This window comes from Plecotus auritus (assembly GCF_963455305.1).
Source record: "Plecotus auritus genome assembly, chromosome: 5".
In the NCBI taxonomy this organism is placed as follows: domain Eukaryota; kingdom Metazoa; phylum Chordata; class Mammalia; order Chiroptera; family Vespertilionidae; genus Plecotus; species Plecotus auritus.
In genome coordinates, this window is record NC_137776.1 from 158,150,813 (window position 1) to 158,293,510 (window position 142,698).

Genomic DNA, 142,698 nt, shown 5'->3' on the forward strand with positions numbered 1-142,698 from the left:
GCTTATTAGCAGGTGCGGTTCTACTACCTTCTCCCGGGCCTCAGCATCCCTATTCCTCCTGAGTGTCTTATCACCCATTCAAATCAAGAGGAATGAACTGCAGACCTTGGGTGCAATAGAGTGGTGGTCAGTGGGAGAGAGGTTAGTAGGTGCTGAGAAGGGAGGGGATGTGAGCAGGTCCCCCAGCAGCTCCAACCTCCAACAGACAAGGAAAACTTCCAGTTTGATCAGTTTTAATTCTAATTTTACTCAAAGAAGGGGTTCCAATGTTCTAAAGTTTGAAAACCACCCATCTAGTTTCATTCTCTTCTCATTCAAATGAGGAAACCGAGGTGCAGAACGTGAAGGGGACTTGCTCAGGGTCACACAGTGAGCCAGGGATGAAGTCCCAAAAGGACCTTATGTGTCTGGGTTCCCAGGCCCGTCTACTGCTGTGTAGTATGTCACGGTGTTGCCATCTCAAAATTTCAGTTGTGAAATGGCCAGCCTTAAAGGCAGAAAATGCAATTCCAAAAAGGACCCCAAAATGTCACGCTCACCACGTTTTAAATGTTGAGGTGAACCTGGATAAGAATCCCTGAAACCTGGGGAACCGCAGCCTCTCCTACCTAGTTTCGAGATGATCCTGAGAAGCAGCACCAGAGTGGAGAGAGTGCCACGGAGGGCCAGGCACCCTGAGTCTGGCCCTTCTCAGAGGCTTTCCGACCTTGGGCACCTGCTCTGCTCTCAGAGCCTGGTTTCTTCCTCAGTAAAGGGGCAGGGACACTAACCCTCACCCTGCTGCCCTGGACTTGGGAAGTGACTGCAGAAGGAAAAGGGCTTCATGAACCCAAGGACTATCCACATGTGAGATCCCAATTTTAAAAGTTTTAATCACCTAGGATACCTATTTTTTTTTCTAGCCCAGACATTAAATAGTCTCCTTCTTCCTTTCTTCATTTAAAATAAGGAAAGCAAGCCCCATTCCTGGCTGAAGTCAAAACATCTCCAAGTAAAACCTTCTATTACACTCTAGTTCCACAGCCCAGAGAGAGCACCTGACCCCGCTTTTACAATTTGATGTCTAGGAATCAGGTCTCCACTGCCCACCTGGTTCAAGAATGCTAAGCTTGGGAACAAGTAGACATCTTGGTCCCCAAACGCCCAGCCATGGGGCCCCTGAGTCTGGTAAAGTGTTTCTTTAAAATGGGAAAGTGGCAGGAATAGAAGAGATACAGCCAACTGTCCTCACCCTAGTATGAAGCAGTGGTGTTTGTTTTTGAGGAAATGCCACTTAAAAAAGAATGCTAAGCCCACACTTCCTGTATTTTTTCTGTAGGGCCATCTTACTCTAGGATGACAGGGCTCAAAGAGACACAGGTAACATCCAGTCCAAACGCCACATTCACAGGCGAGTGTCCAAGGCCCAGAGAGGGAAGGGACCTGTCCAGGTCACACAGCAAATTAGAGGTCAGGCAAACGACAGAGGGACCCTCCTCCTTGGCTCTACAACACACACTAAGTCACAGAGTTCCACCAATCAGCCGCAGACAAATGAGGTAAAGAGTCACAGCGCACACACTCCTCGTCTAGCCCTTTAGGATTACAAATATTCCACATGATTTTCCCCGGGAGGAATAGTTAAAAAAAGAATTCTCTCAGAGCAATTCATTTCAAAAGTATAAAAAAACCCACATGCAATCTAGACATTTTCCCCATGTTTGCCCTGCTAACAACTACATCTGCATATGAATCTAGTTTGCATCTAATTTTTAAAAACATACAAAAGGGGTCATATACAAACAGTTTTTCCAACTTGTCACAAAGGGAAACCATCCACAACTTGACTTTCCCATCATCCCGTGATCATGCTTCTGAGACCCTGGAAGAAAAGTGGAAAAAGAGTTGGAGGACAGAAGCCTGCTTGTCACAGTCAACTTCCTGTTGCATGGAAGGTGGGGGAAATGGCACTCCTGGTAGTTTCATGACGTTCACTTTTGGGTTTTCTGTGCATCGCTATAGACCTGACATATGCCTTGTACACAGGAAGTGTATAATAATAGTGGCTAAATCAGATACATTACAACCACAGCAAAATCCTAATGCTTTTCATATTGTTTCTAGTTTTTCCTGCTACTGAAAACTTGTCAGGAGGCCTTGGTGACTGTGCCTGTTCACAGCTATTCCTGCGGTCCTGTAAGAGAATGCCTTCCTTTCCGTTGGTTGAGCGTCATTCCATGAACCTAGAAGTTGCTGGTTCGATTCCCAGCCAGGGCACATGCCAGAGCTGTGGGCTAGATCCCTGGTAGGGGGCATGCAGGAGGCAGCCAATCGATGTTCTCTCTCCCTCTCCCTTCTTCTCCCTCTAAAAGAAAATCAATAAAAAACATTTTTAAAAAAACCACACACACAAAAATAAGATCATGCCTCCCTGCCCTCGCCTCCTGTGAGAGGAGCAGACGCCACCCACCCCTCTAATGCTGGGTGTGGCCATGTGACCTGCTCTGGATACAGAGTTAAGCAGATGTGAGAAATGTTGTATCTGAGCAGAAACTTTAAATGAGATTATGTGCTTGGTTTGGCCTCTTGCTCATCCCCTCTGCCACGGGAGTGGACATATTCCACAGCGGGGCTGCTCCTCCAGCTGCGTCCCCACCTGAAGGGGAGCCATAGCCAACCTGCCACCTGGACATGGAATGTGAGGAGGAGATAAATGTTGGTGCCTGTGAACCAGCGAGGTTTGGGGGTTGTTAAGCAGCAGAAGCTGGCTAATAAGGGATTCGTTTTCTAAGTTCACAGTCCACCTGTTGGCAAGGGACAGCTCTCACCCAGGTGACTCTGAGGACTCAGGCCCACCTGGCCCAGGGAGACGCAGGTTCTCTGCAGATGTGCTGCTGAGAGACACAGGGAGGAACCGGGACACAGACAGATGAGGCCCATGTCTTCTCTGTGGGCATGTGGTGCTGTCACAATGACTGTGTCTGCTCTCTCGGTGCCTCTCTAGGGGGATCCGCGGGAAATACTCCACTCAGCCTCGGAAACAGAAAGAAACCACCAGTCCTTTTTACCTTGTGGATGCCCGTAACGTTCACAGCTCTTGATGTGCATGGTAGGTGGGAAGCCCAGAGTGATTTGTGCTAACTGTCGTTATGTTCCTACTCTTGTTTTGTATCCTGGTTTCCTGCATTTATGTGTATGTGTGTTTTTTTCTTTTTATCGCACATCTTTATAAACCATCTCAATCTCTTGGGACACAGGTGTATAAATACCAAAAATGACTTAGAGCATGTACTTACTCCGTCACATGCGGTCGTGTGGAGCTGGGAAGCGAGGGGCTTGGTACGTGCTCAGATCGCTAACCGTCACCTTGCCATGGGACTGGGCCTCCCCAACCGCATTGGCTGAGTGGCACTGGTACACTCCCTCGTCTTCCTTTCTCAGAGGGTTGATCTAGAAATAAAGCAAACAAGTTTACAGAGTTCTATGTGGCACAGCAAAATCACGTCCTTAGGAGTCTTGGTGATACCTCTGAGCACTTATTCCTTCTTAAAATAAGCTAGAGCTTACTCTATTTCTCTTCTTGTCTGGGCTGCCCAGGAAGAATTTAAATTTCTTTCTCAGTACCTCTATCGTGGCTCTTGTGTTAATGTTTCCTCTGCATCCCTGCCTTTTACTGTCTCTCTCCTGCCTCCCTCTTCCACATTTAAGGGACTCTTGTGATTTCATTGGGCCCACACAGATAATGTGGGGTAACTTCCTTACTAAAATCAGGTAATTAGCAACCTTAATTCCATCTGCAACCTTACTCCCCTCTTATGTGAGCTACCTGGTCCTCTTATTGCAGGGGATAGGTATAGATTATAAGGAAAATATTGCAAATGAAAAGAACAAAAATCTACTGCCCAAGGAATGGCCCACAGGGGCTCCCAAAGGGGGCAACCTTCACAAATTGACACCAGAGAAAACCTTTCCTCCACACTTTTTGTAAGAAAGTTTGGGAATGTTAGGGTCACAGGGCCCTTGGAAGCTGTCTAGCCTAAAGCCCTCTTTTTACCATTGTGGACACCGAGGCTCAGATTCGAAAAAGCCACGGACCCAACTGCATTCTGAGTTTCCGAGCTGGATGCCGAGGATTCGCCAAACCTCGTAGAGATGGTGGCAAAGGGGGGAAGACACCCCCGAGGGCACCCTGCTCCCTGGCCCATGCAGAGCAGATCCACAGCAGCTCTCTCCTCTCTTGCTCTCTCTTGTTAGAACAACCCCTATCACTCGCGAGTCACTCTACAGACTGGGGAGGATTTATGCGCACCATCTCGTTTTGAACTCACGGTGATCATGGGTGAAGGGGGAGCATCGTTATCCTCATGCTACAGGAGCCTTGCAGGTAAGTCACAGATGGTTAGAATCATGAGGCCCTTGGACGCTGTCCAGTCCAAAGCCCTCTTTTTACAGTTGTGGACACTGAAGCTCAAGAGTTAGAGCAACTTGGCCAACATGAACCCCCGTCTCATCACTTCATTGCTCCTTCAAACACCTGGCATTCCCTCATCTTAGCAAAACTGCTGTGAGTGGCACAGAAAGGTTATGAGAAGATGTGAAAGTGACATCTTCCCTCCTCATCAGCTACGTGGTCTCGGGCAAGTGTATTAGTTTCCTATGGCTGCTATAACAAATTACTGCATACCTAATGGCTTAAAGCAACACAAACTTAGTATCTATACTTCCTGAGGTTGGAGTCCAAATGTGTCTCAGTGGGCTACAATCAAGGGTGTTGGCAGGGCTGCTTTCTTTCTAGAGACCCTAGGGCAGTGGTTGGCAAACTCATTGGTCAACAGAGCCAAATATCAACAGTACAACGATTGAAATTTCTTTTGAGAGCTGAAAACCGACTTCTGCGCATGGGCCACAAAGTTTCTATCGCACTGTACGTGCGCGCCCGCACGTGGTATTTTGTGGAAGAGCCACACTCAAGGGACCAAAGAGCCGCATGTGGCTCGCGAGCTGCTGTTTGCCGACCACTGCTCTAGGGGAACATACGTTTCCAGTCTACAGGCTGCCTGCATTCCTCGGCTTGTGGCCCCTTTCTTCCATCTTCAAAGCCAGCAATGGCGAGTCATGTCTTTCTCACAATGCCATCTCTCTGTCTGTCTCTCTCCTGCCTCCCTCTTCCACATTTAAGGGACTCTTGTGATTTCATGGGGTCCAACCAGATAATGTGGGGTAACTTCCTTATTAAAATCAGGTAGTTGGCAACCTTAATTCCATCTTCAACCTTACTCCCCTCTTGCCACATAACAGAAACCATCCACAGGCTCCAAGGATGAGGACAGGGACCTCTTTCCGGGGCCATAATTCTGCCGGCCACAGAAGATCACCTGCTCGTAGGGGTTATACTGCCAGCCCTGCTTTCCTCAGAGTTCTTATGGGTCCAATGAAAAATGGATAAGCCTTGACACATGTAACATGTTATAGAAATATACAAGGGCCAGTCAATAGTAGCCAGTAATCCGAAATGAATGAGCTACTCACCAAAATCCAGGCTGTGGCCTCGTGGTCCGAAGGACCCCCTCGCACCTGGACAGCTATGTTGACGTGGTCCCCAGGCAGGTCCTCCAGTGCCTCGGCGCCCTCAGGAGACTGTGTGACCTGCAGAGGGCAGGAAAGCCAGGAATGGCTCAGAAAAGGCATTTCTGGAAACTACCACCCCACAGACATCCTCACTGTCTTCATCTTCCCACTGACGGGAAGGCCAAAACCCTAATAGCTCCTATTCCTGTTAAAATGTCAGTCAATCACTTTAAAAACCCAAATGCATATACAGACAGCACACTCTGGTGGACAGCAAAGATGCGGACACCAGCACCATCTTGCAGAGGCAGGTCAGAAGTCCACGGTCCTTCTCAGGGCTGTTGAGACGAGGCACAGCCTATGTTGGGATCCGTGCTAGTCTCTCAAAAATTGATCTGCAGGAAGATCTAGTTTTGGAACAGGATGGGGCTCTCTGCCACCAGCCACGTCTTTCTAAAACCCAAGCCAGTTAAGTAGTCTTCTACTTCATTCCAGCTGGTCTAGGCTAGATAAACAGCAGAACTTTCTCAACGGCTGAGTGGCCAAGAGAGCAAATGCCACAGGAAGGATGGCAACCGCTCTTCTCTGGGAAGAGCTTTAGGGTAAACGTTTTGAGGCATAAACCTGGAGGCAGAGGAATGGTATATAAGATATCCTTTTAAAATCCTCTGATCCACATATATGCACACAAACACACTTAAAACGATAAAAAGCCTTTAACCGCCCCCCCCAAACACACACACACACACACACACACACACACACATGCGTGCGCACACACATGCACGCGAGCGAGATCTTATATATAAATACCTTCCTCCACGTGATGACTGGGGGAGGCACCGCCCTCACCTCACAGGACAGGTACACCTGGGCCCCAGTGATGTTGTGAACACTTCGGGGTGGAATGACGACCACAGGAGCTGGAAGAAGACAAGGGAACACAACCTTCACCTTGCCAGGACCCAGGACCCTGCTTCCAGAATCCCCTGACTGTGGCAAGCCTGCTGGGCCAGTCTAACGTGGGGAGGGCAGTGGCAGACCAAAGCTCTCCACACACACAGAACAAGCTCATAGACAAGGCATCGTGGAGCAGAGCCTGCCTTAGACCTGGACGGATGCCTGCGTGCTTCGTCACCCATTGCCTTTGCCCCACCAGCAGGAAAACGGATTCAGAGAGAAAAGGCAACTTCCTAAAGCTCCCAGCCTGTCTGTGGCAGAGCTCGGTCTCACGCTCCCTCCCAGGCCCCGGGTGCCATCTGCTTTTGGCTCAACTACACGACAGGGCGTTGGGCTCCAGGAGGGGCTGTGTCCCTTCACCAACAGCCGAGTCTGCTAACAGATGGGCTTTTCTCTTTCCACATGGAGGGCCCTTCAAAGAATAATGCCACCGAAGACAGCTGCGTCCACCCTGGAGCTGAGACCCCCTGCGGTCCTTTCAAGACGCTCATTTGCATATCACAGACTCACAGACTCCACTTGGCCTTCCCCACCCCGCACACTTCCCCATCCCCAATGGCAAAACTGCTGGCCTGGGAGCCGAGTAGAGGCTGGGAGTCAGGCAGTGTGGATCTGGGCTGCTGGAACATTACAGAAAGGAGAGGGAGAGTGTGGGTTCACTGGATGGGACCGGAGAGTATGTGGGTATCTGAGTTAGAAATTCTTAACTCATACTCCATACTCTGCCCTCCTCTCTGTGCCTGGCATCTGCTCTATTCACACTGGGACTAAAAGAATCAAGTCCATGGGCCTTGGCCTTCGGGCTCTCCATCGGCCCCTCAATGTTCCTGCCTCTGCATGGAATACACCCCCTCGCTCCAGAGGCGGACAGCTCCCCATCATGCAGGGCTGAGAGGGCATGCAGGGCTGAAAGGGCATGTGGGAGGGTCTGCACCACTTTGACCCGCTGAATCATAGCCTGCCTCGCAGTCCAGGTGCCTCCACCTGTCTCACCTGCACAAGGCGGCAAGCGTGGCCCACCCTCGCATCTGGCCCCACGGTGTTTTGGGCAAGGTGAAATGTGGGTCCCTGGCGGGGAAATGCTCTCTGCTGGGTTTTGCTGGTCACAGGGTTGTTGAGCCGATCTTACTATGTGATGAGTGTGAAAGTGATGGTTTCAGTTAACGCAACATGCAGTGGGGGTCAGAAGCAGTTCTGGTAAACAGATGGCTGGATGAAGAAACACATGACAAATAAAAGAGCAAACACATTCATTCTCCAACTGCAGAGTGTACAGACTCCTGGGGCTTTCCTGATGACTCAAGAACAGCCTGGTAAGCCAGCCTTAGAGAGGAAAAGAACAAAGGGAGGGAGACAAAAGGCTGGAAGAAAAGGGGAGAGGGGAGGAGTGCAAGAATGCAGGAATGAGACTGGTCTGGCTCCTTCAAACAGACTATGAAGCACACCCCGTCAAGCTGGTGCCCCAAAAAACCTCTGGGGAACTGTCTTAGAGCCACAGAATCTCAAAATTAGAGGGCCTAACTCTCCCCAAGATCCTGTGCCTGACCGTCCGTCTGTGATGTGCTCATTTAGCCTCCAATTGCATGCCTCTAGTGACAGAGAGCTCACTACCTACAGAGCCAGGCCCTTCTATCCTTGAAGGGCTCTGCTGGTAAGAAAGCTTGTCCTCATTGGAGCTAAAAACCCACTTCCCTGTAACTCCCACCTGTTCATCCCAGGCTGCCCTCGGAACCCTATAGCCCCCTGGGTGCCCCAAGGGCCTCTAGTGAATTGAATACAGAGACTGCCCTTCTTCCCCCTCAGTCTGTCTGATCAGCTCACTCCTTCAGTTGTGGCCACCTCACTGCCCTCTACCCACGTCCCTGAGTGTGGTCAATGTCCCTTCGATGAACCAAGGTCCGAGGCTTCTAACACTGCCCGATGCGCCCAGCCACCTGCCTGGCTGCCACAAAGAACCACAACGCCCCTGCTCTATGGCAGGAGCCCCATCTGCACAGATGACAAAGAGAGTCTGATGTATTCACGTCCTCCTGCCAGCATCGCCTCCCCCGGAGCCCAAACCCGTCCTGGAATAGCTCACTGTGGGACAACCAGAACCACATCTTACTCCAAAGCCCTCAATGGATTCCAAAGGGACACTCAATCAACATGTTTTACTTTCGTTCATGTAAAGTCATAAATTTTAAATGAGATTTCATCAGTCCCTTTCAGGTCTAAATGAACAAACCAGTAAATCACATTTCCTGTTTCTCTCCTTGCATTCCCCTCTCCCTCTCTTTCAATAACTGCAATTAGGAAAGGCTGTCTTGCAAATTCTGTCTCTGCCACTGATTTCACATGGCAGAAAATACCATTTCTTTTACAAAAGAGCTTTTGATGATAAAGTGAGATTCAAATTTTTATTTTTAAATTTACACACAGCACACAGGTCTAGGTTCTGATAGATGCATATGGTTGTGTAACCACTGCCATTACCCAGTCAGAGGACAGTCTGGTTATCTAGAAAATTTTCCTCGTGTCTCTGTGTCACAGTAATCTGTTTTAAATGTTAACTTGTCTGATTTCACATTGAAAACATTTTTATCCATAACAGCTCTTTACAATCAGTCATCATCATCAGCGTCGTAACAATGGCAACAATGCCACCAGCTAACACTGAGCTTGCTGTGTGCTAGGCGCTCTTCTGCTTACGGGGATTATTAACCCATTTGACCTTTCCAGCATCTCAGCAGCTGCCAGCCGGGGCAGCCAGCCAGGGTCACCCAGCTGTAAAAGGCGGGGCGAGGCTATGAGCCTGGGCATCTGGCTCCAAGCTCTGCCCTCTCCTTACATGACACGTCCAGGTACACTACTCTTTTCACCCTCACACCAGCCCTGCATTTATCCCTATTTTACAAGGCTCAGAAAGGTGAAGTGTCTGAAAGAACAGGGACCCTGAATCTATTAACTCTACACTGATTTTTATTTTTTTAAAAATATATTATTTTATTGATTTCAGAACAGAAAGGAGAGGGAGAGATAGAAACATCAATGATGAGAGAGAATCACTGATGGGCTGCCTCCTGCACGCCCCCACTGGGGATTGAGCCCGCAACCGTGACCTCCCGGTTCATAGGTCAACGCTCAACCAGTGAGACACACTGGGCTCCACACTGATTTTTAAAGTGAAACATTTGTTCTTTCGTTTGGATGCCATTCTGGTATAAGAAAATTCCTTAGGGATTATGCTGGGGGTCCCCAAGACAACCCCTCGGTTTGACGATTTGCTAGGGAGACCATAGGACTCAGCATAGTTTTACTTACAGCTGTGATTGCAGCGAAAGGAGACAAAGCAAGTCAGCACGGGGAAATGGCACATGGGGCAAAGACTGGGAAACCAGGTGCAAGCTTCCAAGAGCCTCTCCCGGTGGAGTCACGGGACACGCTTAATTCCCCAGCAACAAATTGTGACAACATGCAAAATGCCATCTACCAGGGAAGCCCACTCGACACTCAGTGCCTTATCGGGAGCTGGCCACCTGCGCCCCCTCTGCCTACCACACACTGAAGTTCCAGGCTCCCAGGAGGACAGCAGCGGGGGCAGCTCTGCTGCGTTCAGTTTAGGCACAGTGAGCGCCGCTCTCGGCTCGGCCTGGTGGTAATCCTCCTGGGATCCCAGTTCCCAGACACCAGCCGAGGACTCCCCTGCCAGCAGGCCTGGCTAAGGACACACTGCTGTGCTGGCTCTTCTCTGCCCAGGAATAAAACCCTCCAGGCTTCGCCCCCGGGGAACAGATCTTGTGAAGATACCATTGAATGGGTGATGTGTCCTTACCACTAACAGGTCATCCCCAGTACTTCTGTCCCCAAGGGCTCATTCGAGTGTGGCACTGGGATACTCACCCGCACGACTACCACTGGCAGGAGGTTACCAGGTTCAAATCCTGTCTCAGCCACATCCCCATATTATGACTTGCCCTCAGTTTCTTCTTCTCTAAAATGGGCACAGGAGTCAATTCTCCCTCCCCTCCCTATATGCTGTTGAGAGGAACAGTTACAAGACTCCTTGCAAAATGTAAAGGCTTCCATGGAGGGACCTGAGGACGAGGCAGGTTGTGCTTCCCCCAGGATGGTCTCCTCAAAGATGCCTCTATTGGTCTCTGGTGAGCAGACCTATCGGAGAGTCCTCTCCGGAGGCTCCAGAGGCCATGACCTTCCTCGGGCGAGCCCGGGGCAAAGCCTCACCATTGCCAGAGCTGCTACACTTCTGGAAGAGCCAGGCTTTCCTGTCTACCTGCCTTTGACAAGAGTCAGATGGTTTTCAAGAGGGAGGATGGTGCCTGGTCGGTCCAGTCTGAACGTGCTGGCTTTGTCTTTCTAGCCCTTCCTTGCTCATTACTTGTTTCCTCCTGTTCATGCCGGCAACAGCCCTGGAAATGCTGGGACAGCACGAATCTACCCACCAGGTAACAGAAAATAGTCACCCAGGTGTGCCCCAACAAAGGCAGCACTGGGTGGGCAAAATGGCACCAAGGGAATCTCAAATGCCCAGCGCAGGAGCTCCGGCAAGTTGCGAACCGTTTCCTCCTTATCTGCACATGGAGACAGTGACTTTGGCCCTCGTCCTCCAGGATGAAGGGAGAGAATGAATGTGACTGTGTCATTAACTGTGGGATCTGTGCAAATGAAAGGGATCGATGTTATTTTTATAGTGTGTGGTGGTCTGTTCCCCCACCCATCAGCTGTGTCCTTGGTGGCCGGAATGAAAGATCTTCGCAAATGCCTCTGAGATCTCTTTAAAGTTAATGGTGCTAGGGAAAGAAAGAATATCAAAAGTCATCCCCCAGGACCCCATCTGCCTGCAGGAAAAAGCGCCCCACCACGAGTTTAATGATCAACCCACGGAACAGCCCTTGTAATTTATGCTAATAGTCACCTTACCATATAGAATGAGAAACAGCTTAATCCTGCTCCCCTCAGCCTGCGCCTCAAACCCCTCCCTCCGCTTGAAAGGCTTTTGAGCACGAGGCCCCCCTTCTTTGTCCCTCTCACAAAGTGGCATTCGCTGCCTCTCCTGGTTACCTGGTAACACATGCCTCGAAAAGGCATATTTCTAAGTGGAGCTGGACTTCCAACCGAGGTAAATTTTCCAAGATTCCGGATCTTAAGAGCTTATTGAAGCTTCAGAGGCTTAGTGTCCTGGTGGGCACTGGCACAGGACCCTGTTCCTATCTAATTTAGCTTTCGAAACAGGACATCAACCTACTGTCTGCAGGCCCCCACCCCTCCCAATGTTAGCAATTAGTCAGAGTGCATACCTGGAAGGAACAACACAGCCTTTTACAGTAACGACAGCAATAACAACAGAACGCCACGCCACCTTACAGTTGAGAAACAGAACCGATAATTCTGTATAGAATGAAGCTTCACCCCTCGGCCTGGCATTCAGGCTTGCAACGACCCTGCCTTAAACTACTCTGGGTGGGCAAAATGGTACCCAATGGTCCCTTGGTACCGTTTAGCTCACCCAGGACCTCCCTACCTCCGTGCCTTCGTTCATGCCGTGCCTCCCCCACCCTCAACCTGGGAATTTTCTACTCATCCTTCCAGGCTCCTCTCATATCCTTCCCCTTCTGTGAAGCTACCCCTGTTCCTCTCAGTAGCCATCACCCAGCACTAAGCTCAGAGGAACCAGCAACAAGCCTTGGGGGGAAAACAGGAGGGTAGATCCAGACTTAGAAACCCTCCAGACTCACGAGTAGCCAATCTGCGGCACCTTCCCAATCAGGCTGCCAGGGGGCCAGAGCTGCATGGCCCCAGGAAAACGCAGGCTGGAGCCCCACCTCCTCTGGGAGCTAGCCAGGTGGCTCCAGGAGACTCCCTCCTGCACGCCTTTCCCTTCTATTAAATGGGAGTGAGTCCTGTCCAGGATAGTTATAGAAATCGAATAAGAAGATGGGATGCAAATATATTTACTGAATATATTCCAACAGTAAATAATTATTCAGATGTGGGAACATAGTGGGTCTTCAATGAATGTGTGTTAATCAGAGGATGACTCTCATTATTAGGCATTTTGGGGCATTTCAGAGCACGGGAGGAAAGGGAAGCATTTAAGCCTGAAAACTGTTTCCAAATGCTCCTGAGAGGTGTGTAAGAACACCTCCCCCGCTGTGCAGAGCGTAATACATATTTACGGAGGCTTCGCTCTGTTAAAGTGGGAAGCTCGCATAGTGAAGGGGTAGGTGAGGAGCTGGGGAGGGGTGGCTTTATTGCCAGTTTTGAGGCAGAACAGCTGCTGCTGTGACTGGGTCTGCTTCCCTTCAACCAGGGTCCCCAGGGGCATTGTTAAAAGTGCTCCTGCTGAGTCCTGTGAATAGAGGGTGGCTGCAGGCAGCACAGAGTGAGGTGCCGCCACTGCCTTGGTCCAGCTGGGAAAGAGCCCGTCCACACCTTCATTCATGCCCCACCCGGACACAGGGGCAGGGGCCACACATGCATCTCAGGACGAGAAGCGACGGGAAGACAGTGCCGGGTCTGCGGCGGTTGACAATTACTGGTGGGAAAGGAGAAGTAAATTCCGGGGAGGCCTGATGCCTGTCACTAATGGGATCATTAAAAGCAGCTTCTGTATTGCCTCCATTTGGCTCCATGAACATCTTTTCACCCGGGGCTGGTGCCTGAGGTGCGCCTCAGGGCCCATAGATCAGAGTGGAGGGGCTGTCACATTTACTTGTCATTTGGTAATTTTCAGTGAATTAGGGGTATGGGGTTTCCATCTGCCATCTGGCCTCCCGCTGGTAACCATGGCAACCACCACCTGCCTAACTTAACACAATCAAGTCCTGTCCTGAAAGAGCACAGAACAGGGTGTAGGGGACCTGGGAGCTGGTCAGGCTTTCCTGGTCACCCTGGCCGGTCCCCTGCTCCCCTCCCCCAGTCTCAGGCTCCTCCCCATAATAGTAGATTTGGTCTAAACATCTTAAAAATTTTCAAGGCATCTCCCTCTCTTGGGAACAGAATACCACTCCAGGGAAAAATCATCTGAGACCTTCCACACCAGTAGATTCTGGGGACCTGGTCAGCATTTATGTCTCCTGCATGTGGAGTGAAAGTGTTACCGGTCTGGAGACAAAGAGAACTGCCTGTGAATTAACTGCTGAGGAAAGCAGATTGTAAAAAAACAAGTGACAGGAACTAGAAAAAGGAAGGAGACAGGACTGTTTAAATGCCACAGGGCAGAAACAAAGGGACCTCAACAGTGGCTCCACGGGGCTGACACGGCCCACAGACGGGAAGGGACCAGCCTAAGGTCATTCAGGGAACCAGCAGTACAGGAAGTGCCAGCTCTCTCCTGCATGGGAGCCCCAACTAGGAATAGCCATCGGTGACTTTCCTGTGCTCCAAGGAGGCGCATGCAACACTGTTTTCATGTTTCTGGGACAGGACCCTTCCTGCCCCATCTCCAACACCGGTCTCCTGGACATGCATCTACTTGTAATGCTTCTGGGAAAATAATACTAGAAACTTCCCAATGCCTGTTGAGGCATTCCACCACCCCAAAAGCTTCCTTGTTGGAGCTGAAGTCATTAAACTGACCTAGGCATTTAGGCCAGAACCCCAAGCTGGACCCCTGGGGACTCACCCTAGACTCTCCACCGGCCCCTCCAGGCGGCGTAGAAAGGGGCAGTTCTCCAAAATCTAGTGGGCTGGCAGAGTGAATCTCTGGGTATTCCTTTACTAATGTTTTGATTTATTTTTGTTTTATTTTTAAAAGTTACATAGAGAGGGTGGGCAGCAAGAACACCCATAAACAACTATACTGTGACCTTAATGAACTTTAAGTTTGTAGGTTCCAAGCAATGATTAATTTTCGATTCCTTTAAAGTGGGACCCTCTAAATTGTATTAAGCCTTAGCTCCACAAAACCTGGATCTGCCTCTGACGGCACTATAATCTTTTCAGAGTCTAAGTCTCCAAAGGTCTGACTTGTACTGAGTAGCGCCCGAGTCCTGGTCTGGAGGTCCTCTCCTCCTTCTCTGGCATCTTCACGTCCCCTCTCTCTCCATCCAAACAACCCACTCCGGCGACTTGGACCCAGTGAGGACCTCCCACTCCCAAACTCCCAGTCTTGTGGAGGAAAACATGCTATGAGCTTGGTAAGGGCAGGCAGGCGCAGGATGTGAGTTCCTGCCCCAGTCTCCCTGAGCACCCTGCCCGGCAAGAAAAACTGATCCTGAAGGAAAAACTGAGGCTTCGACAGCGCTGCCCATCGTGGTGCAGAGTTGGGGGGAAGAGGGGGGACATACTGCGGGGCAGAAGCCAGACTCACCAAATTCGCAGGGGCCATCGCGCACCTTGTGCAGGTGGCCAGGGTGCCTTCCGGGAGCGTGCCGGGCGCGCAGGCGCAGTGCGCAAACGCTGGGGTAGGAGCGGCCGTCGGACCCGCACACCGTGCCGCGCTGCGCGCACACGCAGAGCCCGGTGCCCTCGGGCGCCACCCCGGCGGCGCGACTTGCGCACACCAGCTCGGGGCCACAGCGCGTGCCTGCCCAGCCCCCGCAGCTCGCGCCCTCGGCACCCAGACAGCGCACGCAGCAGCCGCATTCGTCGCGCGCCGGGATCCCGGGCGCGGGGCAGCGCGAGGGCGCAGGACAGCGCTCCGGCCGGCACGGACCACAGTCGGGGCGCCGGCCGCCCGCGCCGAGGAGCCCGAGGCCCAGGGCCCGCGGCAGCAGCAGCAGGAGCAGCAAGAGCACGGGTGAGCGTGGCATCGTCCTCTGCGGGACGGCAGAGGCGCCTCTGCTTCGCTCTCCGCACCGCGCGTGAGGCGCCGCCACTTCGCCCGCCCCGCGGCTGCTGATTGGCCGGGCCCGCACCGCGGGGCGCCGCAGCCGGCCTCCTGGCCTGGGACAGGTACAGCGCGGTGGGCTCCTGGCCTCTCTGCAGTCTGACACCCAAGGGCTCCTGGAGATACTGGGGCGCAGTCGGGGCAGGAACTTGCCCGAAGTCCCTATGTAGTCTGTATTATATACTATATACGGTTTCCAGATCCAAGGCCGGCTCCAAATATTCTGCTTCTTAATCCTCTCAGAAGGATGCGCCATTTTATTTTGCATTTTGTATTTTTCAAAGTTTTATTTTTAAAAAGGAATACATGGTTTAAAATGTCAAAGTTTACAAATGGATGTAATGATGTCAAGGGGGATTCCCTTCCACCCAATGCCCCAGACCAGCTTCAACAGGGCACTGGTTATCAGGTTGTTGGTGTGTCTTTCCGGGAATTTTGTATGCCTATAAAAGTGTCATCACATAGCCCCCTCTCTTTAAACACACACACACACACAGCAGCATGCCCTGTACATTATTATGTGCTTGGTTTCCCCCCCCCCCCCCCCCCATGGTATTTCCCACAGTTTCCCCACTTGAAATCAGGCCTCTTGTACAATTAGTGGAGCATTGTTTAATTAGCTTTCCCCCCTTAATATTACATAAAGTCGTGGTGCATCTCATGGTCAGGAGTGATTTGGGTTATAATGAGATATGGTGATATATTTGGGATTAGGTTCGGGCTTTTAAACTTTGCACAGCGTTTAATTGCACAAAAACTGCAGTTATCCAACCCTGAGCCTGGGTGGAGAAAACATTCCAAAGCTTTGAAGATGATTGGCATCCATTTCCTTTTGGAAACTGCCCAAAAGCCTATAGCCCAGTGAACTCTGGTTCCCAGAGAGCCAGTTAACACTGTGGGCAACACTTGTGGGCCCATAGAATTATGAGAAAAAGTGAGGATGGATTATCAGCGGGGAAGGAAGTTTAGGCCTGTCTATTGTCTGGCAAGGGTTAAGGAGGCTTTCTGGAAAAAGTGCTTCCTAAACTGAGTCTTGGGAGACAGGAGGAGTTGTCTGGAAGGAGGGCAGAGAGAGGGAACAGTGTGTCCGAAGGCAGGAAGACCAGAGAGAACATGGTACAGTGGGGAGCAAGGAGAAAGCTCAGGCCAGCTGCAGAGCTGTGTGGGGGTGTGGAAGCTCAGGAGGCAGGAGGTGAGGCTGGAGAGGACCAGATCACCGGCCTTGCCTGGCCTGCTGGGTATGGTGGAATCCAGGCGTGGTGCTGGTAGCATTACTGTCTGACAGGCAGATACTTTAAATGTGGATGGGGAGGGGATCGTATGTTCCCACCAGGGGTGGGGCAGAGGATGGTAAGTCTGCAGAAGTCTTTCCTGCTTCTCCATTCTTCCCTTCAGCATCTTTTCCTAGGGCTTCCACCAAAATGCAAGGTTTGTTGTGCCACCCATGCCAATCGCCATCTTGTGGACAAGCCAGGGATTACAGATCAGAAATGACATTCCTAATGTATTAGTTTGATAAATGTTTTCTAATAATACAAATGAGCCAAAGTGCTGGGATAAGGCGCTCTCGGTCCAGAGGAGAGAAGAGAAATGCATACAGATAGTCACCCCAGTTTCAGTTTGGTTGGCCTTCATTTTAAAGGGGTCCCCTTCCTGGGGCTCTAGAAATGGCCTCTGCAGAGTCTCATCTGCTGCTCCTGTCTGTTCCTGTGCAGCAGCACCTCAGCCGGGCATCCAGCCTGCCTTCTGGTGCAGTAATCTCATCCCTCCTTCTCTGTATTCCATCTGAAAAGCACCAAAACCCTCCCTAGGGAGGATACTGTGCTTAAGCCAGGATCTTGGCCAACCTGGAAAGAGGGCACAAGATGTGTGTCTATCCTCAGGGACTAGCATACTTCTTGGCACATGGGTGCTTCGTAAATGTTTGTGACACGAGAGAGGGCAGGAGAGGAGGATGGCACCTGAGAGGTCAGTCCAGCTTTCTTGTGGACTTATCCAGAGTTGAGTATAGTCTAGGACAATAAATTGAGGTCCCGTCACAAAGGTCACTGAATGCCCAGCTAAGGAATTTGTCTTCATTCTGCCAGCAGGAGGAGCCAGCCCTGTTTGTGACAGAGAAGAGACAGGATAGGAATATAGGTTAGTTTCATTGTGGGGAAAAATGTTCTTAGTCAAAGGTCATACCCACCCCAGAAAGCTATCAATATCACTAGCAAAGAAATTGCACTAGGTCTTCCATATATCTTGGTTACTTTGTTTCTGAGCTTAATAATTAAGCCATAGGTCTACAAAATAGATAGAGGCTGTCCTGTGATAAGCTCCCAACACTTGAGAGACAAGCATAGTCTTTGTGACGAACTGCTGAATTTCCTTCTGTCATGTCACCGGAACTCTGAACCCTGCTGAACACAGGGCTAAACACAGTAACCCTTCCTAACCCGGGTTCGGGTATACTCAGTCATCTCTTTCTGCACTCTTTGCCGACTGCCTGCAGCATCATTACCTGGCTCCTGGAAAGAGGTCTCTAGTGGAGTGCTCTAGGGCTCTGTTCTATTCAGTTTTTTTTTTTGTTTGTTTGTGTTTTTTTTTTATCAATAACCTGGATGAATTCCACAAAAGTGTTCAAATGCCCCAAAGCCTTAAAAAGGAATCAATGCACTTCGGATAGGAGAGGCAATATTCAAAATCGCTTGCATAGGTTGGAATGGTAGAGACAAATCAAATGTTGACATATTTTCCGGATCCATGTAAGTTCTACGTTTTGATTCAACACTAAACTGAGAAAGTATGGGAGAGGGAAAATGAAATCTATTACACAGGTGTGACTTCAGGTTCAGAAGGGGTCATGTCTGCAGCATGGTCACCCCTTAGAAATGGGTCCTTACTACTATGGATGGAATTTTCCTGAACTTAAACACTTCATAACCAGTGTCTTAGTGTTTCTCCCCCTTTAAGGTGGCTCCCTTCCCAACCTCCCCAGGGTGGTCCGTGGCAGTTCAAAATGACTCTTCCTTAATGGTGTGAAGAGAGGAATTGTGAGAAAAACTAACATGGTAAGAGTTTAGAAGGTCCATTTGAAGCCTGAGCAGTGGAGCCAGGAAGCATCTGGCAGGTGGGCACTCCCCAAAGACAGAGCATCTCCGTGCACCGGGAAGAAGCAGCACTTGGCAAGTCTTTTCCCTGAACGACGTGGCATGGATGCACCAAGAACTGCTTCTTCCAGGCAGAGAGAGGGCCTGGTTCCAGAGAAAACACATTTGCAGTGTTTCTTTGTTTCTAGGCATCGAGGAAGAGAGTTATGTTGTGCTCGATCTTTATATTTCTGTCTTTTTCATTTTTCTTCCATTATTTTCAATTTTGAGAACCAGCACTTATGGGGCCTCCCCTGTATCCCAGAGACATCATGCTGAATCAGATCGAGTTGTGGCTTCTTAGCTGCTGTGAACTAGCAGGGGAGCTGAGACCTGGACACCTGAGCTGTGATGTGACTGTGTGGTCACATGCAGTCAGTAACTGGCAGAGAACAGGCGCTCAGTAACAGCTAATGTCACTGAGCACTTACTGCGCGTGAGGCCCCCTCCTGAGCGTTTTATGTGTATTAGGTACCTTCAACTTCACATGTCCATCAAGCAGGTGTACCTTATCTCAGGTAAAACTGAGGATCAGAGAGCTTAACCATGTACCTTGCCCAGAGCTACACAGCTAGTAAATGGTGGAGTTGGCCCCAAGGTCCACACTCTGAACCACTGTACCAGACTACTTCACCATAAATATGTGTTAAATGAACAAATGAAGAAGGCCTAAATACATGCTGTAAAAGAGATGTAGACCAAGCCAGGGGAAATGAGATTATACCTGATGATCACGAGACACTTCATGTCAGATACGACGCTTGAGGTAGGACTTAATGAACAAAGACGATGGTGGGGAGCAGAGGAGGAGAGCGTGTTCTTGGTGGGAGTGAAGGGATCAAGGTGGGCAAACACCAATGGCCTGAATTTGTCAGTGATGATGCCTGCTCACTGCCTCCATGACTCTCTCCCACTCCACCGAGCTGCTTAGACCAGGGGTGTTATGGATTGGGTAGTGTCTACCTCCCCCCAAATTCATATATTTAAGCCCTAACCCCAGTACCTTAGAACGGGACTATATTTGGAGATAGGATCTTTAAAACGGTAATTTGAGTTAAAATGAGGCCATTAGGGTAGGCCCTAATCCAACCTGACCGGTGGCATCATAAGAAGAGAAGATTAGGACAGACAGAGACAGCAGGGGTGCACCTGCACAGAGGACAGGCTATGTGTGGACACAGTGAGAAGGCAGCCTTCTGCAAGCCAAGGAAAGAGGTCTTAGTAGCAATCAAACCTGCTGACACCTTGGTTTTGGACTTCCAGAACCGTGAAATAATGAATGTCTGTTTTTAAGCCACCCAGTGTGTGGCATTTTGTCATGACAACCCTAGGAAAACTAATATAAGGGGTGTGTGATTGAGCCAAAGACAGAAGAGCATAGACTAGCCTGTGTCCTACCTGGGGGAAAAGATAAACTGGGGTAGATCTTTTCTCCCAGTAGTTAGACCTGGAAAGGAGCCAGTGAATTTTCGGGGTAGAAGTTGAAAGGATGATGTGAGCTGGAGTCAGGACAGTGCTGAGTTGAAACCATGAGAGAATGGAAATCATAAGGGAGCAAAGGGACTGAACCACAAAGAGAATAGATTGAAGCCAAAATGCCAAGAGGGAGAGATATGAGAGAAAGAGAAACCCATTGGCCATGAGAGGGGAGGAGCCATTCCCAAAAAACAGCTTCAGTTTCCAACACCTTTCCAGGTTGGATCCCAACCCTTGCCGGGGAGTAATAGGAAGCCCCTTTAACTCAGGGCAATTTGAGTGGATCGCTGTTCCTTGCTCCCTGAAGATCCAGAGTACGAAAGGCTATGTTTAAGGATGAATAAGCAACTGAAACCTGTAGACGTGTGCAGGAAACCAGTAGAGATTAGGCTGGAAAAGGGTTAAAACAACTTCTTGGAAGGCTTGGTGCCGGGAACCAATTCCAGCATGTAATAATTACAAGAGTTTCACCAAAAGGTTGGTGAAGCTTGGGCGGCTCAACAAGGGTGAGCCACATACATAGTTTACCTGTTGGAATGGCTAAACAGCACTTCCCCCAAACCTGAATAGGATAATAGTTTGCTGCCAGACAGCTCAGGGCATTTTATTGCCTCCTGTTGGCCAAACACTTGAACAGCTGCAGGCTATTCCCCAAACTGACAATCTCTGTAAACCCTTTGAAACCTTACCCTTTGAAGTGTATTATCTCCACCTTGCCTTAGGAAAAATTGTGTTGAATAAAAGCATGGGTCCTTGGTCAAGGTAAGAGTCTTTAGCTCCTTCAGCTAAAGATCCTCTGACCCCCCAATGCATTTCAAAGTTATCTTTAGTCTCCAGACTCTTTAATCATCTACACACAGCCCCTTTCTCCAGAATGCTGAACCCTTTGTAAGGCTGGGAAAAGAACCCCGGCAGCTTGGATTGGAGTGCTCGAGTAGGGAGTGCAGAGTATGGGACGATGGCTGGCAGGGGTGTGAGTGCTCTGAGTTGTGCTGCATGGAGGTGTATGTATGCACTGAGCCTAGAGCCTAGAAGCTGCAAAGCCATTAGAGAGCTCTTACCATAGACTAGACAGGAGGTGCAGAGGGCTGGATCTGGGGCTGAAGCAGTGTGAATGGAAAATACAGTGTATTGATTAGGGTAAGAACTATGTGCTATAGCCAACTCCAAAGTGAATAATGGTTCTAACATAGAATTTTATTGCTTATTCATGTAAAATCTAAAACAGCTATTCCCATTCTCCTTCAGTGTTGATTCAGGGACCCAGGCTCCTTCCAGGTTGTGGCTCCACCATTCTGAATGCCAACTCCATAATGGCAGAAGGAAAAAGAGGAAGTGAACAAGACATACCCATGTCCTGAACCCTCTGGCACAAATGGATGGATAAGAACCATCAAGAGGCATAATGAATGGAGGAGGGGAGGAGCCACAGACAACTAATGGGTGATAAAAGTGTGGTGGGGCCATTGACTGGCTTAGGAGCTGATGAATACAGTGAATACCTGGAGTCTAGTTGCCATTTGGTCCCAGAAGATCATTTGGAAACAGGGTGGGCATTTAGAACCCATGGGCAATTATGGTAACTTAGAAATCTTATCACATTCTCCACCGCATCTGTGGGTTCCATTTTTAAGTTGTCTCCAACCCTTTCTCCCAGCAAATGGGCAGCCTTGTTTCCAAGGAGAATCTTAAAATCAGTGAGTGATTCCAGTTTCCTAGTTTATGGCTTGAGGCACAGTCTGCTTGATTGCTGGTAATAATTTTTACAGCCAGCTAGAGGCCTCAGCTGGGCAACGCTCTGATAGCTCAGAGGGCCAGTGCTTATGGCAGGGGCCTACAAGAGACAACCTGGGCCCAGGAGAGAGGAAGTAGGAGGGAGGTTCCCGTTGACTCAGTGTGAGAAGGGGAGGAAGAGCAGAATAGCCAGCAGTGTTCTGAAACAAGGAAGAAGGCCACCCGCTTGCTTCGATTTCTCTGGTAAATGTTTGACTGGATGTTTGCCTTTTCCGTGAGTTTTTGGGTGCTGTGAAGAGGACTGGGTGGAACGCCGGACTGTCAGAAGCGGTCAGAACCAAGAGTCTGGAGAAGCTCAAAGGACTTACCTGAGAAGCACATCGCTCACTGGGGCTACGGGTGGCGCTCTCCCACCGAGATGATTTCCACAGCGGAGAGGTGAGCTCCGAGACAAGGTGTCAGGTCATGCTGGACAACCGTGTGTCCTGGTAGCTTCCTCCTCTGATGTTGGTGACTCAGGGAAATCGGGAGAAAGGCCTGGTTTCGCTACTTTGTAAGCAGGCTGGCACAGAGGAAGGAATCGTGGATAGGGTTCTTGGGTAAGTGAACAGATTGCATTCATCTTTCTTTAGGAGCCACAGAGTGGAGTGGGAAGAGTCCAGGTGTGGTGTTTGAGGACGCGGGTTTGAATCCTGGCTCTGCAGTTTCTGGCAAATCTAAATTTATCAGGAGTAATAACACCCATCCTTCTTAGCCCAGAGCTTTGTGGAGATCAGTGAGAACAGAATGTGACAGGACTTTGAGAGTTGTAAAGTCCTGCCCAGATGTCAGGAATGAAGAGTTTTCATTCAACCACGCAAATGTCTGAGATCTAAGAACGGAAAAGACTACTCCAGATATACACAAATTAGAACCTTCGCTCTCTGGGGTTATAGTGTATCAGTTTAGATTGTCAGGGGATGCTGGGGAAGGCAAACGGAGAAAAGGAGTCATGAGAACACAGACAGGCATCATGAGAGTCACTTGGAGAAGGAGATCCCTGGGGTCCCAGGCACAGGCAGGAGGGAGGGAGAGCAGTGCATGGAAAAGTGCACGTGACGGGAAACAGACCAGAGATCGGCTTGAAGGACAGGGGGACCGAGAGCAGGGAGTCAGCTGGGTGGGTGGGGGCAAGAACTAGAAAGCCCAAGGGAATTGGTCTCTTTGTCTTCCCTCTCCAGCTGGGTTCCTTGGGCTTAGAGGGACCAGGGGAGGGATGTGGTAGAATATGGACTCTTAGGAAGTTGGTCAGAGGGTGGGGAATGGGTTGGAGAGGGGCAATGCTGGAGGTAGGAGACCTGGCAGGAGGCTACTGCCAAGTCCAGGAGAAGATGATGTGGCCTGGACTAAGCAGGGGGCTGTAGGGATCGAGATGTATCGAAAGGCCAATTGAATTTGGTAGTGATTGGAGAGGTTGAACTGACTGGGCTTGAACAGGAGTGACTTGGAGAGGAAGGAGTTGAGCATGACTCTGAGTCTTTGGCTTAGACCCGTGGTCGGCAAACGGTGGCTCGCGAGCCACATGCAGCTCTTTGGCCCCTTGAGTGTGGCTCTTCCACAAAATACCACGGCCTGGGCGAGTCTATTTTGAAGAAGTGGTGTTAGAAGAAGTTTAAGTTTAAAAAATTGGGCTCTCAAAAGAAATTTCAATCGTTGTACTGTTGATATTTGGCTCTGTTGACTAATGAGTTTGTCGGCCACTGGCTTAGACTAAAGGGTGGATGATGGTGCCATTCCTGAGGTGAGGGCCCCCAGAGGAGGAGCAGGTTGGAGAGGTGTCCAGTTGGGACATGTTGGACTGGAGTGCCCGTGGGACATCCAAAAGGAGATGACCAGGAGGCAGTCAACTGGCTTCATGGTCTGGACTCAGAAAAGTGTGGGCTGGACCCAAAGAACTTGGCCCACCTGAGGTGCCATTGTGGCCTTGAGCCCCTGACATTTATTTGAAGTCAGCACCATACTCCCCACGCATCCCTCTCAGGACCTTCTCTCCATCACGGTCATCCCCCTGGGCATGGGCTAGCTGGCCAGGGCCCTTCTCACAGGGTGGCTCAGGCCTGAGCATGTGGTTCAGATTTGTCTGCCCAGTGAAGATAGGGAGTCACTGTCTTCTCCAAGGACTACAGACACAGAACCCTGTTCAATGTCTTAATGTAATTTTGTGTGTGAAAATGTTTCCTGTGCAGAAAATATAACAAGGGTTCAAATTATAGCTCTGCTGCTTTCTAGCTGAGTGACTTTGGGCATTTACTTCTTTCTCTCTAAGCCTCAGTTTTCTCATCCATGAAGTGGGAATAATTGTCCACACTGCCTAAGCTGTGAAAGGATTAAGTGAGATAATAACCATAAAGGCCTTAGTTCAATGTCCAGCATGTGTCAAACCTTCAATATGTGACAGTTATTATTTTATTAAGTGAAAAGAAATGAAAACAAATGTTGCTTCATTAGACAGGTAAGCATGGTAGGGAGTAGAAAAGTGGGCTTCTGTCTTCTTCAGTCACCTTTTTCTTTCATGTCGCTCTTCCCAAACTTTTCAGACATGTGTGAAAGCACCTGAAACACACCCTCTACAGGATGGTGCCCCCCTGGAGCCAACCTTTCCAAGCTGTACCATAAGCTCAGAATGAATGTGCAAGGTCAAGGCACAGGAGAATAAACAGAGATCTGGGCACAGAGGAGGAAACAGGGAGGTCCTGGGAGAAAATGGAATAAAGACAGGCCAGACATGAAAGGCCAATTGATACCTAATCTCTAATCCTCATGGCTTAAGTTAGTGCCTGTGTGTGAGCCCCACTGTGGGCCATGACAGCCTCTCTCTGACGTTGCTCTGAGGATCCAGAGAGGCCTGGAGAATGAGGATGCTGTGTCAGCTTTCCCGCCGTCCCTGTAGCTTGGCTCAAGGAAGGTCCCACAGCTGGGCCCCCGTGGAGAGCTCTGTTGCCGACCTGGCCAAGCTGGTTCTGTTTCTCTGAGATGGTCTCTAAGGTCTGGTGGAGCCAGGGCACCCAGCCAGGGTATCCAGCTCCTTGGTACAGTAAGTAGCTCCTGTGTCTCTTGATAATGCCAGTGGCACCCCAGGAGGGCACCCCAGAGGCTGCTGGGGGCCAGGCTGCTGCTTGGAGTCCCCACTGCCACCTTGTGAAACAGTGTGTGTGGGAGGTAGTTGTAGGGAAGGTGAGAGCAGGCCCGAGAACCAGCATGCATTTCAGTTAACAAAGCACCATTCCTACTCATTCTCTGATGACCTCGGGCAGTGATGGCATCACTCCCATTCTACAGATGCAGCAACCAAGGCTTCAGGAGGAGAAATGGTTCACCCAAGATCTCAAGGTGTCTGTCTCCAAATCCCAGGCTTTTCCCTCCAGGCCCACCTGAGGACTCACACAAGCATAGAAACACCCCGAGACACGCCCTCTGAAGGAGGGTACTGACCCAGAGCTGACCTTTCCTCGCTGCACAGCAAGGTCAAAATGAATGCAAGTGGTTCAGGCAAAGGAGAAAACAGAGATTTGGACACACAGAGAAGAGAGTCTCTGGAAGAAAATGGAAGTGTGCCTTTCACTGTAGAACTTTTCCCTGATTCTCAGAGTCACAGGACGTGACAGACGAGACAAACCAACAGGCAATTAGAGAGCAAGGTAGACAAGAGATGCAGGGACTCTCTGGGGAGGCTGTCAGAGGCAGGCCTGAGGGCGATGGAGGGGGACGAGAGAGGGGGGTGGGCCAACGACACTGTCAGCACGGTGGCAGGCCGCCTATATGGGTTGTATGATAGTCATAGACTTTATTTTATTTAAGAAACATAAACTTCTTTTTAGGAAAGTGTGCAAGCTTATACATAAGAAGAGAGACTAGTGTAAAGAACACCCATACTCCCATCACCCAGCTCCAACAATTGTCAACGCACGGCAGTCTTATTTTGTTGGTACTGCCACCTGCTCCCCCTCCTCCAGACAGCTTGTCATTTCACCATGGATTTCACTCACAAAAAGAAGTTTACTCCCCCGCCCCCCGTGGAATTACTGTGCTGTGCACAAATGCCCTGTCACACATTTACCCTTAAATCTTCACAAGTCCCTGTGATTCTCACATATTTGTCACAGGAGAGCTCAGACTGCCCTGGCCATAGGAACAGAAAATTAGGTTGACGAGACATAGAATGTGACAGTTGGGAATTACGTGATCATCCACATTGCCAGAGTTTAAGTCCTGGCTCCCCAGCTCACCAGCTGGGTAAGCTTGGACAAGTTTCCTGATCTTTTGATACCTCAGTTTCCTCACCTGTGGAAGGGGATGATAACAGTACCTCTCTCTCAGGGCTGCTGTGAGGGTGAAGTTAGTTAATAATAAAAGGATAACCCTTAAAGCAGGGGTCCTCAAACTTTTTAAACAGCGGGCCAGTTCACTGTCCCTCAGACCATTGGAGGGCCGGACTATAGTTTAAAAAAAAACAACTATGAACAAATTCCTATGCGCACTGTGGGCCCGGGACGAGTCGGCTGCTAAGCAGGACAGGCAGCGGCACCTGGTGGGCCGGATAAATGTCCTCGGCGGGCCACATGTGGCCTGCGGGCCGTAGTTTGAGGACGCCTGCCTTAAAGGATACACTTGGTGCACAGAAGGCCCTGGAGAAACGTTAGCTCTCCATCCATCCATTTAGGGAATATCATTGAGCACCTGCTAGTGCCACATGTCAGGCTAGGAGCTGGGCCCGTGGAGATGAATGCCCCCGAGAAGCTCCCCATCCACTGGGGACACAGACCCATAAAAAGACATTCCTAAACAGTGGGCTAAGTCCCAAGAGGTCCAGCTTCGCAATTAACAACTGACTAGATTGAGACCCATGAGCCCCTTGACTCTAGGAGCCACGGCACTTAGCACCAGGGCTGGGGTAAACTCCGCTGGTTTTCCTGGCTAGGCCTCTTTTCATGAGGCCTCAGAGGAGGCCGGCGACTGGGAGGGCAGTGGGACCATCCTGGGCAAGGGTGCCATGCTTTGAGCCACCCTGCTAGCAGCATGGAAGTGGAAGACTGGTCACGGTGCCAGGCGTGGGCAGCAGCTCTGGCTACTGGTTAACCAGGCGAAGGACTTCAGTCCACTGTGTGGTCAGGAGTACAGGGTAGGGGAGCTCCTGACACCCCACACCTAGCAGGAGGCCAGCGATGCCAGGCTGGCTGCCCACAATATGCACTTGATTGAGGCTTGGGGTGGGGTGCTCAGCCTGGAGGATGGCTGAGACCTCCAAGAGACAGAGGAGCAAACAGTCTGGGGTCTGAGGAGTTAGAAACACAGCTGGTGAGAGTCTCCTTTCTTTGGTCAGAGCTATTCAAAAGCAGGCAGGGATAGAGAATGAGGATCAGTACTCACTGAACACTGAGGCGGTTTTCAGGGAAAAAGAAAGTAAAATGACCTCTACTAGTTCCACCACTTCACAACCTGGGATCCTACAGTTTTATAATTCTCTCCATTTAACAGCATATCATAAACACATTTCCAAGGCATCACCACTTGCAAGTGGTCCTTCTGCATTTGGGGGTGCTGGTTTGCTGCTGCCCAGCAGGTGTTATCCACCCCTCACCAGACGTGCCCCATCAGCCCCAGACCCACAAGGAAGCCCCAGGGTCTCAGAGACCAAGACAGTGGTCTCTGTGGCTTTCTGAATTGGGTTGACTCGGGTGCATGCTTCATGTGTTCACCGAAGTGGCTGCTGGAACGGAAGCGTGGCTGGTGGCACCAGCCTCCGTGGCTGTGGACCCCTTATTTACAGGGCTGCACTATCCACCTTCCTTGAACTCACCTGACCAGGAATCAAACCAGGGACCTCTTGGTTCATAAGTTGACACTCAACCACTGCGCCACACAGGCTGGGCCATGGTTGCTTTTAAATCCTCCGTTTAGATTTATTTTTCTTATTGCTTGAAAGTTTCCTCCAATATTTGTTTCAGAGAGGGTCTTTTGAGTACTTGTGTTTCTAAAAATGGTCTATATATACATATATAAATTTATTTATATAATAAATTCACATTTATAAGTTGACTTACATTATAATATAAATGTAAATATATAAATACTTATATTTTAATATAATTTATATAAATGTAAATTTATAAGATAAGTTTATTATATATAAATGTATATTTAAAATTCTGTGCTCGGTATCAACCGTAAGTTTTGCTAATTTCTTTGCCTGCTGTTGCTTTTTGTATCCCTCTCCTTCCTCCTTGATTAAGCCTTTGTATAGAGAATTTCCTCTATTCTGCATTGACTTCAATTCCTCAGGAGTAAGTTCCTCTGTCTGTTGAATTTCTGGCTTCCTTCTGTGGTGTAATCTTCCCTTAGATGCTTGGTGGTTCTTGGTTGGGCGCTCATCTTTGTGATGGAGCTTTCCCCTGGGATGTTAGCTTTGGGAGGGGTGGCAGCCGCTGCAGGTACCAAGACCTCTTTTAGTGCAGGGGGGTGGGCTATACCCCTAGATGGGGTGCCTCAGGAGCTGGCCCTCTGGAAGCTGGAGCTCCTGGTCCCTCCCAGGTGCCACCTGTGATCTGGGCACTGCCTCTCTCTGAGTGATCATATGTACCACTCCCGGAGATCTAAACACCACTGCCCCGTTGGTCAGCCGGGGTGGGAGGACACTTGGGCACCCGAGAAATCCCAGGTCATCATTCTGTGGTCAGTGGGCAGCCCCATCCTGCTTCAGCCTCCTGCACTTCTCGACCGGCCTACAGCCTGGACCGTGTCGGCTGATGCTTTTTCTCTTTATCTGGTCCCAATCTCTTTCCACTGTTCAGAGTCTGCAAGATTTTCTGATAGATTTTCTTCTTGCTTTCAAATATGGCCATATTTTCTTTCTTTTTAAAAAGTCACATCTGATGGTTTTGTATGGGAAGGGGAGACTGATGTATGTGCTCAGTTGACCTTCCTGTAAGCCAGAGTCTGCGCTTTACAGTTCTATCAGTTTGCTGACAGCTTAAGCTCTCCCGGGCCCCCTCCACTTCTAGGATGTTTCAGACTCATCGTTTGACAAAACTGGGGAGCACTAGAATTTTAAAGAATTGTGGGGCAATGTGTCATGCTCAAGGGCTCCCCAGCGGAGTGCTCTCCCCTGAGACTTCTGAGGGAAAAGTAGGAGCTGGCCAGGGAAGAAAGCACAGGAGACGGCTGGATGGATGCTGCTGGGCTAGGGAACAGAGTGGGCAGAGATCTGGAGGTGTGGGAGCATGCAGAGCTGGTGCGGTGGAAGTCCGAGCGGCACGAGCAAGTGTGGTGAGAGCCCCAGAAAGGAGGTCCCTTTGAAGAGAAGTCACAAAACTGTCTCTCACGTTTCAGACGTGAGACCCCAGCAGCCCTGGCCTGCAGACTGAAGCCTGGAGCGGACAGAGTCCACACTCTGTAGTCCAGATAACCGCAGTCCTGCCCCGAGGGCCCAGCTGCGGATCAGAAGCGAGCTGACGCTTCGTGACCTCTGTTTATGGAAAACTGTGTCCAAAGGCTGGTTTCCTGTGAAGTGACGGAAACTTAAGTCTCAGGGCTCCTCAGGACCCTTCCAGGGCTGCTGGAGGGTGGGGGCACCTTAGTTCAGTGTTTACATGGTGATACGTTTTCCTTAAAATGTGGAGAAAGTAAGGTATTTTGTAGTTTCATTTGAAAAGGATGTCCAAATGATATACGCTTTGGGCCCCACAGGACCTGAATCTGTCCCTGACTGTGTCATCAAGAAAGGAAGGAGTTAGGCCCAGTTAGCAGGGCGGTTGGGTAGATGATTAGGGTGGAGAAAGAAATCGGGAAGAAGGTTAATCCACTTAGGGAAGGTATATCACAGATGAGCAGTACTGACTCTAAGAAAGCGAAATTTAAAAAGATCAGATGATCTTAGTGGACTGCAAGCCAAACTCCCGACAGTGATGGTCAGGACCGAAGGGCCAATGCCCGCAGCAGTGACTGATGATATGAATGTGTTTTTTGGCCATTTTCCAGGACAAGGCGGTTAAATGGCACCTGTGCTGGCTTGGTGGACATGGAACTCTTTCTCCATTTCTCCCTCATCCCATCAGTAAGTAAAGCAGGAGAGGGCTGAGGAGGGGATGGAAGAGGAACGGGGCTGCTCCCATACACAAGCTCCCAAAGGGGCCTGAAGAGGTCAGCAGATTTCTTGGCTTGCTCTCCTACGTTACGCACTAAAAACACAGGCAGAAGAAGGCTTTTAAGGGTGCAGAGTCGGAGATCCTGGCTTTTCAGGGAAGCAATGATGGAGCTGGGTTCTGTTGGGAGATGCAAGAGAGAGCATTTCAGGCAGAAGGAAAAAGGGCACGTGCAAAGGCTCTCTGTGTGTGTATGTGTTGGGGGGAGGATTGGAGAGTGTGAGTAACCAGGAGGGCTGGTGTGGCTGGAGTGAACTGAGGTGGAGCTATCCAGGGAGGTGGGCAGGGCCAGGCCAGGAGGAGCACTGTGGGGCTCTGTGCAAAGGAGTTTTGTCTTTATTCTAAGTACAATGGGAAGTAATTGAAGTGTTTCTAGCATGAGGGTGTGTAATCAGATTTATGTTTTGAAATGATCACTCTGGTTGCAATGTTGGGATCATGTTGGAGGCAGGCCAGAGAGGCGGCAGGAAGACCGGTTAGGAGATGGTTGTGGGGGTCCAGGTGAGAGGCATTTTTACCTCATCCTAGATGATGGTGGTCAACTCAAGACATTTGGGAGTAAAAGCAATAGGACTTGGTAATGGATTGGATAGAGAGGTTAAGGAGAGGGAGATGTTGAGGATGAATCCGGTTTCTAACTTGCACAGCTGGGAGGATGGTGGTATGTGCCATTTTCTAGTTAAGGAAAATATGAAGAGATCCAGGTTTGGGGTGGATGAAGGAATAGGGCAGGGAGGAAAATCACGAGTTTCATATAAGATGTACTGAATTCAAGAAGCTTTCAAAAAGAAATGCCAACTGGGGGAAAAAAAGGAGATATATGTACTACTATATGTAATACTTTAAACAATAAAATAAAATTAAAAAAAAAAAGAAAAATAATGCCAACTGTGTAGTTGGAACAGTTATGGAACTCAAGGATAAGTCTGGGCTAAAGATGAAGTTTGTGAGTCTTCTGTGTATTGGTGGTCATGGACATGGATGAGATTGCTGAGGAAGAGAGGATTGGGTAATAAGACGAGTAGTCCTTGGACTGAACTAGGAGGAATTCCAAATCTCATGGTTGGATAAAGAATGATCTAACAATGGAGACTGAGACGTAGTGGAGAAAACCCAGGAGAGCATGGAAGACTAGGGAAGAGTGATTCTAGGAGGAGAAGGTGGAAGGAATGCTGCTGGAAGGTCAAGCCAGAGTTGAGCTTCAAGTTTACATCGTATGAAACAACAAGGTGGTAATTAGTGACTTTAGCCAAAGCTATTTCCATGGAGTGCTGGGGGCAGAAGCCAGGTTAGGAGGTTGAAGAGCAAGTGAGAGGTAAAGAAATGGAGTCAGCAAGTGTAGACAAGTCTTAAGAAGTTTCTAGTAGAAAGGGAGAAGAAAGGGCCTCAAATATGTGAGAAAGTGACTGAATCCAACACGGGGGAAAACAAGGGAGGATTTGCAACCTGACAGTTATTTTTCCCTCTTTACAGAGAAGGAAACTGAGATTCAGAGAAGTTAAGTGTCATAACCAGTATATGAGAGAGACTAGATTTGAGCTCATGTCTGTTCAGGGCAACCCAAAGGAAAGCTCATTACAAAACGTTCTGGAAGCTCCAGGGGGTGTGCAGCCTCTCTGTGCCTCTGGCGTTTGAGCAGAATACACATTCTGAGTGCTCTGCTCACCACACCTGTCGTTCAGAGCTGACACCAAGGCCACGCCCAGGAGGAATATTCCCACTGACCCTCTCATCTTTTTCCCCTGTAGCTTTTCATCATTTTGGTCTTGTCCTTTCTCCAAAGACGGGAGCACTGCAAACAGAGAGATGACACTTCTTACCTCCTGGGGAACCACTTTGGAATTATCATGTGAGTAGAGCCAGGGCTGATCACTGCAGCTTCTGGTATCAGTGATTGGGGCCAACACCAATTGTCAGGCCCGGATAACTCCCAGTTACCTCCCCCACCTGACCTCTGCCTCCCTGTGGACAGCCTTGCCCCAACCCAAACCAAGCCCTGAGAGTTCAGAATTGGCTTCCAAGCCATTGTATCCTAGGCACCCAAGGCTGCCCACATGTGCTTACTAGTAAAACATCTCAAGGAGGCTCAGATCACTATGGGAAAGGCCTTCCTACAGTCAGCATTATGGCTACACCAGGGAGCAGGAAGGAGAGAGTTCCCTGTCCCCGAGGACAGCGTGCCTTCTCATTGGGATGGCACCATGAGTCCTGCACCAGGAGAGCCCACTGGACCAGGGCACTTCCAGGGCCTTTCTAGCTCTGCTATTCTGAGTCTCTGCACGCACCCCTGACCACATCTTCCCTGAAGATCTAATTGTTCATTCTCTTCATCATTATCGTTAATATTTATTAATATTTCTAATAATTACAATAAAACAGCTAACATTTATTGCACACTGACTGTGACCCAGGCACTGAACGATTTGCTTTGCCTGCATTACTTCAGTGAACCCTCTTGCCAGCCTAGCATGGTGGAAGTGGTTATGTTCATGTAATGGATGAGTCCACTTGGGCTCAGAGAGGTTAAGTGACTTGCCCAAGGCCACACAGCTAGTAAGGGACAAGAGCTTTAACCCAGGTCTGGTTGATTTTTGCTCTAATTCCCCCAGTGTCATAACCTAAGCAGGCTCAAGCATGTGGACATGCTGAGACCTTAGCTTTGGCCTCTGGGGAAGGGAGAGGAGACCAGGATGTCAGGACCGAGGCTAGAGAAGACCTGGGCTTCAGGGAGAGAGAAATCTAACTGCACTGTCCAAGGACCCTGTATGCCAGCACAGTAGCAAGTTCATTCTGGATACCACCCATTGGAGCAGTCAGCCCATCTCAGGATGCCAAGTCCAAGCCACATTGGTTGGGGCACAGAGAAAGGCCAAGGCTGGTGGGTAAAGAAGATCTTCAGATGCTGCCCTGAACATTGGGCATGTAGGGCCTGGTGCAGAACTCTTTAGGAAGTAGGTACTCTACATGGATCACGTTGAAAAGTTTTGAATTAAATTGGTAATGGTACAGTTCACTTACTCCATGGCCACTTTTCCATCAAAACCTCTGATTTTCTGAGTAGTTTTGGCTCACCACCTTCCCTCATTAATCAGCCCTCACATGTGTGGCACTCCACAGTTACCAGGCAGTTCTTCATTAGCTGTCCAGAGTGTCTCAGTGATACAGCAGAGCAGGGGGGGGGGTTCCATCTCTGCTTTAAAGATAGGGGAACGGAGTCCTACAGAGCTCCCACGTACTACAGGTGAGATTGGTTCAGATCCAACTCAGTTCAACAAAGTACGTGTCCACGAATGTGCAGTGAGCAACTAATCTTCTCTGCCTCCCTGTGGACAGCCTTGCCCCAACCCAAACCAAGCCCTGAGAGTTCAGAATTGGCTTCCAAGCCATTGTATCCTAGGCACCCAAGGCTGCCCACATGTGCTTACTAGTAAAACATCTCAAGGTGACCTCAGAGCTCTCCTTGGGAGGGTACCTTTGCTCAGAACTTAGGCCCAGGGCAGGTGGAATGACTGGTCCACAGTCCCACTGTCAGGTCCTGTGCTAGGTCTCCACCCCGGAGGTGTTTATGTTTTACAAAACAAGTGACAACACAAAGGGAGGTGTGGGAAACACGGACATGAACTGATGACTGAGGGGACACTGGGAGTGGGTGGCCAGGGAGGCTTCAAAGAAGAGGTGCTTCGTGAGCTGATCCTTGAAGGTAAAGGTGAGAGAGGCAAATGGCTCAGGAAGGTGAGGTTGCTCTTCACACCACCCTGAGTTTTCATTTAGGCCTGCCTCAAGTGACACTCTGCTGGGAAAGCCTTTGCTCTTTTATCCAATTGCAGTTGCTTACTCTGATGTAGACTGGTCTCCTGTGATTAGGAGAAACAGATACCTAATAGCTTGTTTACATAAAACGAGAACAGGATTTTTTATGCAGTTACAGAGGTCTCACTGCAAGGCCGGACTCATGGGAACTGGGGCTCTTGCAATGGGCATCTCTGGGAGACGGATTCTCTCTATTTCTGCCTCTCTGTGGCACTGTGGCACTCTCAGCACCGTTTTACCCTTTTCCTCCATGCCACCTGGCGGGATCTCTGCGTCCCTAAAACCTCAGCTTGCCTCTAGCATGATGCCAACAGAATATTGACAGCTGATTGGCTCATGTCCTCAGGGCCACAAATCCGAAATTTAAGACCAGACATCTGATTGGCCCATCTAAAGTCAGGTGGTCACTCATAGTCCAATCAGCTGTGGCTAGGAAAGGTGTGATCACATGGAACTAGTACAGCCACTGAAACCCGGACCTTCCCAGGGACATTGGAAAGAAGAACTTTCATAGACCGTGGCTGGATGCATGGCAGCCTCTCCCACGCCTATCTGGGACATACTCCTTGTTCTGGTCTCTTGAGTCGTACTACCTGTGTTTCTCATGAATGAAACTCATCCCATTTTGCTTGTTGTCATGGCTACTGGTATCCTTGCTTCTGTCCTCCTAGACAAGGGAAATAATTTTGTCTTCTTGAGATAAACCAAAGAATTCATATACTTACATGCATGGCCCATGGACATAGACAATAGTGTGGTGAAGGCGGGGTGGGGGCGTGTTAGAGGCTGGGCAGAGGGGGTAGAAAGGGGAGAAATAGGAGACATCTGTAATAATACTGTCAACAATAAAAAAAATTTTTTTTCAAGAATTTTGTCTTCCTCACTTCAGTACCCTGAATCCCTGCCTAGCCCCAGAAGTGGCGCAGAGGGCTTAAGAAAATGTCATTTGAAATGAATAGTCCACTCCCCAATAATTCATCCCTCAAGGTGGGATTGGGACTTTGGAGATAAAATGTGGGATGTCTCAGAGCCACCTTCTGGCCTCATGAACTGTTTCTCTTGTTCGCAGACCTCTGGACTTTGTGGGCACCTTTAGTAACCGATGGTCCTACGGAATTGCCTTCGGAGCCACAGCCAATAAGGTCATGTTCTTGTTCTCAGAAGGCTCCCAGCTCTTGCGGATCCCGCAGTGGGCCCAAGGTACCAGGACCACCTCATAACTGCTGGGAGTTTAACCATAGAAATGCTTGCTCTCAGAGACAGCATGCAGGGGTTCTCTGGGGTCAGAGGGTAAGCTCTGTGAGTGAACTCAGTGTTCTTCCCAGCCTGTTACCTGTCCAACATCAGTGCCTAGCCCACAGAGTCTCAAAGCTTGTGTGTGGGGCTTTCTCCTAGTTAGAGGCAGAGGTTGTTTAGACAGAGTGGAGCAAAGGCTCAGAAAGGAAGTTCACCACCACCCACCCTAAAAATCTCTCCTGAGCCATAGTCATGGCTGCCTTCTTACTGTCAATAAGCCCTCAGATACTTCCTCAAAGAGCAGATCTTCTTTGGCCATTGGTCTGGGGCCTCTTCATCCTCCATGCCTCATGCTCCCCCTGAAGTGGCAACTTTAATCTACAGGTTCAACCATCCCTAATATGACAACTTTCAAACCTCTCTGTCCAACCAGTTTTCTCTCGGTGATTCTTGTTTGTTCGTTTATGTGGTCTGTTTGCACCCACTATACTGTGAGCTAATCAAGGGTAGGGAGTAAGTCTCCTTCATCTCAACAGTTAGCCCAGGGCCTGGCATGGAAGAGGTACCAGGAGGGTCTGCTGCATGAATGAATGAAAGACATTCCTGCATTCCGCCTTGTGCTAAGCTGGGGCTCGTCCACTCATCTCCTTGGGTCCTGAGGTCCATGACTGCAAGTCAGCACAAAGCCCTTAGCTTCCCTGGGACTCCCCTGAGCCCGTGAGAAGAGGCCCTCACAGCATCTCTGGCCCTGTCTTTCCTAGCCTTTGTGCTTCTGATTGGAGGCATCGAAGTCGGCCTGTCCCACTTCCCCTTCTTTGCCTGCCTCTCATCGGAGTTCCGGCTGGTCAGCTCCATCCTGGGCTTCCTCTACTCTCTGATCTGGTAAGACAGACTCTGCCTGCCTGCCCTCCCACAATTCCTTGGGCCGTTGCTGAACACTGGACAAAGGGCTGGCGGTGACCTCAGAGCTCTCCTTGGGAGGGTACCTTTGCTCAGAACTTAAGCCCAGGGCAGGTGGAATGACTGGTCCACAGTCCCACTGTCAGGCCAGCATTCTGTCTGCTTCGCAAGCGGTCATTCATGATTCACATATTCCCAGTACTCAGAGATGTAGAAAAATTCATTTCCATAGACTGCCGAGGGCCCCACTGGTGGCAGCAGGAGTCTCGTGTGGATGCTGCTTCCCTGTGCTGTGGCTTCCCTGGAGAAAGTGCATGTGCCTCAGTCTCTCTCCTGTCTCTCCCCACCCCCTAACCAGTCTCTGGCATGTATGCAGGTTATATAGAATGCCCGCATTCCTTCATGCATCCTCTTACTCATTCAGCAAACTTGACGAGCCAGGGAACATACTGGAGAACAAGACAAACCCCTTGTGATCACGTGTTCTGGCCACTTGGTCTACGTGTTTCTCTTCCCCGTGAGGATTATCTTCTCCACCCGGCCCAGTGAGAGACACATGCTCGTCCTTTGTGGACTGTCGCCTCCACAGTGGGAGCTTCCTGACCCTTCTATCAGCGCTGTGCCCTCAGCACCAGACCAGTGCAGACCTGGCCCCAGGGACTGTTTGCTCACTGAATAACTCCATGGGCAGTTCCACTCTCTAGTCCTGATAGGCTCATTTCCTTGTCCACAGCTCCTTTATGGGGCCTGCCTCGCTCACAGCATTTTCCGGGCAGGGGTTCCAGGCCCAGTGTCTGAGGCATGCAGCGGGCTGACAAGTAACTGGCATGCCAATGGCTACAATTCCAGAGTGTATAAGTAGCTTGCTTTTTAAAAAAATGACAAGAGAGGATATTCAGTGTTAAATGAGGAGTAACATCTTAGCCTACGATAGACTCTTTGACCAAGAGAGGACTGGGTGGCACGAGTCACACAGCAGCTTGGACACCGTGGGAGTAAGACCCAAGCTTGAACATGACCAGGAATGTGTGTTCATCAGGAGCAAAGTTTGAGGTTCATTCCTCAGGGCGGTGTTTACAGGCAGACAGAGCCTCAGCCCCAGAGTCAGGAGACCTGGGTCTTGGTTCCGGCTCTGGTGTGACTCTGCACAAATCCCTTCCCATCTCTGGGCTTCAGTGTCCCCACCTGAGTGAAGAGGAGGGAGGGGAGATCGCTCAGGGTCTTCCTGCTCTGCCACTGTGGATTCTGGGATTGTGTCCCAATTGAGGGCATTAAATGAATTTTGTTGCATGTTCTTAGGCACAAGCAGGGTGCCTGATCTGGGTAGGGCATACATGGAGGCCTGGAACCCAGCCCTGTCACGGAGGTAACTTCAGGCTGGGGGGATCTGGGCTGTTGTCAGAGGGGCTATGCTGGAAGTACCCCAAGTCCTGCTTCCCTCCTGCAGGTTTGTTGTCACCATGCTTCACATCACACAGTGTCCCCATGGGCAGGTGAGTCCCCACTGAACTATGTTCAGGGTATTCATTTCTATCACCACGGCCAACTTCCTGTGTGACTTTGAACAAGCTTCTGTCATTCTATGGGCCTCCGATTTCTCCTGTGTACAAAAGGGAGTTGGAACTATTCATGATGCTTCCATTGTATAGTATCTTATGTTCATCAAGGTACTGCTTCAGAAAGAGATTCTCTCAGTTAATGCCCACAGCAGCCCCTCAAGGTGGGGAAGCTCTCAACAAACCTGTTTTGTAGGTGAGGAATCTGAGGTTCTGTTTTATAGGTGAGGAATCTGAGGGATATGGAGTAACTCTTAAGAAGCAGCAGATCTGGGCATTGAGACCAGGAATGGCTGAATCTGGGGTTCATTTCTTTACACTCCTTCACGTAGCCTCAGTTTCCCTGTCTATTAATGGGAGACTGATACAGCTGTTCATCTGTTCAGCCCCATACCCCAGAAAAAGGAGCAAGGCCTCTCCCTCTCCCTCTCCCTCTCCCTCTCCCTCTCCCTCTCCCTCTCCCTCTCCCTCTCCCTCTCCCTCTCCCTCTCCCTCTCCCTCTCCCTCTCCCTCTCTCCTTATATTTTCCAAAAGGAGCATTTCACACCTCATCTGAACAAACCCCTTTGTATAAAGTAAAATGGGGGTGTTGGACTCATATCCAGGGCTACGGACTCCAAGTCCACTGCTCATTCCAGTGATGTGGGGCTGGGGGAGCAGGAATCCAAGCTTTGAGAGTGGGCTTTGGTGGGAGCAGGCTGGGGCAGGCAGGTTCCTGTCCACAGCTTCACCAGGGGCCTGGCCCTGCCCCATCTAGATCCAGTGACCAGTGGTCTGCTTCGTTGCAGTTTTTGGGGAGGTATGAGACTGTCATGTTCTACTGGCCCTCGCTGCTGTGCCTGTCCTTCCTGCTGGGCCGATTCCTGTACATGTTCGTCAAGTCTCTGAGGGTCCACCTAGGCTGGGAGCTGCAGACGGTGAGTACTAAGTATAAGCACTGCACGCATCCTGACAGGTTTGGTCTTCACAACAGTCCGTGCGGTAGGTACTATTATCACTCTCCCTATTCTGTAGTAGGCAACTTGGACCCAAAGAAGTACGTTGTGTTGCCCAGGATCACGTATCTAGTCTGTGGCAGAGCCAGAAAGGAACACAGTTTGGTTGTCGAGGCTTTTTCTTAACCACTGTTCTTCTTCTGATTCCTTCAGGTATGAAGTTAGGCTGTTTATCTGAGACCTTTCTTTTTGTTAGTGTAGACATTTACCAGTATAAACTTCCCTCTTAGAACTGCTTTGGCTGCATCCCATAAGTTGTGGTCTATTGTAGTTCCATTTTCATTTGTTCTTAAGATATCTTTTTAATTTCCCTTTTTGATTTTTTCTTTGGTCAGGAATGTATTGTTTAACTTCTACATATTTGTGAGTTTTCCAGTTTTCTTTCTGTTACGGATATCTTGCTTTATGTCCTTGTGGTCAGAAAAGATACTTGATACTTAAACTTGTTAAGGCTTGTTTTGTGGCTAACCTGTGATCTATGCTGGAGGATGGGTCCTGTGCTCTTGAGAAGAATATATCTTCTGCTGCTATTGGTTGGAATGTTCTGTATATGTTTATTTGGTCTGTTTGATCTATAGTGCTGTTCAAGTAAGCTGTTTCCTTATTGATTTTCAACAATCTATTTATTGTTGAAAGTGCGGTGTTGAGATTTCCTACTATTACTAGGTTGCTGTCTATTTATCGCTTCAGTTTTATTAATAATTACTTTATATACTTAGGTGCCATGATGTTGGGTGCATATATCTTTACGGTTGTTATATTTTCTTGAGGAATTGACCCCTTTATCATTATATAATGATTTTTTTTTGTTTCTTGTGACAGTTTTGACTTAAAGACTGTTTCGTCTCATATAAATATAGCCACCTCTATTCTGTTTGGGTTACCGTTTGTATGAAATATCTTTTTCCAATCTCTTACTCTCATCCCATGTATGTCCTTAAAGCTAAAGTGAGTCCACTATAGGTAGCATATATTTGTGTGAGGTGGTGTTGTGTGTTTTTTTTTTTTAGTTCATTCAGCCACTCTACGTCTTTTGACTTGGAGAATTGAATCCATTTACATTTAAAGGAATTGGTAGGTAAGGACTTAAAATTGTACTTTTGTTAGTTTTCTGACTGTTTTGTAATTCTTCATTTCTTTTTTTGTGATGTGATGTGTGTGGGTCTTTTTGTTGTGGTATTCCTTTTTCTTTATCATTTGTTTGTATAAAATGATTCCTTTTTCTTTATCATTTGTTTGTATAAAACAGGTTTTTCTTTGTGATTACTATACAACACCTTACAATTATAACAGTTTATTTTAAGTTGATAACAACTTACTTTAATTGCGTAAAAAAGCTCTACACCTTTACTCTTTCCCTCATGGGAGAATTTGCAGGCCAAGGTGAGGGTCTCTCTATGCACTGAGCTGCGCCACCTTGAGGATGGGTGACAATGGTGAAGTGAAAATGTTCTTACCCTCTTCAATGCATCTCAGAGTTTTTTGCTTGACTAGAGTTCTGGAATCTCCAAGGTGCACTCATGGGCTTCTACAGAGTTACTTGCATTTGTGGGTATTTGTCAAAATAGGTATATCAGAGTGGCCTGAGGGCTGGGACCCCCTATTCCTCCATCTCATTGATGTCACTCACCAGTCAGAATTCTAATCAGATCCTTTGTACTCTACCTAATACCTGCAATATTTAAGATTTCATCTCATAGCATGTAAAATTTACATATCCAACATATATAGCAGAATAGATGAGTACTGTGAAAAGCTAATTACACTTGGAGAAAAAAATTTATTATTATTATTGATTTCAGAGAGGAAGGGAGATCGAAACTTCAGTGATGAGAGAGAATCATTGATTGGCTGCCTCCTGCATGCCCCTACTGGGATTGAGCCCTAACCCGGGCATGTGCCCTGACTGGGAATCAAACTGTGACTTCCTGGTTCATAGGTCGACTTTCAAACACTGAGCCACACCGGACAGGCGGAGAAAACATTTTAAAACATATCAGTAAAGTTGTGTTTTTTAAATAAGTAAAAACAATGGGATTTTAAACAGTGTTTTGAACTATGATGGGAAATCACCAAATCTCAAAGAGAAGAAAGACTTCCCAGAACAGTGATGGTGCAAGTCAGTAAGCAGAGGAGTCACGGGAGCCAGCCCACTGGCACTTCATGAAAGCAAGTGCTTGGTGAACAGGAGACGGGACCCTGCTCTTCGCTTCATTAAGTAACGGGTGTCTGGGAATGGCTGAACCCCAAAGAGCAAGCGTTACCCAAATTCCTACCCTCTGTGGTGATAGCCCCTCAGAGAGACCGGCACTCTAACACGAATTTGCGAGCCACAGCATATCCCTCTCTCTTTTCTCACAGGAAGAAAAGCCTTTTCTGGAAATTCATCAGGCAGAGCACGTCAAGCAGCTCCTGCGGAAGCCCCCCCTGCAGTAAGCCACGGTTTGATTCCTTCACCACTGGTGTTCCCACCAACAGGGACGAGCCCTGACCGCGTGAGACCCTACGATGACAGGAAGTGTTCTATATTAGTCAGGGCTCTTGTTTGCTAATAACAGAAACTCAACTCAAATGGGATTAATGAGAAAAGGGAAATGTGTGGCCTTACATAATTTAAAAGTCTAGTGGGAGTCAGTTTCAAGCTTAGGTGGATCCAGCAGAACTAGGCCTCTGTCCCTCATCCCCTCTTAGCTCTGCTTTCATCTGACGTAGCTTTCTGGTTAGATGGGCTTCCTCCCAAGGTGGCCCCCAGAATCTCTAAGCTTATACCCTCCTGGTTTAAGCTCACAGGAAAGAGAATTTTTCCTATCTAATAATTCAAACCAAAGTCCCACGAATGTGTTTATTGGGTCAAATTGGACCAAATGCCATTCCAGGACCAGTTACTGTGGCTAGGGGACTGGAGTACAGTGACTGTTAAGGCTGGGTCACAGGTTTACCACTGGACCCAGGAAGTGGTTCAGCTGCACTTGCCCATTAGGACTGATGGTGGGAGAGGAGTAGATTCTCAGAGAAAAACTCATATGCCATTACCAATAACAGAGGGTATAGCTCTTGGCCAGGCAAAAGTACACGATCTTCAGTGAGCATAGTGGTTGCCTTACCCCTGCCACTTGCCACTATGTACAAGAGAATATGCCTCAGAGAAGGGACATGTCTAATCCAAGGTCACAGAGTAGCAAAACTAGTTCTTGCGTTAGTATTACATTTGGCTATATGTAGCAAACTAGAGGCCCGGAGCACGAAATTCGTGCACGGGGGTGTGTGTCCCTCAGCCCAGCCTGCACCCTCTTCAATCTGGGACCCTTTGAGGGATGTCCAACTGCCTGTTTAGGCCCGATCCCGGGATCAGGCCTAAACGGGCAGTCGGACATCCCTCTCACAATCCAGGACTGCTGGCTCCCAACTGCTCACCTGCCTGCCTTCCTGATTGCCCCTAACTGCTTCTGCCTGCCAGCCTGATCACCCCCTAACCACTCCCCTGCCAGCCTGATTGATGCCTAACTGCTCCCCTGCCAGCCTGTTTTCCCCTAACTGCCCTCTCCTGCAGGCCTGGTCCCCCCCAACTGCTCTCCCCTGAAGGCCTGGTCCCCCCCAACTGCTCTCCCCTGAAGGCCTGGGTCCCCCCCAACTGCCCTCCCCTGCAGGCCTGGGTCCCTCCCAACTGCCTTTCCCTGCAGGCCTGGTTGCCCCCAACTTCCCTCCTCTGCCAGCTTCGTCACCCCTAACTGCCCTCCCCTTCAGGCTTGATCACCCCCAACTGCCCTCCCCTGCTGGCCATCTTGTGGCAGCCATCTTGTATCCACATGGGGGCAGGATCTTTGACCACATGGGGGCAGCCATCTTGTGTGTTGAAGTGATGGTCAATCTGCATATTACTCTTTTATTAGATAGGATAGAGGTCTGGTGCACGGGTGGGGACCAGCTGGTTTGCCCTGAAGGGTGTCCCGTATCAGGGTGGGGGTTCCCTTGGGGCGTGGGGTGGCCTGGGCGAGGGGCCTGTGGTGGTTTGCAGGGTGGCCACGCCCCATGGCGACACAAGCGGAGGCCCTGGTATCTGGGGTTTATTTATCTTCTACAGTTGAAACTTTGTAGCCTGGAGCGGAGCCAAGCCTTCTGCTTGCTCCATGGCGGTAGCCATTTCTGTTGGGATTTATATATCTTCTATAATTGAAACTTTGTAGCCTTAAGTGAGGCCTGGGCCGGCCAGGGTGTGCGGAAAGCTTGGCTTCCTCCATCACCGGGGGCAACCCTAGCCTCCTGCTCTTTCCAGCTCCATGGCTGCCGCCATTTCTGTTTGGGTTTATGTATCTTCTATCATTGAAACTTTATAGTCTTGAGTGGAGGCCTAGGCCGGCAAGGGCAGGCGGAAAGCTTGGCTTCCTCCATTGCCCGGGAAACCCAAGCCTCCCTCCTGCTCTCTGTGGTGGTAGCCATCTTGGTTGGGTTTATTTGCATATTCGCTCCTGATTGGCTTGTGGGCGTGGCTTGTGGGTGTAGCAGAGTGACGGTTAATTTGCATATTACTCTTTTATTAGATAGGATAATCTATACTAATAAAAGGGTAATATGCTAATTAGACTGGGAGACCTTACCGGATGTCCTTCCAGACAAAGCCATGGTGGCAGGGCCGAGGCAGAGGCTGTTAGGGGCGATCAGGCCAGGAGGGGAGGGCAGTTGGGGGTGATTAGGCTGGCGGGGGGCAGCAGTTGGGGGCAAGCAGGTTGGCAGGGGGGGCCAGTTGGGGGCGAGCAGGCTGGGGGCAGGGCAATTGGGGGTGAGCAGGCTGGCAGTGGGGGGCAGTTGGGGGCAAGCAGGCCAGCAGGGGGCACAGTTGGGGGTGATCAAGCTGGCAGGCAGAGTGGTTAGGCAATCTTTCTCATATAAAAGAGTTCTGGCCCTAGCCAGTTTGGCTTAGTGGATAGAGCATTGGCCTGCGGACTGAAGGGTCCCAGGTTCAATTCCGGCAGGCAGGCAGGCAAGCAGTTAGGAAACAGTGGTCCCGGATTGCGAGAGGGATGTCCCGACTGCCGGTTTGTTGGACATCTCCTGAGGGGTCCCAGATTGGAGAGGGTGCAGGCCGGGCTGAGGGACACCCCCCCACCTGTGCACAAATTTTGTGCACTGGGCCACTAGTCCTATATAATAAAAGGCTAATAAGCAAATCAACCAAACAACGGAACAACTGGTTGCTATGGCATGCACTGACCACCAGGGGGTAGACGCTTATCGCAGGAGCTGCCCCCTGGTGGTCAGTGCACTCCCACAGGGTGAGCGCCGCTCAGCCAGAAGCCAAGCTCATGGCTGGTGAGCACAGCGGCGGTGGTGGGAGCCTCTCCCACCTCCATGGCAGCGCTAAGGATGTCCGACTGACGGCTTAGGCCCACTCCCCATCAGTCGGACATCCCCCAAGGGCTCCTAGACTATGAAAGGGTGCAGGCCGGGCTGAGGGCCTCCCCCCCCCCCAGTGCATGAATCAAAATACAAAATAATAGTGGCACATATGAGAGAGATTTATTTCTCATATAAAAGAGTTCTGGCCCTAGCCAGTTTGGCTCAGTGGATAGAGCATTGGCCTGCGGACTGAAGGGTCCCGGGTTCAATTCTGGTCAAGGGCACATGCCGGGATTGAGGCTCAATTCCCCGTAGGGGGCATGCAGTAGGCAGCCGATCAGTGATTCTCTCTCATCATTGATGTTTCTATCTCTCTCTCCCTCTCCGTTCCTCTCTGAAATCAATTTTAAAAATATATATTTAAAAGAATTCTGGAGGCTGCAGTCCATATCGACCCTGGACTGCTCACCATGGCACCAAGATCATCTGTCTTTCTGCTTCAGTATTTTAGTGATTTCCATCATGAAGGCTGTCCATGGTCCACGGTAGATTCCAGGGCTCCAGTCTGGATCAGCTACTATGTCAGCATTTTAGATGGCAGGCAGGAGAAAAGAAGGAAGGGCTATGGGGCCCCTTCTGCAGTGTTGATTCTATCTAACCACCCTCCCCAAAGTCCCACACTACCCCTCTGGTCACTAATTGCCCTGTACTTAGTCTTGGTTACTCTTATAGGTAAGAGAGGTCAGAAACTCTAGCCTTGCAGTTTGGTGAATTGCTGCACCAGACAGAACCCAGTCTCTGTTCTTAGGAATAAGGGGAGAATAGGAACAATAGAATCTGTCGTTTTTGCTCTTCCCTGAAATCTAAGATGAAGAGGGGTAACGAGATTATTTTTAGAAGAATTAGGCATTTGTTTACCAACCACAACTGTCTTTTCTTGGTGTTTACTCATTAACAGAGAGAAAACAAAGTCTTGGTTTCAGAGCAGGATATACGAGTGGGACCCCTGCTTTCAGTTCCCAAGCAGAATGATCGGAACCACTGTGTTGGCTTCCATCTGCCTGTATCTCGTAAGTAGACCCGAGCAAATCCTTTTCTACTTTGTAAATGGGGCGGGGTTGGGAAAGTTGTTCTTAAAAAGCTGGCTCAAAATTTCTTCTCTGTGGATTAAACCATTTTGACTCCAAGGACACTTTTACCCATGTGGTGAATATTACTAATAAAAATAATCAGATTATTTATGGAGACTTCAGTTGCCAACTCCACCGGTAAAGAGCTTGCGGAATGCCATCCCATCCTAACAACAAATGAAAATCTAAACAAACTGAAAAAATAAAACCAACAACTCTTCTTAGGAAAAGTGGGATTATGGGGCAAATCATTGCCCCTAAGTTGAAGAGACAGACAGGTACATATAGAGAATCACAACAAAATGGAGCAGAAACCCCATGGGAATCAGTGCCGAAGTAGGAAAATCTGAACTGTAATTGACACCAACAATCAATTGGAATTTTGGACATTCATCAACTACTTAATCAACAATAGAATACACATTTTTCTCAAGACTACGTGGAAAATTCACCAAGATAGACGAAATTTTGGACCATAAAACACATCTTAACAAATGTAAAAGAATATAAATTACACAATGTCTGCTTTCAGACCACAGTGGAATTAAACTAGAAATAAATAACAGAAAGATAACTGGAAAATCCCAAAATAGTGGAAATTAAACAACATATTTCCAAGTAACTATGTATCAAAGAAAAAAATATCTCAAGAGAAGTTAAAAAATAAACTAAAAGATGTAATGAACTAAGTGAAAACACACTTAACAAAATTTGTGGCTGGGGGCGTGCGGCGAGGGCAGCAAAAGCAGTGCTTAGAGGGAAATTTATAACATTGAATGTATATATTAGAAATGAACAAAGATCTACATCAATCCCTAAGCTCCTACCTTAGGAATCTAAAAAGGAAGAAAAAATTAAATACAAAAGATGCTGAATAGATATATTAAAAATTAGAGCAGAAACCTGTGAAATTGAAAATAGGAAATTAATAAAGAAAATCAGTGAAATCAAAAGCTAGGTCTTTGAGACAATAAAATCAACAAGCCTCTAGCCAGACACAAAAATGGAGAGAGGACACGTTAGAAATGGAAGAGGGGAAAAAAAAAAAAAGAAATGGAAGAGGGAACATTGTTACAGATTCCATGGGCATTAAAATAATAATAAAAGAGTAGTATGAACAATTCTGTGCCCCCAAATTTGATAACCTAGGTGAAATGGACTAATTCCTTGAAAGATACAATCTGCCACAACTTACACAAGAAGAAGTGGATGATCTGAATAGACCTAAAGCTATTAAAAGACATTGAGTCAGTGAGTAATGATCTTTAAAACAGAAAGCACCAGGCCCAGATGGGCTCACTGGTGAGTTCTATGAGACATTTAATTCAGCAGAGCAAAGGAAAATAGCTTAATTGAGGTCTTTTATGCTACACTTGTTACTTAGCCAATAAAAATTATGTCATTTAAATATAAAATAATTGACAAATAATCTCAGTGAATTAAAAATAAAAGTGGATAAACTTGATGTACTGTATTTTTTAAAGGGTCAAAAATTGAAATATCTTCATTTTGCTGTTATTTAACTTTGCTTTCTCAACAAAAAATTTTAAATGTCATAATACAGACTTCAGATACACACACACACACACACACACACACACACACTCACACACTAGAGGCCCAGTGCATGAAATTCATGCACGAGGGTGTGTGTCCCTCAGCCTGGCCTGCACCCTCTCCAATTTGGACATCCCTCTTGTAATCCGGGACCGCTTGCTCCTAATTGCTCACCTGCCTGCCTGTCTGATGCCCCTAACTGCTCCCCTGCCTGCCTGATTGCCCCTAACCACCTCTGCCTGCCTGCCTGATCACTCCTAACTGCCTCTGCCTGCCTGCCTGATTGCCCCTAACCGCCTCTGCTTGCCTGCCTGATCGCCCCTAACCACCTCTGCCTGCCTGCCTGATTGCCCCTAACCACCTCTGCCTTGGCCCCTGCCTCCGCGGCTTCATCAGGAAGAACATCCAGAATGACGTCCAGAAGGCCATTTGGCTGTCCGGTCTAATTAGCATATTATGCTTTATATATATATATATATATATATATATATATATATATATATATATATATATATATTGAGTGGCCAGATTATTATGATCTCTGAACGCATAATAATCTGGCCACTCAGTGTATATCCTATATAATAAAAGGCTAACATGCAAATTGTCCCCTCGACCAGGAGTTCGACCACAGGCAGGCCGGCCAACTGCCCATGTCTCCTCCCCCTGACCAGGCTGGCCGGACCCCACCCATGCACAAATTCATGCACTGGGCCTCTAATACACACACACACACACACACACACACACACACACACTGAGTGGCCAGATTATTATGCATTCAAAGATCATAATAATCTGGCCACTCAGTGTGTGTGTGTGTGTGTGTGTGTATATATATATATATATATATATATATAGTTGTTGTTGTTGTTAATCCCCACCTGAGGATATAATCTGGCCACTCAGCGTAAGGGTGGAAGGGAGTGAGAGGGAGGAAGGGAGTGAGAGAGAGAAAGAAATATCAGTGTGGAGAGACACATTGATTAGTTGACTCCCACCTGTACTCCTACTGGGGCCAGGGATTGAACCTGCAATCCAGCTATCTGCTCTTGACCAGGAATTGAACCCTGTGGTCCACAGTCCAACACTCTAATGACTGAGCCAAACTGGTCAGGGCTCAATAAATTTTTTTATTAAGCACAGAATCAAAACATTTCATGTGGTCAAAGTTATCCAAGGTAAACTGAGTCAAAAGCAGGGTCAAAGTGGAGTGATAAAAATGGCAAGGCCAAATTGATGGGAGCAGGATGGCATGATGAAGGAGCAGGATGGCATGATGAGGGAGCAGGATGACATGATGAAGGAGCAGGGTGGCATGATGGAGCAGGGTGACATGATGAAGGAGCAGGGTGACATGATGAGGGAGCAGGGTGACATGATGAAGGAGCAGGGTGACATGATGAGGGAGCAGGATGGCATGATGAGGGAGCAGGATGACATGATGAGGAAGCAGGATGGCATGATGGAGCAGGATGGCATGATGAGGGAGCAGGGTGGCATGATGAGGGAGCAGGATGGCATGATGAGGGAGCAGGGTGACATGATGAAGGAGCAGGGTGGCATGATGAGGGAGCAGGATGGCATGATGAAGGAGCAGGGTGGCATGATGAGGGAGCAGGATGGCATGATGAGGGAGCAGGGTGACATGATGAAGGAGCAGGGTGGCATGATGAGGGAGCAGGGTGGCATGATGACAGGATGATGGGGGTGAGCAAGCATGGCATGTGTATAGGAAACGGTACCTTCTTCACTTTGATTATCTCTAAGATGCAAGAAGGGGAGCAATGAAATATGACTGGAATTGTCCCCAGGGTCACCCCTTATTCCACATTAGGCATTTATCTCACTCTGGTTTAATCGAAGTTTGAAGAGTTCTTTGAGCACTGTGGGACCTTGTCTCATACGTTGAAGGGTGAAGAACAGAGTTTGCGGTGTCTCCCATCTACAAGGAAGCTGCAATCCCATTCACCTCAGTAGAGCCAGTGTCCAGAGTCTATTTCAGATGAGTGAAATTCAAAGAGTTTTGACCTCAAAGCCAAAAAGAGACCCATAGTTATTGACATACTGGGCAAAAGCTGGAGTAGAGTGAGACCTTGAAGCATTTGCTCTGTGTCCCCAGTTCATTGTCATTGAGTTCTGCGTGTTCGTGTGTGTGAGGGATGCGCTGGATGTGTTTGAAGGCGAGTTAGAGAGCTACATTGCCTCCGTGAACCAGACCGGGACCCTGACCCCAGTCATCCTGCAGGTGAAGGAGCTGATGAACATCTCCAAAGGTAAAAGCAGCCTTGCACATGGTTGCCGTTTAACTGGAGGTGGGTCACCCTCTCCCCTCATCGTCCCCCAAAAGTGGCAGTTAGAAGTTCAGTGAAGTTTCACAAGGATGGAAGCTACCTAAAATGTACATATGCCATAATTTTCTCTTCACATTATTCATGGGATTGAAAATATTAATACCAGAGGAGAGGATTGTGCAGGAAATAAAGTATTTCAAGGGTATGTGTGGCTAAAAATGAAACAGAAATATATTAGCACAACTGTATGTACACAAGAAGTGTGTTAAAGGAAGTATAATATATTGTACCCAGACCTTTCTGATGTGAGTTTCTGCATTTTGAAAATACTGTTTCTGGTTCATCTTCAGAGGCCTCTCCTATCATCTTTTCTGTTTCAGGCGTCTGGGTGGTTACCATTTTGCCTGCCTCCCTCACGTGTGTGAGCTATCTATTCCACATTTTGGCTTGTTACAGGTAAGAGGGCTCAGAGTCTCGTTTGTGGGTCTCCTGCCAGGAAAGCATCTGATAGAATTTTCTAAGGATTCCCAAGCAGTGCCAGCGTGACCGGGAGTGGAACCAGGAGTGTGTGCAAGGTCCAGGGACAACCACATCTATTGTTAGTAAACAAACAAACCAAAACTATTGATCTGAGCTTCTACTATGATTTGGACATTGTGCTAGAATCTTCATTTTCAACTCAGCCCCGAGGGGTGCTTTCATCTCCATGTTTATAGCCGAGAAAGCTGAGACTCAACAAAATACCTTACCCAAGCAAGCAATGGCTGATCCTGTCTTCCGACCCCAGACCTTGATATTTCATGTACACTTTGGCAGCTCTCTTGGGTGTCAGACCTGTCCTGCTCTCCAGGACTCATCGCACTGGGCTATCAGCAGATGAATGTGGCTCAAGAAGACATCAGGGGAAATTGGGTCAAGGGGACCAGGGACCTCAATCTCAAGGACCGCAGTCAGTGCAGGAGGAGGGGGTGGCCTTCAATACTAGCTAGCACTTGCATGCAGATAGCAGTTGAATGCAGATAGCTCCAGCCTCTCTGTTTCTCTGCCTTTGTCTTTGCCTCTCTCTGTCTCTTTTTCTGTCTCAGTCTCTAACTCATGCTCACTGACTCACAGGAAGCTCAGGGCCAATCTCCCTGCCCCCTCCCCTCTCTACCCCCCCCCCCCCAGAATATTCTGCCTTTGCATCCTCACCATCTGGCTGCCCACAGGGTGAGTCTCTTGCCAACGGCATCCAAAAGAAAGACTCTCCAGGCACGAAGAGGCCACAGCTTCACTTTCTTCTCCCTGGACCCTGTGGGCGGACTGGACACGGATGCTGTCCTCTGCCCTGTCTGATGAAGGGACATGTCTGTTCCTTTCGTGCTTAGTCTTCAAGTGGTTGGCAGATTTTCACTGAGGCATTTGGTTATGACCAGGGACAACCACTGCAGAGCAGACTGCATGGACATGGGCAGAGGGCAACTGAGGGCACAGGGAAGAGAAGTCATGTGAGCTGGGAAGGCCTCATTCCTGCCCCGGCTGGCTCCCCCCTCCCATACCTGTCACCCAGGAGTGACGATCCCTGCTCTGCTTCCATCGTAGATGAAGGAGCAGAGGAAATAATGGACAAGAAAGCACCCTACAACCTGGGAAGCGTTGTGCCAGTATTTTTATTTTTCTTAGAATTATTCTAACTTACAAGCTATTTTTTTTTAAGTTACAAAAAAATATGTTCAGTGTAAAGTAACTCTTCCATTCAGACCTCAATTTATTGCCCCTGAGCTAAACATTGTTTGTATTCCTGGTTGCACACTCTGCTCCAGTGCTGCCAGACAGAAACACAGTGGAAGCCACAGGTGCCATTTTTAATTTTCTAGTAGACACTATTAAGAAAGTAAGAAGGAAAGTGAAAATGGTTTAACGAAGTGCTTACTCTAACATAACCCAAACACCATCACTTCCTCATGTAATACATATACAAACTATTAATGAGATGTTTACACTCTGTTTCATACCAAGTTTTCCCAATTCAGTGGTCACAAAATGACAAAACCACCTGGAAAATGCTGGAGATAGAATGTTAGGAAAAAAGCAGGACCCAGATGTGAATTTGGACCATGAACTTGACTCTGCCAACCTAATCTTTATGCAAAGGTCCCGGCCCGAGACTAGCATCTTGGAAAAACATGCGGTGATTTCTTGGGGTGCTGGGATTGTGAGGGGTGGTGGCCCCCTTTTCGTTTCCCTTTATGTTGTTATAAGTTGGGAGTATCATTACGAATGGCTTCCTGTTTTTATCTGTTTTAAAGTATTATTACATAAATGATTTATAGTCACTGTAGAAAAAATACAAAAAAATAGAGCAAAATGAAGAAAATAAAAGCCACATACACAGTCTCAAATAGCGTCATGAAGACTTGGTAACTGTATATTATTTTAATAAAATGTATTAAACTTAAGATTTTTAAGGCTAATCAGAACCATCGCATGAACTATGGTCAATAGTAGGGGCTAAGATGCCCACTATCTCCCTCCACAGACCCTTCTGTTTGTATCTGTTGAGCTCTACATGCATGAGGAGTTGTGGTTATGAACATTACTAATTTCCTGCCTTTTCTCTAGAAAGCATGTGAAGAGGTTGTGGGCAGGAAATAAACACTTTCTCCCTCTGAAGTTCCATAACCCTTCCTCCTCAGGGAGTGTGGTAAGTCTGCAGAGACCTGTCTCCTGCACCTCGGACAGGGCAGCGTGGTGTGGGGGAGCCCTGGGTGGCAGTCAGAGACCTCAGTTCTAGGATGCTCTGCTGCTGGGTGATGGGACAGTGGTTCTCATCATGCGGTTCCTCAGCTGTGAAATGAGGACAGTCAAATGTCTCAGTGGGCTGGTGAATGAATCTCCAGTGAGACAGGGATGCTGGACACATGTCCGTGGTGATCAAGGTTTTCTCCCCTCTGGGACCCGTTTTCTTTTTAAATCCCAGGCGGCCATTGCAAGGTACTCTGGCTGGCAAATAGCCTACATTTTGTGGGGTAAGTGCCATCATGTGACCCATTCAATTCAACACACATTACCTGGGCACCTGCAGAGCCTGGGGGTGGGTAGGGAGGAGAGAGGTGAGGGCAGAAGCAGCCCAAGCTCCTGCCTTTGAGGGACCTTCAGGAAGGAGGGAGAATCACACAGTCATATAGATCATCATCCCCACCTGTCCTGAGCCCACAGGGTATGTATGCCAAAGGCGGTGGTGATCCAGAGGAGGAAGTGACTCCACGCCCTGGGCAGGGCTTGAGTGCATCCTAGTGGAGTTGACATTTGAACCACACCTGGCAGGGTGAGCAGAAGGTCAACAGGAAGGAAAATGAGGGCATGCCAGGCAGAAGAAACAGCACAAACAAACGTGCCAGGACCTTTGGTGGCAGGAGGATGGATCAGAGCTGCAGACAGGGACACAGGTGACTGGGTCACGAAGGGCCTTGAGTGACCACCGGCTCCCTTGGCCCACAGGCTACCTCATTATCCACGTGGTGCAGAGCCTGTGTGGCATGGTGATCATGTACAGCCTGGTGCTGCCCATCATTCACAACCAGAGCCTGGAGATGCTCCAAGGACTGGGCATCGGGATGTAAGTGCTCGGTGGGCTTCCTGGCATTGTTCAGGCCTGGGAGCTGGTGGACCCTCGCAGCTGCTGTTCAAAATGCCCCTCTCCTGCTAAGCTCCCACCACTCCCTGGTCTTAGGTCTGATCAAAGCATGGGCCGAAAGAGCAACACATCACAATAGGAACCTTACAATTTACAAAATATTGCCACTCTCGTTGTTCAACGGGGTCGGTCCAGTGGTGTCTGTGGCAGATACGCATATGTCCATTCTATAGCTGGGAAGATTCAGAGGTGAGGAGGTGAAGTGAGAGACAGGACAGTATAGTGGAAGGAGAGAGGGAATCTGTGCTTGGGTCTTAAATCGGCTACATGACTCGGGTAAGTGGCCTCTCTGAGCCTCAGTTTCCGCAATGGAAGATAAAAGTGAATGCTGACATGGAGAATTCGCTATGTGCTTTTTCTCCTAAGAACTCTATGAGGTTGGGACTTGTTTAGCTCCCGCTTTTTCAGATGAGGAAACAGAGGCACAGAGATGTGAAGCAACTTGTCCACTGACAGGGAAGAGGCAAGACTGGGAGCCTGGCTATCTAAAACCAAAGCCTCATTTAGCCTCTGCCTCACACAGCCACGCTGGGGTGCAAACACAGGCTGTGTGGTGCTGCCTGGAGACCCCTGCTCTGAGCTCCTTGCTTCCATACTCACCTAGAGACGCCCATGAGTCTGGGTCAGAGCCTGCCCTGTCCACTCTCACAGGGCCTTCACGAGCCCCATTCCTTTCCTTGATTCCCACGTTGTTAACCCACTCATCCCAGTCGCCATGCCTGGGTCCTGAAGGTCTGGGCTAGAGCTAGAACGGTGACCACGTGGCTTTGAGAAAGTTATCGCCCCTTTGGGAGCCTCAGTTTTCTCACTGCAGAAGGGACATGGAGTCTCTGTAGGCATAAAGCACAGAGCTCATTGCTACTGTTGGTCTGGCGGGCTGGCATCTCACTGGGCACTTACCACTGGGCATTTGAGAAGGGCTGGAGAAGCATGGACAAGGCCACCTCAGGATGGTCTCACCCTGTGTTTCAGCCTCACCATATCCATCGTCCTGGGTCTCATGATCCTGCAGGTATGGATCGCTGGCAGCTTCTTCCTGCAACCCAAGATGGGCACAGCTGACAAGCAGAAGCCCTTGGCACTCAACAACAGGTGAGGGCAAAGAAGGGAATGGTGATTATAGGACTTTGGTCTCAGCAATCTCTTATTCCTTCCACTTCACCGTTGGCAGGCTTGTGGGTAAACTCTACACTTGCTTATAGAGTGAGGAGCTGTGGTTGAGGAGCAGACTCTGGAGCCAGACTCTCTGGTTCCAAATCTTGGCTCCACCCCTTATGAGCTATGTGACCTTGCATGACCTTGTTAAACATCCATGAATGTCAATAATTGTGCATTTGTGTTCTGAGGATGAAATGTGTTCAAATATGAACTAGATTACAATAGTGCTGGCCAGTGGTAATCCTTTCTAATTTAGTTATTCAAAGCCATTCACGATGAAGGAAATAGCATGGGCACTGAGCATAAAGAGATAGCCCCACAGGACCTGCCTGTGAGAAGCTCAGGGTCCACTGGGACAGTAGACTCCAAACAGAGGGCATGAAGGATCACAAGAGAAACAGGAGTAATGAGGAGAGCCAGGGTGGTGGAGGAGAGGCAGGAGTGGTTAATTCCACTGTAGGGGGGACGTTTGAGCTGAGGTTGATAGGATGGTGGGATGCCTACAGGTAGAGCTGAGGAGAGGGCATGGCTGGCATCGCCCACTGAAGGCAGGAAGCCATGAAAGGGCAGGATGTGTCAGGAGAACAGTAAGAATCAAATGTGATGGCCATGCAGTGGTCCTGGGTGGTGAGGGGAGGGAGGGGGCACGATGGGCCAATGCCAGAAAGGCCCATTTCGAGGACGGCCCACAAATTCAATATGCAAAGCTTGCACTTATCCCATAGGCAGCAGGAAACCCCATGATCAAGTGGTCATTTGGGAAATTTTATCTGGAGAACTCGGAGCAGTCCAGCTGGGGTTAGGTCGCTGTTGCAACAGACAGTGTGAAAGCCGCAGCCTGTGTGTAACCATACAACCAGCTGCGGCCACAGGAGCTTTCTCATTGTTCAGGAAACCTCAGAACCCAAGGATCCCATCAGACACTGCAGTCGCTACTAGCATTCGTCCTGCCCTGTGCTCAGAATCCTCTACGTCACAGCTGAGCCAGTCCTCACACCAGCGCTGGGTGGTGGGGACAGTCAGCTCACAAGTACAGCACAAGGTCATGCAGCTCGCAGCCAGGAAATGTAGGATTTGGCCAATGGTCTGGGGCCCCTGAGCCCGCCTGCCTGGCCAGCTTCTCACGCTGAAAGGGTGCCGCCCCTCCGCCTGCTTCCATTCGCAGGAAAGTGTTCCACAACTTCAACTACTTTCTGTTCTTCTACAACGTGCTGCTGGGCCTGGGCGCCTGCCTCTCCAGGCTTCTCATCAGCTGCATCCTGGGCACATGGCTGATCGCCCGCATCGACAGGACCATCATGCAGAACGGCTACGAGGCAGCAGACATGGGTAAGTGGCCAGCCCCACCTCCCACTCCCCATGGCCGCCTGTTGGGGGAGGGCTGGACTCCCACCTTTGTAGAAGCCACCTGGAGGTGGGGTAACAGGGGCCTAGGGTTCACGCCTCACTTCTGCTCAGAGCTTATCTTCCCAGGGAGGCTGTAAAGCTGAGCAGGGAAAAAAAACAACCCAAAACATTCAGCCCAATGGGGAGAAGGGAATGCAGGCTATCTGCGTAGCTGACACAGCTTTGAGGTATAATGGCAGGCAGTGGGAGGTAGCACAACTCTCTCTAAACGGTTAAGAGGTGAGTTGTGACTGCACAGCTCTGAAAATTTTGAGAAAGGACTCATCCCAGAATTACTGGTGGTGTTATTTGGAAACTTACTTAGATAAGAAATTGGTCTGTCTGGTTGAAATACTCCAAAATCAAAACCTTTTCTGTAGAGCAAAAATAGTTTTTGTTCTGTTTCTGGCCTGTGTTCATTCATTCACTCGTCTGTTCATTAAAGGAGCCCAAAGCTCCTTTGAGCTTCAAGTTCCACATTAAATGGACGGATTAGAATGTGATCTGTAAGGGCCCTTTCGGCTCTTTATACCCAATTTTCTAGATTCTCGGCAAAGACACGGGCACCATTTAGGAGCAAAGTGATGCTGCAGTTATGTCATAAAAAGCACCCACCAGGCCACCCTGAGATGTGCCCCAGAGCCTGACTTGCCTTCTGGATTTCAGGGTTCAGTGCATGGGTTGGCATGCTCTATGTGGACCATTATCACACCAACCCCGTGCTTGTCAGCTTCTGTCACATCCTGCTCAGAGGCCTGAGGGAGAGGAAGCTGCAGCAGGCCATCAGATATGGGCACCTGCATCAGTCAGCAGGTGAGTCTCCTGTTTGAACCTTCCCTGTGCTTAGACAGCAGGAAACAAGTATCCTAAGGGTTTTCTGGGATCCCTGAGATGACTCAGGTTCCCCTTCCTGCCTCCCTTCCTCCACACTCCTTGCCCTGGGAAATCCACTCGGTCAGGAGGGTTAGCCCCTAGTCAGCCTGGCTATGGGACCCCTGAGGCCTTATGTCCTTGTCCTTCTAGCTGGCTCCTCCCTGTTCCTCAAAACGAGCTCTAGTTCTGCTGAGTCCACACCCTCCCCCCCAGTTTGTTTGAGACCCCATGCATATCTCAGCCTTCAGCCAGATGCCCTCCAAGAGGGCATTTAGCCACCAACTCCTGCCCCTCAAGGCTCTATACTGTCTACTCCCAACTCTCCCACCTTATTCCTCTGCTCTGCCTTCAGCTGGGAAGCCCTAGGCAATCTTGTCTTGTCAGCACCGATCTGAACTGCGCTCATCACTGTTCCCAACACTGCAGATACCCAGCTCTGTGGGATAAATGCATCCTCCCACCCACACCTCACACCTCCCAGGCAGTTTTTCTTACAGCCTCTGAGAAGCACAGAGACAGCTACCCCCCTCCCCTGCCCCCAGTCTACCTGATCTGATTCTATCGTAGGTCCCTGCACCTCGGCCAGGCCCAGGACAAGGTGGCGCCTGCTGCAGACCCTGATCAACAACCCCAGGCTGGTCATGCTCAGAAAGTCAAAACCAGGTCATGGCTCCCAGGAGTTTACCCAGATCCTGCTGACGTGCTCGGAGAGCTGACGTGGCCTCTGCCACCGCTCCTCGCCACTCCAGGTTGACTGCTGCTGAGACGAGGCCCCAGCTACCCAGCAGCTGCCCCCAGAGCGATGGGACGCCCAGCCACTGTCCACATAGATGGCGCATGGCACCGGCCCCTCGGGATATCCTCTGGGCTGAACCATGAAGTCTCAGGTCTAATTCACTCCTCTAGTAAAAAGATCAAGAACTAAAGAGAAACTCTGTTGAACAAACTTTGTCCAGTCATCATTTCTACTCCCCATGGTTGGGAGACAGCCTTGGGCAGTTCCATGTTGAGATGCACTTAGCGTGACCACAGGGCAGAACTCTGTGTCACGGGAGAAGGTGGTAACATTTCTGTATCTGGATAGTTTAAATGACCTTAATTCAACAGGGCCCTCATTGCTTCCTTCTTTCTAGGCCTTACCGTGGTGAGAGAGAAGGAAATCCGTGGTCCAGCCTCCCATCTGGTAAGGGGAGCAGGCACACACTGAGCTCTCCCTGCCGGGACGACTGGGCGGGGTCACAAAGATATACAAGTTCTCTCTAGCAAGGGGGATCCCCTGGGAAAGCCACCTGCCTGAGGAGGCAGAGGTGGGTGTGCAGGCATTCTAGGTGGGGACGATAAGAGCAGAGATGGTGAGCAGGAAATGTCCAGGCGTGTTTGAGGAGGGTGAGCCCTCTGGTGCCTGCCGTGCAGAGCATGGGGGACTCTTAGACCATCCAAGAAGGCCCATATGCCACGCTGGAAGCCTGGACATTCCTCTTTGTGCAGAGGGCCCAGGACTTACCCAGATCCTTCACATCCAGGCATGAGGTCTCTGATGGCCTGGGGTCTGTGCAAAGTCTGACCATTCAAAGTGCAAGTGCCAGGAGGACTCCCAACAGGGTGAGGGAGGTCCCTGTCCACCTCCCAGAGCAGTTGAGCTTCAGGAATCATTACTGAGCACCCATCGTGAACCCAGTCCTGTTGCTAGGTGTTTGCCGGACTTATCTCTTAATTTAATCCCCACAACCGAGCTTTGTCATTCTGCTTTTAGAAACTGGGAAACGGGGCACTGGGGCTGCTGGGATCCCCACACCATCACTTCCTAGTTGTGTGGCATTGGCTAAATTACATTGCCTTCCTGTGCTTCCTTTTCCTCACATAGAAAACACCCAAAATTATTTGGGGGATAAAGTGAGTTAATACAAACACTCCTAAGCTAGTGCCTGATATACCCTCAACTCTCAATAAATATCTGTCACGTTATACTTGGTGGCGATCTGATTAACGTCTGCCCGCCTCACGATGCGCAGCTCCGTGAAGAAAGGGCTGCCGTGGCCTCCCCTGAGGTAGTTGCCTTGCAGATTACTACTGACTCTCCTCAGGATCTGCACCCACCAGCTCCAGTTGCTCTAGGCCTATTGGTAGACTTGCCCCAGAAGTCACCTTGACGAGTGAGGGGGAGTGTGAGGGCTTTCCATGGCCAAGTACATGGACCCTTATCCTGGCAAAGCAGAGCCACGATGGCTCTGAGAGAGAGGCTGGAGCCCCTAGGGGATTTCTAAGGTGTGCAGGGAGGCTGGACATCTTAGTTCACAGGTAGCTACATGCTTATGGAATGAGGCCCCGCTGTCGTCTTACAAGGTGCATTACACATCTTCCCCCTGAAACAAGCAGGAAAAGGAATTCAGAGATCATGGACAAGGATCCCCGGGGATTCAAATCTAGATAAAGGCTGATCATTGGGCCCTTGGGGACTCAGGAGGGAAAGTCCTGCCTGCCCTTAGTTCATTTGCAAATTATCTTCCTCTGGCCTTGTCCCTTCCACCCACAGTGTTCAATCTCTTCACATTTCTTTCCCTAGTTAGTGCTGTTGCAATTCCAGAGGCGGACCTAGAAAACCACAAGTTCCTAATATTTGGCCAAGAGAAACCTCAGCAAGAGATGAAAAACGTGTTCCCTCTTCCTTCAACATTGTAGAAAAGAAGCCACTGTCCTGGGACAGGACATAGTCCAGGCAAGTGTTATTTTTAAAGATGCCCAAATTTCAGTGGTTGTTGCTATGCCTGTAAAGAATTTCAACCACTGAATCCCAGGAGTTCTGAGGGGCTGTGACTGCTCCTTGTTCACAATAATGAAATGAATGTGTTCTCTGAGGAAGGGAGCCTGGAGGGTCTCCTTCAGAGCCAGGGAAGGGGCTGGCCCTTCTCCCTTCTCCCATATACAATACGCTAATGGCCCTGCGAGATATTTTAGTTGAAGGAGGAATGTGAGAATCTGAATCTAATCTAAATTAGCACAGGAAGCCAAAGAACTAAACCTCAGCTCTCAGCTGTAAAAGAATATGGGTTTTAATAATATTGAGAACAGCACTCTAGGAAGGAATTCTGCCAGTCTGGGAAGAAAACCCTTTTGCTAAACCTAGAAGGCTCCCTTACCAGGGGGCTGTTCTCAGCATGTCCACAAGAGGGCGAGATGGCAACACCTCCCAGCAAGGACGCGAACCCTCTAGGACTGTGAATTGGGTGTTCTTTTCCGGCTGGATAGAAGAGAGGGATTACCTTGGGAGGCATCCCCCAGAATCATGGCCCACCTTCACCACCCTGTCCCCACTCATTCTGATTCAGGCACTGTGCTGAGTGATCAGTCAGTACCTTATTTGTCCCTGCCATGTGAGTGATCATTTAGCATCACCCATTTCACAGAGGAGAAAACTGAGTCCTAGAAAGTGGAGGTGGCCCACCTCAGGCACAGGATTGGGCAGTAGCTGGGATCTGACTCCTCAAGACCACATTTGGCCCAAAGCTTTACGGAGCCGTTGGGATTCAGCCACTGTCAGCCTGGACACTCACCCCTGAGCTCACTGGTGGCCAGTTCCTCTGAGCCTTGAGTGTTCCATTGACTGATTAGGACTGGGGCTCCATCTGGCAGGACAGGTGGTAGCTACAGGACAGAGCAGTACCTGTGAACATACCAGGAGCCACACCTCAGGTGTTCCTCCCAGTGTCTGCCCAGTAGCTGGATCCAAGTGCCCCAGGATGGCCTTGCAACAAGGTCTGGAGCTGATAAGGGAGCCATGGCCACCAGGGAGAGTCTATACCTGCCCTCATCTAACTCCTGCCCAGCCTTACCTCTCATTCTGCTGAGCTGCTCCATATCCTGGAACCAGGCCCCAATTCGCTCCTCAGGCTCAGGATTGTCATGATTTGCAGCCCCCTGCAGCAGCAGATCTCTCTCATTACTTTGTATTCGGGGACAGAGGGAAGGACAGGCTGCAGGTAGAGCATGGTGGGGGATGCTGCAGGGGCCTTAGGAGTGAGGAGTGAGGCAGGCGGCCAGTCCTGGACCTCTGCACACATGGGAACCCTCCTTCCCTCCAATTCCATCCAGGTCCTAACTGTTCTCAGGGATGGGTGTGAAGAGCCCCTCTTCCAGCAAGTTGTCCTTGATACCAGCCCCTACTCCTCTGTTATCAAACTCTCCCAATAAATGGGAGACGCAGGGGATGGAGCAAGGACTGTCCTGCCCAGTGGGAGTTCCACTTCCCTCCCCTCCCCCGCAGTGAGTGCCACAGCTACTCACCTTACTCTCTTTCTGGAGGTTGATCTGATTCCCTTGGGAGGCAAACAGCCAAAGTCCATCAGAAAGAGCCTCCTAGCTAGTCCCTAACCAGTCCCCCATCTTCACTCTTTCTCATGTTGCGGTACCACAAGAGCCCTCAAGGGGGCAGGGCACACACAGAAAGCAGGTCTGGGACCTAGGCGGGACTCTGCGCTCCAAAGTTGGGGGGACATGGGAGCTGAGGCTCTTCTAGCCCAAGTCTTTCTGATGACAGGTGGGGGAACTGAGGCTGCAGACAACTCGGCAACTTATGTGCCGCCCGACTTGGAGGAACCTGACATCTCGCTCCACTCTGGGCACCTCCTGAGGGAGAGGCTGAGTCCATCTGGGACAAAACCTCCTGCACCTTTGCGTTCAGGCAGCTCTACTGCTTCCCCAGCTTGGGGAACTGGGGTGGGTGTCTATGGGGAGCCTTCGTTCATTCGTCCTCAAGATGGGCACGACGCCCCAGCTCACACAGGCGGCTGAGAGGCTCTCCAGTACAGGGGAGGGAGGGGGCGCTCTCTTCTACCAAGTCTCAGGATCCTGGTGCCCGCTCTCCTGCCCCAGACTAACCTCCAGCTAATCCTCCATCACAGTGTCCAACGTCACCAGGTCAGTGAGGAACATGCCAAGGAATAGGATGACACCCTGGGCCACTGGGGTGAGAATAGTGATGAGCCCCAACTTTCAGGTGCTGCCCCAATACCCTCCCCTGAAAACTCCTCACCCTCAGCTCCTGGCCACCCCAGGGTTCCCATGTGGAGCAGTCTCCCCCAACCCCCTCCCTCACCCTCCAAGAACACCAGATTGCTCCTCATCACCACCCAGGGCCTGCTTTTGGCAAATCACAGGATCTGTGGTCCCAGGTCCCCCCCTACCCCCAAATCCATCCTGTATCCAGCTCTCTAGGCCCCCTCCTACCAATCACTTCTGAGGGAGGGTTCAGGCACTGTGGCAGCAGGAGGCAGGGCTGCGAGAGGAAGGCCCCCTTTTAAGGCCTCCAGCTGGGAGGGAGGAGCCCCTCTCCTCTGGCCCTGGAGCCCCTCCCCCACAGGCACACTCCCCTGCCCCTGCTGCTCCTCTTCTGGGCTCTCTAGAGATCATCTCCAGGATAGCTTGGTGGGCTGCTCCTGCCAGGGTCCAGGACAGGGTACTGAGGCCATACTCCACCCCATTTCCCGCCAGAACCCCTAGTCTTGGGCCCTGGACACCTGACCCAAGTCAGTTGGTACCAGTGCTACTCCATGCGCCAGGTTGCTCCGATTCTAGCACAATCCCAGCTTGAACACTCACCCCGTGCGGCCTTGGGCCTGTGGTCTGACCTTGAGCCTATTTCCTCATCTGGAAAGTGAGACTTCACCTCCCTCACAGGGTTTCCTGAGGACGCAGTCACCTTACTGTGGTCATCGCTCTCCCCTTACCCCCAGGCGGAGTGGGGCCCAAAGCCTGCACATTCCTTTCCTCCCCGAACCTCACCACCACCCTGCCCACAGGATCGTCACCCTTCTTTCAGATGCGGAGTCAGAGGCCCTGTACCCCGCCCAGCCCCACACTAATCAGAGTCCTCTCCTAGGGGCGCTCCGTGTGTAGCTAAGCCCCAGCCCGGCTGAGCCATGAATGGAAAGGGGTGGGGTGTCTCAGAGCCTGGTTGAGCCCCGCTGGGATCTCTGCCCCCCAGGATGGGCCCAAGGCCATTTCAAAGGCCTCACCTCCTCAGAACGTTCCCCTGCACAGCTTTCTTTATCCACTCAGGAAGGGGACTCCAGAGGTGCCCTCTCTGACTGACAGGGTCAGGGATGACCAGGGCACAGCGTATAAATGCTTTGTTTCCTCTTTTACATTAAGCTTCTGATTTCTATTCAGAAAGGATCCAATAAGAATCCATCAGTTTCCCAGACTCTTAAAATCCCTCAGGGGTCCTCAAACTACGGCCCGAGGGCCACATGCGGCCCGCCGAGGACATTTATCCGGCCTGCCAGGTGCTGCTGCCTGTCCTGCTTAGCAGCCGACTTAACCCCGGGCCCGCAGTGTGCATAGGAATTTGTTCATAGTTTTTTTTTAAAACTATAGTCCGGCCCTCCAACGGTCTGAGGGACAGTGAACTGGCCCCCTGTTTAAAAAGTTTGAGGACCCCTGATAGGGCATATATCATTGCCAACTAGACACCCAGGTGGAATTGATTAGCAATGACTGCTACAGGGACAGAGGGGAGAGTCAGAGAATGCACACACATCTGTCCCTGGTCCAGCCATTTAGCCCTAAGCTAGGCAGCCCATTTGTCCCCCTGGTCAGTGGGACTGCACTACCCAGCCCTGGTGCAGGCAGGTTGCCCGCCCTGTGGAGATGCAGTGACGACAGGAGGAGCAGCAGAGACATGGCTTCCAGAGGACAGGTCCCTGCTGAGGGCAATCCAGGTTGAATAAAGTTAGCAAGGCACACCTGCCCTTCAGGAAACACCTTCAGCAGGTGCTCTAACTGCCATTGACAGCAAGGAATGTACAAGCATGCTCAGAGAGAGGAGAGGCGGTGGGGTGGGGAAGGTGGGGTGGGAGGTCAGGCTCGGTGCATGGGGTGCTTGTCACTCACTGGCAGTGGACTGGAAGTACGGGCGGGTTTGGGATGAGTGGAGACGGGCAGATGCCAGCAGAGGAGGAGAGGAGGAGGGCAGGGGCAGGTGCAGGCAGAGTGAGGAGTTAGCCGAAGCAGGGACAGTCAAGGCGGAACCAGCTGTGGGCCTCTGCGGACACCTAGGAGCTGTGGGTGAGGGCCTTGTGAGCGGAGAGTGGGTAGGTCAGAGCTGTACTTTAGGAGGGCGTGTGGCAGTGGTGGGTTGGATGAATGAACTCAAAGAATTGTCAAATTAGCCTTTTTATTATAACTCCATTCAAGCCCGGAGGCCTACATTTTGAGCCTTTCAACCTCTTCTAAAAGGAGAAAGAGGTGCTGTCGCTTAGAGATGCTTCCACGTCTGACCTGCAGCCAAGCACCACGGCAGAGGCTGGTTTGAAGCAAGGTGAAGGCGGTAGGACAGATCTTCTTGGCCATCATGAAGGACCTGGCGCTACTTGCACTTCCTGTCTCCCACAGTTCCCAGGACATTTAGTGTGCCGCTCTGGACCCTCCCGACAGCCCCGAGGTACCCCCTGCACAGAGGAGAAACCGGCCAGGATGGTAGGGGTTGACTAAGGTTTCACTGCTCCACAGGGGACGCTCCCATCGCAAGGGCAGCCCGCCGCGCCAGGAAAGGAAGTGAGGGCGGGGCCAGCGGGACTCCCGCCCTCCGCGTCGCCTAGGAGACCAAGTGCGTCCTGTACCTTAAGAGGTAGGGCAGGCCCTGGCTGACCTGCGGGGTGCTTTCTGAAGTTGGGGTGAGGCCGCGTCCTGGGCTCCGACCTCTCTCCACTCGGCCGGTCGGGCTCGGATGGGATGTCCAGGGCTGCCCACTCGCCTCGGTGGGCTGGGGAGTGGGTGGGCTGGGGCTCTACCGGAGCCTGCTGGATCTTCGCAGCTCGTGTAGGAGCCTAGCGTCAGGCTGCTCCCATCTCAACTTCCCCCGCCCTGTGTCCACTGCGGGGGGGCGGGGGGGGGGAATGGGGTTGGGGGCGTTGGGCTGGGGGTGAGGAGGGGGCGTTCGGGGAGACCGTGTTCAGCGCCTGGTTGGGAGTTCAAGGTCGGGTTGAAATCCCATCTGACACCTTGGACACGTTGACTTTTCCCAAAATAGCTTGGGAGAGTGGAGCATCAAACAATAAACATTTATTATTCTTCACCCCAAAGTCCCTCTGGGATTTGAGTCCTGCGACTGGGGAGCCAGGCTTCTCTGTGAGTTCAGCTCTTGCCTGAGGTTTGTCTTTTTGCTTCTTCGCCCCCTCCCTTCTTTTTGTTTAGAAACGCTGAGGCTGGAGAGGGGCCCCTGCTTCCTCCCAGACCGCCCCATCTGTGGGGTCACGTCCTCTGGAGAGAACTTGTCTTTGGGAGGGGTAGAGGCTCTGTCTCTCAACCTCAGGTCTTAACGAGAGCCAACCCCATCGTGATTCTTGGACATCTGCTTTCCTGCAGGGGCGGTCCAGCCAGCAGCCAAGATGTCCTCAGTGGGGAAGGTGACCCAGGTTCCCTGCGGGAAAGTCTACCAGCAGATCTTCGAGGCTGAGGTAGGCCTGTCCTTGTCTCCCCTCTTCTTGCTCCTCAAACTTTGTTCTGTTCCCCACACTTTCCTCTCCTTCCCTCCAAAACATCCCTCCCTCTGAAGTCTTCCTTGCCTGGTAATCTAATGAAATAAGGGCTTGGAAAATTGCTTTAATTTAAAAAATAATTCTTATTAGTTCTTAAAGTATAAAAATATAAAATTAAAGTGTCTATTCTTGAAAATCAGAAAATTTAAATTAAAAACTTTAAATTACTCAGAAATAGTCAGAATTAACCATTGGATGCCCTTTTTCCTATGAACAAAAACAATTCTAATTTTTCTGTTTAAAAACTGTGTTTGAGCCCAGCCGGCATGGCTCAGTGGTTGAGTGTCAACCTATGAACCAGAGAAGGTCACAGTTCGATTCCCTGTCAGGGCACTTGCCCGGGTTGGGGGCTCAATCCCAGTGTGGGGTGTGCAGGAGGAAGCCAATTGATGATTCTCTCTCAGCATTGATATTTCTGTCTCTCTCTTCCTCTCCCTCCCTCTCTGAAATCAATAAAATTATATTTAATTTTAAAATCAATATGTCAATAAATAATAAAAACTGGGTTTGATTTTACACTAGTGTTTTGAAACCTTCTTTTCCCTGTTAACAGTATTTCACAGACCTTTCCCATGTCAGTAGGTATTCATATACTTCGTGACATTTAGTGGCTTCCTAGTTGATCTAGGGCTGCCTGTAATGTACTAAAGTAACATAGGTGTTGGAATTGCCTTGTCATCTATAAAAAACTGCACAGACAAAACGAATCTTAAAAGAAACACTCAGACTTGAACACTTCCTTTCGAGTTCTGTACTGCTTATTTAGAAGGGATTTGCATTCCTACCTTGAACCCTAAAAAAATGTTCTCTATAGAAGGCTTGGAAATTATGAAAGGATAAAGAGACCAAAGAAACAAATGATCCTTACTCACATGAGCCTGCTCCCTGGAAGCAGTACAACATTCTTAATGTTTGGCATATGTTCTGTATGTTTCAGAGACTCCTGTCCCACCAGAATGTTTGGTCATTTTTCTATGCATTTAAAATGTTGAGATCATACTGTATCAGTAGGTTATAACTTATCTTTTTTAAAATATATTTTTATTGATTTCAAAGAGGAAGGGAGAGGGAGAGATTGAAACATCAATGATGAGAATCATTGATTGGCTGCCTCCTGCACACACCACACTGCAGATTGAGCCTGCAACCCCAGCATGTGCCCTGACCAGGAATCAAACCATGACCTCCTGATTCATAGGTCGATGCTCAACCACTAAGCCATGCCAGCCAGGCTTAATTTATCTTTTAACTGATACGTTTTATAGCATATCATATCATATACTATGTAATATCATATGTCACAAAAAACCCTAAGTCTCATTTTTAATAAATGCCTAACATTCCATTGAAGGGACCTACAATGTGCCTTCAACCAATCCCCTATTATTGGATAGTTCCTTTTTTCCAATTCCTTGTGATTATAAAAATGCTGGTCTTGGTCTTCATTAAAATTTCTTAAAAGATGTCTTCCTGGAAGTGGCTGAATGGCTGCTATAGGGAGCGGAGAACCCTTCTGTATGAGGTGTGCCCTACCTGGGGTTGGAGGCTCTACTGGGGTTGGAAGCCCTACTGGGGTTGGAGGCCTTTCTGCAAAGCCCCTTCCTACTGGCAGGTTCCCACTGGATCTCCTAAGCTTGCGCAGGCAGCCTGAGGGTGCTGGGAAGTCTGTGCTCTGACCCCTCCCCCAACTGGATCTTTGGATTCAGGTGCAGCTGGTCCACTCCCTGGTGACCTCCAGGAAGCGAGATGGAGAGAGTTCCATGGTCCTGAAGAACACCAGCAAGCCCTTGATGAAGAAGGTGGATATTCCTGAAGGGGAGATGTTGTCCCCTCGGCAGCACAAGTGGATGCACAGCCTACCCAATGACTGGGTCACGGAAAACCCTGTTTTCTACAGGTAGGTCCTGCCATCCAGGCCACATGCCCACACACTGGGGGTGCATCAGAGCCTTCAAAAACTCAAAAAGAGCTCACACAAGATGAGTGCTAGGTAGGAATAAAGTACCAGGGAGGTAATAACACCTGCTTTCTAGGATTGTTTGCTTTTCCCTTTCTCTCCCTCCCCCCCAACCCCAAATTATTTAGTGCCAAGGGCCAGGCATTGGGCATGGGGATCCCACCCTCCTGGAATTTGAGGCCTCTACAGTTAATAAATAAGCTGGTCTCCCCAAAGGTGGGAAGGCTGGTGGGACAGAAGTCCAGAAAGCTCTCTGAAGAGGGGCCTCAGCTGAGCCCAGAGGACGGGGGAAGGGAAGCATGGGCAAGTCTCTGAGGCCGGATGGGCTCGGTCCACTGCTGAAGGCTGAAGCAGTCAGTGGCCTGGGGAAAGGAAGATGAGGCTGGGAGAGGCTTGCATACCACAGTTGGTATTTTGGACATTACTGAAGTGAGCAGCTGATTTTCATTATTAAGACCTTTTGGGTGCCACATGCAGAATCTAGGGAGCTGCAAGAAGAGGCAGGCAGGAGGCCACAGCAGTCCATTTAAGCTTGGTGGCACCTCAAGAGGGAGAGTAGGGCATGTCGGGTATATTTTGGAGGCAGAACCCATGGACCAGGTGCTGGATTGGATTTGAGGAGTCCTAGGTCTCTGGCCTGAGCTCCTGGACAGCTGAGGTGCCATTTCCTGAGATGGGAGCCACTGGGTTTGGAGCAGAGAGATCAGGGGTTCCTTCTGAACTTCCAAGTTCAGAAGCTGAACTTGAGATTCCTGAGCAGAGGATTTCAGCTCCCTGAGCTCCGACTCCTTAAGTGGGGAAAAAGGAAAGGAAAGCCAGGGCTGCATCTTCCTTTGGGGCACTTGGAAGAATGTAGCAGAAGCTGGGCTTCCCTTTCGCTCTTCAAGTTCCCTGCAAGCCATAACCCTCTCAGGGCTGGGACTCTGGGACAGGAAGCCAGTCCTCCTCCAGAGCTGCCCTGAGGGTGAGGGAGTTGGGATTTTATTGTTCTTTTCTGCTTCTTCCTCAGGGAAAAGAAAATAACTGAGAAGAAAAAAGCTCAAGAGAGTGAGAGCACCATCGCTGCCCGAGAAGTCCGGGGCCTCATGGACACCATCGGTGAGCCTCCGATCAGCCAGTGAGGGCAAGCCTGGCCTGGGCCCCAGAGAGCCCCTGGGGACCTCCTAGGAGCTTAATGTAGAAGCACCTGCAGCTCTCACTGTGTAGAGCTCCCACTCAGGCTTCTTCCCTGAGCATTCTCCCCTAAACTTTCTCCCCTGAACCTTCTCCCCTGAACCTTCTCCCCTGGGCCTTCTCCCCTGAACCTTCTCCCCTGGGCCTCTCCCCTGAATCTTCTCCCCTGAACCTTCTCCCCTGAACCTTCTCCCCTGGGCCTTCTCCCCTGAATCTTCTCCCCTGAACCTTCTCCCCTGAGCCTTCTCCCCTGAATCTTCTCCCCTGGGCCTTCTTTCCTGGGCCTTCTCCCCTGAGCCTTCTCCCCTGAATCTTCTCCCCTGGGCCTTCTCCCCTGAGCCTTCTCCCCTGAGCCTTCTCCCCTGAACCTTCTCCCCTGAACCTTCTCCCCTGAGCCTTCTCCCCTGAATCTTCTCCCCTGAGCCTGCTCCCCTGAAACTTCTCCCCTGGGCCTTCTCCCCTGAACCTTCTCCCCTGATCCTTCTCCTAGTGCAGGGAGCTGGCGGAGGAGGAAGGGACTTCGTGCACTATCACTATTTACTAATCAAAACCAATTGGTAAAGGATGATGCTCGCTTTACTGTGATTTCACAAGAGAATTTCTCAATCCACATTTTCTTCCTTCATACCACATTCTTAGTTGACTTTATGTCAATATGAAGGGTCTTTTTCTTTTTTTTAAATATATCTTTATTGATTTCAGAGAGGAAGGGAGAGGGAAAGAGAGATAGAAACATCAAGGATGAGAGAGAATCATTGATTGGCTGCCTCCTGCATGCCCCCTACTGGGGATGGAGCCTGCAACCTGGCCATGTGCCCTTGACTGGAATCGAACCCGGGACCCTTCAGTCCGCAGGCTGATGCTCTATCCACTGAGCCAAACCAGCCAGGGCTGAAGGGTCTTTTTCTTACGATTAATATTATAATTCATGCTCTCTATGGAAAAACGGAGAAAGGAGATAAGTAAAAACTCCCCCTCTACAATAGTACCCCTTCTCCTCCCAAGAGTGCCCATCCCCATGAAACAGGTGATGTTCAGCTTCCGCATAGGTTCAGGGGACAGCAGAGTGAGATGGCAGACCCTAGAGCAGAGGGCCCATGTCCAAATCCCTGCTCAGCCACTGACTGCCTTTGTTCTTTAACCCCAAGCTCGAGTGTCCTCGCTTGTAAAATAGGACCAATAAGTAATTGAGGTAGAACAATAGCTGGCACATGTAAGTGTTGTTACTCTTACTGTTGTATGTATTTCCTTCTATAAAACTAATTTTAAAAGATATAATGGGCCCCGGTCTATACATATCATTTTGGAACTTTCTGCCAGCATTTAACTGCTTATGTGAGGCTTCGTTTCCTATAGCCCTTACGGATCGCCTCCTCTTCCCTCTTTTTCCTCAAACCACTGCTGGCGTGGTTTCGGGATGCATCCCCTGAGTCACGGTACTGTGTGCCTTGCTGCCTTTTCCTGGGTGCCTTCCCCTTGCCTGGGAGCTCTGAGGACAGCCTCACCACCTCTGTTGTTCTCCCCCAGTTCCGGAGAGGGTCAGCACCGTCACCTTTCAGGGGGACTATAAGAGGAAGAGCTACGAGAACGCTCTGATGAGTTTTAAGGAGGAGATCGCTCAGATTGGGATGGTGAGAACCTTTGCTTTTGCTCCCCTTCTATCCTTGGGCTTCCGAAGGCAGGTTGGTCACTGCCCCCAACCTCCCTTTCCCCCCAGCTCCCAGGTTCTCAGTGGCCCACCGTAGTGTGGCTAGAACCATAGTAGACATGTCTGAGGCTTGGTTATCTCCTACGTCAGGTTCTGTCGTTATTCCCATTTGACAGGTGAGCCCAGGAAGTCTTGTCTAACTTGGCCTTTAAGGGGCCAAGTGGAAACTGGACTCCAGGTCTGGTGCCAAAGCCAAGCCTATAGCCTTTGATCTCCCCTATTCATGGGGCCCAGCTCATCACTTTGCCAATGTGCCCCAGCTGGACATGAGCTCTGTGGCTTTGGTCACACAACATAACTGAGCCTTAGTCCCATCTGAAGTAAACCTGGAGTTCTTTATGGGCCACTTTCCCTTTCTTTCTCTTTTTTGTTGTTATTAATTCTCACTTGAGGACACTTTTTTATTGCTTTTTAGAGACAGTGGAAGGGGGGCGGGAGAGAGAGAGAGATTCATGTGAGAGAGACATGTCAATTGGTTGCCTCCTGAACCCACCACAAGCAGAGCCGGGGATAAGACATGCAACCCAGGTATGTTCCCTTAACCGGGAATCCAACCTGCAACCCTTCGGTGCGTGGGCCGACACTCTAACCATTGAGCCAGACTGGCCAGGGCTTATGGCCTTCTTTTTTAATTTTTTAAAAAAATTTTATGGCCTCTTTAATGAATATTTGTTGAGTCCCAACCATGGGCCTGGCCAAATGTCAGCACCTACTTGCCAGGCTGTGGTGAGGACCCAGCGAGTCTGAGGACAAGCTCTCCACTTAGCATAGAGCATGTGCCCCGAATGGTGGCTGCCCTGTGCTCTAGCTGTGAGCTGATTAGTAAATCTTCACTCCTTAGGTCTGGGTAAGAATTACTATTTTTGAAACAGGACCTCGGCCGATTCTTCCTCATTACAGATTGGGGGGGCTTCCTCCTGCCCCAAGGCTATTGATGCTATTAGCCATCGCCCTCCTGGCCTGTTTTAGGAAATGGAACCTCTCATCTTGGAGCCAGGAGCGCTTCTTTTAAAAAAGCTGGCTGAGTTTGACGAAAACATCAACTGTCTCTTCAAAGTAGTGGAAAATGACACAAACCTGGAAGACTACGACATCCAAGTAGGGGCCCCCAGTGGGCTGGTCGGCCCCATCCCCATCCTTCTTCCTTCTCCTCCCCTCCCTGCCCTCCGTCCTCCCAGCCTCACCCAAACTTCTCGGCACAGACCCTGGTGGAGCTGTGGGATCAGGTGGCCCAGAGGTTCCTGCTCCAGAAGCAGGGGATTAAGGAGCTGGATGAGACGCTGAACTCGCTCGAGTTCTCCCGGGCAGATAGAGTGAGTCGGCCCGCCAGCGGGTGCTCTTGGTGATGTCCCCTTGTATGAGGCAGCATCTGTTTCCTTTCAGTTCTCCAGGACGAGCAGGAGTCACTAACTATGGCGCCTTGTCGTTTCCAGCTGAAAAGCGTGTTGAAGAAATACGTGCTGATCATAGAGAAAACCTCCTACCTCATGCAGCCCGACGTGTACAGGCTGATAAATAAAGAAGCCATGGTGAGTGGTTTTCTGGTGGCATTTCCAAGTAACTCCGTGACCACTTAGGTTCAGAACCAGAATCTTAGTTAAGTATTTTCAATGGGACTCTTTCTAACGTACATTTCATGCTTCCCTGCTGTCTTAATCTCCGTCTACCTAACGCAGCGTCATCATTCTGAGCGCTGACGATTTCACAGGTGCCTACTGGGCCATGTCGCAGCCACCGCATGCAGTACAACAGGGGCTACACTATGGGGCATCGTCTGGCAGCTGTCACAGTCGCAGGGTGGTCTGTGCCCTCGTGGGTGACGCCCGCCTGCTCTGTTAGTCTAGTTTTCCTGGTGATTCTTGTCTCTCCTCCTGCTGAACCATGCCTGCACCCTGCCTTTGTTCCCACTGCTTCCCTGTCCACAACCCCAGCCTTCCTGGCTGCTTTCTTTGGGATTAAAAATACAAGAAATTCAAGGTTGTTTTTGATGTCTCCCAAGTCAGTTAAGTCTGGCTCCTCTGCTGCACAAAAGGATGCTTCTTTCGGCTACTCAGAGGCGCGTTTTGCCTGCAGAGGTTTCCAGGTCCTTGCAGAGAGCTGGGCAGCCAGATAATGGCGAAGGGAGTACAGCATTCAGAATCACAGATGGGCTCAGCCCAGGTCTGTGCCTGGGGTCTTGAGCAAAGCACAGGCGGGGAGCGAGCACAGATATCTCTCTCCACTGCCCAGGCATGAAATAACTCAGCTCCTGTACCTGGAGCTCCCTGTCCATAAAATGGGAATAATAATACCTCCCCACTCCCCCCAGCACTTGTTGGGAGGATGACAGCAGAGGGGCTCAGCAACGGCAGCTCTCATTTTGAGACAAGCAAGAGTTCCTAACTTTTATCCATTTGATCCATTAGGGGAGTCAGAGTTAGCAATGTCCTGGTTTTGTTCCACTGACTGACTTCCCTAGGTTTATTTTACTCATTATAACACTGGCACATGCTACTTGTTCTGTGTGCATTTATCTCATTGGATTTCGAGAATTCCCTGTGCTGTACATGTCTTCATGTTACGGCTGCAGACTGAGAGGTTCAGGAGATACTTACCAATGCCAGGAAGTACAGCTGCATCAAGCCTCAGGTTCCAATGACAAGTGTTGCAGGAAGTTCTACTCACTGCACTTGGCAGGTCCTCACCCCCAGCCCAGGGAAGTGCCTGGAGGGTTCTAGGAAATGTGTGGAGGCACTTTTGGATGCTGTCCTCCCTGGGGGGATAGGAGAGGCTGCTCTCAATGGAGGGGGCAGGGTTGTAAGTGGCAGAACAGTACCACACAATGAGAACTTTCCCACTGCCATGCCAAGCGTGCCCAGGAGAGAACACTGGCAGGACTGCCGATGAAGGTTCTCGCTCTGGCCCCCTTTGGTAACTGGATCCCAGTTCTCAGCATGGCCATATGTGGCTGGTCCCTGATGGCATGAGCACTCTGTTTTTGGAACAAATTTATTAAAAAACAAAACAGAAAACAGTTAAACACCGAGAGCCCGCTGGCGTGCTTAACTCCAGAGAGCCCAAATCGGTGCCTTTAACCAACAGTCGGAGGCGGCTTTGGAGCTGTGTTGAAGCTCATATGATCACGGTTCATGGTTAAGCCTTCGGGAAAGACTCTGGTCACTTCCATGGCTATTGAGTCCCGGGCAGCTTCTTGGAGTGCCCAGTGAACCCTCAGGACTCCTCAGACACCTTGGCCACGGCCGCACTGGGCCCCCTCCCCACCCCCTCAGCCCGCCCCTCACCTGGTTCCTCTCCAGCCTCCCATCACCCTGTCCAACTGAGCCTTGTTCTGATCTTCAAGAGCTGCCCAACCCACCTAGAGCCTGCCTGCCTGTGACCACAGGTCATAAACCAAGCCCTGCTGGGCAACCGGAGGGCCATCGCGCAGCTGTTTGTCAATCTGATGGAGGCCACGCTGAAGCACGAGCTCGAGAGCCGCCGCCGCTGGCAGAGCCTGGTTGATGGCTGGAAAGCTATCAAGAAGGATGTCCTGATGCAGAGCCTGAGGTCAGTGGCTGCCCCGCTCACCTGGCCGGCCGGCCGGCATGGGCAGCGGGGAGGCATTCTCCCTCCCTTTTTGCCGTTGCTTTAAAATGCTGCTGTTTTCTGGTGGTAAATGTAATATGTGCTATTGTTTTAAAAGTTAAAATAGATAAAAGCATAAAGAAGAACTTGGAAATCACCACGAATCCCTCGCTGCAGTGAGAAGCACAGCTGGTGCTTTGGTGTATTTTCTCCAGGCATTTTGAGACCCACGCTGCGTGTGTAGATTTGCATTTTGTTTTCCTCACAAGCGTTTTCTGACAGCAGTACAAACTGTTTGGCAGCGTTAGTCTGGTTATCTGCCCAGTTTCCATTCTTTACTCTCCCACGTGGCCTTGCGTTGCTGGGGTGAAAAGAACGGCTTCGATGTGTCCCACTCTGATGGCAAATTTCACCCAGGGGAGGGAAGGTGAAGTGAAGGCCCGCCTCCACGCTTCCTCTGCCAGGTGGCACTTTCGTTAATACTGACACAGGGGTCCTGGACCTTTGGGCCAACAAACAAGACATTCTTTTGCTAAGAAAGGGATGCCTTGAGCCAGGATGTCTGAGGACACCAGAGTGTCCGTCCGTGTGTACTGTGGGTCTGGAGGTGTACATCTGCGCTTCCAGATGGGAGCACCAGAGCCTGACACTGAGGATGAAGGAACGTGTGCTGAGACCTGGCTCCACCTCTCCTTTCCCTGTGACCTTGATCTAACACTTGACCACTTGGAGCCTTTCTCTCCTTGTGCAAAGCGGGCACGGTGAACTGGTGACAGGTCAGTGATGCTCAGCAAGACGCTGCATGAAAAGTGTCAGCTCTGGACCTGGGAGGTTGTTAACAAATGTCGGTAATCATCAACAGTGATGGCAGAAGCTGACATTCACTGGGCATTTCCCATGAGTCAGGCCCGGCGCTAAGGGCGCTGCTTGCAATATCTTGCCGGGTCTTGATCATCATCAGCTCTATTACAGAAGAGGAACCTGCGATTCCGAGTGGAGGGTAGTGACTTGCCCCAGGCCATAGAGCTGGCAGGCAGCAGTCAGGTACCTCACCCAGATCTGAGCCTGCTGGTCTCATGCTCTTAGCACCAGAGTCTCACTGACCGGGCCTTGGTTCTAATCTCCCCTCTGCGCCCCCCTCCTTTCCTCAGTGTCCCAGAGGCCCAAGGTGGGGAGGAAGGGGCTGGGAGTGGAGTAAGGGTGCTGGAGTTCTGAATGTTCTTACCATGGGTCTCATCTCTTTTCTCCCAACCACCTTGCCCCGCCCTCCCCCCCCCCCCACACTGCCCCTCCGTCCTTTCTCCATGGTGCCAATGTGTCTGGATGCCCAGTGAGTTCATGGCCAGTGAGAGGATCCAGGATCCTTTAGCCGTGAAGAAGGAGCTGGAGAACATGCTGAAGAAACAGAAAGCCCTGCAGGGAAAGCGGCTGAGGCATCTCTGCACCATCTGGTACAGCGGGACGGGTCCCTGGGGAGGGGTGCCCCTGGGCATCCACAGGGGAGGCAGGCCCAGTCCCCAGCGCAGACCTTTCTCCCGAGGCATCCTCCAGACTAGGCCATCATCTCCTGGTCTCTGGGCCTGGGCCCACGTTCTGCATTGTTATAGCCCCAGTGGCAGTCGTGAACATGGTATGTTTGCTGCAGAAAGAAGTTTAATGGGGCTGAACCCAAGAGGTTGGAAGGAGTCAATGGCCAGCGGGGAGGTGGGGAGACAGTGAGGGGAGAGAGGGTCAGGTTAAGGGTTTGGACTTGATCCTGAGAGCAGTGGGGAGCAGACTGGCTCCATGAGCTTTGCAGTTTGGAGAGGTCTGTGGCTGGAGGCTGGGAGGTCAGTGAGGAGACTGTTGCTATCAGACAGGGGACCTGTTAGAGGCTGTGGGCACCTCCCTCAGGTCCGGGTCCACCTAGCTCTAATCCCATAATAAGCTGTGTAGGGGGAGGTACACTGAATGTTCTAGACCCTGGGAGCCCACTGCCCGGGGAGCCTGTGGCATCCACTCCCAGCAGCAGGATGGAGCCTGTGTGGTCCTGCAGGCTGGAGACAGTGTCTTCCTTGGTCCCTCCCATCCTGGAAACCCTGGGACTCAGGTCTCCTCACCACATTGCCCAAGTTCTCCTGGGATGTAAAGGACAATTAGAGCCCCACACAGCCTCCCCCTCGCTGGTATCTCCCGCTCCACATGTGGCCTCATTTCCACGCAGGTGTAAAATTAACAAGGTGGATAAAAATCTCAATTCAAGGAAAATGTTTTGTTGTTTTCCATAACTCCACTTATTTCTGACTCTGAGCCCCTATTCGTTAAACTGGGCAAAACTCGGTGCCAGGCCGCCACGAAACCTGCTCTGTCTGCACTTCCCCAGCCCCTGTACGCGGGCCCAGGCCCTCTGCAGGCTTGTGGGCAGTGAGGTGGGGAGAGTGGTGCTAAGATTCCCAGGGCCCCAAGAGGGAGTTATCCAAAGTCCAGGGAGAATCCCCATGAATGTTCTTAGATCCAATAAGCATATGTGCATATAATTTTAAAGTATCTTTCAAATGTTTTTAATGATTTTAGAGAGAGAGAGAGGAAGGGAGAGTGCAAGAGAGAGATCAATCAGGATGCCTCCCGCACGCCCCCTACTGGGGATTGAGCCCGAAACCTGGGCATGTGCCCTGACCATTAATCAAACTGGTGACCTTTCGGTGCAGGGATAACGCTCAACCAACTGAGCAACACGGGTCAAAGCTAAAAATAATTTTTAAATTACATTTGTATTTTTAAAAATATATCTTTATTGATTTCAGAGAGGAAGGAAGAGGGAGAGAGAGATAGAAACATCAATGATGAGAGAGATCATTGATTGACTGCCTCCTGCACGCCCCCTACTGGGGATTGAGCAGCAACTCAGGCACGTGCCCTTAACTAGAATCGAAGCTGGGACCCTTCAGTCCACAGGCTGACACATTTGTATATTGGAGTAATGTTAGATTTACGGGAAAGTTACAAAGATAGTCCACAGAATTCCTGTCTATCCCTCCCCCAGTTTCCCTCATGTCATCATCTTGTTACCCCTGGACATTTGTCAAAACTAAGAAGCTAAACTTTGATGCATTCCCAGTAACTAAACATCAGCCTTCTTTGGATTTACTTGTTTTCCCACTAATGTCCTTTTTCTGTTCTAGGACCCAATCCAGGATGCCACACTGCATTTAGTGTGATGTTTAGGCTTGATATTATGCTGTATACACTCTCGTACCTACCTTTTGCTCTTTACTGCCCCACCGTAGGTAGGGTGCCAAGACTATCCCGGGTTACATGTCTTGTCCTGACATAATCATTAATAGCATCTCCCCCTTTCACTGTCAGAAATGTCCTGGCTTGGACAGTAAATGTTATGGCCCCTCTAGCCGTATGCATCTTTCCAAGTCATTAAATCCCACCCGAAACTTAGTGCCTTAAAACAACCACCATTTCTTGTTTCTCATGACACTGTGGGCCGTTAGGCAGTTCCCCTGGCCTGGGCTCTCTTGGCTGGAGCTTGATGGTCTAGGATGGCCTCACTCCCAGCCAGGCCCGGAGTCTCTCTCCACTTGCTCCCTCAGCTTCCAGGAGGCTATTTCAGGCTCAAGGGCTTGGTGACGGTGGTACAGGAGTTCCCTGCAACAAGAGAGGGCAGGGAAATGTTCGAGCCTTTCCCCGTCTCTGCTGTGTCCTTTTTGCTCAAGTCCCATTGGCGGAGCCCAGATCCGGGGGGAAGAAATAGACTCCACCTCCTCATGGGAGGAGCTAATTATATTTGGCCATTTTTCAATCTGCCACACTTTTTAAAAATAGATTTTTTATTGATTTCAGAGAGGAAGGGAGAGGAGGAGAGAGATGGAAACATCACTGATGAGAGAGAATCATTGATCAGCTGCCTCCTGCATGCCCCCTACTGGGGATCAAGCCCACAACCGAGGCATGTGCCCTTGATCAAAATCGAACCCAGGACCCTTAGTCTGCAGGCCAACGCTCTATCCACTGAGCCAAACCAGCTAGCTGCACACTTTTTTAATGACTTCACAAGAGGGTTCATTGTGCTTTACTTGGACAATTCCCTATTGTTGAATATGAAGGTTGTGATTTTTGTGTGTTTGTAAATAGTAATGTTAAGCGACCATCTTAATGCATAACTTTGTATGCATTTTATATTGTTATCTCAGATTAGGTTCCCAGAAGTGGTTTCCTTGCTCAAGTGAGGTAAGCTGTTTGTTTTTTTCCCATTAGGAAAATTCGTTTTTATTTTCTAAGTAACAGTCTGGTTCATATGAATTACTTTTTCATGAGGTGTGTACTTGGCAGCAGGAAACCCCAACAAGTCACAGACAGTGCTCCGGAGCATGCTCCCTGCAGATCCACCCATTTCCGTAAGTGGAGGTTCTATTCAGGCCTGGCTTACTTGTCCTGTCTTCCTTCCCAGTGACCTTCTGCCCCCCAACTACAGCAAAGCTCAGCTGGATGAATGGTATTCTTCTCTGGACGCCCTGAATAACAGCCTTGGTGAGTGGGGTTTGCGGGATTTCCCTCGGGTCTCTCCGGAATGCGGTTCAAGTAGTAGCTTCATAGCAACTTCAGCTGTCAGTCAGTCATTTATCTGAGAGTTCCATATAAACTCAGGAGCGGGTGGCAAGGCCTCCTGGGGGAAATGGGATGGGTGTGAAGGGAAGCATGAGTTCTGAGGGCTCATATGGGACCACCAAGCCCTTGCCTGGCAGAGCCAGGGGCGCCAGGATAATTTGGGTGAGCTCTGTAGTCCCGATTCAGGCATTTTCCTGGGGAGAAGACGCTTCCCTTAGAAAAGGGGGAACTCCTCTTTCTGTCTCCCCTCTTCCTTCTGGAAGAGCAGCTGACATGTTTTGTTTCTGCCCGTGGAGACACCTACCACACGGACTGCATGATGCAGCTCCGCGTACAGTATGAGAACACCTGGCAGGAGTGCCTGGAACACGTGCAGAAGTGCAAGGTGGGTGTCCCTCCCTGCGGGCCCGAGGAGAGGCTCGCCGGCTCGGCCTGCTGTCCCCTCTCTGGCCCTCCCTGCCTGTCTCCAGCCTGGACCCCCTGCTTTCCTTTCTCGCAGGCCCCAGGCCTTCACTGGCTATGGGTATTCTGAAGCTCTTCCCTCTGCCTGGACCCTGAGCTTTCCAGTTATTCCCACCTGTCCCTCAGGTTGTAGCCCAACATGAATGATCACCTCCAGGAAGCCTTCCCGGATCTCACGGGCAAAGTTATATACTCCCTGAGCACCCCAGACCTCACCCTTGACACTCCGTGTCACAGCACTTGACATTATTTATTCCCGGAGGGCGTATGGGGGTATTTCCAGTGCTTCCCTCTGATGAACCGTGCTGCCACTGCCATCACACCCACTTGCTCTTCAGCATGCCCACCTCTGTCAGACGGTGAGCCAGTGAGTTCACCCACAAACCCCTTCAGTGACAGTGCCGGGCTTTCTGGGGTGCAAGGAAATGTTTTGTCAAAATGCTCTCTCCCTGCCTCCTCAGTAAAACTGTTGAAATTAAAAAAAAAAAAAAAAAAACTCACAAAAAAGCCAATCATTGTGAGGACGGTCCTGCCAGCTGTGGCAATAGGAGTCCCCCGGCTCTGAGGGCCCCGCCTGCTGCCCCCAGGAAGCTCCTGCTGCTCCACCCCTCACATGTCTGTCCAGCTTCTGCTCAGCCCCCGGGACTCTGAGGTGAGCAGAGCGCCTCACAGAGCGGCGCACGGCCCGGGTGCTGCTCTTTCTGTGGCCTGTGCCACCCACTGGCATACCCTGTCATTGAATCCCACACAGTTTGCAGAGTGGGCACTGCCAGTCCCATATGGAGATGAGGAGACCAGGGTGTGAAAGGCCTCGGGGCTGCCCAAGCCCACAGGGCTCTGCCATTTGCCCTGTGGCCTTAGGGACAGCCAGGTGCTTCCCAGCCAAACCTCGGAAGTAAAGCCTGTGTCCTCTGAGAGCCCCTGCGCCGGCTCTCCCTTCCTCCCCCCCCCTCCCCCCCGCCCAGGACTTCCCCCAGAGCTCCATAGACCTTGACCCTGAGAGCTGGCACCTGTGCCCATTGTCACTGTCCCTTGCCCGACGCAGGGGATGAGTGCTGAAGTCGTCCCATGTCCTAAGAGTGCATTGAGCTTGACAGAGGACACTTGGTATTCCTATTCAGCAGCACTGAAAACATTTAACTGCAGACAAATGTTTAATTTGGGGAGGTTAGTTTATTTTAGATTTTATGCATAAACCAAAGCTTTGTTGATAGAGAGAGCCCACTCTCTAGTTAGCGTAAGTCATTTACAGGAAATGGGAGCCCTGTCTGAGTTGCAGCCATGCTGAAGCCATGCAGGATGGCGGGTTGTGCCTGTAGGGTCTGCAGTAGGACAGTGCTGAGTTCTGATTCTGGCCCCACCGTGGGCCAGCTGTGTGCCTCCAGCTTCTCTGAGCCTCGGTTTCCTCATCTGTCAAAATGGGAGCCCTAGCCGGTTTGGCTCAGTGGATAGAGCATTGGCCTGTGGACTGAAGGGTCTGGGTTCAATTCTGGTCAAGGGCACATGCCCGGGTTGTGGGCTCGATCCCCAGTAGGGGGCGTGCAGGAGACAGCCAATCAATGGTTCTCTTTCATCATTGATGTTTCTCTCTCTCTCTCTCTCTCTCTCTCTCTCTCTCTCTCTCTCTCTCTCTCTCTCCCTCCCTCCCTCCCTCCCTCTCCCTTCCTCTCTGAAATCAATAAAAATATATTTGTTTAAAAAATGGGGCTAATGAGAACACATCCGGGGGATTCAGTAAGACAAGGAGAGGGTAGCACACAGCACCTGGACATAGTGGGCGGACCACAAAGACAGACCATCTCCACTGCTGTGAGGGTTTCCCTGAGGGTCTCATGGATTGGGGGGAGGCGGGCCTCAGGGGCCAGGCCCAGGCCCCGAGGTAAAGCCCCCACCAGCCCCAACCAGGCTCTGCCTTGTCCCCTCCAGAAGCAGCTGCTGGACTGGAAAGCCTTCACCGAGGAGGAGGCAGAGAACATGGTGAGCCCAGCCTTCCTGCAGATGGTGGGAGTGCTCCAGACCAAGGTGGAGGAGGAGCTGGAGTCCTTGGAAGTGCGTGGCTGGGGACCCGTGCCGCTGGGGAGCAGGGCGGGGTCACCCGGGGTGCTGGGCCGTGAGAAGAACAGGATTCCAGGGCCCTGAGTCCATTTCCCTCATCATGCCCCCTTCAGAGCAGTCCAGGCTCTCACCCTGGCTCCCCAGTCACCGGCTGGCACCACACTGCACAGGACTCCACAGAAACCCTCTCGGGCAGTGAGTGCTCCTCGAGCCCTTGCTCACTCTGGGTGCTGAAGGGCCACAGGAGCAATAAACCCTGCCCCGTGATGCTTAGAATCTGGAATGAAGTCAACAAACATTTTCTGTGAGGGACCACATAGTAAAGGATTCAGGCTCCGTGGGCTGTCAGGTCTAACAAAATCTCACTCTACTATTGTCACACAAAAGCAGCCCAAGGCGATGTAGAAACAAATGGATGTAGCTGTGTTTCAATACAATTTTCTTTTTGGACTCTGAGATTAAAATTACATGTAATATTCACATCATTAAATATCTTCTTTTTATTTTTCCCCAGCCACTTAAAAATATAAATTCTGTGCTTAGCTCCCAGGGCCAAACAGAAAAGGACGGAGGGCCACAGGCCAAGTTTGCTAACCCCTAACACTGATGAGACTCATAGATTTTTTTAAAAGGGAGAGACGTGAGGCCCTGGCCAGTGTTATTTAGTGGTTAGAGCATTGGCCTGCACACCTTAGGGTCAAGGGCACATACCTGGGTTTTGGGTTCTCTCCCAGAACCTGGTCTGGGCTCCTGCCAGAAGCAACCAATTGATGTATCTCTTTCACATCGATGTGTCTCCCACTCTCTCTCTCCCCCCATTTCCCCTTTCCCCTCTCCCCTCTCCCTCTTCCCTCTCCCCTCTCCCCTCTCCCTTCTCCCCTCTCCCCCTTCCCCTCTCCCGCCTCCCCCCTCCCCCTCCCCCCCTTCCCTCTCTCCTCTCCCCTCCCACTCTCTCTCTCTCTCTGAAAAGCAATGGGGAAAAATATCCTTCGGTGAGGATTAACAAAAAGGGGGTGGAGTAGAGTTGAGGATTTAATAGCAGAGTGTGGTGTTGGCTCTGATTCTGAGAGTTATGGAGTTTCACAGAGGGAAAAATGCCCAGGCCAAGATGGGTGCAGCCACCTGGGTGCCCAGGCTAGTTTCCAAACCCCAAACGCCATCTTCTTCCTGTCAGTGACTTCAGTGGACATGGGACAGGTCTAGACATGGGGCTTCAGGTCAGCCAGACCAAGGGTATGACCTTGGGCAGACTAGAAGTGCTGTCCCAGAGGAGGGAGGGCCATGAGCCAAGGTGAGGCCCAGAAGATGACCTTGCGGGGCGGTAATGGCCAGTCCTTGGAGATATGAGTCCTCCCTTGTTTGGAGAGGGAGCCCTGTGAGTGGGGCCCTCCTCCTCACCTAGGGGCAGTTGGCACTCAGGGCCGCTTCTCTGGGTTCTGCAACTGCAGAAGTCCTTTGAGGCCCTAACGAAGCGGGCAGAGTGGCAGAGCTTGGACCTCTTCAGCTATTTCCAGGAGGCCGTGCAGCTGTGGGAGGCACATCAGGACCTGCTGTCTGTGCAGGAGCTGCAGCTTGAGAAGCGGATGGAGCAGCAGCGCAGGAAGCACAGCCTGGAGTGCCAGGTGTGGCTCCAGCACCCAGGGAACTCCCCCGGGGGAGGTGGGAGGGGCCATGCCCAGACTGTTTGTTGCCTGTTGGTTCTGCTTGGTGACCTGTGAACTTAGCCAGCATTCAAATGCAAAAATGAAAAAAAAACATACAACGTCGACCCACACTTCACACAATACATAAAAATTCATTTCAAATGTAAAACCTCAAGCTAGCTGTAAAACTTGAGCCAGTGGGAACATGAGGCTCACCTTGGTCATGGGACCTACCTGAGTCAGGTCTGGGCTGGGCAATGGGTCCCTGGATTCAGACATGTCTGTAAGAGAGTGTGCATGACAGACAGACAGACTGCGGGTGTGGAGCAGCAGTTGCCAACCTTTCGGACCTCACAGACCACCAGTGGTCCGCGGACCACCAATTGGCGACCGCTGGTGTGGAGCATCTACTTCTGGCAGTGAGCTGGCTCCTGCCCCACCTGCCTTCACACAGTTGGGAGTGGTCTTCTCAGCATGATTTCAAGTATGAGAGCGAGGAGCAGGGGCTACAGGAAGGTGTGACAGGCGAGCCTAGGTGGGTGTGAGGGACAGGTCCCTGAGAAGTCCCACCTGAGCTGGGTCCCCGGGGATGTAAAGTGGACAGAGAAGAACATGCCAGGCAGAGAGAAGAGTCCGAGGCCTAGAGCATTGCCCTTTTTGTAAAAAGAGAGTCCAGGGCCTGCCCTGGGCACCTGGACCTCAGTTCCAGTGGCAGGGTCTCTGCATGTCACTTCTACTCTGCAAGCTCTGGTAACTCCCATCTGCTTCCTCCTGTTTCCGGGGTGGCTGCCAGGCCCAGGAGGCCCACCTCGACCAGCTGTTGGACCAACTGAGGCAGCAAAGCACTGAGGGATCATTGAAGTTTCACCTGGAAAAGGCCAAAGATTATCTGAAGAATATGAAAGGCAGGTAGGCAGACCAGACCCCAGGAGACCGAAGGGGAAGAGCTGGAATTCATTTTCAGGGTCAGAGGCTGCCTGCTTTGGAGCCCAGTGTGTGCCCAGCAAACTCAAGGTTCAACTGTTGCCTCCAGCTTTGGAGAATGTTGTGGCCCTTTGCAGCTTGGTTCTCAGTCAACACAGAAACTTCCAGGGAGGACATGGATCTGAAAAGTTCATGGAGGGAGATTTCAAGACCCTGTACCTGAAAGGTCAAGAGCTTGGGCTCTCTCCTTCCTTTAAATTTTAAACATACATGCTCTTTGTTAAAGAAAAAAAAAGTTAACCAACACAAACATGTAGAAAAATTCCCCTTATTCCTGTTCAACTCCTTGTTTTGATGGGCATGTGTATATGTGGAAATAGTGTCTTGTAAATAACGATTGGATCATACTATGCAAAATGTTATAACTACAAATATATTTCCATTTTTAAATTACCATGTAGAATTCATTCATATAGTTGCTTTATAATGGTTTAACCATCCCACAATTGATTCGCTTTTAAAGATTGGTTCCAGTTTTTCAATGTTAAAAACAGTTCTCTGTGAACCATCTTGTATCTTTGTGCCTTTATACGACTAATTCTGTGAGGACCATTTACAGAAAAGGAATAGTACTGCTGATTGTTTGCAGGACTTCGATTCAGAAGTATAATCTTGAGGCAAATAAGTCACTCCTGAGCCTTGGTCTCCTTACCTGGGAAACGGATAAAAGCCTGGGTCTTGGAGCATCAGAGGGTTTGATGGGATCATGTAGGTGACGTTCAATGACAGGGTTAGGGCAATGGGCAAGGAGTGGGAACCCATGTTACAGTGCTCTTGTGTGCATTTTCTAAATGTTCTACAGCAAGTACGTGTCCCTTGTATGATCAGAAAAATAGCAAAACAAACCAAGGACTATTATTGTAAAAAGAAACCTGTACAGCAGCTCTGTGCAGAGCTAAATGCCAAATTCTAGCCCACCTCTGTGGGGTCAGGAGCTTCGCTTTTGGCTGGGGTCTCCCACATCAGCAGAGCTCTTCTTAGATGATAGTATCACCCACCTACCTCCCAGGTATGAACATTTTCATGTCACCTTGACAAGAGAAGTGATGGAGTACTCAGCGGTCATACTGCATGAACTCAACTCCTACAGCTCCAACCTCAGCAAACACTTCCATGTTCGTGAAATCTTTGAACAGGTATGGAGGGGGATACAAAAAGCCCAGTCATTCTCCAAGAAGCAAAGGATGACTCCTAGTTCTGATTTGCTTCAGCTCTGAACACCTTTCCTAACCATGTGGAATTAGATTCTATGTCAGGACATCAAGGAGTCAAAAGCCAAAAGCATTTCTAAGAGAGAGCACCTCTTACTCAGATTAGAAGAGGTTGAAGGATGGAATTATAATAAAAAGGCTAATTTGACGATTCTTCGAGTTCATTCATCCAACCCACCACAGCCACACGGCCCTCCTAAAGTACAGCTCTGACCTACCCACTCTCCGCTCACAAGGCCCTCACCCACAGCTCCTAGTTGACCACAGAGGCCCCACATCTGGTTCCGCCTTGACTGTCCCTGCTTCCGCTAACTCCTACTCTGCCTGCATCTGCCCCTGCCCTCCTCCTCTCCTCCTCTGCTGGCATCTGCCTGTCTCCACTCATCCCAAATCCACTCCAGTGACAAGCACCCCATCCACCGAGCCTGACCTTCCACATCACCTTCCTCACGTACTGAGCCCCAAAGGGTTTAAGGGGCTTGCCCAAGATGACCCAATTTGTAAGAAGCTGGAATTCAAATCCAGACCTGCAAACTCAAAAAAGGCTAATTTGACAATTCTTTTAGTTCACTGGTGTGTTCAGTGGTTAGAGCATCGGCCCAAGCACCAAAAGGTTGCAGGTTCAATACCGACCCCTGGTTGGGGCGAGTGTGGGAGGCAACCAAATGATGTGTCTCTTTTACATCAGTGTTTCTTTCTCTCTCTCTCTTCCCCTCTCCTTCCCTTCCACTCTCTCTAAAAACCAATGGAAAAAATACCCTTGGGTGAGGATTAACAACAATATCAAAAAATGTCAGAATGAGATTTTATTCTATTAATGCCTACTGTATGATGAAAGGGATTGCTAGTATGTTTGGGATTAAGTAAAACTGATTCCCTCGATTGGGAACACCCTGATGACCCAGTGAAATGCCTGCATTAGATATTGGGGGAGGGGCAATTCCTTTTATGTAAATGAAAAGAGGTGCCCTTGGAAGTGGCACCTAGGAGGAGGGCAGTGCTGCTCAGTGTCCTGTTTTTTTCCTTGTAGAACTTGGATGGGGAAGTCATTCTCAAACTCAGGGAACCAGGTAAACCTTTCACAAGTCAAGTCTGATTCTCCCCGACTCCACTCTTGTATAATTTTGGGTTGGAGACACCCAATTCAGGCTACATTGGTAACCTGTCTTTCTTTGTGCTTTGGGTTGGTCCTCAACAGAAGCATATGAAAAGGATATCCAGGAGAGAATGAGAAAACTGAGGGGGAAGCAGAGGGCTACAATGGAAATGAGCAAGAGTGAGGAAAGCATAAGTGGAGATGAAAGTTTCCCTTGGTCAGCAGAAGAGGTGGAAGAAGGAAAATATCGAGACATTGAACACTTCGTAACTGAAGAGATAGTGAGCCAGAGGGAAAAATCTGTACTGAGTGAAGAGATGGATGGGTCGAGAGAGGACTCTGTTCAGGAATTAGAAGAAACACAGGTTGAAAGAGACACCTCCTTAAAACCATCCCTGAGTCAGGAAAATGTGATGGTTCAAGAAAAGGAGAAGGAAGAGAAGAAAGAAGAGGAAGAGGCAGAGGAAGAGAATAGAGAGGAGAAGGAGAAGAAAGAAGAGGAGGACGAACAGAAAGAGGAAGAGGAAGAGGAAGAGAAAGAGGAAGAACTTGAGAGTTTATTTATGGCTGAGGTAGGTCAGGAATGGATTTATGCTTTGCATGGGGAAAGTGTATTATGTTCACTCTGTGTGTCATTAATACAAGCCTGAGTCCCCAGTGACACAGTCTCCCTTGGGGTGTGTATAAGGAATACAAAGGTATGCACACCTTTTATTTTTGCCAATAGGGATCTAATTATTATCTCATAGCAATGTTTTTTTAAAATTCACTTTCCTCTCCTCACATCCCATCCTACAACCTACTCTGAGGTCATATGATTTTCCTTGGTCTTCCCTGGTCCTCTCTCTTTCCTGGCTCCTCTTTACTGTATAGGTCAACTTACCCTCTCTATTCTTTCTCTCTTCTCATTCTCTGGTTGTGTAAAACAAAAGACCCATCTCCAAGTTGGCAGACAGAGCTCTCCTTCAAGTACAGGGAAGTAATTCTCATATCATTAAATCTTGCCCAACGTGTTCAAACTCACAGAACAGTAACTTGAATTTCATAATCTTGAAATTGCAAAAGATACTTTTCCTGTGTTGCTGTGAAAGAATTGGCACATGAGACTTCTTTCTGAGCAGGGATCTCAAACTCAGATGCCCATAGGCATGTCATAGAGCTAGAGACCAAGTGTAAAATGGTGACAATTGGTAAAGAGCATTGTCTTGTCCATTTGAGCTGCTGTAACATAGACTGGGTGGCTTATAAACAAAAGTATCTTTTTTTCTCACAGTCCTAGAGGCTGGGAGTCGAAGATCCAGGCACCAGCAGATTGGGTGTCTGGTGAAGGTCACTTCCTGGTTTATAGATGGCCATCTTCTCACTGTGTCCTCACATGGTGGAAGAGCAGGGGAGTTCTTTGGGGTCTTTTTTGTTTGTTTGTTTTTACTAATCCCATTCACGAGTGCTTTGCCTTCATGACTGAATCACCTTCTAAAGGCCCACCTCCAAACACCAACATGATGGAGATGTAAATTTTGGAAGAACATCCACCATTCAGTCTATGGCAACTGTGCAGTCATTACTCAGCTCCAGCCAACAATGTCATGTGGGAAGTGGGCTCAGAATTGCCAGGTTTTCTGATTTTTAAGAGAATTCCAAAATCTAGACTATATGTGGAATTTCCCGACTTTAAAAGCATTATGTGGGCAACAAAAAAAAAATAACTATAGGCAAGATTCAGCTCATAGGTTTATAACCTCAGATGTCAAGGAACCTGTGTTTGGATCCCTAAGTCTGTTTGATTATGTCAAGTCTAAAGTCTTGTTTTCTGCTTAGTCCGAAGCCGAGGAAGAGAGCCTGGGGACTGTATCCCCTGAGGACATGGAATCCTTCACAGTCTCCAGTGGGAACACTTATTTTGTCTTCATACCCCTGGAACAAGAAGAGGAGGATATCGAGGGGACCCATTCCAACCTCTCTGACATTCTCATCAACGACACTTCCAATGCCAAGTTCCTAGAACAAGTAATCATTCCATCCAGGCTAGTTTCAGAAGTTAAGAAACAGTGAGTAGGAAACCCTTTTATTCTCATTCCCTTGTCATGAGTTTTATTAACAAGTTGAAACATTTTAACAAAAAATGGACTAATTTCACCAAGGAAAAGGAAATGTGTACCTGAGGGAATAGATGAGAAACACAAATGCCCAGGATTATTTGCAGTTACAGATATCTTCTGTGACCCCTCTACCTGTCCCAGGATGCCTTGCTGTCTTGGGCCTTGTACCTAAGACCTAGTGTTTTCTCTGCAAGATGTTTCTGGGATCTAAATCATGGCTCATCGGTAACCTTAGGGTTTCTTACTTAAAATGTTTTTTTGTAGATATAGACCATAGGAGTGAGTATATCAGCATAATATTTGGCCCTGATTATGTGACACATTTAATATAGAAAATTGAAAGAAGTATGATGAAGAATATAGAAATGACCCATAGTTCTACCACTAAGAATTTACCTCCCCTAACTCCCAGGTTTTTGTGCCTTCATGTTTGAATTTGTATTAAACATGGATATTTGCATTTGGCTTTAGGAGAGCATTTCCATTGTCCTTCTGGTTTGACAACAACATGGCTAGGACTAACCAGCTATAAGTTACTTGCTAGTCTACCTCCCATGTTTACACATGGGCAGGGAATAGAAGGAGTAAAGTCAGGCCTTTGTACTCTTTTCTCCTTTATCTCGGCATCTTCTGACCTTGGAAATGTCTCCTGACTTGAACCTCATCCTCTCCTTCCTCTATCACAGGCCTGTGTCTGTCCTCTCCATAGCCCATAGAACAAGGACCACCACAAGAGCTAATATTTATTGAGGGGATCTAATACTTTCAATAACTATAAGAGGAGTACAGTAATTAGTCCATTTACAGATGAAGAAACTGAAGCTCAGAGAGTTAGTAACTTGAAGATCTCTGAGATAGGAAGTGGTTAGATCCATGATATGAGCTTAGACCCTGTAATTCCAGAGTCTTGAACCAAATACTATGCCATCTGGCCTTGGAACTAACCAGAAAAACAGTTCTGTGTTTAAATTATTAGATTTGCATGTTGCAGGAGAGCATACATGTCAAAAAGTACTGAAATCATGAGTGTATAGCTCAGTGAATTCTTCAAAGGGAATACCGCAGGTAACCAGTACTCACAGAAGTGAATGTTACCAACTCTCCAGGAGCCGCCTCATGTACCTGTCCCAAGTCACTGCACTCTCTTCCCCAAGGATAACAAATATTCTAACTTCTGAATTAGTTTTGCTTGTGTTTCAACTTTAAATGGAATCATACGGAATGTACTGTTTTATATCAGGCATCTTTCATTATGTTTGTAAGATTCATATATGTTTTTTAATGTGGCTATAGCTCATATTTTTATTTCTGTATACTATTCAATTATAAAAAATGTGACACATTTTATTGATCTATTCTACTACTGATGCACATTGGGTTGTTTCCCATTTGGGGATATGCCAACAATGCCACTCTGAACATTCTTATATGCACACATCTTTTGGTGAACATATATGTATATGTATATATTTCTCTGTTAGATATATAACTAAGAGTGGAATTGTTAGGACATGGAGTTATATGTGTATCCATCTCGAGGAGATACAATCAAAAGATACTGCCAAGAGGTTTCAAATGTTTTTAACAGTTTACAACAGTGTGTGAAAGTTCCACTTGCTCCATATCCCTCACCAATACTTGGTATTATCAGCAGTTTTTATTTTAGCCACTATGGTATCTGTGTAGTGGTGCTTTATTGGGGTTCATAATACAGTGAGTAATCATAAGCAACTCATCATATAATTCTGATGAGTAATGATGTTGTGCACCTTTTTATATACTTATTGGCCATTTGGTTATTTTATCTTAAAATCTTTTGCCTTTTTTTTCTGGTGGATTATCTATTATTTTTTTCTCATGACTCATATGAATTAGTTACCTCCACTAGATATGAGGTTATTGTCAGGTAAATGCATGGCAAATATTCATTCCCTCTCTTTGCTTACCTTTTTTACTCTTTTTTTTTCCCTGTTTATTTTCTTTCCTTTCTCTTTTTTTGGTTAATCCTCACCTGAGGATATTTTTTCCATTGATTTTTAGACATAGTGGAAAGGAGGGGGAGAGACAGAAAGAAACATTGATGTGAGAGAGACACATTGATTGATTGCCTCCCCCATGTGCCTGAACAGGGATCAAGCCTGCAACCCAGGTATGTGGTATGTGCCCTTGACCGGAATTGAACCCAGGACTTTTCAGTCTGAGGGCTGACGCTCCAACCACTGAGCCAAACCGGGTAGGGCACTTTATTTTATTTTCTTAAAGGTATCTTTTGATGCACAGAATTTCTAATTTGTAATAAGTTCCTAATCATAAATTTTTTCATTAAGGTTAGTGTAATTTGTGTCCTATCTAAGAAATTTTTGCTTTCCCCAGGTCATGAAAATATTATCCTATGTTATCTGACACAAGACATTGTTTTAAACTTCCCCATTTAGAGATAAAATCCACCTGGAATTGATTTTTGTTTATGGTGTGAGGTAGGAGTCAACATTAATTTCTTCCCATGTGGATAGCCAGTTGACCCCAGGCCATTTGGAAAATTCTTCTCTCCCCACTGCTCTGCTGTGCCTCTTTCTTCTGCTCTGTGTGTATGTCCTTGCAGCACCACCTCACCTTGCTTGAGCCCTGTATCTTTATACCAAGTCTCAATATCTCAAAGTGTAAGTCTTCCAAATCTGCTCTTCTCCAAGATTGTCTTGACTATCCTTGACCATTGATATTTCTATATAAATTTGAATTCAGCTCATCAGTTTCAATAAGAGGACATCTGCTGATGTGTGTGTGTGTGTGTGTGTGTGTGTGTGTGTGTATGTTTTAATCTCATTGAATCTATAGATAAATTTGGGGAGAACTGACATCTTAACAATACACAGCTGTCAACATAAATTTTAAAAAGGAAGACGTGATAAACTGGGGAAATATTTGCAACTCACATCACAGTCAAAGGACCTCATGTTCCTAATATATAAAGAGCTCCTATATAAGGAGATTAATAAGAAAAACAAGCAGTTACCCAGTAGAGAAATGGGCAGAATATATTAATGGATAGTATTCAGAAAAAGAAATAAAATAGTCTTAAACAAATGAAAGTATGCTCAATCTCAGTCATAATATGACAAAACTATCAAATTTAGAAGTTTGACAATGCACTCTGCGGCTGTGGAGAGGTCGGTGCTGTTCCTCGCTGCTGATGGGAGTTCAGGTTGCCTTGAAGTAGAAGTGCTTTGGTTGTATCTTCAAGAATCACACAGGTATTTTAGCCTTTGATTTAACAATTCCAGTTCAGGGAATTTGCCCTATAGAAATGCTTCTACACTTGACATATGTACAAGGTTATTCATTGTGGCCTTCTCTGTAAGAACAAGTGGTTGAAAACCATCCAATGTCCTCCAGCAGGGGTGTGGTAAAAGAATTACAGTCCACCCAGACCAAAAACACAGTGCATTTGGGAAATAAAATAAGGAAGAAAGAGTGAAAGGGCTAAGTACTTTATCAATATGGAAAGATCTCTCCCAGGCCCCGATTGCTGTCAGAATGACCCTCACTGGTCTCTCCCTCAGGCTTCGAGCTGGCTTTTTCGAGCACTTAGAGAAGTGGTTTGACCAATGTACTCTCAATGCCCGGGTCATCGTGTCCACCAAGATTGATCAGCTGGATTCAGAACTGGAGCTGCGTCTGCACCTGCACCAGCCAAGAGCAGAGCGCATTGAAAAGGACATCCACAACGTCAGGGCAGGTACAGTCCCTGCCTGGGAAGGCAGCCCTGCTCCAGACCCCTGGTGTCTGTGCCACCACAGCTGCACACTCACTCGCTGCCCCAGTTTGCACCACACAACCTTTATCTTGTTGTCACACCACATGTGTAAGGGTTTGCTCCTCCCAGGTTGGCCGAGAAGGTGGTACTCAGAATACTCATTCAAAATGTTTTAATAGTTGTTTTTTGTTTTTGTTTTTGTTTTTTTAAAAAAGAGGCATTAGATATTGAAATGAAGAGTGTTGTCCTGTTTTAGCTGTGTGGATCCCAGATCTGTTCACATACCTGTCAGATATGTGGCAGATGCTCCAAAGGCAAGCCTGTAGCTCCGGTATCAGAGCTGTCAGGCTCAACCACTGTAGCTGTGTCTGGCCAGGTTACCTGACTTCTCTGATCTGACTCTTACCTGTAGAAGAGGATGTTGTTAGTGGCAGTGATGCAGTGAGTAATCATAAGCAACTCATACAAGCCACAAGCCCCCCAAAGTGGTAGCCATTAATTTCTGCTTATAATTTATAACACTTAAAAATGGTGCCTTTTCTTTCTTAGGCAGAGGGGTCCATTAATGGGGTTGGGGAGCACACTTTTAGATGGATCCTTCAATGACCCCTATTAGGTTTTCACTTGTGTCACACTTCAAGCTCCATCACAGACCTTCAGACAGTTCCCACAGGATCCCACCCAACCTCCTATTGTCTGGGGTGGTGAAATGGTTGTGGAATCAGACAACCTGGCCTGGAGTCCCAGTGCTTGTGGCCTTAGGAGACCTTCTGGACTTTTGGTTCCCATTGTCTTCATCTGAAAAACGTGCATTAACTATAAATATAAATAAGGTGCTTTCCGAAGGCTGGTTTCCTTCCCCCTCCCTGGCTCCCTGGCCCAATGCACCATGTGGAAGTCAAGGCCAGAGAAGCAACGTCCCAGAGCCACACCATTCATTTTTGATGGCGCTGGGACCACAGCACTTTCACCTCTCCCAGCGGTGGGGAGGTCAGATAGGGTGAGCTGGGGCTGTCTGCTAGCTCTAAAGCCCTGTGATGGATCTTTTGAAGCCAAATCCTGGTTCTTTTTACTTCACCTTAGAAGTCCATTGGATTTCAGGCTCATTGGAAATGATCAAAAGGAACAACCCTCAACTGCCCAGCTGTGGGCTGGGTGTTTTCTCCCAGGCCCTCTCACCGAGAACCCTGACCTCCCCAACACCTTGCCCCTATCCCACCTGCTCCCAGGTTGCTTCTCTGGGACTCTCCATCTGCCAGGCCTTGTTCTATTTAGCTGTAGGCAGGGCATCTCCACCAGCAGAGACCCCCCTACCCATAGCGGGGCAGAGCTTCCTCTCCAGTTAGAGACCCTGGTGCAGTTTCAAATTGGCCTCCCTGATATCTGTGCCCATTCCCAGGCCACGCCCTGGTGAGGGCAGAATAAGGGACATTGTCCTGAATCGTCTCTGCTCTGCAGCAGCCTGGGAAGGGCAGCTGTCACTGTCAGGGAAAGGAATATCCTGAGGTGACTCGGGATCCAGAGGACCTCAGCTCCCTCATTCATTTCAGCCGAGCTCTTGCTTCATCAAGAGCGTTTGGATAGCCATTGTGCCGGGGTGCTGGAGGCGCTGAAGAAGGAGAAGCTGATGTTCTCCCAGTTCCAAGAGGAGCAAAACATGAAGACTAAAAACTTCCGCAGCAAGATTTGTGACATGGAACACATCTTCCTGAATGCCACCAGGAGCCAGAAGTAAGGGCCCTGGAGTCCCCCACCCTGGCATTGTGGGCCTAGAACCCAGCCGGGTGGCTGCTGTCAGAGGAGTGGTCCCTCTGGTGGATAAAAGAATTGGATTTTCCAGGCCATGGAGCAACCTTCCCTTTTCATTTCACCTCTGCATGAGAGTCAGAGTCCAACTGTGAAACATCTGTCTGGGGCCTGGGGGCTGGGGCAGGAGAGCAGCCAGAGAGAACAGAGGGTGCTCTATGCAGACAATGTATCCCCAAATGTCCACTTCCGTCTGGGGCAATCAGGATGGAGGAAGGTGGGGAGGGGCAGAATTCTCCCATCAGGAAGGAGCACTGGCCCAGCTGGAGGTAGAGATGTGCTCAGGGCAGAGCGAGGGGTTCCAGGAAGGCCATGCAGGGATTTGGGATGGGGGCTCTTGCATGCTCAGGGAGGCCTCAGTCCGGTAACAGGTGAGGAGGCCTCACAGGTCTCTGCACAGGGGTGAGGTACACAAGAGGCAGCTGTTTAGGGTGGACTTGGGTGTAAAGAGGAAACCTGCAGGGCACTCATTCAGGGGAGCCCCAGGAAGCAGGAGCCATGCTGCTGGGAGTTAGAGCGAACGTGCCGGAGGGAGGACAAGATCCAGTAGGACATGGGGATTCTTTCACCAATTTGGTGGCAGGGGCCGGAGTGAGGAGAGAGGGGCCCTGGCCCAGCACACTGAGAGTTCCACACTGTGTCCTGCACACACTTTGAACTTCCTTCTAAAGCCTCTTGTACTGTCCAGAGAAGATGGGCAGTGCTGCGGGTGGCCTCACAGCTGGGCACAGCAGTGGAGCTCAAGCAGCCTTCCAGGTTGGCCTCCCATGCCAGTCACCACCCTGCCCCTCCCATGTCCCCAGGCTGGTCAATCTCAGCAGCACCCTCCACCGGGAGCTGCTTAGCTACGTCGATGTCATCCAGGTGTCCCTGCGCAGCTTCCGCCAGTACTTGGAGGAGAGCCTGGGCAAGCTTCGCTATACCAACATTGAGTTCATCAAGCACAGCAGGTGGGAGCCAGCATCCAGGCCTCTGTGGCCACTAGGCTTTCTCTATGGAGAGTTGGTCATGTCTCCTTTAATTTTTTATTGTGACAAAATGTACATAACATAAAACTATCCATTTTAACCATTTTCAGATGTTCAGTTCAGTGGTATTAAGTATATTCGCAGTGTTGTGCTGCCATCACCATCATCCATCTCCAGAACTTTTTCATCTTTGCAAACTGAAACTCTGAACTCATTGTGTACTAACTCCCATTCTCCCAGCCCCTGACAGCCACCATTCTATTTTCTGCCTCTATGAATTTGACTCCTCCAGATACCTCATTATAAGTGGAATCACACAACATTTGTCCTTTTGGGTGTCTGGCTTATTTCATTTAGCATAATGTCTTCAACATTCATCCACGTTGTAGCACGTGTCAGATTTTCATCCCTTCTTAAGGCTTAGTACGATTCTATCATGCATATGTACTACATTTTGTTTATCCATCTATCTCTCCGTGGGCATTTGGGTTATTTTCCTGCTTCTGTCCTTGACTTACCTGCATTCATTTTACCTGGATCTTGTACTTTTAATGTAAAGCCTTATTAACCACATATTTGGGGTGAATAGAAAGTTTCAGATCTGATCAGTGCCTCTATTTCTTCCAAATTATTTTCAGATTGTTTTCGGAGGGAGGCAACTTTTCTCCTGAAGAAATTCAGTCACTGTGTAATCGACTAGAGAAGGAAGCTGCCCGGATAGAGGTTGTTGAAAGCTCAATCATGATCAACATGGAGAAGATGGAGAGTGAATACCTGGATCAGGTGGGTGAGCCCCACCCTTGACCTCCAGCCAGGCTCCCAGGATACCTGGTTACAAGGTCAACGAGGCCAGTCAGGCCCCCTTTCCAACCATTAATTGAGCCTATCCCCCTCTGCTTCTGAAGCCCAAAAGTTCCCAATTAAGGCCTCCTCCCTTATTTTCTATATTTCTTTACAGGCCAATGATTTTATCAACAAGTTTGAAAGTAAATTCCGTAACCTGTCTGTGGACCTTATTTTCTTAGAGAAAATCCAGCGGTTGCTGACAAATCTGCAAGTGAACATCAAGTGTGAGGTGGGACAGATTAATTCTTCATCTGGTGGCTGTTTGTCTCACACACACACACACACACACACACACACACACACACACACCTGCATGCCATCACTGTCCTAGAAGCTGGGGGTACTGGTGTGGTCTCTGCCCCATGGTACTTGCACTCCAGCCAGGAAGACAGATTAAATCGTCATGGCTTCTAACATTCATGAGTTCTTTGAATGTTAATGGACTTATTTTGATTGGTTATGTTAGTCCTTACAAGAACTGTACAGCACTGCTTTTTTAAAAATATATTTTTATTGATTTCAGAGAGAGAGAGAGAGAGATAGAAACATCAACGATGAGAGAGAGTCATTGATTGGCTGCCTCCTGCACGACCCCACTGGGGATCGAGCCCACAACCCAGGCATGTGCCCTTGACCGGAATCGAACCTGGGACCCTTCAGTCCTCAGGCCAATGCTCTATCTACCGAGCCAAACCGGGTAGGGCAGCAAGCACTGCTTTTAATCCCCATTTTAGAGATGAAGAAACATGCAGAGCGTAAATGACTTAGTCAAGGACACAGAGCTCTTAAATGGTATAGCCATAATGTGAGTCCAGGTCAAAGATCACAAATAAACAACCCAGCTGAGCACCTCAAGGAACTAAAAAAAGAAAAAGAAAGTAAATTTAAAAAGAAGAATAAACTTTAGCAGAATGAAGGAAATACCTAAAGGTCAGATCAGAAATCAATGAAATAGAGACTAGAAAAACCATACAAAAGATCAATGAAACTAAGCTGATTTTTTTTGAAGATAAATAAAATTGGCAAACCTTTAGCTAGACTGACCAAGAAAAAAAGAGACAAGATTCAAATAAAATCAGAAATAAAAGACATTGCTACTGATACCATAGAAATACAAAGGATCAGAAGAGACTACTATGACCAATTATATGCCAACAAAAAGGTAACCTATAAGAAATGGATAAATTCCTAGAAACATACCCATACCCTCAACCAGTGCTGTGAGTCACCAATTTTATTTTTAAACCTTATCTATTTGACAATTAAAAAAAACCTTTAAAACGTACATTGATCAAGTTTCTGATAAGATTGTACCTTTTCCCCGCCTGATTTAATTTTTCCAGTATTTACTTCATTTCTCAGATAATATGTTTCACTAAACATTTTCCTGATCAAAATAAGTATTCTAGAAACAAATCTTGGAACTTCTGTCTTTTTTAGGTAGCAAAATCTAATTCACAAGCAGATGGATTAAATTCTTCTCTGGAACAGCTTCAAAGCAAAGTAGAAATGTATCGAAACTCAAGGGGAGATAAAAATGTAAGTGCTCAGTAGATGCTAAGCTATGAATGGTAAAGATGCCTCATGCTGGAATCATAAACTGGAAATACACTTACATGGTCAAGATTTCCTCCAGCACCAGAGGGGCCTCGGAGCCTTCCTACTTAATCCCAGGCAGGCAGGTAGAGTCCGGTGAGAGAGTCCTGTCTCTTTCGTTTCAGTGACTGATTAAGGTTTAATTGTCTAACAATAGAGGACATTTATTTTTCTGTCTTTATTGCTTCTTCTTGCATAGTAAAACGTGCTTCCTGTAAAAAGTTCCAACATCAAAGCACAGAGTGGAGAACACACATCACTCATGTTGTTCTCATTTCCTGCAGAGCCACTCATGACTCCTGTATTTTGATGCCGGTGTTTCTGTACATCCCCGGCACCTCACTGTGCTTTCCTACACACCTGTGGGCGTGGTCAGTGGGACCGCTACTCTATTGGGGTGTTTATTTGACATAGTCATGGAGATCCCCCTCCAGAAAATTGTGGTCATTTCACTTCTGCACACCCTTGCCATCTTGGGCCAAACATTTCCTTCTGCACATAAAGAGTGTTAGATCTAGGAGAAATCCTAGGGAAGCATTCTTTGTCCCCAGCATACAGATGGGGAGACCGAGTCATGTGTATTTAAATCATTTGCCTACAACAAATCTGTAGACCCAGTAATGGAACTCTGATTCCCTATCCACTGAAGGATCTGCTGTCCCAGTGCAGCAGCCTGGAGAGTCAGCCACTTCCCCAGAGCCCTTCCTGCCACTGAGGGGCCTCCATCCAACCAAGAGGCATGCATTCTCACCAGCCAGCTCCCATTCCTGAGATTCAGATGGAACCAGCCCACCCTCCTGCAGCCTGCTTCCTGAGGCTTTCTTCTCCCATGTTCTCACTAGGTAGTGGTCACCGAAGACCTCCATGGCTTCATACAAACTTGGAAAGAAAAACTGAGCCAGAGGATCCAATACCTCAACTGCAAGCGGAAGCAAGCATCTATAACTCAAGTGGTGTTTGCTGTAAGGCGTGGAATGGGGTGGTGGGGAGGCGGGGGTGAGCTATTGGAGGATGCAGGGCTCAGCAAAGCCCAAGGGAAGAGGGAGTTCCCAGGCCCCTGCTAGACATTAGACCTATGGGGTGCTTTGGAAAGGCCACAGGCTGTGCAGTCAGATCTGAGTTCAAATCCAAGATGGGCCACTTCCCTGCACTGGTTCCTTAGAGGATCCCTCACCTCTTGATACCACCTCCTCTCCTCTCAGCTCACTGCACCCACCAGCTCTCAGGGAAGCCTCACTTTTCAGCCTCTTCCTTCCCACCCATACCCATGAGCAGCCACCAGCTTCTCTCTACCCCCACTACCACCTAATCCAAATCCCCTGGTCTCTTGCGCCCCTGGCTGTCTTTAGCTTCTCACTTCCTTCCATGACCCGTTTCCTGAGCTGCTGCCAGACCGAACGCTAGAAAAGGCCATTCGGATTGTCACTCCCCTGCCCTCTGGGTAAAATCAGACCTATGCAGCAACGTGTGCCGTCAGTCCACCCTCCAAGGCCTCTTCTTTTTTCTGGTATCCCCAAGATGCCACTTTGCCCTCCCCCCAAGATGTCACTTTCATCAGACTTATACAGCAGCCTCTGGCAGCATAAATGGACACTCCTCACGTTCTGCTCTAGTTACCCTCAGACCCTGCCTCTCACTGCCACGTTTTGAACCAGCCTTTCCTTCTATGGGGAGGCTCTTCCTGCCATACCATCAACACTAAGCCTTCATCGCACCAGCACTACTGCACCTGACAGGCTTAGAAGTCCAGTTGGGGCCTTCCCTCTTACAGTCCACTGCAGTGTCATGGCTCAGAATAAAGGAGGGAACAGTCTAACTAAACTCTCATTGTGAGCCACCACTCTGACCCTTTCTCTAAGGCCCACCTGCAGGGGGAGTTGGTTACTCACTCATCCATGCATTCATCTCTTAGTTAAAAACATTGCCTGGGAACACCCACAGGCCAGCCTTACAGGCCCATGACCCCCAGTCTCATAGAGGCACTGGAACTTTTCCTTTACAGTACTGGTCCCCATTGTGACCAAACATTTACTTGATACGTATTAAATGTCTGTCTCTCTGACTAGACTGTAAGGTCCATGAGGACAAGGGTCCATGTGGCCTCTTCACACCATGTCCAGGGACCCAGGCAGAGCCTTGAAGAGAGCAGGCACTCAGGAAACATGTCTGAAAGTTGGCATGCATGCATGAATGAGTGAGTGGCACTCTAAAAGAGATGAGACCATTACTGTTTTATAGAAGGGAAAATTGAGGCTCAACCTGGTCAGTCAGCTGGCCTCCAGCTGCAGCACCTGAGCAAAGTGGTGCTGGAATGTGAACCCAGCCTGTCTGCCTGCCTGGCACCTAGGCTGAGCCCACATGCTCGGGCCTTTCTCTCTGGCCTGCAGAGCACCACCTTGACTGACTTGGACAAGGACAGTGACATCCTGGTGTCTTCAGAAGTCCTTGAAGAGGAGGCCAAGGTAGATGTGGTCACCCCCGAGTCCTTTGCCCAGCCAAGCCGCATGGGAAAGCCCATGATTGAAGACCCGGCTATCGATGTGGTCAAGAAGATCCTGCAGTGAGTGGCCCTGGGGTGCACTACAGGGCCCTGCCACCGTGGCCCATGCCCTGAGCCTTCAGGAACTGGCTTTGGAGTCCCACACACTGGGTCCCCATGTGAGCCCACCCCTGAAAGCCTGTGATCTTACTAAGCAAGGGACCTCTCCTCTCAGAGCCTCCGTTTGCTCCTCTAAAATGGGGCTCATGATAGGATGACGTCATGTGTTGTGTGCTAACTGGGGTGGTGCCCAGTGGCTGGCATGAGCTGTGCTCATGGTCACTGGGGAAACCTCACATCCTTTCCTTTGGTTTCAGACTTCAGGACTCAAGATTCACAGTTTCCCCAAGTGATAAAACTCGATCGCAGACAGGTAAAGGCAAGCAGGCCTGTGAGTCGCAGGGCACTGGCAGCGGGGAAGCCATGGTGCCACCTGGTCCATACTCACCTGGGGTCCTCTGTTCTTGTCCTGGGCGATTGTCACCCAAAGGCTTGAAGCGACACCGGAACCAGGGAGAACACTCTGCAAAGACCTTGTCCAGTGCCAATGCCACCTCAGTAGGGAGGTAGGGATGCTGGGCTGCCCAAGATCTCCCCTTCCCAGACCCCTACCCTGTCTCCTTCAATGGAGGCCAGAGACTACCCTGTTACTTTACCAGAGTCTGTCATCAGGATGTACTGCTTGTGCCCACAACTTCAAGACTCCAAGGGACACAGTGAGGGTTCCGCTCTGATGCTGGTTTAGGTCATATCTGCACTCATTCCCTCTTAGAGAGCCTATCTGAGAATTCAGTGGTGCCCAAAGTGATTGCTGGTGGATCCAAGCCCTCTGCCTTCCCACGCACATCATACTGAACAGAAAGATGGACCCTGGAGATGGCTTTCTTTGGGTGACATCACAGAACCTTAGGAGGAGTCTGGGCCTCTGCCTTCCAACCATGTGCTCTGCCCACTATGCCCTGTTGGAGTGATTAGACTCAGTGAGCATGAGCTCTGGCTAACACCCAACATGGCTTTTACAGAAGGTGGATAGCAGGCCACAAACTTTCTTGGTCTTCTGTGAGCCCTCATTGATGTGGTTTAATTCCTGGTTTTGAGGAAGTAGTGGTGAGGAAACCTGTGGCTTTGCATACCTCCAGAAGGTCTTTTTAAACACTCAGGCCATCTGCAATGCAGAAATAAACAAAGATCAACCAAATGAGAAAAGCAAAGGCTATTTACTCAGAGCTTGTGACAGCAAGGGAGTCGGCCACATCACTTACATTTTAGCTGAGACTCAAAGGCAGGCAGAGGAGTGGGAAAGCTTTATAGTGGAGAAGGGGGAGGGCTTTGGGTGTACCTGATTGGAGGCTGTTGGCATGGGAAGTGGGAGGCAGGCCAGCAGCTGGGTACCCATATGATTGGTTAGGGGAGCATGTTTCGTTTTCTCTGTTTGGTTTTAAGTTGAAAACAAGGACAAAACTTTGGAAAGCTGTCACTTATTAACCAATTCCTGGTCATTTGGGGGCCGATTATTACAGACATTTTTGTTTAGGCTACAAAATGAAATCCATGTTGCTGGGGCTGCCTGATGAAAATTCAGGATGCCCAGTTAAATTTGAATTTCAGAAAAACATGTAATATTTTTAGTGTAAGTATGTCCCAAATATAGCATGAGAAATACACTAAAAAATTATTCATTGCTTATATGAAAGTCAAGTTTAAATGGGGGCGTTATTTTTTTGTTTGAAAACCTTGCAACCCTATATGTGGCTCAACCCATTTTTCTTTGGGGGCTCACACAGGGTAGCAAGGATACAAATTTGTAGGCCGAGCACCTCGCTCCCTTCTCCCTTCTCAGTGGCCTTGGGTGGGATTCAGCGGTAGGGCTTCATTTCTACGGTAAGGTGTCCCCAGAACTGTTGAGGAGTAGAGAGGCATTTTGAAGGATTCAGCCCCAAACGTGGGAATCAGGTAGCCTACAGGGAGGTCTAATGCCTCTAACAACTCGGGTGGGGCTCCCGCAGGCTCAGATATGCCTGTCTGTCCCCAGCCTCCAGAGCACTGACCCACCTTTGTCCCACAGTGTCACACGGTTTACCAAGCCCAACAGAATAGACAGGCGGTTACAGGTGCTCTGGGACAAGCCACCTATTCAGGCCGAGTAAGTGACAACGCCTTTTCCTTTAACTACATTTTAACCTGTTGTGTCCATCTAGGGGCGCTAACCCTGACTCAGCTGAGGAATCCATCTCATGTTTGTTGCAGGGATTTTAAAGGGGTCATCCTGACCCTCCTCTGGGATAACAATGAGCATCTGATGAATGTCGTAGAGGTGAGGGCTGTAGCCCACAGGCCTCTGCCTGCCCCTCTGCCAGCCACTGGCCACATGCCCCAGCCGCTTCTGCCTTCTGCCTTCTGCTGATAACGGCCTTGTGGGTGAAACTGAGGAAGCGGGATTCCAGCCCCCATGACCCTGGCTACCCAGCGAAACCTCATTCATTCAGCCATTTATTCAGACCTAAACATTTCTTGGACACTAACTGTATTCAGGTACTGGGTCTGCCCAGAGGAACAAACACATCTCTGTCCCTGAGGCCAGTGCCCAGCAGAAGGGTGACAGACATGATGGCACCAGAGTGAGACAGGTGGGACGTGTCAACAGGGGGTCCTCCAATAGGAACAGCTTGGTACCTGTTTCAGCACACACTCCACACAGGAGTGTCTGTGCGTTTTCCTGTCTGCCTCCCGCTGAGCTGTGAGTCCTTCAGAGAAGGGGCTTCGGATCATCCTTATTAGTGGCCCACAGCCTCGTAACCAGCTTGGCGCTTCCTCGTAAGCTCTCAGCCCTGTCATTGAAAAGAGATTCCATATTGGCCTTGAAGGATAAATAGAATTGTGCCACTCCCTCTCTAGTACCTTGCATAGCCCTGTGACACCAGCATTGGTGAAAAGGACAGACAAACAGAAAGACGGTCACCGGCACAGGGGACAGCGGGAGAGAAGGCTAGGTGGTGTTGAGAGCAGGGCGGAGGATGCCAGGATCGTGGACCAGAGTCCCATGGTGAGGGTCCTCACCCACACCATCAACCTCCTCTTGCAGGAGTTCTACCGCAGGGAGAAGCGCTCAGTCACCAGGCCCGACTGCATGTCTGATACCTTGGAGCAGTGTACGGAGAACATCTGCAAGAAGATCCTGGAGTACCAGAGCCAGACGGACGAGTACCACAACTCCTGCCTCATAGGTGGGTGAGGGCGGCCAGCAGGCGGGCCCCGGTGTGGCACGAAGCCACTGACTGAACTAGACCTGGGTCTCAGGGTCTGGATGTTACCTTCTGACCTGGAGGTCACCAGGTGAGTCAGAGGAGCCTCTCCATGAAAAGTTGACGTCTTAGAACTAGGTAAAAACCTTGATCAGATTTAGCTGGGGGAAATAACAATGCCTCCTCCCCAAATGCCCCCTTTTTTGAGATGTATGGTGATTTGGTCATCACACAGGTATTTTTGACAGCTTCACTGAGATATTCACCTACATATAACTCATCATTTGAAGTGTACAATTTAATGGATCTAGTGGGAGTTGTGCAACCATCACCCCTGTCAGGTTTAGAACCCCCCGGCCCTCATCACTTTCCCAGCCCTAAGACAACCACTAATCTACTTTCTGTCTCTGTTTCCTGTTCTTAACTTTCATATGAATGGAATCATGTCGTATGTGGTCTTTTGCGACTGGGTCCTTTCATTTTGCACAATGTGCTAAAAGTTCATCCATGTTATCGTGTGTATCAGCACTTCATTCCTTTGAATCATAGTCCATTGTCTGCATGTACTACATTTTGTTTATCTATTCATTCATTTATGGGTATTTGATTGTTTCTACGTTTTGGCTATTGTGAATAATGCTGCTGTGGACATTGATGTGCATGATTTTGTGCGGACATATGTATTCCTTTCTCTGGGGTGTATGACTAGGAATGGGATTGCTGGGTCGTATGGTGACTCTGTGTTTAATCATTTGAAGAATCCTTCCACAGTGCTTACTGCATGCCTGGCCTGGGCTGGACTGGGCTAAACTCAGTAGACACTGCCTCCTGGAGAACAGGGACATGGAAATAGGCAGGTAGATACATCTTGCCATTTACATTTATTATTATGACTTAAAGGAGTTGTGAAAACATGACCATTACCCCCCTTTTGTCCATTTCTCCAAGTACCTCTGCATCTTCATCATAGCCTTGTGTGTTTTATGCAGTCGTAAGTCCTAATTATTTCTTTTGTAAGTCAGGGAACCTGATGACCCATTATAGGCCTGCTGTGTTGGTGGAGAGGCAGCATGGATAGAAGAGGGAGAGGATTAGGGGATGGTCAGACCTGTGATCAAGATCTAGCACTGCCATATTCCAGCTGTATGACCTTGACCCAGCCACCTTGCCTCTGTGAGCCTCAGTTTCCTTGTCTGTAACCTGGAGATAAAAGACAAAACCCACGATGCAAGGCTTTTTTGAAGATTAAACCCCTCGCACAGTCTTGCCATATACTGTACAGGGGAAAACAGTCTGCCGTGGCTCTCATTACTGTGGTTGTGCAATGACTGGAAGAGAAACTACAGGCAGCATCTCATTTCTCTAGCTCAGGATTTCCCCAGACGAACTCTGTGGGGTCCCGTTCTACATGCTCTTCCGAAAAATGAAGGTCCCATGGTCGAATGGGCTTGGGAAATGCTGCCGATTATGTGCGTCTCTGGAAGATTCTCAGTGCAAAGTAAATGTTCACTTCCATTTCTTACAGTTTGGGAGTCCAGGTATCTGACCAACTCTCCCAGTGAAAATGCTGGATATAATATGTTTGTGATGAAATCTTTTAAATGCATCGAGCTAACTGAGAAGCAAGGAACACACAGGCCCCACACATAAATAAAATAGGAATGCTGAGAGATGAATTGAGCAGTAATTTTGGCTATTGCCCTAAGGACTTTGCTGACTCCCAGGTGAATTGAAGCCTCTGTTTTCATGGCCTTCGGGGCATTGGGAACCGGAGACGAAGCCTAGACCTCCCAAGGTGGAAAGTCCAAAAGGACACACAAAACTGGGACTCTACCTACAGAGTAAGGTGAATGAGACAAAAACCACCCCTTCCACTCCTACAACCAAAACTGTCTTATTAAAAACCTTGGTGCTGGGTAAAGAAGAAGAAAAACTCGAATGAGAATCCACACCTATAAGCCAGCCCCAATGTGGTTTTAAACTTGAAGTCATACTGAGATAAACCTGAATTTAACTTTCTGTGGAGCATCCAAAAGGCCTCTCACTGACACTTTCACTTAAAATGATCTTGAGTTAGTTGTGTCAGAAGCTTGTTTAATAGAGACACTACAAATCTTCTTTAGTAAAATCCACCTTCAATTCAGGCCTCCAAGGATTCCCCAAAATCAAAAGCCCAGAAAAATAAACAAACAACACACACACACACACACACACACACACACACACACACACACGGAAAAAAGGTATCTTGAGCATGAGGTAGGCAGCAGGATGAGGCCAGTAAGGACTTTATATATATATTGAACATATCAAACAGAAAATATAAAAGAATGTATTTTTTAGAGTCAAATAAAAGATGAAATTGGAAAAATGAGTAAGGAGCAAGAGATTATTAATATGGCCAAGTAGAAATGAAAGAGAACCAAATAGAACTCCTATATTTGAAAAATAAATAGTTGAAACTTAAAAATTATAAATGGCTCTACAACCATATTATTCATTGGTGGAGGTGAAATTAGTGAACTGGAACATAGATACAATGAAAATATCCAAAATGCAACACAGAAAAACAGATGAAATTTGGGAAGAAAGGTGAAGAGATATGGAGGAAAGAGTCCAAAAGGAGAGGAAGGAGACTAGAGTCAAGACAAGATTTAACGAGGTAATGGATGAGACAATGCTTGAAGATACAAGGTTACTTTAAATGAGCTGAAAAGTCCTGCAGAGTTTAGAAGAGAAGTCTTTGGAACTTTTATACTATAGTAGTTTTTTCTGTCCTAGTTTGACCACATGACCCCTTTGATGAAATAGGTATTACCACATTGAAGACCAAGTCTTTCTCTTTGGGAAACTGCTTTGGGCCTTTGCTGGAGAGATCACCTCAGCAACTGGGCTCTGTTCTATCCTCTCCCCTGGTCTCCCCCCCAATGTCTACAGAATTACGCGCCCAGATGAGGAGATTTGAAGAGCTGCTGCCCCAGGTGTGTTGGCTGGTGATGGAAAATTTCAAGGAGAACAACTGGCAGAAACTTTGCACCTCCACCAAAGAGATCCGGGAACAGTTCTTGAATTATCACAAGCAACTTGAGAAAAGGAAGGTGAGGGCTCCAGGACCTGCTCTTCCTCTCCAGGTTCAGGGCCCCGGGAGAGCAGAAATGAATGCAAGGTATAGGAAGAACTGAGTCCCAGGGAAGGTGATTGTTGGATGGGAACTGAGGGACACAAGGCATTGGGGGAATGAGAGTGGAACGGATGACTTCTTCAGTGAAGTCATTCAGTAAACTCCTTGTTGAATTTAATGGGTGAGTCAGCTGGGCTCTGTGGGGCCATTGTCATTGAGATCAACAATGCTTGTCTCCCTGGTCTCATAGCCACAAGTTGTTGATTTCATTGAACCAAAGTCTGAATTGTGCTGGACAAATGCTCAGCTTGCCCTCTCCCTCCCCTCAGAGTCCGCTCCAGCCAGGCCCCTATCTTGCCTTTTCTGCCCACCCATGGCCCTTCACACACCCTGGTCAGAACACACATCAGTTTGGCCAGTGCCATAATTGACAGAGGACATAGGCCAGTGACTATTTGGTCCTGACCTCAAGACAGCGTGGTTGAAATTCCTGCTGATTTCTGGATTTTTTAAATTGAAGGATGAAAATGCCCAGAGTCTTCATCCAAATCTTGGACACCCTATACATTCAAAAAAAATGGAGTCTCTATGTTTAATGGAAGAGAAAAGACAGAAAGAATTGGACACCATGATTATGACCACCAAGGAGAAGCTGGAGGTCAGTGGTGCCATCAATTCCCAAGTCCAGGGCTGAGCTGCACTGCCCTTCTGAGAGATGACCCCAACTGACAGCCCACCACCAGCGTGGAGCACAGCTTTGTGCTGACACCCGGCCACGTCAGGAGATAAAAGTGGGCAGGTTTTACAGGTGGAGATGGTCATTGTTGGCTGTTTGTAACTTGTATGTTTTAATTTCTAAATTAATTATTTACAAAAATATTAATGAGAACTTTTTTTCCACAGTCCATGCCTAGTTTTATTTCTCCTTTGGTGAATTGTCCCTTGGCCATTTCGGAATCATTTCCTACCTTCAAGCCAAGTCACCTCTTAGGAGAGGTCTCTTGGCTGAGGACCAAATGTCAGTTACCTCAGATACAATTGACACGTGGTGGCTTTGTCTTGTTACCCGCTGGGTCCCCAAATCCCCCCTCAGCCTGCTATTGGAGGCAAGGTACTCTGCTACCAACTGGGCTCCCTGTGTTTCCTCCAGGAATGTATCAGGAAGTGCGGCCGGTTATTCATAACCAGCTTGGCCAGCTTCACCGAGAAGTTCCTGCTGCAGTTGGATGAAGTGGTCATCATCGATGATATCCAGGTTGCAAGTAAGTGGCTCTACGGCCCTGTGTCCTGGCCCCAGGGGACTGGCGAGGCACAAGCTGATGGGCCATGGAGGATTTCTGCCTTTCCCCAACTCCACCAGAATGAAAACAGATTCTCCACCAAGGAGACTGATGAATTTTTCTTTGTTTTCATGAGAAATAACTTTCTTTTTTAATTAAATAACAAATCCCAAATGGGTCAACTATTACATGTAGAAAATGAAACTCTACTAGTAAATATTTTCATAATTTTGGAGTGGGGACAGCTTTCCTAACTATGAGATAATAGCTAGAAACCATAAAGGAAATGGCTAAGCCCGGCTGGCATGGCTCAGTGGTTGGGCATTGACCTATGAACCAAGAGGTCACAGTTTGATTCCCGGTCAGGGCACATGACTGGGTTGTGGACTTGATCTCCAATAAGGGGGGTGCAGGAGGCAGCCAATCAATGATTCTCTCTTATCATTGATGTTTTTATCTCTCTCCCTCTCCTTTCTTCTCTGACTATATATATATATATATATATATATATATATATATATATATATATATATATATATAAAATATCTACACTAATAAAAGAGTAATATGCAAATTGACCATACCTTTGTGACGCCCACCAGCCAATCAGGAGTGAGTATGCAAATTAACCCAACAAAGATGGTGGGTTATTTGCATACGCAGGCACCAAGCGGCCAGGGGCAGGGCAGGATGCTTGCGTTGTCACCATGCAGTGACACAGGCGTTCCACACCGCCCCAGCTGCTCAAGTCCTCTGGGCAGCATGGGCAGGTAGAAAGGCAGCTCCAGGTCGGAGCGAAAAGGTGGCTCTGGCCGGAGTGAAGGTGGTGCCAGCAGCCAGGGGAAGGAAGGCCCGTTCTTGCACGAATCTTCGTGCATCGGGCCTCTAGTACATACATAATGGAAATGGCTGCCACTTCTCTGTGGCCAAAAGCACACACACAAAAAAAACAAAAGGGAAACTGTTGAAAGATGGAAAGACAAACCACAAACTGGAAAAATATTCCTAATATCTAAAAGTCAGAGAAAGGCCCAATATCTCTGTGGTACAAAGAACTCTACCAGGTCAAATTTGTAAAAAGAGACAAAAGACAAACACATGCAATTCAAGAGAGAAGTAATTCACATGGCCAGTAAATGTAAGAAATGCTTGACTTTACTGTTGACGAAAAATACAAATATGAACATTATGAATATATCCGTTTTCACCAACAGCCTTGGAAGGCTTTTACGTTTGGTGAGAATGTGAGGAAGCCCAAGTGCCACAGAGACCCTGGGAGAAGTGTAACACTGATACCACTCTCTTGGACAACCCTCAGTCAGTACCTATCAAAATTCTTTTTTCTTTTCCTTTTACCTGTCAAAATTCTTAATTTTGACCTGGCAGTTGTTACCCTGGGAATTTATCCAACAGAAATACTTGCACAGTTTTTCAAGGGTATATTTTAAAGCATAGTCATCACCACACTGACATTGCAAAGAACTGGGAACAATACTAACATCTAGTTAGAAGGGATTGGAGACACAAATTATGGCTGAAATGTACAATGACTGCTGTTCAGCTACTAAAGAGTGTTTAATGGTCTATATGTGCTAACATGGAAAGGCAGGAAGAAATACTGTTATGTGAAAACCAAGTTGACAGTGAGTACTTTTCTATGATCCTATTCAAAAACCACACACACGATATATATAGATGTAAACGAATTCATGTGAGAGAGAAAGAGAATGAGAGACAGAGCCTGGGAGACAGTACCAGACTGTTGACAATGATCCCCTCTGGTGGCTGGAATTACCAGAGACTTCTAAAATCTTTTTTTTTTCCCAGGTTAGGGATGTTTAAATTTTTTATAATGTGCATATTACTTTTATAGCTATAGAAAGACTCAAATCACATCTTAAGTGTTATTCATTTATCACTAATCTATTAAGTAATTGAAATATATTATTCTTATTAAGGTTTTTTTATTATGAAGACAGTAAATATTGATGATAGCAAAACAATAAATTCAATATGAATTACAAAGAAAGTTAAGAATGCAGCCTACAGCTCTGGCTAGTGTGGCTCAGTTGGTTGGGCATCAGCCAGGGTACCAAAAGGTTGCTGGATTGGTTCCCGGTCAGGGCAAATTCCTGGGTTGTGGGCTTGATCCCAGGTTGTGGGGGAGGGGCGTGTAGAGCAGGCAGCCAATCCATGCTTCACTCTCACATTGATGTTTTTCTCTCTCTCCCTGACCCTTCCTCTCTCTCTCAGAATCAATTAAAAATCTCTTTTTAAAAATAAAGAATACAGCCTACATATCTGGTGCAGTCAGTTTTTCTGTGGGAGGAGCTCTGCCTCCCATGGGAGACTCCAAATGGGGAGAAGGGGAGGGAGGCCCTCATTTCTCTAAGGCCAGAGGGTGGGCCCCTTGATCTCAGGCTGTGGGTAAGGCCACGGTCAGTAACGTGTCTCTTGCCTGCCAGAGATGGAGCCCCCTAAACAGAAAACATCAATTCTCATTCGGAGGAAACTTGCTGGGCTAGCCCTGGAGGAAGAGAGTGAGAAGCCTCTGATTGAACGGGGCAGCAGGTGAGAGCCAAGAAGAGGAGGTATACCAAGAATGGCTGTATCTGCTGGGGGCAGTGCTATGGAATAACACTATGCTCTATGCCTCAGTTTCCTCATCTGTGAAATGGGCATGGCAGCCTACCTTATATGGTATTATGAAGAGAAAGTTAAATGAGATTGGAGTGCCCCTGGCACATACTGAGAACTCAGCGGCTGTTAGGATCCACAAAGGGGCCCACAAAGAAAAGGAGGCCTTTCCCACTGTGAGGCAAATTCTAGGGTTGCTGGTGGCACTGAGAATGTGTAACAAGAGCTGTCGAAGTGCTCGTTCCTGTGCCCCAAGAATGTGACTCTGGAAGAAGTAAGGAGTGATTTGCCCAGCTTTGTTCTTAGCCGCAGCTTTTACAGCACAATAGGAAAAATGGAGCAGGAGCCTGTGACTGCCACCTGGCTGATGAGTAAACTATGGCCCAGAAATAGCGAACAAGGGGAGGTGTGCCATTCCTCCGCCCAGGCCGAGCCCAGGGTTGTCTATTCACATGGATTTAAACTTTTCACACGGATAAAAATACAAAAAAGGAGCTTGAAGAAGCTTAACATTAAATGATCAGAAGGGGTTTTCTTTTAATTAAGACATTTAAAGAAATGCTAATCTTCCCACCAGGGTTAGTGGGTGTGTCCCTAAATGGTGAAGCCAAGCCTGTGGGGCTTTTACATGCATGTTTGTTTGTAGGAAGTGGCCTGGAATCAAACCCACCGAAGTCACCATCCAAAACAAGATTCTCCTCCGGAAAACACCATCAATCACCACCTTCAAAACAACCCTGGGCCACCTGGCAACTGTGGAAGCCCGAGATGATGTCTACCTGGTGAGTGGAGAGGCGGGTTGGGATTGGCGTGCCCGAGGGACGCACAGCAGCCCAGTTGGGCTGGCTGGGGAAGGAGACAGCTTCCCATCACAGTGCCCTGACATGTGGCCATGTAGCAGATGGCACACGTGAGGGTGCCCCAGAGCACAATGTCTACGCTCAGGACAGTCGGTGTTCTCAGACACAAGGACGTGAGCCGCTAGTCATGTCCAGTCCCAGCGATAGCGTGAGTCTGATGGCGTGAGCCCAGTGCTGCAGGAGTTCCTCAGAGGTCACCCCACCCAGACTAGGGGGGTGAAGGAAGGCTTTCCAGAGCAGGGGGTCAGAGTCCGTCAGAGGCATGGAGGCCCTGGGAGCAGTGGGTGGAACGGCTGACAGTTTCTGTTCTCAACATGAGGCATCTCATTAAATCCTTGTAAATCCCCATGAGGAAGGTAGAATTGTCCCATGTTACTGATGAGGACACTGAGGCTTAAAGAGAGTGCCCCCCATATGCCACTACAGAGTGGCAGAGGTAGGGTTAAAACCGAGTGCCTGTTCGACACCCATGGGGCCTGTCTGAAGAAGAGGGTACACCTAGATGCCACCTGTGGGATCTCTCAGCGCTGAAGATGTGTGGACCTTTGGTCCTGGTGCCCGGAGAGAAACCTTTTCCTGCCCAGAGATATGCTGACCCTGGTATTGGGAAAGCCTACAGTGCCCAGGACCGGCCCTTACCCAGCTACCATGCCAAGCCCCAGGCAGAGGGGGGCAGCTCTGCCTGCTGAGTTCAGGGAGGGCTTGAAGCCTAGAGGGCTCGACCTCCCAAGGAAGCCAGGACCCCTCACCCCAGGGAGGCCATAGTGTGGGCAGCAGTTAGCAAGAAGTGCAGAGTTCATAGTCTGGTAGACTGGGGTCCTAGTCCCTGCTTAGTCTCTTTCTAGCTGGGTGATCCCAGGGAAGGCTCAGTCGGAGCCTCAGTTTCCCCATCTATAGAACAATCAGACCTGCCTGATTGGTTGTTGGACAAATACGTGAGAAATGACTGGTGGAACTGTTGCCAGTACCTGGGGTGGGTAAAGCTAGTTGCCAGCAGTTCGCAGTGTTCCTCTAGAGCCGTGGTTGGCAAACTGCGGCTCGCGAGCCACATGCGGCTCTTTGGCCCCTTGAGTGTGCTCTTCCACAAAATACCACGGCCTGGGCAAGTCTATTTTGAAGAAGTGGCATTAGAAGAAGTTTAAGTTTAAAAAAATTTGGCTCTCAAAAGAAATTTCAATCGTTGTACTGTTGATATTTGGCTCTGTTGACTAATGAGTTTGCCGACCACTGCTCTAGAGCACAGAGTCCAGAAGCCCCTCCTCATTGCTCCTTCTGCTGCCTCACTCCTAGAAATATTTAGCATTGTTTGAAGAGGAGTTGAAGAAGATCCAGGACGAGAACACAGTGCAGGTGAACGAGGCCCAGCGCTGGAAGAACAGCTGGCAGAGGTCCGTTCATACCCTCCAGAGCCTGTACTAGCGAGGCCCTCAACTCACCCCAAATAAAGGCTCCTTTTGTATGAACTGCTTCTTGATCCCCCATCCATCTCTATCCATCCATCGTCCACCTGCCTGTCTGTCCATCTCTCTGTCCATCCATGCATGCATGCACGCATCCATCCATCTGTCCATCATTCCTGCTCTGTACCCAGCACTGTAGCTTCATCTGTGACCAGGGCACGATGTGGTCCCTGCCCCCAGGGACACCAGTTCCAATGAGGAAGACTGAGGTGAACGGAGGAGTTCCATGTGGTTAGCTAGCAGGGATGGCGGGTAACAGGAATAGGTCACTTACAACAGCGACCAGTACTTTGAAGCAAATAACTAACAAAAGTCATGCTTGGTGCTTCATCTTGGAAGATGAAATAATTAAGTCTTTTGGAAAAAGAGTATATTTTACATACAACAAAACGAGGATTGAAATTACAGCCATGCCCTGATTCCTAGAACCAATGAAGAATTCATCCAGTGTTGACTGTATATCTGCCTAGCAACGTGCCTGACCAAAGGACAGCATCTTGGAAAATGTCTTCTAGGCCCCCTTCATTTTCCTAAGGGCCGCTCCAATCCCATGAGACTCAGCTCATTCTCTCCGGAAACCTCTGTCCTGCTGTCTTTCTGGTCGACTTTCTCTTCTTCGATTGCTAAGTGGTTCAACCATGCCAGATCTCATTTGTCGGTAGCTTTCTATGTCACTTGGACAAGGTGCTCAAATTCCTTCCTTGGACCACGCACTCCCGTTTCTTTCACACGCTTGGCATTTTGACTTTGCATCAGTTTACCTTTTCACAGGCTTTCTCTCTTTTAATGACTCATGCGGTAGGCTTCCATATGCCTAATGTGGTTTCCTCCCACTACCTTTTCCTTTCCTCACCCCAGCATCTACTGTAACATAAATTTTGTACCAGTTGGTTGATTGACTATTATGGAATCAGTAATACTGTAGTTGGTTGCCTTGCTTAAAGTATTAGTTACCCCACCTCCATGCCCTACCCCACACCTGGGCCCTTAACCAGCTGGCAACTCAATATTTGTATCCTTGGAATCATCCTAATATCTGGGCCTTGTCCAAGGCTGAGTTGCGTAAATGACCCACAACTGGAGAGGAGGCAGAGGCCATCTCTTAGTCAAGACCATCCCCTGTCCTCCTGTGAGCTCTCACTACACAGTATCGCTTTAAACTTTTGTTATGCTCCATTTTCCATGTTGTGTGGCTATGTGGCCTTTGTAGATTTAGGGATCAGCCTCTCCTGGGGATTAGCCCCTTTCAGCTGACTCACCTTGGAGGCCTTTGTGTGCAGATTAGGGAGTTTTGCTTGATCAGCACAGCCTTGGCTGTACCACAGCCTGGATTTGAGCAGGGCTCTGGCAATCTCTCCCTTTTGCTTTTTGTTTTGTTTTTCTCCTTACTCAGTTAAAACAATTGCAATTGTCTAGACATTTCTCTGCATTTGATTGTGAGGCAATAGCTGATGGGAGAGGGAGTGATCGTGATATTCACGATTAACCAAAAGTAGATCTATCCAAAGAGCCCTTTAGTCATGGATCTGTTTTTCCTGGCCTTATGTAAGCTGCAAGAACCCGTGAGGCTGAGTTTCATCACTGTTTACAACTTTGAACATGTTGTTCAGCTTCAGAAAGGAGTTAAAATTATTATTGCTAAAATTATTTGCGATCAAATAACTCAGAGGAGAAAAAAAGATGAATGCAATCTAAACTCTTTTCAAGGCATGGACTCACCTCCTACGTTCTCCTCCACTGCAAGCATGTTTGAGGAACACGTCAGGTGCTCTAGGAGCTCAGCTAAAGGAGGAACCACTTTCAGGGGGGCTTCAAGAATGGCTCCCCAGGAGCCTGGTTACTTGAGACACTGAATAACACTGATACAACCAAGTCCCTGAGGCTCATCTGGTGGTACATATTGTTGATGGAAACAAGAGGTTGGGTTTTGGTTTCCTTTTTGAAGACAACATAGAGAGAAAACAGATGAGTTCAGATGGGAAGTGAGCTGAGGGCAACCAGAGACCTCTAAAATTGCCTCTCTAAATTTTGGAGGGTGGAAGAGACGTTGGTAAATCTGCCTGGTGAGATGAAAACAAAGTGAAAGACAGATAGGTTCTTTGAACAGATAGGTTGTTGCTGTGTCCCTCGCCCTGTAAATAGTGCTGGCTGAACTGAGAGAAGGGAGAAAGGATCAGAAACTCAACCAATAGTTTTGGTCCTGTATGCCTTATACAGGTGTTTTGGTGTTTGTGTCCCACGTGGCTCTCTCAAATGATCAGACTCCCCAGGTATGGAGAAAAATGCATGAAGAGCTTTCAATGGAATTTTCACACTTGAAACATTTCCACCTTTCTCACCCCAGGATAAGGTGACAACAAATTCATCTTCCTTCCTTATACCTCGGCCTTGATTTGCACTCAAGAGAGGTTACAAGGGAAAGGGAGTACAAAACCGTCTCTGAAGTCATGTGCTCAATTTTTATCTATGTGTACCTCTGTATCTCATATTCTGACTGCCTTCGCCTGTAAGAACCATTGTGCTTAAAGAGTAACTAATTTGCATCATTTCGGATGTCCCTTAATTCTCCTGAAATCCAGTTATATCCAGGGCATGGGGGTTAATTCTTGAACTCCTTGGGCCTTGGACCATTCCCAAAGAAAATAAACACAAATTCCTAACCTGTTCTTGCTATGTCAGCTACCTAGGGACTCCTGAGAATCGTCTGATATGACTTAATCAAAAATCTATCTACAATGGATACTTTACCCAAGAATATATATGAAGGCCCAATAAACGTGAAAAGATGCTCAGTATCATTAGTCATGGGAATATGCAAATTCAAACCTCAATGTGATATCTCCAGATATGCACTGGAATGGCTAAAATGAAAAAGACTGACAATACTAAATACTAGAACAACTGGACCTCTCATACATTGGTGGGGATAAGAGGGAGGGGAATCCAAAATAGGTCAATCACTTTAGAAAACAGTTTGATCTTATAAAGTTCGACATGCAGTTACTCTATAACTAGAAATTCTCCCAATTCTTTTAGCAAGAAAAACATAGAACCATAAAAAAATCTGCATATGATTATTTACAACAATTTTATTCATAACTAGAGGCCCGGTGCATGGATTTGTGCTCCGGTGGGGTCCTTTAGCCTGGACTGCGGGGATCGGGCCAAACCAGCTTTCTGACATCCTCTGAGGGGTCCCGAATTGTGAAAGGGCGATTCTCAGGTGATGCACCCTGGAATCGGGTTCCCTCCTCTCTGGTCCTGGGTGCATCACCTGAGAACCACAGCTGCCAAGTCACCGCAGCTCAGCAGCTCCTACATTGAGCGTCTGCCCCCTGGTGGTCATTGCATGTCATAGGGACCAGTTGGATGGTCAGACGGTCGCTTAGGCTTTTATATATATATATATATATATAGATAGCCGCAACCTGTAAAGAACAAAATTCATCAAACTGTATATTAAATTTTGTATTATATGTAAATTATTCATTAGCAAAGCTGATTTCTTAAAAAACTAGCTGCATGCTCTGACTGGTTTGGCTCAGTGGATAGAGCGTCGGCCTGCAGACTGAAGGGTCCCAGGTTCGATTCTGGTCAAGGGCATGTACCTTGGTTGCGGGCACATCCCCAGTGGGGGGTGTGCAGGAGGCAGCTGATCGATGTTTCTCTCTCATCGATGTTTCTAACTCTCTATCCCTATCCCTTCCTCTCTGTAAAAAATAAATAAAAATATATTAAAAAAAAAAACTAGCTGCAGAGCATCTTTTTCCTTAATCCATAAGACAGCCCAAACATGGAACCCCTTTGCAAGGAAAAAGGACCTCAGACTTGGGGTCAGCTCAGTTGGTTTTATCACTTATTTTGTATATTGGACTCTGCAGTTTTTCCTAATTTCCTACTCCAACTGGCACTCTTTCAACCGGGAGCGGCTTTTTACATATTTCCCATTTTAAATATGGAGCCAGAGAGTGTTACCAGCACTGCAGAGTCTAATTGGGTCTGGATGCATTTTAGGTCTATTAAATCCACTGCAGTGTTTGGAGCAGATTGGAGAAGAGAAGGGAAAGAGCTCTGAAATAGACTGAAATACAGCATTGAACAGAAAGGAGTGCCAGGGAGAGACATTGGGCAGACTTAGGGGCTAGATGTGGAAGTATAAAAGAGAACAGCGTTCAGAGATGACTTTGAACCGTTCCCCATTGCATTAGGGAAAAGGCCCAAACACCTGAGCATTTGTCTATCAAGCCTTCCATGATCTACTCCCAATCTACCTTTTCATTCCTGAATCAAAAGCTCCTCAAGCACAGGCCTTAACATAGTAGGCACTCCATGAAAGTTTGTGTTCAACATATACTGTTTGTCCATTCACCTTCTGATGAACATTCGTGTCTTTCCATTTTTGGCTGTTAGGATTAAAGCTGCTATGAATATTCTTGTCCAGGTCTTAAAGTGGACATATGCTTTCATTTTTCTTGGGTAAACTCTAGAAATGGAATTGCTGGATCATATGTTGGTTTAAGGAATATAACCAATATGCCCAGTAAGTGTTGATAATACTATATGTGCAGAAGAAATAAATAAATAAATATTAGGTGTTCATAATTTTAGAATGAGTGAATGCATTTGACAAATAATTTATGTCACCTTTATCATGTGCCAGGCACTATCCTAGGCTCTGGGAATAGACTAGGGAACAAGACAAAGATCCCTGTGCTTATAGATCTTTAACTTGAGGAGGAGAGTAGATAGGAAAAGATAGTAAAACATTCAGCGTGTTAAGGAGAGAGAGAGAGAGCAGAGAATGGAGACAGGGAACATGAGGGAAGGAGATTGACTTTTTTGAGATTGTGGCCACCCTCCCCGAAAGGGCGAAGCTTGAAAAAGACCTAAAGGAAATGAGCGGCTGGGTGGCTGTCTAGCTGAATAAAAATTAAATGAGCAAGGGTTGAATGAAATGTCGGATGGCAAGGTTGAACGCAACAGCAGGAGCGCGTCAGAGCGGGTGGGATCTGCTGGTCCCGGGCCCGCTGGGCCCGCTTGTACTTGCGCCGCCCAGGAGGAGGCGCTGCTGAGCCCACCCCGCAGTCTGCGCCCTGGGTCCGCGAGTGGGCACGCGCAGAAACCGCTAGGCGGCGTCGGTTTCCCTTCCCACGCGGGACGCCGGCGTGGGCCGACGCGGCCGGGGAGCCCGCGCGTGCGCACACCGAGGCTGGGCGCTCTCGGGGCGGGCGGGGCCGACGGGGCGGGGCGGGGCTGGCGGTGATTCCCGAGCCGCAGCGGCAGCTCGGGCGGTGCGGGGAAACCGAAAGTGGGCGGCGGCCGCGGCTGTGGCCCGGACGGAGACGGCGGCGGGAGCGGGGTCCGGAGGCGTGGGGACCGGCCGTGGGCCCCCGGAACGAGGTGAGCGCACGTCCTGCGGCCGAGGGTGCGACAGGTGCCCGGCGAAGTCGGGCAAGGTTGGGGCCGGCGCGGCGCACCTGTGTCCCCCGCGGGACAGTGGCCCGGGCGGGACCTGAACGGGCCTCGTCGCTGCAGCCGCGGGGGATGCCGCGGTCCCGACCTCCGGAAACGGGCCGGGCGCCGGGAAGTTGGAGTTCCAGAGCGCTGTGTTTTAAATCTCTGATGGGACCCCTCCCCCCGGGCACTCGGGGCCGGCTGGACGGTCACCCGGGAGTCGGACGGACCCTCCTGCCCCGGGAAACTCGGAGCAGCGGGGGAACTGCGGCAGCGGGGGTGTGGCCACGGGGTGGGGGCGCTGACCAGGAAGTGGTTCCTGGCACCGGCGGGACCGCCACGGCCACAGCCGTCAGCTCGCTCTGCAGTCTCTGCCCGGAACCGGGGAGATCCGAGCCCCAGGCTGGATGAAAGCCCATGTTTTATACCTGGAGCTTTAAGTTCCATACCGACATGGGCTTCTCTTTTTGGACCAGCCCATGCAGGCCGCCCAACGTAATGCGGGTCACAAATACCACCCATTCCATCAAACCGTGAGCACAGGGTGGGTATGGAGCTCCAAGCTCCGAAGGAAACATGAATCCATGAATGAGTTGTCGCTTAACTTTCCCCTAGATCCAGCAGGGTCCAGTACTCAGCTTCAACTTAATGGGAGGAGGCTTGGAGCTCACACAACTTTTCTGCTCTGATCCACTTGAGGGACATAATATATTTCCGTTAATAACCAAGGGTATCACTCCCAAATAATTTCCATTATTTAAGCAGAAAAGGGGAAATACCTATATTAGAAAAAAGTCCAGGGCCCAATAGGATTCTGATAACTGTCCTACAAAACGAAACAAAACAAAACAAACCATTGATCTAGATCAGCTTACCCCCCACCCCCAAATTGTGCAAGTAGAAAAATTGCAGAAGAGTATTCTGTCCAGTGATAAGCATTGACTTAATGACAGAAAGTGAAATTTAGACACAAGTTCCCAACTTACCCGGAGCTGCCTTGATGGGCTGCCTTGATGTGTAGGTGTTGCATACTGCAAACATTGTGGCCTTTGCAGACCTGGATTGGAATCTGTCTGGGCTTCTCCTCTTACTAACTGATCTTGAACAGATTACATACTTCCGTTGAGCCTGGTTTTCTATGTATCAAATGGAAATATTTAACTTAGTCTGCACAGCTTTTATGAGATAACTATTGTAAGTTCTTTGGCTTGTAACTAGTCAGGAAATATTAACTCCCACCATACTTCCCATCATTTCCATAATTGGATTTCAATTTCTTGGAAGCAGGGACACATTTTTAAATCCTCTATGTAATATAAAGTGGCAGGAGGTGGAGATTTTTGCAGTTCCACTCAACTGACATTCATTGAGCATCAGTTACATGTAAAGTACTGTGCTGAGCGCAGGGAATTACTCCTGGGCCCAGCTGGATTAGAACATCTCCTGTGCCTGGTACAAGACCCTCTGGTGGCACACAGCCTCCCTAGTTAACACAGTGAGACTGTGAGGCAGCGGTTGGCGGTGTTTTCGGATTTCAGTCCCTGTAGACTGGAAATGAAATGTAATCCCTGCTAATGCCCTTTTAAGTGTACTGGTTGAATGTGGCTGAATGAACTATTGTATTTTGTACCAAGAGATTTTAACTTCTTGAAGGACTTCTCTTTATGTTCTCCATGCAATAAATCTAGTTAGAGACTTAGTTTGAATGTAAAGGAAAAACATTTAATAATCCAACTCTAAGTGCCTACTCTGTGTTTGATCAAGTGCTGTTTTCAAAAATTGATATTTGACATAGAGTGAGTGATTTGCTTCTGGGCACTTTCAGGGTCAGCAGATAAATGCAGGAAGGACAGAAATGCCCTGGTGTATGGGATGAAAGCTAATTTCATTTTTGTGTAAATTGGTTTTTCTTTCTTTATGTAAAACCTCCTTTCTCCACCTGGTACTCCAACTTAGTGCTTTCTTTTTATTATTTCCCCATTAGGCCACTTTTTTTTTTAAGTTCTGTCTTTCAAACAAGCTATTTTTAAAAAATCATTTTTAGCTAAAGATTTTTATGTGTATATATTTGCCAGTAAGAGCTTCTAATCAGCACAAGTTACCCAGTGTGACCCCAAAGTGAATTCAGTATTTTAGTCGTGCAACTTTGTCAGGGGAAACAAACCCATGGTTCCCATTAGGTCTTTGGACCCCATTTTAGAGCTCTAAGGACTCCAAGGAAGGTTGAGAGTCATGGTTCTTGTCCACCTTCCTTATCTTTCACATGAAAAAAGAGACCCGAAATGACTTGCTCACAAGGTTACAGCTGATAAGTAGCATAAATAGGATTAAGATCCACACTCCTAAATAAACCAGCTTGTCATCTCTAGTACAAATACAGATTTATGTAAAGCCCTTGTTTATATATTCACTAGATACCCGGTGCATGAAATTCGTGCACTTGGGGGGTGGGGGTGTCCCTCAGCCCAGCCTGCACCCTCTCCAATCTGGGACCACTTGGGGGATGTCCGACAGCCTTCTCACAATTCGGGACTGATGGCTCCTAACCACTTGCCTGCCTGCTAGCCTGATTGACACCTAACTGCTTCCCTGCCAGCCTGATCACCCCCAACTGCCCTCCCCTGCAGGCCTGGTTGCCCCCAACTGCCCTCCCCTGCCAGCCATCTTGTGACTGCGGGGGCAGCCATCTTGTGGCAGTCATCTTGTGAGGGCAAGAGGGTCAATTTGCATATTACCTCTTTATTATATAAGATAGTATGAAGTTAGTCATGCATGGATAATTTGGAGTTTGAAATTACAATAATAAAAAAGAAAACTGCTTCCTAAAGATACTGTGTGGAAGTATGTCACCATCTGAGCCATTAATTATTATCTTTCCTTTTAAAAAGAGTTGATAAAGGAGTGATTCAGGTGGTAACAAGTAGACTACAATTGGGGATAAATAATAACATGTTAAACTATTGCAAGTTGAGGAATCATGTGGAGGGTCTTTGGCAAAAGCCTTCCTTCTCTTAGGCTCAGTGTATTATTTTGTAAGACTAGTGGCCTGGTGCACGAAATTTGTGCACATTAAAAGGGGATTAATTAGAGGAAATAATTTAATATTGCTATATAATAGAATAGACACTTTCTCTATAATAGAAGTGTCAGAGATGAAAGAAAATCAGTAAAATGTATATGAAAACCTTCCTCCTGTCGGAGTCTGGGGCACACCACGGGACCCAGAGTCAAATCCCTGCCCATCCACATGCGCCTCAAAATTGCGTGAGACCCAGACCTGGCCGCCTCCCCCCCCTCATTGGGATAGATCCAGACCTGGCTAGTCCCACCCTTGTCAAGCACCCCCGGGCAGGGAACGTAGCCTCAGGTCCCCTGGCCCGGTGCCAGAACAGGGGGGCATGGCCTGAGGTCCCCCAGCCCAGACCGGGGTGGGGGGGCATGCCTTGAGGTACCCCATTAAGCCCCACCAGGTGTGGGACATGGCCTGAGATCCCCTGTCAAGCCCCGCTGGGTGGGGGGCATGGACTGAGGTCCCCTGTCAAGCCCCGCCAGGCGGGGGGGGGGGGCGCGCGGGCGCAGCCTCAGGTCCCCCGGCCCCGGCACTGGGAGGGGGGAACAGCCTCAGGTCCCCTGTTAAGCCCCATCGGCAGGGGGGTGCAGCCTCAGGTCCCCCCTGGGCAGGGGGCTCGGCCTGAGTTCCCCCGACCCAGCACTGGGGGTGCACCTTGAGGTCCCCTGTCAAGCCCCACCAGGCAGGGGGGCACAGCCTCAGGTCCCCTGGCTCAGTGCTGGGGCGGTGAGTGTGGCCTGAGGTCCCCCAGCCTGGTGCCGGGGTGGGGGGCATGGCCTGAAGTCCCCTGTCAAGCTCCACCTGCTGGGGGGCATGGCCTGAGGTCCCCTGGCCTGGCGCTGGGGCCAGGGGAGCAGCCTGAGGTCCCCTAGCTCAGGACCAGGATGGGAAGCACACCTTGAGGTCCCCCGTCAAGCCCTGCCAGGTGGGGGGCGCAGCCTGAGGTCCCCCGGCCTGGTGCTGGAGCAGGGGGAGCAGCCTGAGGTCCCCTACCCCAGCACCAGGACGGGAAGTGCACCTTGAGGTCCCCTGTCAAGCCCTGCTGGGTGGGGGGTGTGGCCTGAAGTCCCCTGTCAAGCCCCACCTGGTGGGGGGCGGGGCCTGAGGTCCTCTGGCCTGGCACTGGGGCGGGGGGAGCAGCCTGAGGTCCCCTAGCCCAGCACCAGAACGGGAAGCACATTTTGAGGTCCCCTGTCAAGCCCTGCCGGGTGTGGAAGGTGGCCTGAGATCCCCTGTCAAGCCCCATGGGGGTGGGGGAGGGTGTAGCCTCAGGTCCCTGCTGATTGCTTGTTAAGGCTCCTTATGGGAACTTGGCCTCAGCTGTGGGTGCAGCCATCTTTGTGATGGAGTGATGGTTAATTAGCATATCCACTCTTCATTAGATAGGATGAGGGGTTTGGGCTGATGTCTCAAATCTTTTCAGCACAGACATTCTGGACTTTAGAATCTTGGCTTGTTGCTAAAATAGTGTCTTCAAGGATAAGAGCATCCAGTTGCTAGAAGTGTATGTCCTGAGAGATACTACCGCCCGCCCCCTTATCCCCCCCTCCTAGGCCTTCAACACACTATTGTCTGTGTCCAGGGGTTATGCATATATGCATATAAATTCTTTGGTTAATCTCTCTCCAACCACCCACCCATCCCTACCTTTCCTTTGTGATTCATCAGTCTGTTCCTTGCTTCTATGGCTCTGGGTCTATTTTGTGTATCAGTTTCTTTTGTTCATTAGAATCCACATATGAGTGAGATCATGTGATACTTTTATTTCTCTAACTGGCCAAAACCAGGTTCTTTAGAACAAGACTGTTTCTCAGGACTCCTTTTAGGTGTATGAAAGAGAAAAACTGTGAATTTCCAAAATATAGTTTAGAATGTGAGAATTATTTTAGGCTATTGAAAATGTTTAAATCTTGCTTTTCTAAAAGTTGTCATTATTCTCCCCTACTTCTTGCCCCACTTCTCGTACATATCAACACTTTGGGGTACTCATAGTGGATTGTGTAGCACAGAGAAAAGGAACAGGATGAAACGATAAAAGGTTTCAATTGCCACCATGGAATTTTTGCAATAGTTGGCAATTCTTTTGAATTTGGATGCCACACCCTTCCATCAGAATGTGGCAGATCCCTGCTTCATGCCACTTTAAGGGCTAGTTGCTGAGCACAACCCAGGGTTGCTGTCAGTGTACCCTAAGGCAGATTTACTTTGAGAAGCATATTCCACTCTACATTTGGAGCAGCTGTCTGAGAAGAAGCCCTAGGTTTGGGAGTCAGAAGATCTGGATTCTTGTGGTTCTGGCCATAAAAATATGTAAGACCTGGAATATTGACTCTGGGCCTCAATTTCCTTACTTGTAAACTGAAGAGCTTGGAGGAGATGGTGTGAAGGTGCCCACTAGAACCCCATGCGTCTCTCAGCTCCCCTTGCTGAGGTTGGGCCCACCATCTGTGCTGCTTTCCTTGGCCAGGCAAAGCCTAGGGACCTTGTGGGGTTATGTCTGGCAGGGGATCTCTGCTGAGAGACCATTTGCCGAAGCAGTAAATGACTTTTTGCCTATCGTTTAGATGAGAGATGATGTTGGAGGAGATCCAGTGGCTTTCTTACCAAGCTTTCCTGTTCGTAATATGCCAATGCTTATATCATTGCACTCTTGGCCATGTATTCATAGGTAGTTTCCCGTCCACACCATGCTTATAGGGAAATGTTTTTAATTAAGTAACTACTGATGCCAAGTATTGTGGTAAGCACATGTAACTCTACTTTTGAACTAGTCATTCAGAAAGAGAAGCAAAGAAAGGAGGAGGAAAAAGAGTGAGAGGAAGGAAGCGAAAGTCAAGTGCAATAGGTTGTGATCTGTTGTGGCCAGTTTCTTCCTTCTTGACTGTGGTCTTTGCTAGCTGACCTTGGTTTTTGAAATAAAAAATACTCTGATTAATTCTCCAGACCCACCTCCACTTTACTCTGCTGTTTAGGATTCTTATTCAGCTGAAACAGCTCCCTTAAGCCCCTTCGTTGTCTAGGGAAACCCTTAAGGATTTTAATCTGAGAACCTGTGGGCTAAAACAGAGATGCCCAACCTTATTTCTCCCAACCTAGCCTACCTTATGGTCCACCAAGCCTTGCATAACATTCTTAAAATCTAAGTAAGTTGAATTCTCGTAAACTCTAAATTGTATTTATTACAACACTTTTAGAGAATAGAAATAATGGGGCAGAGATTTGAAAGATCAAATCGGCAACTTTAGAATTTTGGGAAGCCACTTTAGAGAAACTTCAAACTTAATTTTTGGAGGAATCCCTAAGGTTTGCCATTGAGACACTAAGAGTTGAAATTTCGATGATAAACTTCCTTTTTGTTTCTAATGGATGACATTCAAGATGGTAAACTTGATTTTTATAGTTAGAGGAAAGTGTTCTCATATACTACACCTTTTGTAAAAGTTCTCAAGTATAATTGCCATCTTCAGGAAATCTCAAAATATGCCATGATAACCAAGGAATTAACAAAACTTAGAGCATTTTGAAGCAATATAGTAGATCAGAAAATGATAATGATTTTTTAAAAGCTTTAGTACCTCCTTTTGTTCAATGCCTAAAGTGATATTGCTAATGTAGGAATTGCAAACCAGCTTGCAAAGCATGAGAACAAGACATACATCTGAACAAGACATACAGTCACACCTACTGTTCCAGGTTTTACTGTGCTTAACTGCTTCTCACCAGCTTTGGGATCCTCAGTCTTATAGTCTAAGGAACTGCTCTTCCCTCCAAAAGTTGTATGCAAATAGAGAATTATAGTATTCCATGAAAATAGCATATGTTTTAAAAGTCACGGGGTAGGAGGGGGGAGTGGAAGGGTACTTAATTCAGATTGCCTTCTTGTGGTCAAGCATTGCTTTCCAGTCTTAAGTATAAGGTCCTTTTTGTTAGCTTTGTAAAAAACATTGTGAAACCTCACACACTAGTGGTTGTACTTCTAGTGTCTATTGGTTGATAAAATACATCTCTACCCAAAGCTGTTGTGAATTCAATATCAATTTGGGTTTGTGAATCCCAATGGTGTCTGCACACTGTTTGAAAAACAGGAATATGTGTGAGACACCAGTATTCAAGCAGTGCTCACTGCTCATCGGAATGTATAGACTCCGTGCAGTCTGCTGTGGCCTTGACCTGGGCCTGCCTATGAGAACACTGGCTCAGAGTAGCAAGGCCCAGAATTCATCCACCTGGTGGTTCTCAATGACAGTTTGGTGACACAATTGGCTGTCTCAGTTGATAACAGTCATTAAAATTTGCAAATAATTTTTTCCTTTTTTCCCCCCTGCTAATAATTTTTAAAATAAAGATTATTCCTTTAATAGTTCACATGCATATATTTTAGTGAGTAGGAGAGAAAAGCAGTGGTGTTGGTAGATGGAGACTTTCTCATTCAGTCATTCAATGTTTATTGAGCTCCTCTTGTGGCCTGGGCAGGAGGAATTCAGCAGTGACCAAAACCTTACAAATCCCTGCTTTCACAAACCTTACATTCAAGTTGGTGAGATAGCCAGTAAAATTCAATGAAGTATTTGATGATGGTGGTAAGTGCTGAGGATTGTTAGGTCTTCCTGATGAATTGATGCCCCCCTTTTCAATCATATTATTAGTAATGTGTGTGTTTTCCTTAATAATCAGTCTGGGGGTTTATCCATTTTATTGATGTTCTCAAAATACTAGTTTTGTCTTCGTTATAGACCTATTTCATAATCTTAATATTTACTTTGTTCTCATTTTTATGATTTCCTTCCTTCTACTTACTTTTGCTATAATTTGCTCTCTTTTGTTCTCAAAGTTGTAGATTAGATCACTGATTTGGGACCTTTCTTCTTTTCTAACATAACCATATACTCCAAATTTGCCTCTAAATGCTGCTTTAACTACAACCAGTAAATTTCTATTTATTGTGTTTTCATTTATTTAAAAATATTTTATGATTTTTAGGGAGCTTTCCCTTTGATCATTGGTTATTTAGAAGTATGTCATTAAATTTGCCAATACATATATTAATGTCATTGGTACCTAATTTAATTTTGTTCTGGTCATAGTGCACTCTTTGTGTAGTTTCAGTTATTATAAATTGGTCAAGGATTGTTTTATTTTATTTTATTTTTTTAAAAATAAATCTTTATTCAGATTATTACAATTATTTCTCCTTTTTCCCCCATAGCTCCCCTCCACTCAGTTCCCACCCCACCTTCTGCCCTTACCTCCCCCCCACTGTCCTCATCCATAGGTGTATGATTTTTGTCCAGTCTCTTCATGAACCCCCCATACCCTTTTCCCCCTGAGAATTATCAGTCCACTCCCTTTCTATGCCCCTGATTCTATTATATTCACCAGATTATTCTGTTCCTCAGGTTTTTAATTCACTTGATTTTTAGGTTCGCTTGTTGATAGATATGTATTTGTTGTTCATAATTTTTCTCTTTACTTTTTTCTTCTTCCTCTTCTTTAAGAATACCTTTCAGCATTTCATATAATACTGGTTTGGTGGTGATGAACTCCTTCAGCTTTTTCTTATCTGTGAAGCTCTTTATCTGCCCTTCAATTCTGAATGATAGCTTTGCTGGGTAGAGTAATCTTGGTTGTAGGTTCTTGCTATTCATCACATTGAAAATTTCTTGCCACTCCCGTCTGGCCTGCATAGTTTCTGTTGAGAAATCAGCTGACAGTCGTATGGGTGCTCCCTTGTAGGTAACTAACTGTTTTTCTCTTGCTGCTTTTAATATTCTCTCTTTGTCTTTTGCTCTTGGCATTTTAATTATGATGTATCTTGGTGTGGTCCTTTTTGGATTCCTTTTATTTGGGGTTCTGTGGGCTTCCTGGACTTGTAAGTCTATTTCTTTCACCAGGTGGGGGAAGTTTTCGGTCATTATTTCTTCAAATAGGTTTTCAGTATCTTGCTCTCTCTTTTCTTCTGGCACCCCCATAATTCTGATGTTGGTACGCTTGAAGTTGTCCCAGAGTCTTCTTACACTATCTTCAACTTTTTGGATTTTTTTTTTTGCTTTTTGCTTTTTCGGTTGAGTGTTTTTTGCTTCTTTGTATTTCAGTTCTTTGACTTGATTTTTGTGTTCCTCTTGTCTGTTTTTGGGTCTCTGTATAATATTTTTTATTTCAGTCAGTGTATGTTTAATTTCTAGTTGGTCCTTTTTCATATCTTCGAGGGTCTCGTTATATTTATCGGCCTTTTCTAGGATATTCTTAAAAAGCCTTATAACCGTGGTTTTGAATTCTATATCTAGTCATTTGTTTTCCTCCATTTCTTTCGTTTGTGATCTGATTCTTTGACGCCGCATTTTCACTGCTTCCCTGAGTTGGTAAGGTAGATTTGTGTGCTAGGTTTCCAATATGGCCCAGTGGGTCTGCCTCCCCAGTTAACCTGAGGTGGACACTCTTGGTGCACCCCTTTGTGGACTGTGTGTACAGCCTTGTTGTAATTAAGTCTTTATTGTTGTTGGTATCACTGGGAAGAATTGACCTCCGGGCCAGTTGGCTGTAAGGATCAGCTGTGTCTATGCTGGCAGAAGTTCGGTGCTGGAGACAGCCTTATAGGATTAGACTTGCCAAATTGCAATAGCCTCTGTGCTCAGCTTGGATGGGGTGGAGTCTCAGGGTGGAGCAGACAGTCTTGGCTTCTGGTCAGCCTTGCCCTTGTGCGCATGTGCGTGCCTTCAGACCTCTGCCTTCCCGCCTCCCGAGTCTCTGCCCGAGAGTCCAGACTCCCCCCACAAGAGCGTGGGTCTCCAGGGGCTCCCCTGGAACCGGGGTTCAGTGCAGTCAGAACTGGGGCCCAGTGCAGTCAGGAGCCTCTGACTCCCTTCCACTAGGGAAAGCCTGTGGCAACCTCCGCAGCCTTTGTGCGCACTGGCACGCGCACCTTCAGACTTCTGCCTTCCCCAGCTCCCGAGTCTCCGCCCGAGAGTCCAGACTCCCCCCGTAAGAGCGTGGGTCCCCAGGGGCTCGCCCGGAACTGGGGTTCAGTGCAGTCAGAACTGGGGTTCAGTGCGGTCGGGGGCTTCCTTCCCCCTTCCGCCAGAGAAAGTCAGCCAGGTTCTCAGCCGCCCTTCCTCTCTGCACGCACAAAGACCCTTTGCCGTACCTCCAATTCTCTGTGAGCTTTTGTCTTTTTTTCTAGTTGTAGAATTTTCACTCAGCCAGCTTTCCTGTGGTTCTAGATGGTGTCTGTTCTGTCTTTTAGTTGTAGTTTTGAAATTGTTGTGTGAGGCAGCAGTTTAGGTGCTTACCTATGCCGCCATCTTGGTTTCTCCAAAGGATTGTTTTAAGTTTCAGAATATATTCCATCTTGGTGAATATACCGTGTGCTCTTGAAAAGAATGTATATTCTGTTGTTGGAGGGGAGTATTCTATAAATATCAATTAGATTAGTTTGGTCAATAGTGTTGTTGAGCTCTTCTATATCCTTACTGATTTTTTTGTTGTTTACTGGTTGTACCAATTACCAATAACTATGAATCTATTTATTCTTTCAGTTCTATTGATTTTGCTTCATGTGTTTTGAAGTTGATGTCAGGTGCAGTCTCACTTAGGATTGTTACGTTGTTCTGATGAATTAACTTCTTAATTATGATATAATGTCTCTCTTTGTCCCTGCCAATATTCCTTGTTCTGGTATTAATATAGTCATGTATTAGCATGGCATATCTTTTTCTATCTTTTTACTTGTAATCCATGTATTTATATTTAAAATAGGTTTCTTTGAGATAATATTTGGTAAGTCTTGCTTTTACATCCACTCTGCCAATCTGTAACTTTGTATTGGAATATTTTGGTCATTTACCTTTAATATAATTGTTGGTATGGTTGGTTTTAAATCTACTATTTTGCTCGCTGTTTTCTAATTGTCCTGTCTATTCTTTGTTGTTGTTATTGTTTTTCTTTTTTCTCTCATCTTTATTATTTCCTTCCTAAGTTGTTTTTATACTTCTGCCTGCCTGCTTTTTGATTGAATTTTTTTTTTTTATTTTATCTTTACTACTGGCTTATTAGTTATACTGCCTTAAAAATTTTTTAGTAGTTGCCATAGTGTTTACAATTTATGTTTTTATCACATTCCACTTTCAAATAATATTTTGCTATTTCATGTACAGTATAAGGACCTTCTAATGGTTTACTTCCAGTTTCTCTCAGTCTTTGTGCTATTGTTGTTGTACATTTTACTTTTACATAAGTATGCACCCCACAGGAGGGAACTTTTTTGGTGATGGAAATGTCTATATCTTGATTGTGGTAATGATTGCATGAGTGTGTATATTTTTCAAAACTCAGCAAGTGTACACATAAGATGAGTGAGTTTTATTGTATGTAAATTATACCTAAATGAAGATTTTGATATATATATAAATATGTATGTGTATGTGTGTATCTATCTACAGAGAGTATAAGAATATAGACCTAGTATAGGACTTTCCGAGACTATAGTATTAATTAAATGTTGTTGGTGCTGGTGGTGACAATTTAAAAAAAGTTAATGTTAAGTGCAAGAAAGCACATGAGGAATACTTAGGTCTAAATATTTGTCACTTAAACCTTGCTGTCATTTGAGTATCATATTTATAATTAAAAGGACCCACGCTTGAGCTAATATTTTGTCTCCTTTTTCAAAAGGACAGATGAGGAAATTGACAGAATTCTCTGCTGTTCAATATGGTATCTAACAACTATATTTAATTTAAATTAAATTAAAATACAGTTCCTCAGTCATGTTGGCCACACTTCAGTGGTTTAGTAGTTCATGTGGCTATTGGCTACCATATTGGACTGCACAGATATAAGACATTTTCATCATCACAGAAAATTCTATTGGTTAGCACTGTTGAAGGAAAATATAACAAGTTGTCCATGGCTTACCTTTCTGCTTCCTTTAATGCTTCCCACTTTTCTTGGCTGTTTAAATGTCATTCTCCTAATCTATCTTCATTCTATTTACCACTAGTCTAAAGAAAATTGGAGTGGTTAATTTTGAAACATGCCTGTTGCTGATCAATGAAAATTCTTGTCCAAGGTCCTCATGGATTTCCTAGGTACCAAAATTCAACAGTCGCTTTGCTTTTTTCTCACTTGGCTGCTGCAGATGACACTTTTGAACATGCCATTCTTCTTGATTCTTTCCTCTTTTTGTTTATATGACACTGTCACTCTGCCTTTTCTACTTCTATTTCTCTGGTCCCTTTTCCTCAGCCTTTTATATGATTCTTCTTCCTTGCCTACTCCTTAAATGACAGCCTTTCGCAAAGGTCCATCTTTAACTTTGTTTTTGACTCCCTAGTTATGAAATACCACGTATATGCTGAAGGCCAGCAATCTATAACCAGCTCAGACATCTAACTTAAATTCCTAGTAAGTATATCTGTGTGGCTGCCTTGTGAGCATCCCAAACTCCTATGTCCAAAATTAATTCACTCTATACTTTATTTTGCAGATCTACCTCACCTCAGTGTGGGTCGTTACTATGCACAATGCTTTTAAAATAGGAATTTGGAAATTCCCTCATCATCCAAACCAGCTAATCAATTACTGTTGACTTCACCTCCTAATTACCTCTCAAATTGATATTTTGCTGATTCCCAAGGCCCTGTTTTCAGGTCATCCACATTTCTAAGTATTCTTACAAGTCATTAATCTTTCTTCTTCTAATTTATCTTCCCCACTACAGAATAGTGATATTCCTAAAATGCAGAACTAATCATTTTATCCCCCTATTTAAAACCTCTCCAAGGCCCCACATTACTTTTGGCAAAAATGCAAACATATTAGCATAATATGATAGAGTCTTCTGGGTCTGCCTCTTCCCACATCTCCCATCCCTATCTTTCAGCCCTTACTTAGCTTGGAGTCTTTGTTCAGTCATGTCCAGCCATTTAACTACCGGAATTCTCAGAACAACCGTGAACTTCTCTCTCACTGCTGTGCCTTTTGCACTTTCTGTTTCCTTTACTTGGGGCTGATACCTCTCCATCCCCTCCCACACCCCCACACACCCTTTTCCTCTTTGTCTAGCTGATTCCATCTTGTCTGTTAGGCTTTCATTCAGGCCTCCCCTCATCTGGGAAACATTCCCTGATATCTTCCCTTCACAGGCTAGTCCTTGTGGCTTTCTGACTTCCTGTGTCCTCCTAACATTCTGTGCGTTTCTCTACCATCACAGTTATTGCTCTTTATTGTAATAGCACAGAAAGTATCCAGTAACAATTTATCGAATAGTCTAACAAGTGTAAACTCTGAAAATCTACTTGAATTCACAGGCTAATGAATCATCTCACAGTAATCTTGCACTGTGCTCTTATAGGTGAAGATGCTGGAAGCAGATCTGGTTTCAAAAATGCTACGAGCTGTTCTACAGTCTCATAAGAATGGAATAGCATTGCCTCGGCTGCAAGGAGAGTACAAATCCTTGACTGGAGACTGGATCCCCTTCAAGCAGTTAGGTTACCCGTCACTAGAAGCCTATCTGAGAAGTGTGCCAGCAGTGGTCAGGATAGAGACCAGTAGATCTGGTGAGGTAAGGGGGTACTTGTGCATGTCAGAAAAGTCACACCAGTTCTTAATTTCCTCTCTGGCACTTTCAGTCTCATCTGTGATAGAAGTCAAAATGAAAAGTGCTAGCTAAGCCTTGGTCGGGTGGCTCAGTTGGTTGGAGCGTCATCCCGTACAGCAAAAGGTTGTGGGTTCGATTTCTGGTCAGGGCACATACTTAGGTTGCAGGTTTGATCCCCGTTCAGGGTGTATTCGGTTTATTTCTCTCCCTCCCTCCCTCCTTCCCTCCCTCCCTCTCTCTCTAAAAATCAATTTAAAAAAAATATACCCTCGGGTGAGAATTTTAAAAAAAGCACAGTCTAGAGTCTGATTATTTTGGTTAACCCCTCAAATTCTTTTGTTGTAATTAAAAATAAGATTTTAACCATATTAAATAAGAAATTTTAAAATTAAAGTTCATTCAGTCTCAACATCCAAAGTAACTGTACTGGAAATCTTAAGTGCCTAAATGTCACACCCACCCATTATGAACCTGCTACAATTGTTTTCCCCAGGTCATTGACCTCCTGATTGCCAAACTAACAGATGCTTTTAAATTCTCATCATTTGACTTCACTCATATCTATTCCTACTCTCTGGACCCCAGTTCAATTCCTCATTGATCATTTAGCATTTGATTATTACAGGGCCCTCCCAACTGTTCTCCCTGTCTTTAGTCCTTTCTCTCTCTCGCCTGGTCTTGCCTTCACACCAATGTGATCATATTATTCCATAATTCAAATCCTTTAGTTTCTCTAGAATAATATTATATATTCATATTTATATTATCTGGAAGAGTATTTTATGTATAACATGGGCAATTTGTTGATGGCAAGTAAGTTTTTCTTGTGCATACCCTGTCACCCAGCAGTTTCACTTCTTGGTATCTGCCCAATGTACAGTGTGGAAGATATGGACAAACCATCACCCAAAAGACAGGCAAAAACACCAATCCCCCAAAACAGTACATTTTTCTGGGTTCATTTCTATACATGTAAATACATAGAACAAGTATGAAGTATTACTCACCAAAACTTACTATATTTGTTCCTCTGTTTGCAGTGCACAGGGGAGGCAGTGGGTAGAGGAGGGAAAAGGGTTCCAGGACCAGCAGTGGTCAAAGGGGAGGTTCACCTAACCTTTAATAATGTTTATAAGGAGCAGCTATAAATTAATTAAATATTATATTAATAATAAAACTTTCTTCAACATCCTTGATTCTCCTAGAGAGATTTAAGCCATCCTTTCTGTCCACTTGGCACCTTGTAATACATCCAACATCCTACTTGACACAGTGTTTTCTGTTTAGTCTCTTTGTCCTTCTCTCTTTCATTCATCAGTTTCTTTAGGATGAGGGATTGTTTTTCATCCCTAATAGTTGGTGCTTAATAAATGTTGAATGTATGAATGATTAAATGTCTGAATGAATTAATAAAGTAATAATGCTTTATAGAGTTACTAAGCTATAATTTACTCTTTTACTTCCCTATTTTGGGCATTTTTAATGTTTCCAGATTTTGACTGTTAGGATAGGCCCTATTGCACATATTTGGGTGTGTAATTTTTTCTTCTTTTGAATTATATTCTTGTAACATATTTTCAGATTTAGAAATACTGGGCCAAAGAGTAGGAACATACTTTGGCTTATTTTTGCTTTCCTGTTCTTGAGTTCAATTTAGAATCCAAGACTTATATACTAAATGGGGCTTTAGAGATCATCTAATCCTAATAGTCTACATACTTTTGTCAGATATTTTTTCAAATATCCTATATGTTGCACAAGTTTTTTTGTTGTTGTTGTTTTGTTTGTTTGTTTTTTTAAGATAAAAATCTGAGCTGCTGTTTTAAGCAGGAGCAGAGGGTCCTGGCCTGCCTAACCTTCACACCTTGCCACTGTGAGGCCCCTGAGGCAACTCCATGGAATTCTATGGCTCCACTCAACACTTGGAAAACCCCAAATCTAAGCCCTGTAAAACCCTTTTTTACAGCTGCAAATTCTGAGATTGGGAGGTTAACTGATTTGCCCTAAATCACCCAGCTAATCTTTGCAGTAGCAAGACTAGGATTTAGTGGTCTTTGAAAGGTAATGCAACATAGCAGTTATGAGTGCCTACTTTGGATTCAGATAGCCTAGCTGTGTGACTTGGGTGAGTTGCTAACTTTCCTGAGCCTCTGTTTTCCCATTGTATTAAATGGAATAAAATATATCTCACAGATTATGTTAGATAATATGTGTAGATCACAGGTTTCTTTTGGTTCATTTGTTATTTCCATAGTACCTAGCACATTGTAGATGCTTCATAAATACCTGTTTAGGAATAAATGAAATTTTGAATTTAACCAAGAAAGATTATTCAGTATGTTAGACTGTACTTGATTTCTATGTAGAAAATATAATTCTGCTCCAACATGATCAAGAAGAGAGTGATATGCAAATTTGCATACAGCTTAATTTGGGACATATAAACTCACTGAGATCCACTTTTAAAAATTGGCCTCTAGCCCTAGGTGGTTCAGCTCAGTGGGTAGAGCATCGGCCTGCGAACTGAAGGGTCCCAGGTTCAATTCTGGTCAAGGACACATGTCCAGGTTTCGGGCTCGATCCACAGTAGGGGGCACACAGGAGGCAGCCAATCAATGATTCTCATCATTGATGTTTCTCTCTCTCTCTCCCTCTCTGTTCCTCTCTAAAATCAATAAAAATATATTTAAAAAAAATATGTCCTCTAGGCACCAGTGTGTCTGAGAATTGTTTCTCCTCTCACTTTGCCTCTTATGAATAGACTACCTGTTATGCTGTGGCCTGCACAGAAACTGCAAGAATTGCTCAGCTTGTGGCTCGTCAGAGGAGCTCTAAAAGAAAGACTGGGCGGCAAGTTAATTGTCAGATGAGAGTAAAGAAAACCATGCCGTTTTTTCTAGAAGGTATGGTCTTTTCACATGCTAAAAATTTTAAGCCTGTTTATGAATACACTGACATATGCAATTCTGGAAATATTGCTTATATTCATGATAAACTTATATTTGTTAACATTTATATGTCAAGGGTGAAATCCTGAAGCTAATATTTTCTTTTGAAATTAAGTGAACATGATGAGCATGACTTGCTAAATGAAGTAATTACTCAGTGTGAGATAACGGAGAGTACATTTTAAGCTTATAGCAAAATGTGGTGTTATTCTTTTAGATTATTTGAGGGAAAGCTTCATCCAGCATGTTGGATGAACCAAGAACCTATGATTTACTGTATTATTTATCAAATCATGCCTTTTAGTATAAGTTCTCTTTTTAAAAAATATGAATTCTATGGTAGACGGAGGTATTAATTATATGGGCAGCTCAGCCTGTGTTTACTGAATACTCATTTTGAGGAGCTTATAGTCAGTTCTAAAACTAAATTCTCAAGAAATAGCTCAGTGGTAATACAAAAGAGTAGATGAAAGGAGGAAGAGGGATTAAACAAAAATCCCCTATAGACATATATCACATATAGACACTGACAGCAGGTGATGATAGCCAGAGGGAAAGGGGGTAGGAGGTAGGTGGAGGTGGCAAAGTGAGGAAAGCTGGGGACAGAAAAAGACTTTGCTTGGGGTGATGGGAGCAAGATGCAGTGTGCAGATGATGTTTTATTGAGCTGTACACTTGAAACTTGTATGGTTTTGTGAAGCAATGTCACCCCAATAAATTCAATTTAAAAAAAAGTAGATGCCTGAATGCCACAGCAGGCAGTTTACATGAGAATGACAATGGAGGGCTTCATATTGAAGAGGAGACTTGAACCCAGATTTCAAATGATGGACAGAGTCTAAATCGATGGAGAGGGGATGGAGGACTGAAATATGGGGGAGTGTGGTACGTTTGTAAGAACATGAGATGGTTGCTACTAAAGTGTTAGTTGGTAAGTAGAGGGAAAGTAACGAGCTAGTCTAGTAGATGAAATCATATTTTGAAGAACCTCATCTGCTAAATACTCACCAATCTACTCTTCCCCTACTGACCAACCCTCAAGTGGCAACTTCCTCACGTTCTTACATACTGCTCTGAGAATAGAGACCTGTAGAAAACATCTGGACAGGGGAGCGACATAATGAAACCAAGCTAAATGATTCCGTAATGTATGTCTAACTTCATAGGAAAACCAAAAGCAACTCTCAGACAACCAGGATTTTCTTCAGATTTTTCCATCAGCAGAAAGCCTAATGCAGCTCTGTCAAGAGACAGAGGAAACTCTCTTGGAGTCAAGTCTGATGCTGAATTACCACCTTACACAGTACACACACATGTTGGAAGTGAAGTATTCAAAGGTGTTCCCATGCAGAGGCATGTGACCATGCCTGCCAACAACAGGTATTTGTTCTTTGTCAGGCTAAAAGAAGTTTAGTGAACCTAGGATAATAAATGTTAGAAATGTATATACTTTGTTTTGTCTAATGTAAGTTTGTTGGTATGTAGCATCATTATTTGTAAATCCACTTTTCATGGCTGCATGAATGTATTTCTCTAAATACCTCCGTAATATATTTTCTCCACATTTTTTGTAATCCCTCCTTGTGAAATTCATTTTAATAGCTCTCACAAATTGTTTTAAGATGCCATTTCAGTATTACTTACAACTTTTTCTGAGAACCTTTCTTAGAATACATTTTGTAAGTTAAATAAAATCTGTTGATTTGCACATTAGACTGTGTTCCAGAAATTAATCCATAATTAAACAGTTGCATAATATATACATGCATCAGAATACTGGATTGGCAATAATGACACAGCTTTACAGCCTGAGTTTGATGCTGCCGTTCACAAGCCAAGGGAAGTAATGAAATCATTTGTTCTTTTGGGGCTGTGGTGTCCTCATTTGTCCAGTAAAAACGTTAACTAGGCAATCTCAAATTTCCTTTCTGGCTCTGAATGTTAAGGTTTTATAAGATCACTCAGGTCAGCAAACTACAACCCATAGGCCAAATCCAGCCTATTGCCTGTTTTCTGTAAATAAAGTTTTATAGAAACACAGCCACATCCCATTGCTTCTGTATTGTCTGGGCTTATTTTTGCACAACTGCAGAGTTGAGTAGTAGTGCAGAGACAGTGGCCTGGAAAGCCTAAAATATGTACCATAGGACCTTTTACAGGAAAAGTTTGCCAACTCCTGATATAGATGAGTCAGTATTACCTTCTTGCATCTATTTGTGCCTTTATAAAACAAATTTTGTTGTATCAAATTTCTTTAATCCCGTGTTCAAAAATCCCATTTTGTGTAAAAGTTTCCCTCCACAAAGGCACTTTCCCACCCTAATACTAGAATATTTAGAAAGAACTAATTTTTTTAAGTTAGGTAGAAGGGTTTTAATTTTTTATATGTTGGCTTTTTTAAAATAAAGTTAACCCTTAAATATTTGCCATAATGGTATATATTTAATGTTGTTTATGGTTATTATATATTTTTTTAAAATATATTTTATTGATTTTTTTACAGAGAGGAAGGGAGAGGGATAGGGAGTTAGAAACACCAATGAGAGAGAAACATTGATCAGCTGCCTCCTGCACACTCCCTACTGGGGATGTGCCCGCAACCAAGGTACATGCCCTTGACCAGAATCGAACCTGGGACCCTTCAGTCCGCAGGCGGATGCTCTATCCACTGAGCCAAACCGATTAGGGCTATGGTTATTATAATTTTGATAAGATCTAGAAAATACATAGTTAAAACTTGGATCTTGACCCAAAGCATTAGTTGGGTTTAGTATGTGGCTAGCAGAGCCTTAGAAGCCTATGGGGAAAATGAGAAAGACCTAATGTTTGTATTGTCAGTCTCAGAAAGAGAAGAGTGAGTGGGGCTTGAATGAGTATTTAAAGGCATAGTGGTTGAAAATATCTCAAATTTGGCTAAGGACATAAGCCTATAGATTTAAGAAGCCTAGAGAATTACAAACAGGATGAATCTAAAGAAACCCACACCAAGACACCCATTATTAAACTTCTGAAAACTAAAGACAAATACAAAATCTTTAAAAGAGCCAGAGAGAAATGACGCATCACCTATAGGGGAATACCAGTTTTAATGACAGTGGTTTTCTCATCTGCAGCCATGGATGAAGAAAATGACATATTTTTCTAGTGCTGAAAGAAAAAAATGTCAACTACAAATTCTATATCATTCTATCCATTCCTACAACATTCACTCTTCCTTGCATGTACCAAGCATTGCCCTAGGCACTGGGAACACAGGTAATTAAGACACTTAGAGTCTTAGTGAGGGAGTCAGAAATGAACACAAATTATTGCAATCTGTGTGTGTGGTTTATTTCTTTGTCCTCATATTTGGAAAAATCTTGCTACATATATTTATTATAATTCATATAAAATTATTTTAGTAAGTGTATGAGGTGGGGAATCTTTGTTTATTTTTTCCTAGGTGCTTATTCGAGCAATCCTCTCTCTGGTTTGAAATGCCACTGTTATCATATGCTATGATGTAATGTAAATTGAGTGTTTCTAAGCTCTCTACAACTTTACCTATCTGTTCAACTATTTTTGTAACTTCATTATGCATTTCAATATCTGGTGATGCGAGTCTTTCAGTTTTTAGTTATATTCCAAAAATAGTCTTTATGTTCAACTGTTAATTCTTTGCATGTTTTTAAAAATTATTTTGTATTGCTTGTTCCTTAAAAGTGATTAATTGGAACTCTGACTTCCAAGTTGTTTTATAGTCCTAGTTTAAATTTAGCTTTTAATACATTTTCTTTGGGTGAATATGAAACATGAAAGCTGAAATCAGGTATATTTTCATTTCAGTTTATTGTGAAATATTTTAACGACTTGTTTTATGTTCAGTGCCACAGAGACTTTAATGAAAAGTATAGTGTTTAAAACTTGGTGTTAACTCTGCTATTTTAACTTTAATTAACTTTCTTTATACCTTAGGTTTAGCCCAAAAGCATCCCTTCCACCACCTTTACAGATACATCTCTCAAGAACCTGTACTAAGGAAATGAGTGGTACGTTCCCTAAACATTAGCTTCATGATACATTTTGGCTTCTGGAGCCTCAAAGCCCTAAGAAAACTATCTGGTGATGGCTTTGACATTTGCTCTCACCTTCTCCTGCTTGGAATATCTCTCCTCCCCTCTTTCTTAATTCCTTTAAGTTATGAATTGAAGTGATGTAGAGAGAAAATAATACCTCCAAGGATCTCATTATTATTCTGACTTCCTCACATTAGACCTATTCTGTTTCAATTCCAAGTGTCACCTGCACAGAGACTTGTGTCCCTTGTCACCCTCTCACGCATTAAGGGTAAGATTTAAAGTATATAAATATGGGACCTAAACACATAAAATCATTTCAGATACTCTGCCATTCAAAAGCTGAGACCCTAAGCTGTATGTAGTGACTACTAAGTATTTAAATATGAATATAAATGATTCCTCTGCTTATAAATTCCAAAGGGGGCAGTTAAGAAAATAGTTGGCGACAAAATATAAAGTCAAAGAATCTGAAGGTTAGAAATGTACCCACTCATCTTGTCTCCAGGTGTAAATCCCCTGCTTGTAGCCCCACCTGAGGGACACATTGTTTTCAGAAATAACACTTAATGTTGCATGAAATTTAAAGGATTTGCTGCTTTAAGTGTGATTCTTACTGAGTAGAAATCATTTTTTCTGTAAGAGCACATCTCCAGTATTTCTTATAGAAATTAATTAAACAGTACTATTTTTATGTCAATTACTCTTACATATGCATTTCCTGAAACATGACTACTATACTCAATAAAGTCATATACCCTTTAGTCTGGCTGTAAGTCCTTTTAAATCAGAATAAACCTTTCCTGCAGAACCAAAGGGACTTTTTCAGGAAGATTGCAGTTCACCTGGCAGCTGATATGCATCTTTTGTTTTCTTAACAGACCTTTTGGAGTTTATAACCTGATGAATCATTTATATTCATATTTAGATGCTTAGAGGTCATTGCACATGGTTTAGGGTCCCAGCTTTTAAATGGCAGAGTATCTGAAACTATTTTATGAGTTTAAGTTTCATATTTATGTATATTAAGTCTTACCCTCTTACTAGTATGAGTGAGAAGGTGATAAGGGACACAAGTATCTTGTGTGCACACCTGTCCTGCCTGCTGACAGCCTAGGTTACCTCCTTGATTTGTCTAACATTAGGTGGCTCCAGAAGCCCCACAAAGCAGGTGTGTTTGCAAAGACTCCAACTATGCATTAGCTACTGACACTCTCTGGCCAGTTCTGAGAAACTCGTCTTTTTTCTGGTATTTTTATATCATTATTTGGGAAGAACTTAAATAAATTAGCTCTGCCTTAAATAGGAAACTTAGGTGGGCACCCTGAACCCTTTCATTCGCTGAGCCAAACAGTCTCAGCAGGGCTAGGTCTCTCGCTCTGTGGTGGGTAAAGCAGTCAGCATCCAGCCATCCTCAAGGAATAGCTCGTTCTTTGGCGTTCTGGCCTCTTCAGCCTGTGTGTCTATACCAGGCAGTTTAAAGTAAAATTGTTGAATCCCAGCAGAAATCCTATATGATTGAAATGTGAACATATTTTGCTTGTAGTTGGTAATTTTTAAAGTACTTTGATCTGTATTCCAGTGAAATTTAAATAAGATCTGGAATGAATCTCATAGTTCCTAAAATAACAGAACTATCAACTATCGTGAACACTCAAATTTCTTTAATGTCTTAGGATGTTAACTCAGGCACTCTATATTTTATTTTATTTATTTATTTTCCTTTTGGAGTGAAGAATTTTTTTTTATTATTATTGTCTAAAGTTTTATATATGTCTTCTTTTTCCCCAATTGACTCCCCACCCCCACCCCCCAGCCATTCCCACCTGGGCAAGCCCCCACTGCCCCAGTGTCTGTGTCCATTGGTTATGCTAATATGCATGCATACAAGTCCTTTGATTGCTCTCTAACCCCCCTCCCCCATTTGTCTCTGGATCTATTCTTGTTCATCAAATTATGTTGGTCATTATATTCCACATATGAGTGAGATAAAAAATTAAATGAGTAAGAGAGTCAACACTTTATTTATGAAAGATAAATGATATGAATTGGGGAAATAAAAAAACCATCAATACTTATCTGTGAGCTTCAAACTTTTTATTTATATTTATAAACTGAGACTAGGATGATTAGTGTAAGTGGATTGTTTTTTGAACTTCTGTATATTGCCAAATTATTTTTCTCTTGAATAAAAGGGAAGACTGATCACATCTTAAAAGCTGGACAGTTTATTATCTACACTAATAAAAGAGAAACATGCTAATTGACTGTACCTTCATGATGCCCACCAGCCAATCAGGAGTGAGTATGCAAATTAACCCAACAAAGATGGTGGGTTAATTTGCATACACAGGCACAGAGGGGCCAGGGGTGGAGTGGGACACTTGCGTCATCACCATAGCGATGACACAGGCATTCCACACCACCCCAGCCACTCCGGGCCTCTAGGCAGTGTGGGAAGGCAGAAAGGCGGCTCCAGGCCAGAGCAAAAAGGCAGCTCCAGCCAGAGTGAAGGCATTGCCGGCAGCCAGGGGAAGGAAGGCCCATTCTTGCACGAATCTTCGTGCATCGGGCCTCTAGTTTTTTATAAAATATCTTTTGATCTTTCTATTAAGGCTTTATCCTCATGCCTTGTGGAATATAGCTTTAAATTCAGTATTGCATATTAAATCATTATTATCTAAATTTAACCTTCCTTAGTTACAGTTAGAAAATGATTGGTTAAATAATGTTTCATTATTCTTTTTTTTTAATTTTTATTGATTTTAGAGAGGAAGGGAGAGGGAGAGATAGAAACATCAATGAGAGAGAATCTTTGATTGGCTGCATCCAGCATGCCCCCTACTGGGGATCAAGCCCTCAACCCGGGCATGTGCCCTGACCAGGAATCAAACTGCTACCTCCTGGTTCATGGGTTGATGCTCAACTATTGAGCCACACCGGCCAGGCAATTTCATTATTCTTTATGAAGCAAGATTATTCTGATGTTTAAATTAAATGAAGTACCCTTGCAAAATAAAGGGACCAGGTTCCCTCTGTGGGTGGCTGTTGACCCTGCTGGTTATTTCATGGTGAAAACTTGGAATGAAGTTGTCCTGGTCCTGCTCTGCCTAATGCTGCTCTCTTCTAAATCCCTAGACCCCACAAGCCTGAAGTATGACAAAGCCTGAAGCACAATCATTAGGTAATGGGAATAAGCTAAATTGAGCATTTTGGTTAATTCTGTCATTTTTTTAATTTAAAGATAATTTAAATCAGACTGTTGAAAAACCAAATGTCACGCCTCCTGCCTCTTACACTTATAAAATGGATGAGGTTCAAAACCGCATAAAGGAAATGCTAGACAAGCATAACAATGGCATTTGGATGTCTAAGCTTCCACATTTTTACAAAGAGTTATATAAAGAAGAACTTAATCAAGGAATTTTACAACAATGTGAGCACTGGCCTCATATTTGCACGGTACGTTTCTCCTTATTCCTCCCTCCTGACACCTCCCCCACTTTCAGATTTGAGTTATTAGTCATGGCACCTTTTATCCTGAAGGAACCTGTGAGCAAGAGCCTAACCGTGAGCCACGCTGAAAGAAAATGACTTGAAGTTTATCCTAATACAAATAGTTGCAGTTAGCATCAGTGAAAAGTCTTCACCAGGCACAGCGTTGGGGGTGAGAAAGAGTATGAGCCTTGAAATATAAGGAGCGTATAAAATGATTATATGTATAGAAAGAGTTTCTCTGGGAAGATGATTTGTACGCAAGAGTTGCCCTGTACAAGGAACTTTTACATTTACCTTTGACTAAATCTCTGTGGAATATGCCATAAGCAGTCATACTTTCTTAAACAAAAATAGCTAATAAATTCTAACCCTTTTCGAGTACCTATGGCTTAGTATCACTAGCATCAGTAACTGCTGCAGAGTTTGGGTGGTGACCATATAAAATGAAATTTAGAACTTAATTTAGAGTTTCAGCACAAAGCACCCCTATGCAATGGAAATGAAACTGTGGCTCAATAGACCCATAAACTGTTTTGGAAAACTTTCTGATTTGATTGGTCAATACCAATTCTGTTTTAGAATCCCAAAGAAAATTCTAATTCCATAAGAGACAGGATGTTTACCTGAGCCATGCGGTCAAGTTAGCAGGTGAGTCTTTGTGGACTCAAAGGAATTTTACTCTAAGAACTTTAAGTTCAAAGCACATTTAAATTAGAAAGGAAGACATTTAGATCTCTCAGAATTAAGGAAAAGAAAGTTTCTAGGTATATAGGGTGAAGACTTTTATTTGTGTGAACATACAGGTTGATGTTTTAAGTCCTTAAGTCTCACATCTCTGAAATCTAATGTGTCTACCCCAGACTTACAGAAACCCAGAAGTATCTCATTGAAGTTGTGATTCCAAATGAGGCAGAAATCAAACTAAATATAATGAAGTTGTGGGGATAGAAATTGTAAGGCATATTAGATACCAGAATCTTGTGACCACCAAAGGAGATGGCTTGAACTCCATGATACAGGGAGTTAACCGTTTATGTTACCTACCTGTCTCTCCTGTTGGGAGGTGAGGGTCCATAGACAAATAAATTGACCCACTGAGATTGAGAAGAGGTTAGTAGGTAAAGACTGAAGAAGTGTTTTATGATGGGCCTAGAAGGCTCAGCTGGCTTTGGACATGGAGGACTGCCATGCCTAAATCTAAACTTACATTAATTGGGATTTTATATGACAAGTGAATAACTCACGTAGAATTGTTTATTTTTTCATTTGCTCCAAAAGTATGTTTCTCAAAACTTCTCTGGAGACCCAACCTGTATTTTTGTATCTTATTAGGTGTCTTAAACTTTTAGAATAGTGAAGACTGGCATATTAAGATTCCAGATTTAAAAACATGAGCCTCTAGAGAGGTGGACTAACGATTGAGAGCAAAATGAGGAGTTTTAGATATTTGTATCCATAAGGGACATAGGTTGTGACTGTCATTTAATGCAGCATTCAAAGTGTCACAGGGTGTTGGCAAGATGCAAAACACGAACTTACTTGTGCTGTAGGTAACACCTCTGCTTCCATTGATGCTTTAGGGTTTTGGGGCAAAGACTTTTTCTTCAGTCTTCAAAATTTAAGCAGTACACATTGGCAGAAGAATATGAAGAGGAAAACCTAATGATTTATACTTATTAATATTCTTCCTCATGTATTATTTAGAATATATATTCAGACTAAAAGGAATCTTCTATCTTAATATTAAATTAGCTATGTTTTTGACTTATTAAATCTCTTTGGTAGCAAGACAATACCTTCTTTACTTATACACATCTATGTTCTCTCTTCCTCAGCATTTTACTTTAAAAATGAAGTAAATATTCTTTACTATCAAGCTACTCACCCCGCATAGTTTCATATTCTATTCTTCTTAGGGAAGAGAGGACTTCTTGCAAGCTTGTATTATTGCCTTTGTGTCTGGAACACTCTCCTAAGGGCTTCAATCGCAGCTAAGGAATAGCTGAACGGGATCTGACAAAAAAGGAACATTTCATGTATACTGAATTTCATATAATTTTCACATCATGAAATTTTCACATCAATCAATTCTTTTGATTTTTTTCAACCATTTAAAATATAAAAT

At 47.3% G+C, this 142,698-nt stretch overlaps 4 protein-coding genes across 5 annotated transcripts in view; 3 read left to right on the top strand and 1 right to left on the bottom strand.

The window, feature by feature from the left end:
- IGFBPL1 (insulin like growth factor binding protein like 1) overlaps positions 1-15,319 on the bottom strand; it is a 15,703-nt gene extending 384 nt beyond the window's left edge. Inside the window, exons 1-5 of the mRNA XM_080670934.1 lie at positions 14,819-15,319; positions 6,361-6,470; positions 5,509-5,625; positions 3,276-3,429; positions 1-1,861 (exon numbers count right to left, since the gene is read on the bottom strand). The exon at positions 1-1,861 is cut by the window's left edge and continues 384 nt beyond it. Coding sequence (XP_080527060.1) covers positions 3,280-3,429; positions 5,509-5,625; positions 6,361-6,470; positions 14,819-15,260 — 819 coding nt within the window. The 5' untranslated portion in view covers positions 15,261-15,319 and the 3' untranslated portion in view covers positions 1-1,861; positions 3,276-3,279. The remainder of the gene's footprint in view (positions 1,862-3,275; positions 3,430-5,508; positions 5,626-6,360; positions 6,471-14,818) is intronic.
- Positions 15,320-21,937: 6,618 nt separating this feature from the next.
- Positions 21,938-56,863, top strand: LOC308249441 (stimulated by retinoic acid gene 6 protein-like; the record flags this gene model as incomplete). Its single annotated transcript, XM_080670933.1, is given in 20 exon segments — positions 21,938-21,953; positions 21,956-22,041; positions 22,043-22,116; positions 29,692-29,767; positions 31,604-31,704; positions 34,735-34,865; positions 35,663-35,783; positions 37,249-37,294; positions 38,146-38,274; positions 40,714-40,784; positions 44,645-44,756; positions 48,496-48,649; positions 49,048-49,123; positions 51,269-51,350; positions 51,627-51,675; positions 52,148-52,265; positions 53,316-53,435; positions 54,667-54,830; positions 55,554-55,700; positions 56,328-56,863. Coding segments are annotated over 20 exon segments (2,022 nt in total). The 3' UTR covers positions 56,477-56,863.
- A 6,974-nt stretch (positions 56,864-63,837) lies between these two features.
- CCDC180 (coiled-coil domain containing 180) lies at positions 63,838-110,910 on the top strand (the record flags this gene model as incomplete). The annotated part of the gene is made up of 38 exons (XM_080668314.1): positions 63,838-63,906; positions 64,122-64,213; positions 66,001-66,191; positions 67,261-67,349; positions 68,952-69,055; positions 70,102-70,230; positions 70,335-70,445; positions 70,566-70,661; positions 72,515-72,678; positions 74,028-74,147; positions 77,135-77,214; positions 77,589-77,677; positions 79,681-79,803; positions 81,258-81,431; positions 82,246-82,361; positions 83,446-83,572; positions 84,678-84,717; positions 84,846-85,315; positions 86,562-86,791; positions 90,403-90,578; positions 92,147-92,327; positions 93,206-93,352; positions 94,009-94,153; positions 94,329-94,445; positions 95,657-95,755; positions 96,655-96,774; positions 98,200-98,372; positions 98,669-98,724; positions 98,842-98,917; positions 100,417-100,494; positions 100,599-100,665; positions 101,434-101,575; positions 104,531-104,691; positions 105,235-105,372; positions 105,865-105,976; positions 108,460-108,565; positions 109,278-109,413; positions 110,782-110,910. Exons 2-38 carry the CDS (start codon positions 64,145-64,147, stop codon positions 110,908-110,910), a joined length of 4,881 nt encoding a protein of 1,626 aa, XP_080524440.1. The 5' UTR covers positions 63,838-63,906; positions 64,122-64,144.
- A 5,291-nt stretch (positions 110,911-116,201) lies between these two features.
- The window catches only part of TDRD7 (tudor domain containing 7), a 58,581-nt gene continuing 32,084 nt past the window's right edge, over positions 116,202-142,698 (top strand). For both annotated transcript variants that reach the window (XM_080668598.1, XM_080668599.1), the window contains exons 1-6: positions 116,202-116,351; positions 129,824-130,036; positions 132,834-132,975; positions 134,187-134,400; positions 136,975-137,048; positions 140,320-140,537. In XM_080668598.1, coding sequence (XP_080524724.1) covers positions 129,830-130,036; positions 132,834-132,975; positions 134,187-134,400; positions 136,975-137,048; positions 140,320-140,537 — 855 coding nt within the window. In that variant the 5' untranslated portion in view covers positions 116,202-116,351; positions 129,824-129,829. The remainder of the gene's footprint in view (positions 116,352-129,823; positions 130,037-132,833; positions 132,976-134,186; positions 134,401-136,974; positions 137,049-140,319; positions 140,538-142,698) is intronic.